Source organism: Rattus norvegicus, chromosome 3, assembly GCF_021556685.1.
Source record: "Rattus norvegicus strain SHRSP/BbbUtx chromosome 3, alternate assembly SHRSP_T2T, whole genome shotgun sequence".
Classification (NCBI taxonomy): Eukaryota; Metazoa; Chordata; class Mammalia; order Rodentia; family Muridae; genus Rattus; species Rattus norvegicus.
The window spans coordinates 63,793,138-63,937,316 of record NC_141536.1 but is presented as its reverse complement, the minus strand read 5'-3'; the positions used below and the strand labels follow the sequence as shown (position 1 = coordinate 63,937,316).

Below are 144,179 nucleotides of genomic sequence, written 5' to 3'. Positions count from 1 at the left end.
TCAAGCAGTATTTACGGTATAGCATGAAGACCATCTAATTGTTGCTAGATTTTAGAACATGCTAGATTTCAGGGTTTGCTGGGTTTTTCCCAATATCTCAAACACATTTGTTGAAAATTGTGTATCTCGGCCTCATAATGACTGTAAGTAATTTTAGATTTCACAAGGTAAATGGAAACAAAGGAAGAGGAAGGGAAAAGCTGTAAGGCTCCAAGAATCACGGAAGAGAATACCTCAGATTCAAATAGTATGTAAAATCAGAGAGAGAGGTTTATTCTGCAGAATTACCAGCAAGCAGGGGGGAACCATTCATCAAAATGGCGATGTGGTGGTAGTTCATAGGCTCGATTGAAAGCCATTTAGGGGAATTTCAGGAATTGTATGTGACCTTTATCCTCATTGGTTGGCTCTGTCTTTAGGGATACTGTTGTCTCTGGGATTGGCTAAGGTTCTGGGGACTTTCCAGAACCATTACTGGCTAACTTTTCTTGCTTCAGGCCAGATGGCAGAGCAGCTCCTGATTGGCTGCCCAGAGACTGTGGTTTTTCCTGGAACTCTTTTGTTCAGTTCTGGGAAACAGAACTTAGGCCTAGTCCCCTGAACTGGCATCTCACGGCCTGTCAGGAAGTCAGTCTAGCTCCATCCTCTTAAGCCTGATCCTGATAAGTGGAAAAAATAGACACACATACAATTTCCAGAGTCTCATCCTCCCAAGTTGGGAACACACAATGTTGTCGCCATTCAGTTGTTGACCAATTATATACTTGTTGACCATTAACATTAAAAGATGAGCTGTTTGCAGTCTCCAGGTTAGAGACAAGGTCTTACCCTGGCCATGGCTGATTCTGCAAGGCTACCACTGTGTAAAGCTCCAGACCTCTGAAATCTGCTATAGGTGATCTGGTCTGGGAAGAGGGCTGAAGAATAGGTCAAAACAAAATACCAACACTTATATAGTTTTATTTCTTGAGTATAGAGTACTACAGATATAGGGATTTTAAATTAATTACTTCTCCCGGAGGTCCAAGTCTTGTGATTTCTCTTCCACACATTAGCAACTCTTCACTTTGAAAGTCCCAAGGGTATAGGACTGTGTGTGTCTTGGATTTTTGTCTTTTTTTTTTAAATTTTATTCTTGGCTAATCTTTTACTACAGTGTTTACAGTCACAGACATTAATGGAAAGATAATTCTATTTTTGTTTGTTTATGTTTATTGTTTTGTTTGTAACAAAACACTGCTTACATTTCTTGCTGTCAAACTGCTCTATCACCGGTAGGCAATTGAGTTCAAAATCTTTTTAGTTTTTCTTTGCCTAAAAATGAAAAAACCCACATATGTCTCATACTTCTCATGTTGAAACATTATAATTTCCAGACAACTAAAAAATTTCTTGGTTTTTGAAATTTGTATACACTTACTGTCTTGGGTCAGAGAGTACGTCTGTATGAGTAACATCTTCAGGTTTGTGAAGCAGAAGGTAGCTCTGGAGTAGAAGGCCCAGATCTGCTCCATACATAAATAAAACTTTTTGTGCAAAATGAAATTGATAATTCAATGATAAGGACTATGGCTTGCTAAGAATATTCTCTATGACTCTGTACTTGTTCTTGCTATTATTTACTAGTTCAACATGTCATTCTCAGTCTCCCCATGATTTAAATAAGTTAGAAAATATTGACACAATTGTGTTAAAGTACAAACAGATTTCATCGAGAACTTAAGATAGAAAGGCTACTATGTATTCAGTCCTTTCTAAATGTTCTGAATTTAAGATTTAAGTATATTATTATTATTATTATTATTATTATTATTATTATATTCATCTGGGAGCTGTACTTAAAATATATAAACCCAGGGCTGGTGAAGTTATTCAGTGCTCACCACCCATGTAAATGGAAGCTCTGACTCCTGTAAGTCGTCTTATGACCTCTACATGCCCCTGCTCTAACTAAATACATATAATATAAATATAACATTAATGTTTTCATTATTATTAATAATTATCATTGACAATTAAATTATATATACATATAATTTTAAATATATAAACCCAGAAATCTAGGGAAAATTGGATACCATAGGCTGTAGATAATTAATAAGGTGACAGATGTTAATTCATCATTGGATTTTGCATTCTGATGTTGTTTAAGAACAGCAGTTTGGGAAATGGTTCCTTATGATAGTAACATTGTGCTGGTTTTTTTTTTTTTGACTAAAATCAACAGCATCATTTTTTTTTAATTTTAGAATTAACAGAAATGGCAACAAATAGGCAAGTTAAAGAAATTTTGTCTGCATGTTGGGCTATGCCACTCACATTAAAGATGTAACCCCTATGTCTTCCCATGTTTCCAACCATTCTACATGTACAGGAGAACGCAACACCATGGTTTCTATATAGAATGGGACCCACGATTTTCTTTTTCAAGACTATGTGTTACAAAACCAAGTTTACTTATATCCACCAGTCTCCTTTCAGGCAGTAGCAAAGTAGATCACTACATTAATATATTTGGGCTATAAAAGCAATTGGAGGCTTCTATTTATTTACCAAACTGAAATTTAAATAGAACTTTTAGTTCATCAACTACTTTCAGTGCAGCCGAAATATTTCACACATTTGCACTTTATTATTTTCAAGTTTCCATTCCTGAAATTGATTTTGATGAATGTGCACAAGACCAGTAATGTGAGCTACTCTTCTACCTATAAAAGATAAAAGAAAATAATTAGCATACCTTTTAGACTCAATTTTTCTCATTTTATTACTGATAACAAGTAAACACCCATTCGAATACGTGTTGCCCAAACATTGTTGGGTGTGGAGTCTTCTCTGGAGATCTCCCAGGAATCACACCCATAAAGAAAACTGGCGTTTCTTTTCCAGCTACTATCAAATGGCAGTAACATTCAGGCTTAGGGTGCGTCTTAGCATTAATTAACCTCCTTTCTCCTCATGCTAAGATATTTTTCTGGCTTGAGCTTGTACAAGTTTTTCACACGATCACAATCTCTGCGAATTCACATATGCAACTACTGTGGGGATATAGGCTTATGCAGCCATTTGGAAAATAATGTGGAGACTCCTCAAAAAGCTTGATTATAGTTATATAATCAAGTTATATAATGGTTGGGCATATCCCCAAAGGACTCTATATCCTACATCAGAGAAATTTGCTCACATATGTCCCTTGCTGCTCTGTTCAAATATCAGTTAAGGGAAACAGTGGAGATGTCCCTCCACTGAAGAATGGGTAAAAAAAGTGTGATGCATTACACAAAGAGACATTATTCCAGTGTTCAGAAAAATGAAACTCAGAGGCAAATGGATAGAACTGGAAACAATCAATGTGGGCAAAGTAAACTAAACCCAGAAAGACAGACATCACACACTTTCTCTCATATGTGGATGTTAGCACCTGAAATACCCACAGAGGTTAGGAAACTAATAAGGGGACATGGAGATGGGGAATCGTTCCAGGAAGACAGATAGAGCACAGTAATATAAAGAAAGAAAGAGATATATGGAACAGGAAGAATCAAATGCAGGGATGGATAAAAGAGGACATAGAGGACGGAGAGCTAACACTAAAGCCCTTCTGAAGAAGCCATGTAGAAACCTAGTACTGTGGAAGTTTCATATATATAAAGCATATATATATATATATATATATATATATATATATCAGAAGCACCCTATAACACAGAGACAATGCCCCAACTGGACACAGAGACAATGCCCCAACTGGACACATATGTTAGCAAATAAAACCCCATGACCAGGAAAGGATTGCCTCTTTATGAGTAAGTGGGATCTCTTAAATATTACAAACCATTGCCAATGCTCTTGGTTATTGTCCAGAACTCAATGGTAAGACCATGTAAAAAGTTATTGATTTGAAATGTATATAACACTTTATAAAATGAAGTATTTTGTAATATTAGTCTGGTTCCTAGACTCTGTGACAAATTGTTAGAGAAAATAATTCCAGCAGAGAAGGATTTGTTTCAGATGTTCAGCCCATGGGTGGTTGGCTCCTTAAAGAGTAAGGGAAAACTTTACCATTAGTTCCTATAAAATATAAAAAGAAGCTTACCTGCTTCCAATACATATGCAATGGCATGGAGTAAATGTTGCCATTCCAAAAAGGATAAATTAGGAATGGAAAAGGAAGTCTATGACCAAAGCAAGGCCAAAACCCAACAGGAAAAAGTGCCAAATTTTACAACTCTATATCTGGTTCTGAGGCATACATTTAATTTGTGCAAATCCCTGTTCTTGAGCCCTTAGTATGGCCTCTCTTTGGAAACTACTAACTTGCCTGGCCTAAGACTTTCCTTAGCGTACAGTCCATTTTCCAGTCATCTTTAACCTTACAGAGACTTCTAAGCATTTTTGTCTTCATTTTCACAGCTTCAGACAATGTGCTTTAAAGACCAGAATATAAGGACTTCAACCATGCCCCATACTTTGTGTATTTTGCAAAACCTTCATGACCCCTCCATGGTCCCTAAACCCCTTTATTCTGCATGTCTGCAAGCATCAAATGGACAATGCACAGATTTGCTATCAGCTCAAGCAGTGCCTAGGATCCCATGGGCCATGTCTGCAGAAGTTTCTGTATACCTGGGTGAAGAGCCAGGTGAAACATTTCCCTAGGTTGTGGACCCCCTTTCTCCTCGGAGGCTGTTGGCCACCAGCCTGAGAAGACAAAGGGACAGAGGCAGAAAGCAGGCTTCAGATGGCCATGAGTATGGTGGAATGACCTCTGAAGACAACTGTAGCAAGCAAGTCTACTTCGTTGTTTCTGGGATAAGGTATACAGAGGCTTTTTTTAGGCATATGGGTGGATTTGGTCCTAGCATCAAGCAAGCAGAAAGGGCCGATTGGCTCTAATACAGCACTGAATAATCATGTGGGCAAAAAGAGTGGTGTAGTGGTGTGTGTGTGTATGTGTGTGTGTGTGTGTGTGTGTGTGTGTGTGTGTGTGTGTGTGTGTGCGTGTGTGCTGAATTATGCAGCCTTGCAGAGAGCTCTGCAGAAGGTCACTTTACAGACAAAGCTAGCCACCTGTGTTCAGGGACACTCTCCAGACAGAGGCAAAGACAGGGATGTTCCACTGAAAAAGGGAGTCTCTGAATCCATCTACTGATGAGGGGTGCTACTGTAATAAAAGGGTTCCCCCAAACTAGGTCACCGTATGCTAGAAAACTCTATAGTGTTCAATTAATCTTTCAATTAAGTTTATACCCTTAAACCTTTTGAACTTGGTCAAGGTATCCTCAAGATATCATTCCTATTTTATTGCTTCAGTATAAAATATTTGGTGGTGGTAGATTATTGTTATATTATTATAATCATTATTCCTCCTCTTCCTGCTTCCTTTTCTTAAATTCTTTTCTCTTAGTTTTGCAGTACTGAGGATTGGACCTAGGGCCTTGGATATTAGTTGCGCACTCTACCACATGGCCACATCTCAAGCTCTTTGGCTTCCTTGTAGTTTCGGTATCTCTTTAGCAACTGCATCTTCCTTGTTCTCATTATTATTATTATTATTATTATTATTATTATTATTATTATTATTATTATTATCCTTTTGGTTTATAAAGACAGGGTTTCTCTGGGAAGTTCTGGCTGTCCTGGATCTCACTCTATAGACCAGACTAGCCTGGGATTCAGAGATCCACCTGCCTCTGCCTCCCTAGTGCTGGGATTGAAGGCGTGCACCACCACTGCCCAGCTAATCTCAACTTTCATTTTCTGAGAAATTTTCAAGTTCCCTAATGCTTCAGGTTTACTTTTTGTCTCCATCTTTCATTGTAATGTGACTGAAAGCAGCTAGCAATATTCAAACTATGGGCTGAATGCATTAAACTTTCCTTGTTTTAGAGTTAACTTGCTAAAAAAAAATCTGGGTATGACCAGAGTGTAGAGAAATTCTTGACAGTGTAGCACAAGGAAGGGCTCTCTAGCACAATTCACCATGGAATATTCATTCATCTGACTACTCACCACAAGTCATCTTTAAGTTCTTTATTCTAGTTGGCATTTTACCACATTTAGGTGCTCCGTCTACAACGCTGTGCATCTTTTCTACCTCATAGTTCTTCACTGTTCAAAACTCACCCTTACAAACCAGTGCTAAAGGCCTATAACTCACAAGGTTAGGAAGACCAGGATACACACACACACACACACACACACACACACACACACACACACACACATACACACACCCCTTTATATCTCTATATCTCTATCATCTCTCTCTATCTATATCTATGTCTATAACCAAAAATTATTAACTTGTTATTATAGCAATTTTAGTCCAAGGACTGTTGGAACATTAATCTGGTAAGGTAATAAAAATAGATGGTAGTAAATATATGGTAATAAAAATAGATGGATCTAGCAATCTTACCACTTCATGTTTAACAGGAAGACGGAAAGCTGGGAGAATGTACGTCTTTCTGGGGGATGCCTAGTGATCTATTCTCTCCAAGTAGATACTCTCTCCCACTTTCCACTGCCTTCCAATGATGATATCACACTGTGAATATATCGAGAGGTAACTATAGTAACTTCAGGTACCCCAGAATCTGCTTATCTTACCGAATCCCACCACTACTACCAAACACGAATTCATTTCTGTATAGTGGGCCTTAACTGCAATCATAAAACATTTGGTTGCCCCGATAATAACAATCGCCTCAGTTAGGACACCTTACCTGGTCATTGGCAGTGTGGCACACTGGGTCACCAGATGAATGTGAGTATTGTTGAGTGTCTTTCGCCATCGGCCTGTGCAGAATCTTTTAGAACAATGAACCTTGTCCATTAAAGAAGGAGCTCTGATCTCAGTTATTGTTTGCCTTTCCGATCCTATAACAAAACTGTGTACCATCTTCATTAATAAGATTTTACAATCTGGTTCAGGTGGGAACCAATGGCAGTGACAATTGCCTGAATTGTTTAAGAACATCTCTGATGTCAACAATGCACTGGAATGTTCACTTAATAAGCTATAACTTCTGGAAATAGTTTTATCTACCCATATGGGGTAACTCTACAGAGAAAGTATTTTAACCTAGAACTATGTGTGTGAGTCTGATGGAAGATTATTTTTCCTAGCTTTTAACTTAATTATCATGCATATCATTTGTAGGCTATATTGCAAGTAAATATTACTGGCATAAATATAAATGTTTCATAATATATTTAACGGAGTATATTGAAGTTTAATTTGATGCCATTACTACTTCAAAATCATATAGAGGATAAGCCTGTAGTTAGTTCTTGTCACTCACACAATTTCCAAAGAGGCACATATAGTACCACTGTGTTTCCGTAGCTTCCTTCACTATGCTGATGTCGGATTGCAGTTTAACTGGAATTCCTTCTGATAATATGTGTTTTATTTATAAATTTTACTTTGAAAAGAACATACATTTGATCAGGCTGAAAGGATGAGCGGTATCATATTAGAACAGAGTAAATGCTTGGATTCCATGTGTGGCTTTTAAGATCATTTACATAAACTACGCTTCAAGTGGGAAGGTTATGTAAAGTTATCTTTGAGGGGATGAATGCTCCTAGTTGGTTCCTCTTTCCTGAAGGGAGGCTGTCAAAATTATGTGCCTAAGAGGGACTTACTCATAACATACCCAAGTTAATTACAAAGGCCTCTGCAACTGAAGATGAATTTAAAATAATGTGGTGTTGATATATGAGGTCTTTAATTTTTGTGAATAACCCAGCTTCTATGAAATCACTTGACAATGTTGTGTGCATGTGTGCGTGAGTGCATGTGTGTACTTGAAAATGCCAGGACCTTGCAATTTGGAAGAAGGATTGCTCTTTTGGTACTGCAAAACTATGGACTTGGTCCTAACACTCCTTTTCTAATTGCACTTACAAAATTACTTTTAGATATCATTTGCACAGTTTTAAGATTTAATTTTCTTATTTTATTATTTAATCCATCTTCCATTTTTCCTAACTGATAAGCCTTCACTAGAAATAAAACCATTTGATTATGTAGACTTTAGTGTCCTTTACCCATTGTAAAAAGTTCTCTGCAAATGAGATAAATATTTACGTTACTTTCTTTTAAGGCAGTCCATTTTTATCCCTGCTGTTTGTTCTTTTCTAGTAAAGTGTTATTTTCTGATCTGGTCTTGAATAACAGGATATTAAGTTTGAAGTTTAAACCAAGGTTCCAAGATGATAAATGTCCGAGAACAAACCAAGCCGTGAGGAACAATGTCAAAGAAGTTTCAGAACCCTGTTATAAACTTCTTAGTATGAGTTCAAAAAACGAAATATTAAGTTGCTGAAAATAGAAAAGGGTTTATGGAGAAAATTCCAGTAAAGAGATCTCTACAGTGGAGAGGTAGATTCACTCCTTCTTCTTATCTCAAATCAATAGAAGAGAATTCCCCTGGGAAGAGGGAGCTTATAGCTCAAGGCACACTGGAAATGGAACCTAGTCATACCTGAGAAAGTGCAGAGTTATGTGAGCAGATGGGGAGAAGACTGTATTGGCTTGGGTTTTCTTTAAGTGCATTATGGGAACAAGTGCCTTCCGAGGGCTCCATGTGAACATATTGGAGTGGAACAAGAGCTGGAAACGTAACAGCAAGTTTCTGGGAGGCTGTAAGACAGCTGGACGTTCTTGTCCTGACAACAGTCTGGCTAACCTCTCCGGCTATGGTCCTTAATGGGAAGTATCTGGATGTGCCACCCATTCACTCACAAGATACACAGTCAGTCTACATACCTGCCTGGTCTAGCGAGTGTAAACTGTGGCACTGGGACTGGTCCAGGGGTCACTCGGGTCTCCTTTTATGTTTATCCGAAACTTTATTCAATTTTTAATCAGTTCCCTCCAACATCTTCTGAAGCATTGGGACCATTTCCACACTACTGCTTTCCTTATCCTCAGGGTTCATATAAAGCTGGGGTTTATATAAGTCTCTAAGACTATAAATTCTATTAATTTGTTTTGGCAGATTATTTTATCCGAAACATTACTAGTCTCTCATACTTATTCTAATTTGTTTTAAATTCACAGCAGCAGCCAATCAGTACATGGTTAAAGGCATTGGTCATTAAGGTTTGTTTAAACTTGGTTTCAGTGAAAGAAACATCCAGAAAAATCACCCAGTCTTGCGTGTGACTTCATAAATGCTTCTCTCGTGTATGCGAAATCCACTATCAAATTCTGTCTTCAGCGCTTTACAAACCTCCATCTCTTGGGAATGTTATTTTCCCCCCTCCTCCCTTCCCTGCCACCAAAGGCCAAATTTGTCTTACCTGTTTGTTATTTGATGTTTCTAGGCGAACTTGATCTTCATAAGAACTCAGAAGACTTAGAAGAAAAGCATGCTGACACACATCCATAGGTGTGAACGAACTTTAAGAGTTCAGTTATTTTAAACACAAGAGGTAATTTAACCTTTGAGACAAGAAACCTAACTTTTATTATTATTTAATTCTTAATTTTATTTTCTACTTATTCACTTTACATCCTGCTCACTGCCTTCCTGGCAGTCCCCCCACCCCCGCCAATCTTTCCCCCATTTCCCCTTCTCCTCTGAGTGTGTATAGGACCCCTAGGTGTCCCTCTCCTGACACTTCTGTGAGGCTAGGCACATCCTCTCCCACTGAGGCCAGACAAGATAGCCCTGTTAGAAGAACATATCCCATGTTCAGGCAACAACTTTTGCGAAAGCCCCCAGAAGAAACTCTTACAGACGGAGAAGACTTAGAATTACGTTTTCTATGGCATATAGGAACCATTAATAACATAAATATCATGTTTGCTAGAAATCTGTGGATAATAATGCTCTGGTTTTTAAAAATGTCTTCTATGATTTGCTTTCCCCTGCCAGATTCATAACCCTAGTAGTAATGCTGTAGAAATATGAAGACTATTTCTGTACATTACAAACATAGAAACATGAAGTTTTAATGAGCTGACATATTAATATTAGGGTCTATTCAAACAGAACTACTGCCTTGGAAGGACACAGGATGGACAGACAACTAGAGAGGGTGGTGTATATAATATAAATATCTTATATTTTACAAAATGCATATCAAAAAAATCAAAAGCGCTTTAGAAACTGGGGCATGGGAAAAATGGTGAAGGGGTCATGCCAGACTTGAGATGTTGTCATTGACTCTTCAGATATTCGTTTGAAAGAGTTAAGTGTAATTTAGCATTTAAGGTAAATCTTCACTATTTGTGCAAAGACTCTCTCTTGTGACTATCTTAGATATGTTACACTAAGTATCCCATGGTGGCTATAATTCCTGTTTTATACATGAAGGCTGGAAATAAAGCAAGTCACCAAATGGCTTTTCAGCATCTCATGCCCATCTATGTATTTAATTGCTACTAACCACTCTAAGGACTGTCCACACTTTCCACACAGATTGTATATTTATTAGCTCTAGAGATCCTGGTCATTTAAGGTGAGTCTGAATCTGAATATACATAATTAAGCAATATTCCTCCCTACAGACATTTGCAGCGCAACATTTATTATGAATCACCACAAAAAGGATAGAAAATGGCTTGGGTCAGCATTTTTTAAATATTCATGGTATACATCTATAATATTTATGAATGCTTTCCCAAAATGTATGTAGGGAATGCAAGTCACCAGTGTGTTTGCTGAAATGACTGTTCAGTGTATGCAAAAGATCTACTGGAAATAAAAACTGTGCAGAACACAGGCATACAGAACAGAGCTAGAAAGCAATTATAATGTAGATAAGCCAATTGCTAGTCATTACAAACCTCTTATTTCTGGTAGAGTATATAAGTCCTATGTGAAAAGGTCATTCAGTTGATGACCCTTATATAGACTAAATAATATTCCCAATTTTTTCCTTATTTATTTTTAGTTACCCAAACTTGTAGTTTTCACGTGTGACATGTTTTGAAGCCTGTAGTCTTCATGGAACGGTTAAACTGAACTAAATACTAAATGCATGCCCACCCACACTCATCACTTTTTGGTGGCTAGGGGAAAAGCTAATCTCAGCACCTTTCAGGAACACGATACATTATTACTTACTCTATCTTAAGAATATATCTCTCAAGTTTATTCTTGTGATCTAACTGAAATCTTGTATCTTCTAATCCACATCTACCCAACCCACCTTCCCACCTCTGATCTGATCTCGTTTTCATTTGATTTTCATTTCAGGAAAATGAAAGCAGCATGAAAAACATGCAAAGACCTTGATTTTTCTGCAAAAAAATATATGTTTGGCTCAGGCCATTTTAGTCGACTCCTCCATAAGGAACAAGAGCATAAGTTTCACTCTTCTTAGCTCAGCAAAGCAGTACCTGCAAGTTATCATTAGGATTCTGGCTGCTGTTTCTGCCATCGTTCTCCCTCCATGATTTGGCCATCTTCAATGAAGCCAGAGAAATCTGGAGACTTTCAACTTTCCGTCATGTTTGACTTGGCCTGAAGACAGAATGGTTTTCAATGCACTTCTTGCACCGTGTCACTCAAGAGGACCCACAACCACACAATTGTTAACAACACAAGGACAACAACAACAACAAGAAGAAAATAAACGAAAGAGTAGAAGAAAAGCAAAACAAAATGATGAAAACCTGTTTTCTTGTGATTCCAGTCTGGTAAGCCTGTCTTGTTTTAAATGCATGGGAAGAGAATGAGAACCAAGGCCGTCTTCAGAAGTTGTTCATGAAATGCCAGTAGCAACTGACCGTAAGAACTGCCACACAGTGATTGGATGAACACCTCACTGGACCTCCAGCTGGGAACCTACCGTGCCATCTTCCCCTGATGCTATCGCCCAGCCTGCGGCCATCCATTTGGATTTAAGGCACTAGAGTATCACCCGTGTGTATGTGGTCATATCACAGGTTGTAGGTTGCTGAAGGGCCAAAGTAACAAGGAACATCAGCCATTGCAATTGCAGAAGGGCACTTGAAGGGAAAACAGAATTTTCCTTCTGGGCTATTGTTCCCACTAGAATATAAAAATATATTACAGGCTGAGGCATAAGAGGTGTGTGTGTGTGTGTGTGTGTGTGTGTGTGTGTGTGTGTGTGTGTTGTAGGTGTATACACTCATGCTCAGACGTATATATGGAAATGGAAATCCATAATTTTCTGTATATTATTTAGCCAATATTATTTGATGCAACTTTTTAATTTTGCTGAACAGAAAGGAACTGCAACCCTCAGAGGCTCTGCTTCTTGGCCATGTTTTGCCTGAGCATGTGTGAAGCCTTTCCTCAACCTGTCGGCCTTTTCTTTTTTTTAGATAACAGGAATGGTCAAGCCCAATTAGATGATGTAGCTTTTGCAGTGTACATACATTTCAGGGATTGTGAACTTTGTGAAAGGTGACAACTGGATGGAATGAACGGAGAGTTACTGTCAATTAAATGATGTGCACAAAGGTTCACACATCCTAATGAGTTGCTTCTCGCACCGTGTTTCCCATGGCCCCAGGTTCTACAAGGCTAAGCAATATTTCAGAGAGGGGCATGACCAGAAGCTTTTAAGCCTAAGTAGTGAGGTCTTTGTAACTCACAACTTAGATCTACTTTAATGTGTAAGCCATATTCTCTATGCATATTTAGTATGCATTATTGTAATTTAATATGTATTTGTGTGCAGACTATATAAAATGCTTCTAAATGTTCTGTGAATTAGATTCCAAGTGCTACTATCATCTAAATCTTGTTAAATAATTGAATTGTATCATAGCTATTATAATGTGATGGATATTTTAAATATCAGCAGTAAAGATTGATCTATAATAATGAGTTGAGAAGATTAATAGGAATGTGTATCTTAGTAGCCTTTGTCCTTTAAAATGGACATTTTATTTCTATTTATGGAGAAACTGTAACTACTGCTTTTGATGTCTTCTTTTTTAAAATGAGATATTTACTATCTAGAAAATAATTACTTTTAAAGTAGAATCTGAGAGTCTAAGAAGTCTAATTACTATTGTTCCTAATTGAGCCAGTTGTCTTTCAGTAAAACTAGAATCTTCGGAGGGAAGAAGAAATTGAAGTTCTGCTCCTCTCATGGCGTAGAAAACACATCTATTTTGTTTCTTTGATCTCTATGCTCGGTTAATATAAATTAAGGAATACACACATTGATTAATATATATTTGCTGGCCTAATTGTCCAGGCTACGTGACTTATAGAGCACTGTGACCAACTGGCAGGGGTAGTTGGGGAGGCACACTGCTTCATAGCTGTCACACTGCCTGGACCATGTATGCTACTCCTCACTTCCCTTCTTTTCCCTCCTATCCCCACGATGCCCAATGTGTCTCGTATTTAGCCTTTGGCCATCCATACCCCTTCCTCCCTCTTTCTCCATAGGACAGCTCCCACTGGGAGCTAATAAGTAGGAGTCACACTGGAGGCCACATATGCCTCCAAATGTACAGATATAGGTGTGAGAGGCCACACCATGAGGCGGGACTGACTCTCTCCATAGGCGGCTGCACCTGCTTTGCATTTTTACCCACCATACACTTGCAAGTTCATTTGCCTTTCGTTTAACCAGAACTTTACTTTTTAACATGACAACCTATGATTCCTGTGTTTTTACTATGCTGTAACTCTCTGTATTTCCTACTATATATGATTGCTAATTAAATCATATTTGATGAAAATTATCCTGACCCATTTAGTTTTCAGTTTTATTTCTTTTAGTGGGTTGTTGACCGCTTGGGGAAATCTGGAGAAACTAGGGATTAACCAAAAGAAAAACTGATTTGATTTGTTCAGAACATGACTTATTTCTATAAAGGAAATGACCCTTTCTCATTATATCATGAGATGCAAGTAAGTGTCTAAAAGAGTACATGGAAGGGAGAGCCTGTCCTCTAGGAAGGTAAAGCCATTCCCATCATAGTGGACATGATAATAGAAATGCCACATACAAAGGTGACTAGTTCCATTCTAGGTGATCTCAAGAAGAGAGAAACAAAACAAAACCAAAACAAACAAACAAACAAACAAAAAAACAAGACAGGACATGAGTTGACAAAAATAATACACAATGACAAAAATAAGTCGGCAAAAAAATGCATCACCTATTTTCTTTGTGTGGCTTCCACATAATTTATTAACAAACTTTATTTTTTGAAGGTGCAATTTTCTTTTTCTTTTTTATTAGATATATTTCTTTATTTACATTTCAAATGTTATTCCCTTTCCCGGTTTCCTGTCCATAAGCCCCCATCCTCTCACCCTCCCCCATACATGTGTTTCCCCATCCACCTTCCTTACCACGCCCCCCCCAAACATTCCCCTGCAGGACAAAGGACTTCCCCTTCCACTGGTGCCTCAACAAGGCTATTCTCTGCTACATATGCAGTTGGAGCCCTGGGTTAGTCCATGTATAGTCTTTCGGTAGTGGTTTAGTCCCTGGAAGCTCTGGTTGGTTGGCGTTGTTGTTCTTATGGGGTTGCAAGCTCCTTCAACTCTTTCAATCCTTCCTCTAATTCCTCCAACAGGGGACCCATTCTCACTTCAGTGGTTTGCTGCTAGCACTGACCTCTAGATTTGACATGCTCTGGATGTGTCTCTCAGAAGAGATCTATATCCTGTCCCTTTCAGCATGCACTTTTTAGCTTCATCAATCTTATTAGTTTTGGTGGCTGTATATATATGGGCCACATGTGGGGCAGGTTCTGAATGGCCATTCCTTCAGATACTGCTCTAAACTTTGCCTCCATATTCCCTCCTATGGATATTTTTTTTCCACCTTTTAAGAAAGAGTGGGAGCATCTGCATTTTGAGCATACTTCTTGAGCTCCCTGTGGTCTGTAGATTGCATTTTGGGTAATTCGAGCTTTTGGGCCAATCAATGAGTGCATACCAAGTGTGTTTTTCTGTGATTGGGTTACCTCACTCAGGATGATATTTTCTAGTTCATTCCATTTGCCTATGAATTTCATAAAGTCATTGTTTATGATAGCTGAGTAGTACTCCATTGTGTAGATGTACCACATTTTCTGTATCCATTCTTCTGTTGAAGGGCATCTGGGTTCTTTCTAGCTTCTGGATATTATAAATAAGGCTGCTATGAACATAGTGAAGAATGTGTCTTTGTTGTATGTTGGAGCATATTTTGGGAATATGCCCAGGAGAGGTATAGCTGGGTCCTCAGGAAGTGGAATGTCCAGTTTTCTTAGGAACCTCCAGACTGATTTCCAGAGTGGTTGTACCATTTTGCAACCCCACCAACACTGAAGGAGTGTTCCTCTTTCTCCATATCCTCACTAGCATCTGCTATCACCTGAGTTTTTTATCTTAGCCATTCTGACTGGTATGAGGTAAAATCTCAGGGTTGTTTTGATTTGCATTTCCCTGATGACTAAGGATGTTGAACATTTCTTTAGGTGCTTTTCAGCCATTCAATATTCCTCAGCTGAGAATGTTTTGTTTAGCTCTGTACCCCATTTTTAATAGGGTTATTTGGCTCTGTGGAGTGTAACTTCTTGAGTTCTCATTATATTTTGAATATTAGCCTTCTATCAGGTGTACGATTGGTAAAGATCTTTTCCCAATCTATTTTGTCCTAATGATAGTGCCCTTTGCCTTACAGAAACTTTGCAGTTTTATGAGGTCCCATTTGTTGATTCTTGATCTTAGAGCATAAGTCATTGGTGTCTTGTTCAGGAAATTTTCCCCATTGCCCATGTGTTTGAGGCTCTTCCTTACTTTTTCTTCTATTAGTTTGAGTGGATCTGGTTTTCTGTGGAGACCCCTGATGCACTTGGATTTAAGGTTTGTACAGGGTGATAAGAATGGATCGATTTGCATTCTTCTACATGCTACCCTCCAGTCAAACTAGCACCATTTGTTGAAAATGCTATCTTTCTTGGATGGTTTTAGCTTCTTTGTCAATTATCAAGTGACCATAAGTATGTGGATTCATTTCTGGGTCTTCAATTCTGTTCCACTGGTCTATCTGCCTGTCTCTCTACCAATACCATACAGCTTTTATCACTATTACTCTATAATACTGCTTGAGGTCAGGGATAGTGATTCCCCCAGAAGTTCTTTTATTGTTGAGTATAGTTTCCGATATCCTGGGTTTTCCATTGTTCCAAATGAATTTGCAAATTGTTCTTTTTATCTCTATAAAGAATTGAGTGAGAATTTTGATGGGGATTGCATTGAATCTGTAGATTGCTTTTGGCAAAATGGCCAATTTTTACTATATTAATCGTGCCAATCCAAGAGTTTGGGAGGTCTTTCCATCTTCTGAGATCTTCTTCAATTTCTTTCTTCAGAGACTTAAAGTTCTTGTCATACAGATCTTTCACTTGCTTGGTTAAAGTCACACCAAGATATTTAATATTATTTGGAACTATTGTGAAGGGTGTCATTGCCCTAATTTCTTTCTCAGACTGATTGTTCTTTGAGTAGAGGAAGGCTACTGATTTGTTTGAGTTAATTTTATACCCCAACACTTTGCTGAAGAACAAACATTATTTTTAGTTTAACAATAATCCAGCAGTAGCATTGATACACTCAGGAAAGCCAAGACTCATGAATTCCTGTCCAAAGCCATGCAGTCCAGTAACAGAAGCCACCAATTTTGTTCTGTATCTCTGTGGCACCCAAAGACTTATTGTTCCTATTACAGCTATGTGGAACACGCTGGAAGGACAGAGTAATAGAAAGCCAGGTGGAAAGAGCAATGTGGAAAAAGAGACTGTCTATATGGCTGCTTCCTCACCATTTAGGACAGATCTTAGACAATATTTTAGACTTGAAAGGGAAGTAATGATACCACACAGTACAATAGTATTTCTGTGGAAGAAATATAAACACTTAACATGCAAATTATGCATACACATATTTATAGTCTATTTGAGACACTTTAATCAATTTTTGTGAAATTGGACAGCTCTCTTTATATCTCAGATGAGCATGTTTTATGTCTCAGGTAATTGAAGATCAAATGTATTTTATTTTATGCATCCCTGCATTATGTTATTTTCTCTGTCTCTCTGTCTCTCTCTCTTTCTCTCTCTAATTTAGAAGAGAGCATTTGTTTTGTTGTTGTTGTTTGGTTTTATTCCATAGAACACCTAAAGTTTAGGTGAATGAAAATAGTTTTACTCAAGGAATTGACCTTGTGACCCATTTCATTGTAAGAGAAATCAGATAAATGTTTAGAAGAAAGTAGTAAAAAGTCACTCCAACACAAAAGATAAGGTAAAATGAGCTGGGTCTAAGAAGTCTCTCCTTGATGCTTACCATGCACATGAGAAGAGCTCCCTGATGACACATCTGTAAACAACCACAGAAGAAGGAAAATAAAAAGAAGATGGGAAGGTGGCAAAGAAGGGACTGTGTGTTCACAGCACTTTGATAGCATTCTCTTCTAAATGAAATACCTTGTCTGTGCAGTAAGTTCCACATAGAGCTGAGCTCTAGGCTATGCCTTGCCCTGAAATTTAAGAGTACCCTGACAGAAGACTAAGTCTCTCACCTAAGCCAGAGATTCTCAACCTTCTGATGTTGCAACCATTTCATAGAGTTCCTCATGTTGTGGTGACCCCTAACGAAAAGATTATTTCTGTTGCTACTGTGTTACTATAGTTTTGCTATGGTTATGAATCATAATGTAAATAACTGTGTTTTCTGATAGTCTTAGTTGTTATGTGTGAAATGGTCCTCTGACCCCTATGGGGATGCCACCCACAGGTTGAGAACCATTGGTCTAAGCTCAAATTTTAAAAAAGCCCTTTTTTGGTTCTATGAACCATGATTTGGCAGAAGCCTGCTCTGGAGTCAAACCTGGCACAGCAGCACTTACACATTTTTCACAAAAGCATCAAATGCAACATGCTTAGTAGATACTAGATCAGGAGCATTGTGCCACTTACCATAGAGGTAGCCATGGGCCACAGCTGAACAATACACTTACCATAGAGGTACCAGTGGATCCCGTATTCTCTATTAGACTTTCTATGGGGTAGACAGTAACTAAGTCCCCTCTCTCTGCCTTGGGTTGAGTGATCTGTGGCTCAGTACTGAGGGTTGTTGTGGGTTTTTCTCAATAGTGGCTACTTGTACCATCCACTTTAGACTATTGAATCAATTGGTTGGGGGCACTTATGCCTTTCATTTCGGCAAGAGAATCAAAAGGAAGGAATGCTTGCGGTAAGTCCAAGTATCTAAGCAAAGCCACCAAAAATGTGTTCATTTTCTCAGGATGGGGTGAAAAGATAACTGGAAATCTTAGAGGATGTGGCCTTAGTGGGGGACCTAAGGAAGCATAAATGGAGGTAGACAAGGAGTCAAGGCTAGCGAGGTGAGTCTGGGAGTTATCCTGGAGCTAAAAATAACAGTAAAAGCACTGAGGATCCCAATATCCCAGGTGTTCTCAGAAATGGAAGAGACACTGGAAATTCCCAATAGAAAGGCTCATAGGCCATAAATGTAGAGCAGGGACTGGTTCATGACATTGGTTCTGCTATGGGAAGCACTTTCATTGAGAAGGAGGGAGAGGATGAGGAAGCTTGCTCCTGTTAGAAGCATCAGATGAGTCAGAATTATAAGCCTCTTCATAAGCCTAAGTTTGACTGATCTGTTTCAGATTCATCCTTATCCATTGATCTATTTCTCCTCAGGCATGTTCTAGATCTATTCTAGAGCTATTGCTTTATCTATTTCTTCTCAGTCATGCTCTAACTTGTATTTTAATGGCATGACAGTTCCTTTACTTGCTTTTTCTTCCTTGATTTTTCTAGGCATCTTTGTCAACACGCTCTGAGCCCTGATGTGTCCGTCATGCTGTTCCTGTCTGGCATGCTATCACTACCATGCACAGATCCATCCCGTCACTCCGAGCATCTAGCAGCATCGCCGTTTTCAGACTGTCACCATGCTGATCTTGACCTATATCCTCAGGATGGCCAACATCATCATGAGTTCAGAAACATTATCCTGGCCACTTTGAGCTAGTTGGTCTTCATCTAGATCTAGATCTGGAAAAATTCTCACCTATGGTGATATGTCTAAAAGACTAGGGAGGAGATAGCTTATGGAAAAATCTTCAAGGGTTTCTGGCAAGAGGAAAATATCAAACAGCATGCCCAAGAAGAGAAAGAATAAAAGCAGGTCAAGTTGGAGGTTTATAGGTTTTCTCAAGAACAGAGGACTTCCAGGAAATGGAGTGTCCAAGATGTTGTAAGTGCACATATGTTACAATGGTGTATCTTGGTCTTCTTGTGAGACTCTAACAGTAGGACAAGGGCTGTCTCTGATTGTGTTGCTGGTTTTTGAGACCCTTTTCCTCTAACTGATTTCTCTTCCTACTTTCTTTTATTCTTTTTTAAAAAATGGTTATTTTATTTATTTACATTTCAAATGTTATCTACCTTTCCAGTTTCTTCTCCAAAAACCCTCTATTCTCTCCCCCCAGCCAGTACCTCTATGCGGGTGCTCTCATACCCACCTAACATTCACCTACCCTGGGTCATTGAGCCTCTGTAGACCAAAGGGCTCCCCTCCTATTGATGCCAGATAAGGACATCCTCTGCTATATATGTGGCTGGAGCCATTGTTTGCTCCAGGTGTACTCTTTGGTTGGTGGTTTAGTCCCTGGGAGCTTTGAGAGCTCTGGTTGGTTGATATTTTTGTTCTTCCTATGGGGTTGCAAACCCCTTCGGCTCCTTCAGTCCTTCCCCTAACTTCTCCATTGGGGTCCCTGTGCTCAGTCCAATGGCTGACTTTGAGCATCTGCATCTGTATTGGCCAGGTTCTGGCAGAGCCTCTTAGGATACAGCTATACCAGGCTCCTGTCAGCTGTGCTCTTGACATCAGCAATAGTGAGTGGGTTTGGTGTCTGCAGATGCCCTAGGTGGGGCAGTCTATGGATGGCCTTTCCTTCAATCTGCTCCACTCTTTGTCCCTGTATTTCCTTTGACAGGAGCAATTCTGAATTAATATTTTTGAGATGGCCCCATCCTTCAACCAGGAAGGTGCCTATCCACTGGATATGGTCTCTACAGGTTCTCTCTCCCCTTTGTTGGGTATTTCCGCTAATGTCATCCTTGTTGGGTCCTGGGAACCTCTTGGGTCCCTGGCATCTGGGGCTTTCTAGAGGCTACCCCCAGTTTCCCCTCCCCCACTGCTACAAACCTCTGTTCAAATTCTTGACCCTCTGTACTCCTGTCTCCTCCCACATCTGATCCTGCTCTCCCCTTCCCCTCCCCTCCTCTCTTTTTCCCAGATCCCTCCCTCCCTCCTTCCCTCTACCTCTGAAGATTACTTTGTTACACCTTCTGAGTAGGGCTGAAGAATCCATACTTTGGTCTTCCTTCTTGGGTTTCATATGATCTGTGAGTTGTATCCTAATAAGGGGAGGTTCTAAGTCTTACTGAAACTTGATCTGATTGCTATTCAGGGGAAGCCAGCCTTTTTCTAAAGAGAGATGGAGAAGTAGCAGATGGCGGCAGGCAGAGGAGAGGTGGGGTGCTGAGAGGAGAGGACGGAGGGGAACTGCAATCAGGATGTAAAAATAAAAATAAGTAATATTTTTAAATGTTGCAAGCATATCTGACCAAGAAATGCTCTATTTCTGTATACTGACCACTCTTACAAAAACCAAAATGTTGGCTCAGGTGATCCCTTCCCTGTTATTATTCTATTTCTGGTTTTCTTTATTCTTTGTAAACATCTGGGTTTTATTTTTTTTTATAAAGTCAGAGAATGTGTCCAAAGCTTTGCACAGCTCTTTATCCCTGCTTTTCAGTACATTCACATTTTACTGCAGCTGATTCACTGACAAACTCTATCTCTCTTTCATTTCCTGTGCCACAGACAATCTTTCAGCAACATTTCATCTTCAAATCCACAGCTTTTGGACCCAAGCTTGGATGACTCAGGGATGTAGAACACATATTGCTCATGTAGAGGACCTCAGTTCAGTACCCAGCACTCACACCAGGCAGCTCGAAATTGCCTCCAACTTGAACTCAAGTGGATAGTATACCCTCTTCTGGCTTTTGAGCTATCTCCACTCAGGCGCACACACTACACACAGGTTCACACTTATACACACAATTAAAAATCAAATATAACATTTGAAAACAACTGCAAGAACCCACTACAGTTTACATGCCAAATCTTGATTTTGTTCTTTAAGTGTCTTTCCTGGGCTTCTGTTTGGCCTTAGTTTGTAGGTTTCACAAATTTTCCATGGCTGGTGGGCGATATCTTTATTTGTCTGTTTATATGTTAAGAAAAAATATACAGTTCCTCGCCACTCAGGACTGAGAGAAACAGGAAGTGTGATTTAGACACAGTCACTTCTTAAGGTCCTTTGCTCTGGTAACCTATTTTCCTATCCTTCCTATTCCCTATAACTCCTTGAGGAGAATAGTTAGCCTCTACAATCCACAAAATGTATAAATTCGTGTAAAGTTGTATATCTAAGAAGTGGAAGAGCCAAGGTCTGATGGCTAGGGAAGTCTGACTCAAAACCAGCAGGCAGGGGTCTACTCATCATTTCTATGTTTATTCCATTTTTCAGATATTTATTCCTAAAACTAGTGCTCTAAGAGGACAGGCTTTTCAGTGCCTAATGGCAGATGCTACGCTATTAGTGATCCATGAAAACTTATCCCAATACCTGAGCTGCCTTTGTTGTTCACAGGAGAGAGGAAGGATAGGAGAGTTTGCTCAGTAGGAGGATAACACATGTGACTTTTGAAATACATAGGTAAATCTATCTAGTAAGCACTTAAATAGGAGGCTTTCATTAAACTAGAGGTAGTTAATACGTGCTGTGACTCTTGTATGTGTTCTCATTTCCATCAACACATAGCATGAAGCTAAAGCTATATTGCTTCCTCTAAAGTCGTGTATGAACAAATGTGATTCCTTATATGAGTAATCAGGGAGAACCAGTGAAGTCTTTGGAAGAAGGTTGTGTGGCCATTCTAGAAGGATGGCTCAGCCACTAAGGGTGCTTACTGCTCTTGCCAATAATTTACGGTCAGTTTCCAGCACCCACATGAGTAGCTCACAATAATGTATTATAACTCTGTCCCAGAGGATCCAGTGCTCTCTTCTGGCTTCTGCAAGCAAGCACAAAGCTTGCAAGTGGTGTGCATGTGTAAATGCAAACACATATACACATAAAATAAAAATAAGTAAAACTCTTTTAAAAATCTGGAAATAAAATTAAATTTACAAAATTTATTACAACTTACTGAGTTGCCATTGGTCTATCCCACACTATACTTGCAATAGTGAGCATACAATGACCAATATTACCCTTCATAAGTAACACTTATATTGCAAAACCACTAACCTCAAATGTGTTTCATTTTTGCCTGCTAGATTTTCTGGGGAACCTTAGAACATAGAGATGAATAGAAAAATGCATTTGAAGACTGCACAGCAGAATGAAAGTGGGTTAAACAGCAGGATGAAAAGAGAGGCAAACAATTTGAGCTAGAAAATATGAAATACAAAACAAATAAAGATAGAAAACATGGAACTTAGGTTGATTACTGGAAGAAAGGGTAGGTAGCTATTGCATTGCAAGGCAAATAGGGTTGTGGGTGACAGGCCTTAATCTGTGATATAGCTAGCAGGACTTTACGAGGATATGGAATGAGGGAAAGATTAGAATTAGGTAAATATTAAGAGAGTTCTTCAAGGGCAAGAAACACTGTTATAAACAAATAATTCTTTGGTATATCAAGGAAACCCAATTACCTCTCCATGGTTTGACATAATTGTGTTCAGTTAGGCAATGTCTTCTACATAGTGACAACCTGCCTTGTTCTTACAAGTGCAAAGTTTTCTGTCTTTTGAGTGTTGAACCTATGTCCCACTGTAATTGAGCAAGGCCGCAATTGCCTTTTGGTTGGGGTGTGCCTTTCCACTTTGAATTTCCACCTTGGAAAGTTCTGGACAACTTTTAAATTCCTCTAACTGAATACAAAATCCATAGCATTCAATTTTCCTCAAAGCAGAGCTAATCACAAAACCCCTGTAACTGGCAACGCCTCTGCTCTGGGCACTTCTGTCTGTCAGAGCTCATTGTTCAGCACATGCTGGCCCACTTGGAAATCAGATGCTCCAAAGGTTAGAAGAGCCAAGTCTGGAAGGAGGGACAAGTTGTTCAAACCTGAAGTTATTCCATGTATGGCCAATTGAAATTTCAAAATTTTGGAGAGAAACCAAAGATACATTTTTTTTTAATTCCTGAACAATAACTGTTAACAGAGTTACTAGAGTACTATTGCATCTTGAAATAAATAAAGCAAAAGTATGTGGAAATGAGACCTAGGATTGGGGGTGAGAGGCAATAGAGTCTCATGATGAATTCTGGGAAATCTGACTCCAGAGATCAGCATCAGGGTGCAGATCTGAGTTTATTGCCCAGCCCTGCCAATAAGCTTGCTTACACTGTGTGAGCCAATCCCAAGACCCTAAATCCTTGGCCAATCATATTTTGCCACACTGTCACCATGTTCCAATGAAAGCCCTGCCTAATGAGGTAACTCAGAGGAGTGGGGGAGTACCCTTACCTGTGAGGGCTTCAGTGAAGTCTGGGGAAGTGGCCACCATCCTGGCCTCAGTCCCTTTTTGCTGTCTCACTAGTGTGCTGGGAGCCATCTTAGATCAAATGCTGTGTGTAGCAGATCAGGACTCTTCGGGGAGTCACAGGAGCCTGTGGCACCTTGCTCTCCATTCTGCTTTCCCCCCCTCACAAGGTTGACTTCCACATCCCCACAGAGGTATCTATATCGCGAGGGCAATGTAATATTATAAAGGTTTATGGACAGTAGCAGTCTGTTGATGCAATGAATTAGAATCTCCTTTTCCAAAAACAGGTAGCTTACTGTGGATAGCATTTGCCACTAGAGAGTACACGAAGGATCTCCACCTGAGAGAAGGAGAAAGTTACTTCTCCCACTTCATTTTCAACATCTTTGGCTCAGGAAGATGTCAGAAGTTTTGGAAGGTTTTTTTCCCCTTAAATTTATGGAAAATTAGTCATTTCTAAAGTATTATCAGATGCAGAAATAAGCTATCTACAGTTCCTTGAGGACATTAAACCATACCAGAGCTCACGTTCTAGAAATTACTTTTACCATAAGTGTTAAAGCCTAGGTAAAATGTTAAGGCCTAGGTAAAATGTTGTTAAGGCATAGGTAACAGTTACTTGGCTAGCCTACCATTATGGGAAAACTTTCTCATACATTTCTGCTATTACTAGGAAACTTTCTAATGCCATGATTGTTATTCTGTTATGTGCCCTTGGAGACCAATCACAATAAAAGTCAATAAAACTGGTTGGTTTTTTTTTTTTTTTTTTTTTTTTTTTTTTTTTTTAGTTTCCCACAATAAGCTTGGACCCCAGTCAACCACCCAACAGCACTTCCTGAACCTGTGTATAAGCTTTTATGGTATAAACTGCCCCCGGGTTGGACCCCAACACCTGGGATGAATCCCAGCATAAGAGAGACACCTGCCCCAATATAAGAAAGAACTTGAAATAAGACTTCCATTTTGAGTGGTGGTTGAGTAAAGTTTAAGTTCCTAAGACCTCTTTTGGAACTGACCTCCTGATTGGCAAGTTAAGACATGAATGTTAAACACGGCAAGTCCCCTGCCACAGTGAATACCCCAATTAATGGGAGCAGGATCAATGTACAATGACGACATGTTCCTGAGGAAATCCCCTATCCCTAAAACCTGGTTGGTGAAATAATTTGACACAGATGTTTGTGGGGTTTGGCCTTAAAAATCTTGTAGGATCTTAACTCAGGGTCAGGGTTCAGTTCCCAAATCTGTGCCATAGCCCTGGTTGACCAGTCCTGGGGCATGTGCTCAATAAACTCTCCCTGTTTGACCAAGTTTTTATGTGGTTTGTGAGGCAATTCCTGGACCCCAACAGTAAGAACTGTACACATTTGCAAGTCAGTTAAGGTAGAGTTTATTTGGAAATTATCTGTGACCTGCATGTGAATGAATTTTACTGTAGGGTATGCATGTGGAGTGCATTTGTGGTTGTATGGCTGTATGGAGCTTAATGACATCAGATAAGATATTAGAGACTTAAAATTTCACAACTTACACTGGGGAGATGGCTCAGTTGGCAAAGTTTTGCATAGCAAACATGAGAATCTGAGTGCAATCCCGAGAACCCAAGGAAAGAAAGTGAGTTATACATGGTAGCTTGAACTTCCTGTCCCAGGTTGCTGAAGTAAGAGAGGCAGACCCCCTTGGACTCACTCACCATCCAGTGTGTTAGGCCAACAAAAAATCCTGTCTCAAGCCAGGTGACAGACAAGGCTAAACATTGGCATATATATATACATATATATATATATATGTATATATACACACATATATATGCATGTATATGCACACAACCCCACCACACACACAAACATGCACCAACCCTACACACACACACACACACACACACACACACACACACACACACACACACACAACTTAAAAACCACGTTTTCTATCTCCTCCTCCAAATAATTGAATCACATTTTCCCTTTTGGAAGACTTAATCACATGAAAATACTTCCTATTTCAAGAAAGCTTTTTAATAAAAACCAATGTACATGTAGTCACTTGCTTTTAAACCAGTTGCATTTTTTTTTGTTATACAGAGCATTAATCAAAAAAGAACTCTTCACATTGCTTCCAAGGCAGACTAAATATTCTATAAAAAAGGAGGTTTATTTCTTGTTACTTTCTTCTCCTGTAGTCTAATAAATCTTGCAAACATTATGTCCTAACTCATTGGGGTAAAATTCAACTTTCCTGACTACCTTCAGGATTTTTCACTTAGAGTTGTGGTAAGGACTAAATACATGGATTTAGGTAATGTAGTCACTGGCAGGTTGAAGAAGGTTAATCATCTTTTTATACCTTTATGCCCAGATAGAATTGGAGTGTAGAATCTATTGATTCAGTACTGAGAGTATTAGCTATAATGTATTCATTTGTAGTAGTAATTGCACACATCCTACTTTCCAGGCACTGAGGATACACACAGATCTGTAAAGTTCTTTATTCCTTACCTTTAACAACTTGTTTAATTCAGGTTTTTTTTTTTTTACTTTATATTGATTCTTTGTGAATTTCACATTATGTACTCCAATCCTATTCATCTCCCTGTCCCTCCATATCTGCCCTCTGCCCTTGAAAACAACAACAAATAAATAAATAAATAAAATAAACAAAACTAAACAAAAACAACAATGCATTAAAAACATTTCATTGTGGAATCTGCTGGATCCTTCATGGCCTTGGTAGAGTCAGAATGACAAGGTTCTTGCCCCTGGGACAGGGCCTGTAGGCATGAGCCTCCACGAATGTTGATGGCTGCTGTGAATGTAAGGTTTGTTTGTATAATAATGTATATATTTTCACATTCCTCCAAGGAATGTTCTCCCTGTTAAGATTAATGATTTCTTGATAATCAGAGACAGCATGAGTCTGGGAGGTGAAGGAATGGCTAATGTCTCAGCAAAATGATACATGCTTGGACCTTAAGGATAGCCCTTAAGTCCCGACAGGGAAAAGAACTCTAAAAGCATGAGTTCAAAAATATATAATTTCTCAACTATGCAAAATATAAGGCTGCAATATCAATTTGGAGGGACTTTACAAAAGCAGCTGCACTGTGAGCCAACGTGTTAGATACTAAGGAAGGAGATTAAGGGATTTAGGGAGTGGTGATCGCAGGACATCCCAGGCAGCTAAGTTTATTGTTGTTGCTGTTTACAAAAGCAGACAGATTCCTGAGTTCAGGGTTGGCCTAGGACAGAGCAAGGTTAGGCCTAGATGTGGTAGAAATGGTAATTTCAGGACAGGATTCCACCCAGAAAACTTATTGTCTGTGTTTAACAGAGGTGGGCAGATCTCTGAATTCTTTTGCAATGTTAAAAGAAAAACTGTGCTTGCTGTCTCCTAAGAATTAAGGGGATGGGTCACAGGATGCTGATTCATAGGAGAATCAAATGGAAACCTGGAGTAAATGGTTATATTGACAAGTAAAATAAGAGTGGGCTCATGCTCTGCAAGAGATGAGTTATCCAGAGAATTTTTTTGAATAGGAAGGGAGAACTGCTTGGAGAACTGTCTTGAACAGAACAGATAGAATACATATCAGAGAAAAAGAAAGCAGAATAGAGAGAAAGCAGGCTAGAATGCTATCTTGAGCAGAGCATAGGCCCACAGCTTCCACCCATGATTTGACTTCAAGTCATTTGTTTCGCTGCTCCCAGACACCCTTTCTTCAGAACCTCTAAGCCAAGGCTGGTCCTAGTCATGAACCTGTAGGGTACCACAGTGTGTCCAACTGTGTATTCCTTTGGCCCACAAATCTTTACTTGCAAATGTTCATTGTAATGAGTGATTGGTCTGGTTCGAGGCCTCTGACTTCTGCTACACTATCAATACTGGATCCTTACCTAGACTCGTCTTGGAGATTCTGGTTTTGCCCTGTGTCATGGAGATCCTGAATCTTTGGATCCGTAGGACCATCCCTCTCATACACCACAGCAGTTGGCAGATGAGGTAAATGTTGGGACTCACTCAAATCCCTAGATCTGAGTGTAGCTAGGTTGGCTCCCCTTCCTCATCTCTTCAGCACCTGCACCACCAGGGTGAACTCTCCAGCACCGATTAGCTCACTTACCCAGTGCTGCAGCCTGCAAGATGTCCTGTCAGGTTGCCTGTTCTTATGCCCTCAAAGACAGCTCTCACACTACTAGACCCAGAGCCAGCTCTACTGTACTGGCCAGTCAAGGAGCGGGGCCCACTTTTCCACGTCCTACAGCTGCTGGTAAGGAGCTGGGCCAGTTCCCTGACTCTTACATTCTCTGACCAGCTCACCCAAGTCCCCACCAAAGGGCCAGCTCTATTGTGCTGCCCAGGAGAGGTATGTATGTGAGGGGTGTTCTCTCTAGTGCTACAGCTGGTGAGAGGCAGGTCTTGGTCTCCAACTCCCATGATCCCAGGTCCAGCTCTCCAGAGTGCCTCAGATGGTGAGAGGCAAGGAGAGTGGATAACTCTCTTAATTCTGACAGAAACTGTAAGAGATAGCTATTATTGTAATACCCATTTATAAATGGGGGGAAAAAAGAAAGCTAAAACAGTGTGTTCACGTGTCTTCCATATTGGAAGACCCAGACCTAAGATTTAGTTTTCAGAATCAAAACTTCCATGACTTTCCTAATCTCTCAAATTAAATCATGGCTGTCAGCATAGTTCATTAAGCAGCATGCATTCAACATGCTTGAGGTATGGGGTTCAACCCCCAACAGCAACTAAAAGCTACATGAAACGAAGGCCCCAAGACATGACTAAACTGATCATGCTCTCTGAATTTTTTAGTTGTTGAGAAACTTTAAAGTTAAATGCTACCATTGTGAAGATAAGTAGATCCATCTCTTTGTACCATCTGAAAAACCTTCCATTGCTCAGGTCTTTATACCTTATTTGTCATAAATATTTGACTTCTTCCCCAGTGTTAGATTTTTCCCACTCACATATTTTAAATCTCTCTACTGTTCCTCTTCCTTTTTTGTTTTTTATTTTTATGACTCGTCTCTCTATCCATCTATCTATATGGGGGAGTGTGCTCATGTGCAGGTACATACATACTTTTGTTCATGGAGGTCAGAGTCTTAGAGTTATAGGAATTCCTGAGACACAGAATTACCAGGTGGATGCTAGAATCTGTACTTTGGTCCCTGTACTGAACCCCTTGATCCTCTTCATAAACAGTTTCTTTTCTACATCAGAGGTTAGCATAATTAAAGTCAACATTTTAGGCTTTGTAGCCCTAACATCATCATACTATCTCTTCCCATGACTCTTCTCTTTTCTCTTCTTCCTGCAACTGCCCTCTCTTCTTCATCACTTCATACACTTCCTTCCTTCTTTTCAAAGCAGTTACAAAGTTAAGCCCATTCTTATCTTGAAGTAAGACTGGCCATATGACAGATTTGGCCCAGGGAGCATGTGGGGCTCCTTCAGGACAAGTACCCTGTCCCCTGAGAGCCAGGCAAACAGAGGAATAGTTTAGCCTCCACACAGCATGCATTACACAAGGACCTCTTTTCTAACAAAGCACTTAACAATTTTGTATCCCAACCTCCATCAACAAGCACACGTGCATGCCCTTTTCCAAAGTCATCCATAAAAGGTGAGGATGACATCACCTAGGCTACAGACTCATGTTGAGCACCCCTTGCCTATCCGTGTTATATGTAGTGCCCTCACTGTCTCAGTGGAGCCTGTGTTTATGGGGATAGACTCTTTGCAGGGTCTCTTGCAGGCCTTTGCATGCACTGTCTCCTTTGCCTTGTCTTGCTGTTCTCTGTGCCATTTTAACCTGCCTGCCCCACTCCTTCCTTCAAGGATCTACATAGAAGCAGCCCTCATACAAAGCTGTTCTCATTATTACATCTCACTGCTATATTCAAAGGTAAGAAAGTACTGAGCATTGTTGGTATTTGGTGAATATTACTGAATACATATATGAGCAAAATGGGGGGAGGCCTTGATTCTTATTTTTCCTGATGGATATATGGCTAACAACCAGATTACTTCCTTAGTTAATTCAGTCAAAATGAAACCTGCTTTAGAAGATCTACAGAATCCCTAAACATTCTTGTTTTTCTCAAGGCAGACAACTGGGGAGTGCATTAATTTTTAATTCTTAATAGCTTACTAAAAACAAACATGAATTATACAGGAGAATCATTATGGCTTCCCCATGCCCCTGTCTACCCTGGGGAATCTCGTCTACTGCTACACGTGTTTAGTAATCACAGGATCCTATAACACTGCTCAGGAGCTAAGCTCACATTTCCTAGGTGGTTTCTTGTAACCTTGGTGATTAAGGATGGGAACCCAATTGGATTTTGAACCAGAATGAGTTTATTTCTCAATCATTGGTGGTTGCTAGCAATTAGCATTTACATTTCCTAACCTCTAATCATAAAGACAATGATGAAATGATAAAACAATAATGAATATTTTAAGGCTCTAAAGAGGGCTTGAAATACTGCTGGCCTAGAATGAAAGGAAATTAATATTGTTTGATATTTATCCAGATGATATTATTTTTATTGAGTTTTGTATAGAAGACCTGAGGCAGTACCTAATACTGAAATATGGCTCCAGGTCTTCTGGGTTTATCTTTTACCAGCTGTGTGGGTTTGTCTGAGCTTTTTCTTCTTACTTTTAACATCGAGGAATATTTATCACTTAGGGTCATTGGAGTGATTAAATGTACGGTGCTGAGAACATCATGGGACATTTAGAATATGATTTATAAAAGAGAGAATTTTCCAGAGGCTGTACCCGTTTCCCATAAAGTAAATTGATGTCTATAATTTCAGTAACATAGCTTGGCTTCAACTCAGTAGCAATATTCTAAAAGTCCACATGATGGGGAGGTTGTTCCATGCAAAGTGTAAGCCAGAAATTCCACACTGAAGATCAGATTATCAATAACTTGGGTTTGAGCAGAACAAAGGCAAAAGTGATGTAGATGAAAATAACATGGATGGATTGAGAGCGAGATACAGGTCGATGCAATGTACGTGTACTGGTAAATAAGTAGAGATGGAACTATTGGCTGATTACCAGTTGATATGTTATGCGAATAATCTTACTTTATAATTAAATAATTTAATACAACCATTAAAGAGACATATCAATATAAAGTTAAAATAGCAAAAGCTTTTATAGTTGCTTAATGGCTTGCTAAATAATGCACATTACTGGTGAATCAAGTACCCAGAGAAGCAACAAAAAGTTGTAATTTCCCCAACTACTCCAACAACAAAAGCAGAAAGGGGCAGCTAGACTAGACTTGTGGGTATAGTGGTACCTGCTTATAATCCCAGAATTTGGATGGAAAGGCAGAGAGAACATAAGTTAAAACTTAGCCTCATCTACACAGCCGTTTACCAGACCAGACCTTACCTCAGAAAACAATTACATCAGTGGTTCTCAGTCTTCCTAATGCTGTGACCCTTTATGGTTCCTCATGTTGTGGTAACTCCCATCATAATATTATTTCATTGCTATTTCATAACTATAATTTACTACTGTTATAAATCATAATATAAATATCTGATATTCAGGATATCTGATATGTGAGTCCCAAAGGAGTTATGACCCACAGGTTGAGAGCTAGTAAATTACAAGTGTACACAACCGTGCGCGCGCATACACGCACACACACACACACACACACACACACACACACACACACACCAGTCAAGTCCCATCTCTCAAATTTCAGGTTAGCCAAACAAGAAAGTAGATGGTCCATTAAGATGTGGCAGTTACAAAGTGAGAGGAGCAGACACATTGCCAATCATGAGTCAGTCACAGTCTTGAAGCCAAGTGAGTCAATGCTCCAACGATAATCTTCAAACACACTACAAGAACATACTGTTAAAAAGTCAGGGAGCAATAGACAGCCTCATGTGGGATAACCTGAGAAGTAGGCAGAAATCTACCAAGAGGCAGCACATGTCAAGGGATGAGCCTGGGCAGAGGGAAGAGTCTAGCTTTGCCTCTCCTCAGCTCACTCACACCATTCTTTCTAGGCTTCTACAACTCAGAAGATTGGAAATAATTGGGAGGTATGTATCAATAAAGAATGAACTATTCTTTATTTAATAGAAAGCAGCTTGTTTCTTTTCTTTCTTTAAAAAGGTTTTATTTTTACTCTACTCTTGTAAAACATTTCACATGTACTTTTGTATATTTAAATGCATGAGTCCAATACATAGACACATTCCTATTTCTCAATAGACACGTACCTAAATTTCACATTATATAAACAAAGAAAGTGACTTGGATGACTATATTTTCTTTGAAATATTATCTTAATTATTTATACAGATACAGTTTGAGATAATTTAATATCAATGTCTAATTTTTAATTTTTTCCCTGTCCATTCAACAAAAAACATTTAAAAATTAATTTAGTTATCATCTATTTCCAATGTAAACTTTAATCTGTTCAGTAGAACAGACAATTCCTATTTAATCTCATTGACCTGTCAAGTTTTTAGACAGTATATTCTCAAAATCAAATAAAGGGGCACATACGTGTTTCAGTCACTTGAAAAATGCAATAACCAAGTAACAAAGTTAAACTAAGAAATCTATGTCCCATTAGAGCAACAGAACAAAGCAGACAGCAACATATGGTAACGTAATTAGTAGGATTAGGGAATCCCATCCACACAGCCCATGCTGCAGGGCCACTGTAATGAGAAACCTGCCTTTTTGTGTGATGCCTTGGAAAATGTTCCTTGAAACAACAAAGGAAGAAAGAAAAGCCAACTCTCTGAAATGATTGAAGGACCCTTCAGCCACCTGCCAGCCACTTGTGTGATTAAAGTTCTCATTGTCTTGTTGCTTTGACTCAAGTCAAGAAAGCCATACCTTTGCTACTTTGGAGAAATGTAGTATTTTGAAAGACAGAATCTAGGAAGTGAGTGAAAATCATCACATTTCAAGTCCTTGGCAGAGTAAGGGAAAAGTAGTAATAAATGTTTAAAATGAGCTTCGTGTTTATTTTGAAATTCATAGTTTGTGGTTCTTACTGGTTGTTGGCCCAAACTTAGCAACAGTCTCCTTTCAAGATAGTCAAGTTTATTTTTAAAAATAAACTTTGAAAGATGTGTGTGTGTGTGTGTATGAGTGTGTATGAGTGTGTGTGTGTGTGTTGGGGTACATAAGTGTGTGTGTGTCTGTGTGTGTCTGTGTGTGCATGTGTATGAGTGTGTGTGTGAGTGTGTGGGGGGTGTGTATGTGTGCGTGCGTGCGTGTGTGTGTGTGTGTGTGTGTGTGTGTGTGTGAGTGTCACAATTTACTGGAAGGCTAACCAGCTTTGAGAATCCACCCATCTCTATTTCCCAATGCTGGGGTTATAGATACATACAACCATCCTTGACATTTACCTGCATGCTGGGATTTGAACTCAGGTCTTCATGCATGCAGAGCAAGTACTCTTAACCCACTGATCCATCTCTCCACCCCTCTGAAAACAGAAAGTATTTTTAAATGAAATATTAAGCAAGGAGTGGTGGTGTGTTCCTCTGATCTCAGCACTCCACTGGAGAGGCAGGGGGATCTCAACAATCAAGGCCAGCTTTGTCTACATAGTGAGTGCCAGGCCATCCATGGTTACATAGCGAGACCTCCTTCTTTAAAACCAAGATAAGGAGGAGAAAGACATGAGTAAGAAGAAGAAAAGGAAGAAAAGAAAGAGAAAGAGAAGGACAAAGGGGTAAAGGAAGAGGAAGATCTACTACCTTTCTATCTTGTTGTAAGAGGTTGTTTCACTTGTTGGATTTTGCACAAATCACTTTAGTTTAAGTCAAGGCCAAAGAATTAAAAAACTGAGTTTGTTCTTCCCAGCCAGCCACATGACAGAAAGAATCTTGTGTTTTCTGCCTGAAACTCCAGAGATTTGTTTGTGAGTCATTCTCTAAGCCATTGTAGGAACCATGGGAGCCCATGGTTCCAATGGAAGTGGTCTTTTCTGTGTTTACAATTCTGACAGTTTCTCTCATGGACCATAAGCAAATAGAAAGGCTTATTGAGTAGCAAGGTCATTCAGAGTCATTTCTTTTCTGTGGAGTTAAGTCTCCATATCTATAAAGTGAATCTTATCAACACATTTAACCAAGAAAAGTAAGTGAAGCCACCTTACTAATTGTAAACAATCAAACCAACATTAACCAGTGTAGTTTACTAGCTCTATTTACAAGAAGGACAATACTATCCTTTTTCACTGTTACAACCCCAAGTGCTTAATCATGCAACCTTCTAAAAGATCTGTGGAGCTCAACTGAATCAAGACCGGTGGAATTTGAAAAAGCAACAAGAACATAAATAAACACAGAGGAATTTGAAACAGAAACAAGGGAAGTGTGTTTGAAAGCCTCCCCATTATAGGAGAGAGATCTCAGGTTTCACAAGGAGAGAACTTAAAATAATTCAGTTAAAATTTATCTCAATTCAAGTTCTTCCTCCTAGTTATAGAGGGAAGTAAAACCAAGGAAAGGAGCTTGACAAATAGTTCAGCCCAAATAATAATAAACTATTTTTGAAAAGCATGTCCACGTTATGTATGAAATATGAAGAACACTTTAGAAGGCAGTCCAGTCAGCTGTCTGTGAGGAGAAGTAGAAGTGCTGGGGCCGTGTGCATTTGTGTAGTACTTTTCCAAGCTCAGGCAGGAAGGAGTACCGTACTGACAAGCCAGCTTCTGGTTGTTATCAACTTGTTTTTTGCACCTGGAGGAGAAAATGAAAATACCCTAGAACACAGCAGACACATTCCAGAGAATTTAATACCACATCACATAAATCTTTGTAAAAGAAAAAAACCTGGTATGCAATATTTTATAGCAACAGTTCACACAGTAAGTAGAGTAAATTATTCCGTTAGTGATTTGTGGCTGAAAATTTTTCCTGGAAGAAGTTTCAAATAAAATAAAACAAAAACAAGACAAAGACAAAAACGTGAACAAAAGCAAGCAAACAAACAAAAACAGATTACAATTTAGAATCATTTTCTAAGACCGAGTTTTCAAAGACAAAATACTCAGTTACAGTACTTATGTCATTACATGCTATATGTGTGTATACATCTCTGACTCATGACTTAGTTTGGTTCCGTTGACTGTCGTATAATAACACAAGGCAATCCCTCTTCTCTTCTGATCCATCTTCCCCTAATGCAGTTGCCTTTTACTATTCCCATCTCTTCTTTTCTTCTTGGTTGCTTGGTCCTGTAAGAGAATGAGATGTGAGAAACGTATAACTCAGGGTCAGAAGGACCTGTGTGTAGTCATCTGTTATCTCCCAGGCATATGGTGTTCCACAGTGGGTAAGGAGCTGGCCTAATGTGTGTATGTAGTAAAGAAGAGACACTACGTGTATTTCCTGTAATGTGTCATTGTCTGAAATAATGTTATTTGCATATTAATTGGTCTATTCATTGACTATGTCAACCACTTCAATACACAATATATTAAAAGAACTAAGCAATATTATTACCTATATCCTTACCATGTAATAAATGTGCATAATGTCAGAAACATTTGTATATATTTATTGAAAAATGAACTACAATTTTGGCCACAAAGCATATTTTTAAAACCACACCAGACAATCCTGTGCAAGCAGTATGGAGTGATTAAGACTATTTAGACTGTTATAACCAGCTATGGATCTAGATTAAACATTCCCTCACTTATACATATTTATGCAAAGATTATGCATACTATGCAAAGATCTGGTGATTATTAATATTTCCAACTCCTTAGCACTCACAAGCAGCTAATTCTTCCATGCCCCAGGGATCAGGCAAGTCCCTAAGTTCTACTTGTGGAGAACCAGATGCTCCTGGCTTTTCACCAATACCAAGGAGCACTCACACCATGAGAACCCTTATGTAGTTGGGCTGGAGCACAAAATTCAATTAAAATCATTTACTTTCTGAACCTTCTTACCAAGGCATGGCCTTTTGACACTGTGTGGCCACTGGACAGTAGTTGAGGGCCTCCGTTCTGTGGCCTCCCTCTTTCTGTTGCCCTCTACTTTAGTCACAACAAAAGAATATTAAAGGAAATGACAGCCTCTCGTTTTACTGCCACCAACCCAAACATTCCACTGCTTGGCAGAAACCAGCTTGGGCACCATCATGTGCTGATTTTTCTGTTATTTGCCCCCAAAAGCTTTTATTCCCTGACAGATTTTCAAATTTCTTGATATATATACATACATACATACATATATAGATAGATAGATAGATAGATATAGATAGATATCAATATAGGCATAGATAGATATAGATATAGATATATGTTCCAGGCTTCACCTTCCCCATCTTTTATACAAAAGTTGTAAGCCAGAACTCAGTGACGTTTTCCTTATTTTTGATGATTCCTTTTATTCTCTATGTGCATTGGTGTTTTGCTTGCAATGTATGTCAATGTGAGGGTATCAGATTGCCTGTGGCATTACAGACAGTTGTGAGCTGGATGTGGGGACTGGATATTGAACTCAGATCCTGCGGAAGAGCAACCAGTGCTTTTAACCTCTTGAGCCATCTCTCCAGTCTCTCAGTGATGTTTTCAAATTAAAGCTTCCCAGTGATGTCATCTCTGGAAAACAAGGGAAAGTTCATGTGCTGACCAAGCAAACATTCTGAGGTTTGGTTTCCTTTTTCCCTTTTCTTTTTTTTTTTTTTTTTTTTTTTTAGCCTTCAGGTCCTTCTGCTTTTGTAAATTAGCACCTGTTTCCCAAAACCACATGCTGAACACCTCCTACTGTTCTGATATTCTTGAGGACTCTGATATTACAGTAGTGTCACAGGCTCTTAGAAGTCACAACATTAATCCCCTACAGATTAGTTTATCATATTAATCGTCAGAAAAAGGGAGAAAATGCACTTATTAGCAGAGTAATCCAGTGGCATTTTGATCATAATTTGTTCTTCAGGCTTCATGTATCCTCCTTTATACATTTTTTTGTCTTTATATCACTAGATCAAATCTCTATTACCCACATAAAACAAGACAGTTAAATGAAACAGGGAAATGACTAAATCAATATTTGTGTAACAAAATGAATGTCAGAAAAAGATGCACAGTTGAATGACAAACTCTTTCTAAATGTATTTATTCACTTGTGGGGATTGTTTCACTGCGTTTGCTTACTGTTGAAGAGTAGGAAGTTCTCTCCACCACTCTCCAGTTATGGGGTTATTTGCAAAATAACTCCCATTATTTTTGATATCATTTTAATCGAAACAGCAGAAGAGGACATAGAAAGATTATAATAGCCAGAGAGCTGGCAGGCAACTGCTGTAAGAGTCTCTCTTATAAAACAAAGGCAGAGAGGAAGTGGAATTAGAAGAGCTGGGGAAGGAGTGGGAGTCAGTATAATCAAGACACACAGTATGGAATTCTCTAAGAATTAATAAATTACCATAAAGGAGATGTTCCCTCAGTCTAGTCTTTTTTATTCCATACTTCCTTTTACTAAAAATAGATACTTTTCATTTAGTAATCCAATTATAGTTTCCCCTCTTTCCTTCCAGTTCCTCATCACCTCCTCCTCCCTCCCCTCCAGACCCAGTTCTTTTCTGTCTCCTATATGAAAAGAACAGGCCTCTAAGAGATAAAAACAAAAAGATGACCAAATAAAAAATAAAAGCAAGAACCATCATATTGAAGTTGGACACGGCAACCTGATAGAACAAAAACAGCCCCAAGAGCAGGCAAGAGAAGCAGAGACCCATTCATTTTCACACTCAGGAGCCCCCCACCCAAAAAAAAATACCAAGCTGAAAGCTATAATATATGAAGAGAGGACCTGGTGCAGGTCTGTGCAAGCCCCGTGCTTGCTGCTCCAGTCTCTGGGTTCTTATGAGGCTTTCTTAGATGATTCAGAAGGCCGTGTTCTCTTGTGTCCTCCATCCTGTCTGACTCTTATATTTTTCCTCATCCTCCTCTTCCTAAGGGTTCCTTGAGCTCTGAGGGGGAGGGACTAATGGAGAATTCCCATTTTCTCTTTTGCTTATATTTTCCTATTATCCATTTTGCACTTGAACCTTGCTCTTAGATACAGATGAGAAGCATATGAAGTGGTGATGTATGTGGCTTATTTATGACTTAAGTCTATAATGCAATTCAATGAACTCTGAAATACACTTAAGTGGCTTTTTACAACAATATCCAAATAAATCAATCTTAGGGTTCTCTGAATTGTCTATTTTGTCTCATATTTGTGATTTGGGGTATTACTACAGTCATTGAATATGTTTTTAAATGGACTTGGAATATACCTTCACTTTAAATTGTCCCCATTGTAAACATTAATCACCATAAAAATCATAGATGTGAACATTTATACCTATTCTTATCCTATGAATAAAATCAACATAACTTGATCATGGCTAACCTAGAAATATCTTTCGTACAATATAGGAAACATTGGAAATTCAAAGTGAAATGATGGGAAAATTGTTTAAGCACAGGGATGAGTTTAGAATTCTGTTTTGGAGAACAGCTCCTTAACTCAGACCACTATAGGATGCTACAAATTCACATCATCCAGCAGTGAATACTCTGACTTAGCTTCCTGCTCTGTGGCATTCATTTCCTCATTTGTTTTTCTGTAGGAGAGACAAAATATAATCTGTAACTTTTACTGTTTTCTCCCTCCAGCACAAACAGCCAAGGATCCCAAAGTGAGTGGCAGGGGTGACAAGGAAAATTTGGGAGGAAGTGATGATGCTTTACCTAAGCACTGAAAAGGTCTAGAAAGCGGTTTCCTGACATGTGAAGGGCTGGCATAGGAAAGGAGATAAAGTCATGCTAGAGTCTTCAATGCAGAAGAAAAGAGATCTCGTAGGGGCACAGAGGCAGCCAGTCTAGCACAGAGATGCTAATCCATTGATGAGTTGAGACATGGGCAGAATTGCTAGAGAGTGTGTGAAAGCTGATCACTAGACCCTGACTTGCTAGAGAGTGTGTGAAAGCTGATCACTAGACCCTGACAACCAAAAGACCACATTCCAGCATTCCAGGTTCTCACAGTAGGTGAGTTCACACAGTAGGTGAGTTCACACAGTAGGTGAGGTTTACACAGATGCTTTGTGGATCTTTTTTAGCTATGGTAGCAGTGTCTACTTGGCTAACCCAAGCATTTCATAGCTCTTCCATCATTCAAGTCTCAAAAACAATGTAGTTCAAAACTGAATGAACCCTTTTGCAAATGGACTAAGACTTAAACAAAGACTTGGTGGAGGTTGAATTTGAATCTATGTTGGAGTGACTCAAAGCCTGTCTATTAGCTTTTATATCGTCTTATGAATGAGGTTTGGCAAATATAAAATTTGAAGGGCTTATGGGTCAGACAGTTCCCTTGCCTGTTCACCCGAACTAAAGCCACATTGTCTCCTTATGGAAACAGACAGAGGCTTTCAGTGTAGACTGTAAGTGCATGAAAAGGAAATTGAAAGTTCACCATCTCAGCTCCAGCCTCCTTCAAACTGCAAGAACGTCCCATTTCCCAAGCAAAACGTAAGCTTTAAACTGTAATTGGTTTGTTTTGAGAGTGAACAAAGGGATGGAAGAAACAACCTTCCACAAGGAAAATGTGCACCTTATGGTTTGATACCATTAACAACAGAGAGCAAAAGAAAGAAGCTTAGAAGTCAGGCTGCTCCTGTCCTCAGAGGATCACACAACGTCAGAGAGAGCTTCAGATTCCTCCTGTTTGCCTGGGGTGGGGGAGGGGTGCACTTATAAAAGTCCGTATTCAAGAAAAGGGGGAAAGGTGGCTATTGTTTCTCTTAGTGCCCCCCAGCGAGTCTCAAACCCTCTCAGAGGATGTCAGGAATGTTCTGGAAACAAAAAACCCAAAAGCATTTACAAGAAATACAACCTTAATGATGTTTTCAGTAGAGAGGAACTTGGGAAGAAAAATACTCCATAGCAGGTGGCAATAAACTCTAAAGGTTTATTGATTTAGCAAGGACAACATGGAGAGAAGAGAGAAAGATAAGAGGAGGAAGAGGAAGAGGAAAGCAGAGGACAGGATGGACACTGGGGAATAATATGCAATAATATCTTAATCAGCACATTATAAAATTTCAAATTAAAAACAATCTTATTTAAGATTTATAGTAAATTTCACATTTTATTATTTTCTCCCGTTCTTAATGTTCTCTTAATTTTTTTATGATTATTTAGTGTGTGTGCGTGTGTGTGTGTGTGTGTGTGTGTGTGTGTGTGTGTGTGTCCCACATACCAAGGTGTGTGGTAAAAGTGAGAGGACAATGCCTCTCCGGAAGTGAGAGACAATTGGTTCTCTCCCCCTGTCATGTAGGTTTCTACTAAGCTTATCCTTGGCAACAGGTGTTCTTACCTACTGACATATATAACCAGCCTCTTGCTTTAATGGTTTTCAATGGATTTTCCTTCATATTCATGAAACATTTCAATCTCATTAAAAACCAATGTAGAAGCAAAATTACCTATCCCCACTAAATTGTGCATTCATATACCATGAATAATTAAAATTAGCTAACGGCCAGAAATCTGAGTTAAAGTCATTCTGACAAACACCCACTGTCTTATAAAACCTCACTATACCCCCAGCTCCAGAGAAGAAATAAACTATCCTTTATTTTCATGGCTCCCAAAAGAGTAACATCCTAGGAAAAACTCATTCAAAATAGTTGTTGATATATACATACCAACAATTAATGAAAAGAAAGGCAACAAACTTGAAAAGGGCTGAGGGGTGGTATGTAGAAGGATTTGCTGAGAGGAAAGGGAAAGATGAAATGATGTAACACTAATTTAAAAGTTACAGTGATTTTTTAAAACTCCACAAAAAGCAGTCGTCGAATTAATAGGTGAGTCTATGGCTGAATTAATAAGACAGTATTTATTCTCTCACAGAGAAGAATAATAAAACACTCGGAATATATTAAACTGCAGTAAGACTGAGGACAGAGTCTAGAGGAATATGTACATGTTCAAAGCCCTGGGTTCATTCTCTAGCACCAAGAAAACAAAAAGAAACAACAGAAAACAGACTAACCCAGACAAACAAAATACATTATAGATACATTATAGATGGCTTAATTTTAAAGAGTTGAAAAAAGAGAAAGCAGAAGAGATTTACCATGTTTTATTATAAATTTAGCATTTCCTTTTCAATGATTAGATGGTGCTGAGGAGCCTACATTGGACGGCTCAGAAAATAAAGAGACATTTGTTTCTTTAAGTAGCTGTTAATGCACTGTTGGAGGAAAATCATTTCATATCTGATGTGGTGTTTTGAATCAAGACAACTGACATCGTTGTCTTCTTGAAGTAAACTCTGGTTTGATCTAGACACAGAAGCATGCTAAATGCGGTTATTAAAAGCTTCCGTAAACATTCCTCTTCCATTAATCCCCACTCACACTCGTCCCAAGCACATTTGGTATTTATTTTGTACTTTTAGAGTAATGTTCTCTACATTTGACCTTAGAATGTAAATCATACCATAGGCCAGGAGGAGTTAAGCTTTTGGCAGTATCAAAGTGAGAACATTCACATAGTAGCAGATTCCTAGGTTTGAGTAGTTTAAAAGAAAAATCGCGGTAGAGTAAGTGCTATTCTTTGCTGCAAGTGGTACACAATGATGATCTGCACTCGGTTTCACAGTTCAGTCAAGGAGGCTTCCATGAGGACCGCACTGCTGAGAGGGTGGGAGCTGAGACGGAAGAGGATGCTGGAGGCAGAACTTTGGAGTACCATTGGATATTCAGAAGAGTCAACCGTCCAGTCACTTCCAAGAAGCCCTCTTGCTACAGATGGGGAATTAATGGTTCCACTTTTCTTCTCTTTCACTTGCGCTTTCTTCTTCTTCCGGGAATGCCGATCCATTCTGGCCTTTCAGGTGCTTAACTCCTGAAATTATAAAAAAAAAATTGTGCAAAATTCAAATGAATTTTATTCCTGGCAGATCTACTGCTTTGCTGAAAGAGTTAATAAAAATGTGGAGTGGAAAACTTTTCTGTGTGTGTGTGTGTGTGTGTGTGTGTGTGTGTGTGTGTGTGCGCGCGCGCGTGCGTGTGTTTCTCCAAGAATCTCAACAATGTATCCTACATAAAACCTTTCATTCACTGAGCAGTAAAAGCACACCCAGACAAATTTCCGTTAGAGATAGGATGTCTTTTATAACTGCATCTTCTCCTTCAAGGATTGCATCATAGTCTATTAAACCCTGTTAATTAAAGATCTACTCTCTGGATCTTATTAACATTCTGATGTATCATTCAGTGAAAATATTGCTTTTGCTCTCACTGAACTCAATTACAAGGAAGGCCTTACAAAGTCATAATACCACAGGGATGTCTGCCATTTTTGTAATGTGTAAACAAAGAAAGTAACAGTCGCAATATTCTTTGCCCTTTTTTTTTCAACCATAACATACCCTCTGGATCATGGAACCCTTTTGTTCAAAATTCTTCAGTAAGTGGGCCCGCGGAGTGGAAGAGCCTATACGTAGAGCTTTGCTTATACCCTCTGCTCAGATGATCTGGGCTCTCCCTACCTGGGGGACCTTGTTTCTCACAGGATTTTCTTTCTACCTTTCCTAGTAATTTCTGCTCTAACTATCCCCTGACCACTCCTGGCTCACATAAGCTTCTAAGCGTTTCCCCTCTTGTTGTCAAAGCCAAAAACAAGTCTCCTTCTCCTCACACTCTCTCTTCCATTCACCCATCCTGATGTCAGCTCTTCTCTCCTGAAGGAGAGCACAACTCCCTGATTGGAGCCAGGAAGTTGTCTCTCAGATCCACCTGCTACACTTAACCCTTTCTGCATCAATAACCTTATAGAACTTTGTTATATCTGTCTCATTAGACAAAACTCATTGATGGCAGAGACTATGTAATTCACATTGGAATACCAGGCTGGATGCTGACCCGAGAGTATGTGTTCATTAACAATTAATCTAACCGATTGACTGAATTAATTAATTAATTAATTTAGTATATGCCCTGCCAATTTCTCAATAATTTATCTTCTGATTTCTTTTTTTAATTACAAAGCAAGATCACTACTTCATCCACATTTGATAGGCAAAATTGTCTTCAAGTTCTGCTGACTATAATCTGTTCAGACAAGCTGATATCTGCATATGTGACAGTCTTTATACATTTTTACATTTTTGACAATTGTTTTATGTAATTTTTTAAGAATCGTGAAAAATATTCAAGCTAAAACTGAAAATTAAAAGCAAGATATCGCTCATGTTTTGTGTAAAACCAAGACTCAAGAGAATTCATATGCACTGCTGCCATCAGACTCAGTGCACAATTTGACAAGAAATGATATCTGGACTTGGCGTGTTATCTTGCAAAAATATATGACCAGGGGTAATGACATTTTAATATGCATATACAGAACACTCACTATTCCTATTAGCACAGGACTATAGAGAAAAATTATTATTTGGAATTGAAAATTACCTCATTACAATAAATTACATGGGAAAGAGGACTAAGTGCTGAGGAGAAAGGAAGGGAATTCATTGCATCCAACCAGACACTCACTGGAGTTTTGCATGCATAGCTTACTAAGTCTCAGAAGTCTGTGATGGAAATACCTGGTGGGGCAGTGACATTTTGAGAACACAAGTGATCCACTCTGAGCTGTAAGGGTGCGTGGTTCTCAGGGCAGTTCTAACACACCCTTCTGTGTGTGTTGGGTATATAAACCACAGATTCCATTGTCAAGGAATCTCAGCTGAATTTTAACTTTTCTAAGATTCTGAGACATGCTTTCTAGCCATTCACTTCGATGTGTCATAGGTTTACAGCACTGATAGTGAACCTGGTGCAGAGGCTCTTAAGGCCCCTTAAAATTGCTGGGTGTCCAGTGTCATGCTACTGTCACCCGGCACTCAGTTTCCTGAGCAGAGGTTGACTGTCCCTCCCCAAGTTTGGTAAAGTACCACTGACCCAAACACATGTTCTGTTCATCTACAAGGTAATGAAACTGAGCTTGAGAATTTAAATACATAGTAATGATCTAATTGACATTAATATGGGCAAGTGGGAAAACTCTAGAAAACAAGATGTCAGCATACTTAACTGTTAGCCAGTCAGGCCCACAGCTGAGTACAGGTCTGTCTGCTTATCCTGACTTGAATTGTATTTGTTTTTTATAATAATGATGAGCATAAATGTATATGAGACGTACTCTTCCTGAAATAAAACCACTTTAAAATGAAATGTTCCCCGGGGAAAAGCTTTGAGGAGGCAGAACTGGATACATGTCAGCACAGAGAGGTCCTGTAGAACACCTTCCACCTTTTGTTGTTATTGTTTTTATACAGCTTGCCATCATGCCTTTTTTCAGTTGAAATGTATAGTTTATTAGCTTCTGTCTGGAAACCTCTTTGAATCACTCTTCTCCAGTTACCCATCAGCAGGATTCATTTGGTTATAGGTCCAGTGATATTGAAACTAAAGTGTGGAGTCTGCTGGTGTATATCTTATATGCCTTTCTCCACACAGCTTTCATGCATGATTTGTGTCTCAATAACCTTTAAATACTCATTCAACATTTGTGCAACCCCATAGATAGAGCATAAACTATTCAGGAGGCATTGATGCTGAGAGGTACGTGAGAACTGCCTTTCCCTGTACACGGCCTATGATGGATCACATTTTAGTTAGAAGCCAGGACAAGTGTAGACTCAGTCGGAGTGCGCACAGGCAGGAGACAAAGGCGCCTCAGAAAGCACAATGGAGGTGCCTGTCCCACAGTAACATGATCACACAGAAAGGGGATCATACATAAGACAAGGCTCTATAGCATGCATCTGTGAACTTAAGAAGAAAGTAGAGTTGAAGGCAAGCAAGGTAGACTGAGTCAAAACAGAACCAATGCCACGGACAGTGCTTGTGCGTGATATCCCTCTTACCTCTGTGAAGCAGGTTGTTTGATAGGCAGAGACAGGAGAACCGACCCAGTTTATACTCGACTTGGTCTAAATAGTGAATTCTAGGCTAGCTAAGGACATATAGTATGACGATGTCTCAAAAAAAAATAGTATAGGGCTCCTTTGACTGACTGTAGTTCGATGACCAGTTTTCACATGACACTGTAGGACTATAGGGATATTTGTTGCCAGGAGAAGAGAATGTGGCTTAATAGGGATGTTCCCAATGACAGAGTCAGTAGTTTAGAAAAGAGACTTGGTCTGCTGCCTGCAGACTGCATATATCAGAAGAATTCTTCTATAGGAACTATACATGAGAATGGAAAGTTCAGGATCCAGAAAAATCAAGAGAAAATAACAAAGACTCTGAATTTCTAGAATATTGGAGGAAAGTCAAAGCAAGTCTGTATAGCAGTTATTGGTAGACAGAGGGTCATGGGCTCACAAAGAGGTAAGAAGTGGGTTATGTTCAATACAGGGAAGTTGGACCCCAAATCTCTTGTTCATTTAGCAAAATCTATCAGTGATTTTTGTTTGTTTTGATTTTAATTTTTGAGCAAGGGTCTTACACTGAATACAGTCTGGTCTGGAACTTATTATGTAGCCCAAGTTACATTTGAAGTTATGGAAATATTCTTCCTTGGCTTCCTGAATAATGCTGGGATTGTGGGCTTGAACTATCATGCTCAGCTCAAATGCACATTATAAAAATAAATTCATAAGTGCATTGGGTAAATATAAAATTAGAGTTTGTTTGTTTTGAGCTGTTTGTTTGTTTGTTTGTTTGGTTGGTTGGTTGGTTATTTTTTGTTGTTTCTGTTGTGGTTATTGTTTGGTTTGGTTTCTTTCGTATGGTTTTGTTTTTGTAAAAGCACATTCTTTTAGGTCTTAGCAATCATTCTACACTCCTCTAGGGAATCTGTAAGTATATTTTGGAGCACACATTATCCATTTAAAAGTCTAACTTTTTTAATTGTATTTATACCTTTTCAAGGAAAAAGCCCCATAATTTTCAACAGATCTTGACAAGGTCTCTGATCTCCAAATAATTATAAGTAGAAGTACCAACCAATCAGATCCCTCCAGTTTAAAGAAGAAGTGACGTTTCCTAGTTAGTTTCACCAAGAAAACATTGGATGAACTAAGGCACAAACTTTAGTCCTTTGCACCTACTGGAGCGGTCACTTTGCCTGAGTTACAAGAGTGTTATTCCACTATCAGTGAATTTTTACTAAGTTAGAACCATGAGAAAAACACAGTGATTCAAGTTCAAGGGGCTATTTTCATCCTCAAAGACCTGTGTAAAGCAGATTTCAATGTAACCTTTTCCATAATCTTGGTTTTAGTGGAATCTGTTGTCAAAAAAAATGTTGAATTTAACCTAACTTGTAGACACTCTTTAAATATAACCACTTTACAAATACCGATCAAGTTATAAGAATAGAGGGATCTTTCTGTTGTATCCAAACCTCTGGACCGGACTCTAGACATAAAAAATGTGCTCATTTAGTCTTCAGAGACAGAACTAAGCAGTTTGATTTAAATATAATAAGCCCCATCTGGGAACTATACAAAAGTAGAGATCAGATAGGATGTGGGCTTAGGGGTGATGATTTAATTTAGTAGAAAAGTGTTACAGATGAGTACAGTATGTGATGCTGATGGGTAACACTGCGCTCCAGAGTGCGGGATAGCAATTTAGACAGCTGTGTATAGAGCAATCAGCTGGTTAGTGGCAAGCCTGGTGTTTGTGCAAACACTGTTTGCATAACAGGTGCCACTACAGTGCTGGATGAAGGTAATGGGATTATGTATGGTCCAAGTATAGGAAGAAAAGTTATGGGAGACTCTGTATGTTTTGCTCACTTATTTCTGCAAGCCTAAAACTACTCTAAAATTAGTTTAGTGTGCTCTCTTGCTCAATTATGTTCATAGCAGCTTTATTCATAATAGCAAGAAACTGGAAACAACCTAGATGCCCCTCAACTGAAGAATGGATAAAGAAAATGCAGTACATCCACACAATGGAATACTATTCCGATATTAAAAACAAAGACATTATGAGTTTTGCAGACAAATGGCTGGAACTTGAGAATATCATCATGAATGAGGTAACCCAGTCCTAAAAGGACATACAGGGTATGTACTCATTTATAAATGGATATTAGCCATAAAATACAGGATATCCATAGCTAAAGAAGAAAGAAGGCACAAGTGAGGATGCTTGAATCTCATGTAGAAAGGGGAATAAAATAATCATAAGAGGCAGATGGAAGGAGGGAAGTGGAAGGGAAAGGAAATGGTGAGGGGGATGGGGGTGCAGGATCAGGTGTGAGGAATGACAGGAGAGATGGTTAGATGGCCATGAAAATGAATGGAAAACTACAACTGACAGAGATGAGGCGGGAAGGGGCATCTCCAGGAGGAGACAGAGAACTGGGATAAGGGAGACACCCTAAAATCAATGGTGGTGATCTTAGCTGTGACTCACAACATTGGGGATATGGAACATGAAAAAGCCACCTCCTGTAGCCAGACAGGAAACCCAGTGGAGCAATAGAGAGACCAACCCACCCAAAAAACTTTCAACCTCAAATTTATCCTGTCTACAAGAAATGCAGGGTAGAGCAATAGAGCAGAAACTAAGGAAATGGCCAACCAATAACCTGCCCCACTTGAGACCAGTTCCATCGGCAAGCACCAACCCCTGACATTATTAATGATACTCCATGCACAGACAGGAGCATGTTGTCCTCTGTGAAGACAGCAGGGACTGGACCTAAGCCACCCACACACACATAGCAGATGTGTAGTTTGGTCTTCATGTGGGTCTCAAACAACTAGAGCGGGGGGCTATCCCAAAGGCTGTTGTCTGTCTGTGGGATATGTTCTTCTAGGTGGGCTTTCTCGCCTGGCCTCAGTGGGAGAGGAAGAACCTAGCCTAACAGAGATTTGAAGTGTCAGGGTGGGGAGTTACCCAGAGGGCCCCTCCCAATCCGAGGAGAAAGGGAGGGGGAGGGGGAAGGGAAGGATTGTGGGAGGGAGTGACCAAGAGGGAGCAGTGAATGTAAAGTGAATGAGTAAAAAAGTAAATAAAGCTTTAAAAAAAAAAAGAATAAGGGTTGGGGATTTAGCTCAGTGGTAGAGTGCTTGCCTAGCAAGCGCAAGGCCCTGGGTTCGGTCCCCAGCTCCAAAAAAAAGAAAGAAAAAAAAAAAAGAATAGTGTGCTGTGAGGCAGAGCTTTGAATGTCTATAATCTGGGTAACTCGGAGTTTCCTTGTGTGCACAGGCTTCAGCTTGGGATGAAGGTTTCTCAATATGAGGCCATTCATTCCTGACTCAGTCTTTTAAATTTCACCATATCTTCCATCATTTTATAATTCAGTCTTGGCAAGCAGTGTGTTTCTAGGAATGTATTCTCCTCTACTTGATCATGCAATCTATTGACATAACTCTTCTATTGTTTTATCTGGTGTATTTTGACAGTACCATTGGTAATCTCTCTCTCTCTGTCTTTCTGTTTATGGTTTTATCTGCATGAGTCCTATTGTTTTTAATCCGGAAATATAGAGATTTGTTGATTTATCATCTCAACACTTTATTCTGCGGATCTTGACTGCTCTGTCTTGATTGCACTTGTTTCTGCTTTGATCTTTATTATTTCCTTTGTTTTGTTTGCTTTGGATTTAGTTTGATTTTTATTTTTCTAGTTGTTTGAGGTGCGAAGTTGGGTAGATCTATTTGAACTCTCCTTTTTCTTAATGTAGGCTTTTATGCCTATAAACTTCCCTTTTATAATTATACTTCTGTATTCCAACAGTTCAGCAGCATGTATGTTTGCAGTTTTATTTTCTTCAACACACAATTAGATTGAGCTTTAATTTCCACTTGTATCTCTAGATTGTTCAAAAGTAATTTAATTTCCATGCGTTTGTTAATTTTCCAAAGTTTCTCCGATTATTATTTTTGTTTTCTATTATTGTAGTATGAAAAAGATGATTAGTGTTGATGGAAACTCTTGCTGAATTCTCACTTTGAGGATTAGAGTCATACTTACCAGAAACTTGAAGAATCTTCATAATTAGGTTCTGTCTCCTGACACATCTCCCCACCTCCATAAACTTGGTGTGACATTCTGACTTTTCACACATAGACCTTCTCCAGTCTCAGGGCCATGCTCCCCTGTCCTCCCCTCTGAATTCGCTTTCCTCTTAGGGACCAATAAGGTGTGTTCCTTCACCTCACTGAAGTTTGGAGGTCATCATTTCATAGTGACCTCCCTAACATCTCACCTAAAACATGTTTTGCTCTTTGGGAGTCTTTCCAATCACCACAGCCAACAGAGGAATGGTCTGCAGGAGGCAAGAAGGTAGTTTGGTTCAACACAACTCAGTAGCCGGTGTTGGTTCAGACATTGAGAGTCAGACCCCCAGTAGTTTATTTTCAGCATATTTAAGAACAGAACAATTTAGTAAGAGAAAAAAAAGTCCTGGTTATAACTCAGTCCTTCATGTACAACACAGCTTAAGGCAAGACTACATCAAAACTCTTCGTAAAGTACAAGTGACATCTACCATAAAGACAGGTTCTGTAGATTGTCGAAGACAAGCTCCAGAAGGGGAAGGATCCAGTGTGGTCTCAGCAAAGGTCACTCGGTTATTAACCACATTCGATTCCAGCTTTCTCAGCAGAAAACAGGTTATACACTTCTTTCTCTCTTTGAAGAGACAACCCTGTGTATTTAATATGACTGGTTCCCCTAGTGCTTAGCTGTGCCCACAAGGACCTGCATACCTCCTACACTGCCGGTTTCTGAATATCATATTTGCTTGGTTGTGGACCTGTGGAACACATTCCCTCCTCAGGATGCTACCATGATGGAACCAGAATCAATGCCTGCTGATTCACCAGCTCACCCATAGAGTCTAGACAGAGGACTGAAGCCCATTCATACCCTAGGTGTTTTAACTAATGACTGGCTTTAACTTTACTTTCATTGAAACTCGTACTCTAAGTATGGATAGATTTAAATGTAGTTCCCACCCTCCCCCCATGGGCAAACTTCTTTCTAATCAATTCAATCTTGCACAGCTAATTATTTTTAGCATATAGAAAATGATGGATAGTTTGGCCTGTATTTAGCTTATTCTTCTTAGGCTGCTGCATGATCTTACCCCACCAATCCAGACATTATCTGGACTTCTACTTAGTGACAGGGAACCTTTCAAAAGGAAGAGAGAGGGAGAGAGAGAGAGAGAGAGAGAAAGAGAGAGAGAGAGAGAGAGAGAGAGAGAGAGAGAGAGAGAGAGAGAGAATGCTTTCTCTGTGTTTATTATTGCTTTGATCACTGAACACAATTAATCTCATTGAATCTATGGCTTTTTCCAGGCAAGTGATGTAAATGTATCTAAGTGTTCTGGTCACCTCCATAATTCTTCCACTACTTAAAACTCTTTCATTGGAAAAATGAACCCTGATGCATTCGTCTCAATATCTTCCCAGTTCTCTCTGTATCCTAAGGCTATTTTCTTTCGCTCTCTGTGGCTACCTCAGCTCAATGGATCTCTCATTCCCAAGCCTGCTGACCCCCGGGGGAACTTCTGAATGAGCAGATTGTTCTGCTTTCTGTCCTCTGTTTGACCTGTGCATACACAGGTCAGGCAGCTGCTTGGCTGACCTGTCTCTCCTGCCAGATTTACAGCTGTTTCCAGGCAGGCTTGCTCTCTGGCTGTTCCTCTCAGTAACAGAACTTCACTGTTCTCACCACAGGGCTCCCTGACCTGTTCCCCTCTGCGGTTTGCTGCCCTTCATCTGTCTGTCCCATACATAAAATCACCCTCCCCTTCCTTTTAGACAGATCTTTGACCAACTCCTATGAGCAGTACCTTTGTTTTTTTTTTCTTTTGTACGATGTAACTGTATGTGATACAGAGAAGCATTTGTTGTTCAAGTTTTATAAGGAATATAAGGAATCAATTTACATTGATCATATGAAGTAAAAATTGATATAGTCTCTTCTTAAAAGATACTTTTCTGTTATTTAACGGTAGTCACTAGAAAGGGAATGTTCTCTTGTTTCATTTACATGCTCTTCCAATACTAGTATCATTTATTCGGGATTGATTTATTTTATCATTCATCCATTCATTTACATTTTTGACACAGGGTCTCCTGTAGCCCAGGCTGGCCTTCAACTCACTATGTAGATAATGATGACCTGAACTCTTGATCCTTGCTCTACCTCTCAAGTGCTGGGTGAAAGGTATAAACCGACATTCTCAGCAGGGGATTTCTTAATAACAAAATTAGAACCATTCCCCAACCACACAAAAATTATACTATTAAATTTGTGATTTTAAGATATAAATTTTTGAATTGCTAAGTATTTCTGTGTTACTTTCACAATAGACATGCTGCACTGTTGATAAAAGTTTATCATTACCAAAGGAAGGTGTTTTAGAAAAATCTCAGACTGTTTCAAGAATATTGGCACTTTTTTCAAAGCCCAGGCAGAAACTCATTGAAACCCCAGTTGGAAGAAGAGTCCTCCTCAAACAAGCTTGTCAGTTATCATGCCCAGTGATCCTGGTCATTGTGAATCATCCCTCAGACTTAACTGTGCTTCTAATCTATGTGCCTTAATTTGGAAATTGATTCTTATTTTTCTGTGCTATGGATGATGACCTTGAACTTTGATCTTCTCCTGCTCCTACCTCCCAAGTACTGCAGTTTAAAGATGGCCACCATACCATATGGAGCTGTGAGGAATTTGGGGATGTAATGAAGTCACTAGAATGTTTACTAAACTCGAACAAACTCAATCCCCAGTGGCTCACCAACAGGTGAATTAACATCCCCTGCCTGACTGAATGAGACGTCCACAGGGTGAGTCATTGTCTTTCCCCTTGAAGCAGTTCGCCATGACACACTATTTAAATAATAGGTCAATGAAGATGTCAATTGTTTTTGATCTAAGGAAATAACCAAGGACTAGTAACACAGGTAAAACTGACAAGCAAAGACAAGAGAGAGAGGCAGGCCTTGATGCTGTTTGCTGAGGCCCAGCTGCCTCCTTTTTCTCCAGCAATTTCACTTTGGCCTAAACTAATTTTGTTAGGCGTTTGACTTGTGAAATCCAAAGCATCCAGACGAATCCTTTTTCCCTTAGTTTCTATCTTCATTGGAGTCTGTTTTTGAGGTGGAAGGGGACAAGGAAAGATAACTCGTGTGTGTGTGTGTGTGTGTGTGTGTGTGTGTGTGTGTGTGTGTATGTGTGTGTGTGTGTGTGTGTGTGTGTGTGTGTGTGTGTGTGTCTATGTCTATGAGGAAGGTCACAGGACAACTCCTGCTGCCATACCTGAGGAGGCACTTACCTTGACCTTGAGACAAGTCTCTCATTTGACCTGGAGATCTCTTACTTTGTTTTTGCTGCCTTGCCTCCAAACCCCAGACATCCCCATGTTGGCACCTCTCTAGCACTGGGATGATAATCACTTGCCATCATAACCAACCTTTGTTTTTTTACCTGAGTTCAGGTCCTCATTTTTATGGAGCAAATTGTTTACCAGCTAAAATATCCCTCCAGCCTATGAAATATTTTGTGTTTCTTTTTCTTTATCTCCAGCTTTGAATAAAACTTTATGATGAGATTAAAAAAAACAAAGAAAGAAATTGCTGCATTATATCTCAGAAATACCCAGCAAGTCACATCTAAACCTTTACATTGTGACCAAAAGTACAGTATCAGCTTGGGCAAAAGGAATGATGGTTTTGGCATTGTTGAAACTTATGTGATATTGGAATGAATTCTGAATAAATGACTCTATGTTATACATCATTTATTGCACATTTTTCACTTTTTTGCCAATGGCTTCTTGATGTTTATTTTCTACTATGGACATTGTGTTAAACAAAAAAACAAATTTGAGCGATTTTCTTATTTAAATAAAAGTAGGTCATAGAGACAACTTCCAACATCAATAACTCATGGCCCAATAGCTGATGAACAGTGTACAATGTGGTGGTGATCCAGTAAGTATCGTGAAGGGAATGAGGGCCTTGGGGGTAAGGAAAGTGATGGCTAACTATTGGACATTGCCAAAGACCAACTGTGAGCAATTATCAAAGCTGCTCCTCTTACCTGAGAAGTTACCAAAGAAATCAATAGAGAATGGTAATGTTCATATGGCATTTAAAACAAATAAGAAAGTTGGAAAAACTCAAAAAAATTGAATATCCATTCATGGAATGACTGAATGTTTACAAAATATTGTTTTGGATTCTTGTCCTTCCTTTTTGTCTATGGAACAAATGCTTTCTATCAGATTGTGACATGCCATAAATAGTTGACTGTTTATGACAACCGGTGAGGAACCTCTCAGTATCTGGATGAAGGAAAATCTACAATGCCAAACTTGTACCCGTGTGTGGGGTGGGTGGGTAGGCACATCATGATCATTGTTATTGATCTGATCTGTCACAGTTTTCTGAGTCCTCTTGAAAGCGCCTGAGAAGGATGCTTAGCAGGTTAATATGATGTCACTGCAACACCAGCATCTGACACTGGAGAGCAGAAAGAGCCCAGTTCTCCAAAATAATGCCTGACCCACTGTCATAGAATCAACACTTCAAAAGGTGAATGAATTGGGTTAAGAACTTTTGCCTTATATACCATACTAAACTGATCTCTACAACCAATGAACAATTTTTTCAAGCAGGAGAACAACTCTTTTTCTCTTCTATTTTAAAAATTAACTTTACATCCCTAACTTTGCCTGCTAATCCCCTTAGTTCCCCCTTACACAGTCCCTCCCCCATCTATCCCCTTCTCCTGTGAGAGAATGGAGCTTCCCCCTGCCGCCCCCCCCCCCCCAGGTATCTTCTCTACCTTGGTAGATCAAGCACAACTATTGGAAAGTAAAGTACTTTCCCAGCAGAATGCTGAATGTGCTTTCTAACAATCCCTCCAGTCCGGACTCATGAATTTTCATGATATAGGAATAAATACATTTATTCCTCATTGGCATAAGCATGTCAATTGTAATGGTCCTATTTTGATTGATAAAAATATGTTTGAACCTAGTTTTTTAATTTAATGCTGTTTTTTATTTTTTACTTCTTCACTTTATATTCCACCCACTGCCCCTCTCCCAGTTGGTCACCCATCTCACAATCCTTCCCTTCTTCTCTGAGTGGGTGGGGCTGCCTGGGTTTCCCCCTACCCTGGCACTTTAGTGATTTAAAATTATGGTCTGAAACTGAAAATTTTTGCAACAACCCAGTACAATGAGGTCTCACATGCATAGAAGATAGAGTACAAGACCTAGCACTGAAAACTGAAGCCACATACTGTGATACATAACACATATACTATGTTTTCTGGCAGATACCTTACCTGTGGATGAGTTTGCTTATAAAATAAGCACACATACTGACAATAAAAACATGCTATAGTACTTTATTTAAGAGGTGGATATTTTATTTTGGTAATTTTCCATTTAACACTTATAATCTCCACTGACTCCTGACAAATTAAACCTTGGAACTTTGTTTATTGAGACAGTGTGACCTGTACCCTAGGCTGGTTACAAATTTGGTAAGTAGCTGAGGATGACCTTGAACTCCTCACCTCTTGCCTCTACCCCAAGCATTGATCTTACAGGCCTGTGCCACCACGCCTGACTTACGCAATATTTGGGGCCGCACCATCCATTTCCTTTGGGCCAGAATCCCATTTTAGTGACAGGCTATTTTTAACTGATCGCATCCATTCCCTCTGCTCTATATCATGATTAATGAGCCTTTTGCCAACTTTTCTTTGCTGAGGAATATGAACTCCTTCCTCCTACCTCAGAAGAAAAGTGCAGATAACAAGGATGTTAGGTCAGGTGCCAAGGCCTTGACGGGCAAAAATGGTTCAGGAACTCAACACTTTGCACTGTCTTTTATCACAGTTAGAGGGCTGCGTACTCTTTGCAGATTGGTTATAACTAGGGAAAATAAAGAGACATTTTCTAGGATAGTGCTAATTTCAAATACTCAGAAATACTTTCCCATAAATATGGAAATGTCTCAGGAATTCCAACATCTCTTGAATTATTTCTCTCCCAAGGATATTGCATAATCCCAAGTGTTCCTCATCCTGACTTTTTTTCCCTTAGACAATATGATCTCCAAAGGATCATGGGGAGACAGAGTTCATATGCTTATGAACTGACTGTTGCAATCAAACTATTCTCCTACAAAGTTATTTTGGGGAACTTAGTGTAATCACTGTTAGTTACTTTTAGATCTTTATTTTAAGTTAATACTTTGAATGTAAATAACAATGTGTCAATAGTGTATGTCGGGACAAAACAACTTGTACCTTTTTTTTTTTTTTTTTTTTTTTTTTTTTTTTTTGCTATCACACATTATTGGAAGAAGCCACATCCATCATATTCGAAAAACTCCAAAGGTGATGAGAATCTCTGCTTCCTATTTCCATTCTTCAATAAACTCTAAGAAGTAACTATGTCCCACCCCCAAATTTAGATGATGTTTGGAAATCAATTTGCATGTACACAAGTATAGATACCACAATGTAGGGGTTGTTTTAATGCCATTAGCAACAATGCAAAGCTTACGGGGGAGAAAGACCCACACTTGATATTCTATTTTTCTCGGGGAGTCAGTCATTTTAACCATTTTCATCCTGAAGCACAGGTAACTCCGTGAGCAACTGGTATTTCATATTAGGAGAACCATATAGAATACTCTGTATGCAGCACAGCATTGAGCGATAGTATACATGTTAAGAAAGTCATGCTCTTCCTGCGAGGACAGGAAAGAAGGAGTAAGCAGACACAAACAATGTCTGAGAGGAGGAAAGAGGAAGGAAGCTCATCATTTGATAACTTGGAACACGGAAGTGATCTTGAGATGAAAGATGTCTCAGGGGCTTTAAGGATTTGCTCAGGGGCACTTAATACCAAGTCTCAATTTGTACTGTGATTTTGTCAGTAAATCCTGCATTGCTCCTCTACGTCAGTGCCAGAAATTCAGTCCAAAATATGAAGAGAAGAAGAGGAGAAAGGAACATAAGCCGACCTTGTGGTGGTTATTTCGGGGAAAGCTTCAGTGCTCCTTCAACACGCTGGGATCCAGGAATGCAGAATGAACAGATCATTTCAAGCCCAAACCAGACTGGCCTAGTTTCTGTGACCAAATAACTTTCAAGTTACAGCGGATAGGATATACAGAACCAAAAAAAATCTCTTCAGTCCCCATCCTTTCCAAGGGAAGAGGAAAGCCACCCCCTCTAAGTCCTCAGAGTGGAGCATCTTATTGCCCCACCAATGCACTTAGAACCAATATGTGTGGGACAGCAGGTTCTTAAGCCACTTGCTTTGCATGAAGGATTCATATCATTGTGTTTCCTACGCGTGGCGTCAGAACACAGGAGGTTACACAGTGAGTCTACCTATGCAGAAATGTGTGAACTCCCCGAGGGTGGTTGCTTAATATCCTACTCCAAAGAGTTAGCTTTTGAATGATTCTAATGCAAAACTCCTCCCAGCAAAGTGCTCTTTAAGTCTCCAGTCAACACTAGAGACTCATTAGTTAGAGTAAAGTAAGTTAGAAGTATTTTCTTCTGAGAAATGAGAGGTACTTAAGAAATGTCTCTTAGTGAGAGGCACTGAACTGTCACCCTTCCTTTGCATAAACAGTGTTTAAAAATCTAGCCGTGGTATATCTTCCTCAGAGTGGAACACATCCTCAGGAACCCACTCTCTTTTGTGCAAGCATTTCATGGACTTTGCTTGTTAGAGAACCTAAAAGGACTGAAGGTTGAGACACTGAAATTTCAGTGTATATGATTCTAATATAATGAACTGTGTGTTAAGAAACGGTCACACATGTGGAAACTGAGGACAGGGTTAAAGGGAAGAGACCTATAGGCAGCCTTCAGTCCCTGTAGGGGAGATGACAAAGTAACTGCCATGTTTTCTTCTGAAGCGAATGCTGGATGCCCCTTGAACTGTTTAGGAAAAGGGATGACGTCATTGAAGACAGAAAAATGGAACTTTGTATAAAGCTACACCTAATTATGAAGATAAGTCATCTTACCCAGTAGTAAATCACAAGACTTTTCAATTCCAAAGGTTACTGCCCTGGACCTGGAGGCTAAATGGAGTCTGAACAAATAAAGACTGCTAAGTTCCTGTCAGTTTATTACAATTACACCACACCCATGACTGTCTTTTTATTCTGTAGACTTCACTTAAAAACTCTTTCCCTGGGCCTTTGGTTCCTCTTTTCTTAAGTCTTCTGGGTCACAGAATATTTTTTGTGAATGAGTTTATTCTGCATTCCTCTTGTTACAGGATGTCAGCTGAGAACATTGTGATGGGTAGGGAAAAAAGTTATTTATTTTCCTCTATTCCTGCACAGGGGCACAATTTACTTATATCTGAGTACCATCTGCATCATGAATTGTGTACACTACCAGCTAATGTGGCCAAGCAAGAATGATGAGCGAAATAGGTGAGTATAGAATATGGTACTCAAACATGAAAAGCAGTTGTCGGTACAGGTTTGAATTTACAAGAACAAGTGGCAAGAACTTTGCAATAGAAACCCTCTGCTTCCTTTTGGATGAAATTGTGCGTGGGTGGTGTTGGGGACCTGCAACTCAAATGCTGGGGTTACTCATCATGTGAGCCAAATATTTCACAAGAATCCCACATTATATTTTCCAAGCAGAGACTATAATTTTGTGTTAAGTCTAGGGTTTAGTAATGTTTAAATTTAAAATGTTTCACAATGTAAATAAACCACGGCACTCCTTAAGTGAGGCTGTATCTTTCTACATATGACCATTGATTTCAGTTGTCAATATGTAACTTTCAGTATATTTTGAGTCTCACATTGGTCCCTCTTCATCACACCTTAATTATTTCTGTTATGTATAAAAATGAAGTCCTTTAGCAGGTTTGAATATGGTCTAGTGCTACAGTGTTTGTCTAGAAACTATGAGGCATGCATAGATATCCAAGACTAAGCTAACATTTCTTTCCAGTTCAAAAAATATTTTCGGTATGCCACATGCTAGGGGTTTGAAATTTATGAATGAATAAAAGATGACAATCTCTTCCTTCTGAATTTCCCAAAGTCTTGGTGGACACTGACATCTAAGAAGTAAGTAGCAGTTCTGGAAGGTGAGAAGATGCCAAGAGGAATGAGAGTAGACATGGAGAGGAAGAGAAAGGAAACAGTGCTGCACAGGCAGAGGATATGCAGCCCTATCACCTAGGCATCAAGCCAAGAGAATGTGAAGCAAAGCAGGGGTAACCAGAGTGTGACAGGCATCTGTAAGATGTCCACACCCCTCCCACCCCCAACTCTCCTCACAGGAATTTGCCTTTGTATTCTACCTAGAACTCAGTTCTGGTCTGTTCTATTCTACTGCATTCTATCGCATTGCATCACGTCCTGTCCCGTCCCATCCGGTCCCGTCCCGTCCCGTCCCATCCCATCCCATCCCATCCCATCCCATCCCATCCCATCCCATCCCATCCCATCCCATCCCATCCTATTCTATTCTATTCTATTCTATTCTATTCTATTCTATTCTATTCTATTCTATTCTATTCCTTTCTATTCTTTTATGAAATATTCTTAAGTATCTTCTAGCCTAATCACAAGCAAGGAAGCAAACAAAGGCTCAGAAATCTTCCTTGAAGGCTGAGTATTTCTCTTGCTACCAAGTTTGACCCATAAAAAAGAGTGGCCATCACTAGCTGCACCCTCTCATCTCTTCTAGCTCACTCACCTGATACTCCAGTGTGACTTCATTCCCATCCCAACCCCACCATCACTAAAGCCCTCCTTTTCTCCCATTATGCCTTACTCTTGTGAACATTCAGCATTCATTCTTTCTTGAATGTACAACTGCCCTTGTTTTATGAGGTACTCTTGCCCTGGTGCTTTTTCTACTGCATTTAATGACTCATTAGTCTGTTGTGGTTAATATTGTTCTGGAGGTTGCTACACTGCCTTGTTGTCTTTAAATATCTATGAGGGGTTTCTATCCTACTTCAAACCACACTGTTCCCAAATAAAGGGCACAGAGACCTTTGGGTTTATAATAAACTTATCCCCAAGATATCACTTATCATGTTCATCCTCCATCCGGCTAGTCCTTATGGCCATGCACTTCGCTAGTCACCTTACACTTTTTTCCTGATTTACATATGCAGCTCTTGAGTGAAAGAATTGTCTCAGTGAAAATCATGTTTCTGAAGTTGAAAAGAACCCTTTACTAGTACAGAAACTATAAACTCAACATATATTGAAAACTATATATTCATTCACTCCCATTTAATCCTGATATTGGTTAGTCCTGGGAAACAGGATGTCTATTTTCACTTTGAAATATGAAAGGTTTTATGTTTTAAATAATGTTTTGTCTCTTCATACAATGGAGAAGATTATGCATGTATGAACAGAGGTTTTTGATTTCAGGATTTTAGATGGAAGTGTAAGATGTTTAGGGAAACATTAGCTATCATTTGAAAGTACTCAGCTTTGAAAAACTGGCATGGTTTCTAAATTTATTTTTAGGGAAATTAAGATTACAGTTCATCGCTGGAAGATTGTATCTGGAACGTTTTATTTAGACGTCCTGACTAACTTTTCAAATAGGAGTCAGCATAAATATTAAGCACAGTATTTAAGGAAACTAAGTTTATCTGGTCATCAGAAGCTCAAATGTTCGGCTCAGAAAGTTACAACAAAAAGAAATCTCATCTGGTGTCCATCTGCTATAAAAAGAAAATGTCATCCAACATACTACTTGTTTAAGGTTGGGAAAACATTCTTTACCAATTAACTTCTCTCAGTATTATTTTAAAAGAGAATATTGAACTACATAGCTCCCTCTTTCTTTTTCAAAATTTATAGCTTGAGAGAATTGTTTAACAAGAATTTGACTTATTAGGTGGCAAAATAAATTTGGGCTCCAAACGCCTATCCAATCATAAATAGCATCCATTTTCATACCAACTCATTTTATAGGATAGATTTGTTAAGTCTACATGGCTAAGAATCCCCTAATTAAATGTGCAGCATGTATACTAAGAAGAACTAATCCATATCTCCTTAAGAGAGTATTTATATTGGAAATGAGTTGCCTTTGGCTAGGCTTTCAAATGAAAACTAGTTTCAAATATATAATTTATGAATATGTGACTATGAAAAGAGAATACATTAAACCATGTAAAATGTAATATATTTAAATGAATATAAATTGCTGTGTGGAGAGATAATGCTAGAACAGAATAAAACATAGAGGACTTTTGTACCTAGCTAATAAAATCACTATATCTTATTTTCAGAGACTGATATGCAGTGTTATTCATTTTATTAATAATAAAATGGGTGACTAAGGCAGAACACGACAGGTTAATTAACAAGGTGGTTTATCATCAGTAAAGGAAACAGTGCTGTGTGTATCCACAATTTTTCTCTGCTTAGTTTTTTAAGTTTACATAGAATTTGCTTTGTAAATGGGATCCTGGCTCCAAAAATCAGACATGGAAAATCTAAGTACGAGAGAAAACACACATCGTGGAAGTCAATCTTGATTTCAATTGAGATTTAGGCTGATTCTGGAGATAAGCCTTCAGGGTGTGCCTGTGAGAGCGTTTCCAGAGGAGTCTGAATGAGCGTGGAGGACCAACCCTAAATCCTGAACCAGGAAGCACTGGTGAATGGGCTTGGGTACAATAAAAAATAAAAAGGGAGAGAGGGAGAAATTAAGAAGTCTGTGGAATGAGCTAGAAACCTAGCGCAATGGAAACTCGGGAATCTATGAGGGTGACCCTAGCTAAGACTCCTTGCATTAGGGAATATGGAGCTTTGAACTGGCCATCTTCTGTAAGTAGGCAAGATTTCCAATGGAGGGATTGGGACATGAGTCCAGCCACAAAACCCCTAACCTATAATTCGTCTTATCTACAAGATGTGCACAGAAATTTGTCGAAGCAGCCAATCAATGAAACCCCTTGCCTTGAGAAGAAGTCCATCCCTGACACTGCCTGGAGGGCCAGGACCCTGAGGCTAGATAGTCCAGAGACCTAGGGCTATTCTACACTACTTATAGACTGCCTACCCCAATCGTCATCAGAGGCTTCACCTAAGCAAGTGATGGAAACAGATGCAGAGACTCTCAGCCGAACACGAGTCAGAGCTGGGAGAACACTGCAAAAGATGGGGGGCGGGGGTGGAGGGAGGATTATAGGAGCCAGAGGGTCAAGGACAAGAAAAGCCACAGAAATCAGCTATCCTGGGCTCACAGGGGGCTCAGAGACTGAACCAACTGATCACCAGCCTTTATCTCTGCTTTCCTGTTACAGAAACAATGCAATAAGCGCTCTTGCTGTACCTTCCCCTCAGCGAGGACCACATCCTTTAAAACTGTGAGCTAAAATTAACCCTTCCTTCAGCCGCTTTTGACAGGTGTTTGGTCATCACACTGAGCAAAGGAACAAGCGCCTCCACAAATGATTAGCACGTTGATGAGATTCAGGTCTTTTTTTTAAAGGTTGGCGGGGGCGGGGATGTAAAGATTTCCCGGAAAGTCGCTGGCTTCTTCTTGCTTGGACATACGCACATCAGGATTAAATGGGTTTGAAATTCCAAGCAGGACATGTTGGGATAGCTGAAACCACAAGTAACAGTTAATCTGATCCGCTCACTAGCCTTTCCAAGCTACTGCTTCGTGGGGTGGTCTGTGAGGACTTTGCTTCTAGCTACCCACAGCTGCAAATTTACTAGCAATCGTGCTTTCCGTGGCAGTATTTAGTTGTTCTTGGGTTGAGATAATCCAAACAGCTGGGATCTATTTTAGTGCTTCCTGGCTCCAGCCAGAATTGCCTTTGAAAAGATTCGTCTTCCTAGTTTCTTTCTTTTCTTTTCTTTTTTTTTTTCTTCAGAGAGATCGCAGAATTCCGTTTACAAAATCAAGACAGAAATGGTGGGCCGCACCGCACCGTACAAGCCTTAAGTCTGACCCTGCTGTCCAGATAAAAAGCAAATCCGGCTGTTTATTCATTCTTCTCCTCCAGTGTCTGGGACTGTTTGAGTCTACTGAAAGCATCTGGCGGCCCAGTTCCTTTGGGGGCTTTTATTAAGACAGCATAAACGAATTTGGATAAGATACGTTTTTGTCTACTAAGAAAAAAGTAATGTGATTCATCCAGGCCGGGCGTGTTTACCCCAGGCTTTCTGCATATGACCCTATTAGCAAATTTATTTATCTATGTCTTGATTACATTAAACCAAACATGGGCCTGAAGCGGGAATGCCTTACTAGGTAGTAGAGAAAAATAAATGGCCAGTGGCCTTGGAATATCTGAGCAACGTCCCAGGGCCAAGGAAATCAAAAGATGAGAAAACTGCCTAAGTCAGCTGTGCTACTTGTTGTGACACACTTCCTTTTGTTAGATGGCAGTCTCTGTTACCAGGGCTTTGACTGTTGCTACCCATGAACTCTGATGTCCAAGCAAACTCTAAACTCCATTGGCCTGCTGTGGATGAATACCAACAGATTCAAAATTAGCATGAGTGGTTGCCCAGTTTGCAATTATTTTATCTTTGGAAGTTTAAGTGAAGACTAGACCTCTACAACAAGTTTTCCCAGCACATTGTCTAAGTGTCTGTTTTTAATGCTCGAGGCATCAGGATCAAGGTTTGTTGACAGTAGAGCCTCTGAGGGGGAAATGGTAAGTTGCTATAAACGTTCCACACCCCCTTTTAGTTATTCTTCTAACAAACTCTAGGGAGAAGAGCTGCCAGCAATTTCCTACAAGTCCCTCTTATATTTTAAATCTACCATAGAATAATTGTCTGAGATTAGTGAATATATTTGTAGGCCTCTAATTCTTCTAAACAAAGGGTTTTGGGAAATCTCATAAAAATTGAAGAGGAAACTACTGAAAACTACAGAATGATTCTCATTTCTGAAAGGATATCCGACAGGAGATGGGCCACTGTGCTCTTTGTCAATGATGTCCGCCTTTGGATTAGACTATTTAATTAGCATCATTCCCTGCGCTAGATGACAATTATCTCCTAGGCTATGGAGGCATCCCATAAGAACTCATTAACAATTCTTGCCTATGTGCAACCAATAGAGCCTTTAAAAGCTATGCAAAGCAGCTACACAAGAATGAAAATTAAATATTTATGATTCGACCAACAAAGAAAAATATAAGTAAGGCCAACTATAGATGTGTGACCAGAGCCACTTTTAACCAGACCTTTCCTTTAGCAGCACCCTGTGAGTGTTAGACTGGTGTGTTTACTATATTGGGAAGATTACAGAGACTCTGAATCCATTCACCTCTTTAACAGATATTTGTGCGTATGAATGTAAGCATGTATGAATGTATGAATGTTCACCTGTGTTTGTGGGCATGTGCATGTAAGCATATTCACATGTATGTGGGCATGTATGTGTGTATATGATCACCTGTGTGTGGCCATGTGAGTGTTTGCAGGTTCACATGTATGGGGGTGTGCATGTATGCTGGTTCACACGTGTGTGGGCTTGTGTGTGCATGTGTGTGTGTGTGTGTGTGTGTGTGTGAAAGACCAGAGTTACGTCAGGCATCTTCTTGCTCTATAGCTCTCCAATTTATTTATGGAGGCAGGGTCTCTCATCGAACCCACACCTTGCTAACTAGTTTACTCTTACTAACCAGTTTTCTCAGGACATGCTTTGTCTTTGAGATTATAGTGGGTTTATGGGTAAGTGGCTACATCTATGTAGCATTTACATAGGTGGTGGGGATCCAAATGCTTGTGCAACATTTATTTTGCCCTCTAAGCCATCTCCTCAGCCAATATTGTGGAGGACTTACTCTGTGCAGGGAAGCTGTCTGTGTATTAGAACATGCAGATAGACAGCAACAACAAACCCTAAACTTACTGAATTTAGTCTTAGCAGGAAGTCTAGACAATAGTCATTTAACATGAGCTACCACTGAGGGAAAAAATTCCTACAGAGATAACAGTATCTTGGGAAGCAGGAGAAAGGTCTCAGAAGTCTACTTGGAATAAGGGCTGGCAGTGACAGTGATGGTGACAGTGCAGGTAAGGATGTAGGCCATCTGGAAGAGTGCTTGCCTAACATTTATAATTCTGACCAATAAAGGAAAACATAAGTAAGGCCAACTATAGACGCCCAGAGTCTGCTCCCCCAGCATGTCATAAAGCTAAGCACCGTGGTACGTGCCCATAATCCCAGAAGTTGGAGGTGCAGGTAGAATCAGAAATTTAAGGTCATCTGCATTTATGTAGCAAGTTCAAAGATATCCTGGGCTACATGGGGTACCGTGCCCATCCCAAAATAAGAGATGCATCTGAGAAAAGCATAAAAGACATGGTGTTTGGGGTTGTCATTTAAATACTGTGGAAAGAAAAGATAAAGAGAGGACAGATACTCCAGAGGCTCCAAGTCAAGGGGCAACTGTGCTTCAGGCAGAGTGATCTAGTAAGGGAGAAGATGAAAGAGGAAATTGTGTCCTGGGCCTTGGCCTTATAGGCTTGTCAAAGGAGCACATATTGGTAGGTGATTCAAGAGAAAATACCAGCAGTTCAAACACAAGTGGAAATGGTAGGGACTGGGTCAAGTGGTTGGAATGAGGGCCAATGGGGCACCTTAGAAGACTAAATGGAAAATGTCAGGGTGACATCGAATTCAAACAGACTATGGTTTTTCACCTGGCAGGATGAATCTGTCCTTAGCTGGGGGAAGGAGAACATCATGAGAAGTATAGTTTGGGAATTTGATAGAGAAGAGAAGATTGTGCCTGTCAGAGACCAGTTCAATTTAAGATGACTATTACGGACTTAAGAGTCTCACTGAGAATAGGAAATCTGATGTGGGTATATGGAATTTTCGTGAGAAATCCTTGGCAATATATCTATATCTATATCTATATCTATATCTATATCTATATCTATCTATCTATCTATATATATATATATATATCTGGAGACTCTGGAGTGGAGGCTTCTTACTACGGGTAGTAGCATAGACTGGGGATCTAGGCTAGTCTGTGGATCACACCAACGTTCCTAGATCAGAGAGGGAACAACGGACAAAGAAACAGTGAAGAGACGCAAGGGACTCACTCTAAGTGGTGAGGAGAGAGAGCCAAGGAGAGAAGGGTTCTCACGAAAGAGAAAGAAAAAATCATGCCAACAACTCCACCAGTAAGAACAAGACTGATAATCACCACAGAATTCAGTTTAGTATGGAAAAGATCAGAGAGACATTAATAATATAATTAAACATGGAAAGACCCTTCTCAATAGGCCTCAGGCAAACACAGAAACTGCTAATTCCACAATTATTAACCTCTGCGGTATCCACTATCTCTCTCTTTGCTTTGAGCATTAACATTAAAAACTTTTTTGTTCCAAAATTATAATTTGTGTGAAGAACATTATTATTCTTTTATGGTAAGAAAAAGGAGGGAGGCAAGCTTACTCCCTAGGGATTGCTCCATCATTCAGAAACTGCTTCAGTCACACAGGGGCTTTGCATGGCACTGTATTGATTAGTGAACTTGTGTTTGTGTGAGCTCAGGGATATCTGTCTTATGTGCTTGTCGGTATAGTCTATACAATAGTCTAAATAAGTTTATATAAAGATTTATTGTTCCAATTCTTCAGTTTCTATCTGAAAGGCAGTGTCTTATACCAGTGACTATTGTGAATATTTTACTTTATTTTCTTCACATATCTATTTTCATATAACAGACAAGAATAGTTATAAAATTAGACTTTTTCACTTAATATTTTATCATTTTTGATGAATACCCCCCACTCTATGTTTATAACAGATTAAAGATAAAATAAGATAAAATCTAGAAGCAAGAGATAGTACATTTGTACCTTTTTCCACAAAGTTGTACCAAGTCACATTTCAGTGACAATATCTCTTATCCCATGTGCTCATGAAGTATGAGGAAAATCTTAGGGGTAATTGTTGGTAAGTCTAACATCCCAAGTTCAATACCAGAACCTGTGTTGGAAGGAAAGAACTGACTCCTCAAAGTTGTTTTCTGACCAGGGATATCACTGTGCTCATATACATACTTCAAACACATGTACACATGCACGCACGCACACACACATACACACACACACACAGTGACTACAGAAAGATTGTAAACTGAAAATTTTCTAATTATACCAATGTAAAAAATGTAAATTCAACTGGGCTTGTGGATTCATATATATCTGGGAAATATATTTAAAATATAAATAAAAAAGTGGATCAGATTTTATGAAGGAAGAAGCAAGAGGGAGTGCCATAGGAACCAGTAGAATAAAATAACTCGGAAGATCAAATTGAAATGTGAGAGTGAAAAGCAAGCATACACATTATGTAATCAATGTGTTGAGAGCTGTCACAAATCGAGGGAAAACTGTTGACACTCAGGTAAATACAAGCTGTGAGCTGATATTTTCTTTAAAAAACGTTATTAGTGGCTCTCAACAACATAAAAAAGCTATCTCGTTCATAACTCAAAACTTAAAAAAAATTAGTCCTTGAATGTCTATTTTAAAATATTTTATGTATTAGTGTGTGTGTGTGTGTATGTGTGTGTGTAAGAGAGAGAGAAAGAGAGAGAAAAAGAGAGAGAGAGAGAGAGAAAGAGTATGTATGTATGTATGTATGTATGTATGTATGTATGTATGTATCAACACACTTTCATTTGACCAGAAACTAAAATACAGTGGACAGCAAAGACCAAACACGCATGCTATGTGATCAGCTTTCTCCCCTGTCCTCTGTCTTAAACATTCCCCTTGTGTCATGTTATGGAGTCTTGTACTCTTGGGAAATAAAGTCCCAGTTCCTGAATTTCAGAATATACTGGCACTTGGTTCTGTCCTGTAGTCAGAGCAAACAGTAGCCGTAGACAGAAGAAACATTGTACACAGTGAATTCTTGAGGGATTGTTTCTGGGTGATAAACTGGTGGCAGCAAAACACAATGTATCCCCCACTTTGCCTAAGGCGGATTACACCAGAATTTAATTATCTTGTAGAAGAAAGTATCTTTGGCACCCTAATGCCTTTTTTTGTTTTTTTGTTTTGTTTTAGATTCAGAGTGCAGTTGAAGGCTGACGATGCATAAAATAATGATGAGCACTTTCAGGAGGAAAGAACTCACAACTGCCCACGTCTTACTGTTACAGGCAGTGTCATTAGAACTCATTACTCTCCTGGAAAGTGTGTGTTTATGTGTAGGGGGACAGATGTGGGTAACAGAAATCTTGCAAAAATAAACCCAGGTTGAAAAGAAAATTTCTGTTAATCATTCCGTTGCCTCTGTCTCACACCAAGACACTGTGAATATTTAAAAATATGAACATCCTTTCTTTCTTCCACAATTTTGATTTTTTTGTACTTCAATAACAGGAAAAAAATCCAGGAGATCTTAGTGTTCCAAATGCCTGGGCCTTTGCAATAGATTCTTAGACCAAATAAGGTCCCTTCAAAATGAATTATACTCTCATCCTGTACCAAGAGAACCGATTTTCAAGGTATGTTTGTGACTGTCTTCACAAATAAATATGCTCAGTCTTCCTATGTTAACGTTATTCAACTAAGCATTGTGGCTTTCTATGGGTGCTACCAGACTCAATGGTGTGCTGCACTTTTCAGAAGCCTCATCTTTGCCCCATAAGACATTGTCAGCTGTGGTCTCCAGCTATACAGGACAGAATGGCTTTTTTCCCAGTAGGTGGCAGTTGATTAGAGAATTCTCTGGTGATATCGCTGTGGCCTTCAATGCCTGACAGTGCTTTTACAAAAATATCCCTTTCAATCTTAAAATGTTATTTCTATTGCTAGAATAATTCAGCAACCACTCAATCCCTTCTTTCCTGAGTCAGAAAAGGGAGGGAATGTGGAACTGGGCTTACAAACAGACCTTCCCCATAACTAAGGCTCTGTTACCAAAGCAAGATGTAATTTGGCAAACTTGATCCTTTGTGTCCTTCAGGTTAACTTCCAAAGGTGACTTGATGCCAGGTACACACAGGTATGTTTTAGAGATGGCGAATGACCCGTGGTTCTGTCAGATACACTCTGAAATCCACTTAAACGCTGTGAGAACTCCACTACCTGACTGTATCCCTCCTGCTCACTTCTCCGTTCTGTCCTTGAAATGCTGAATAGTCCTTGTTTCCCATGCGTGTGCCCACCTGCTGCTTTCGAAGTATGCCTCTGTTCTTTTCATGGAGAAAGTGAGAATTCATAATTTGTTTACCAGATTCTATTGATTGAGGTAGGAAATTTTTGTGTGCACTTGAGGAAAACCGAGCAAAGAGAATGCCCAACTCTGTTCAGAGGTAAGTATGGGTGTCTGCCTGGTTAGAGCAGTAGTTTTGTTATAATTTCTCCAAGGGAAGGGGAGGTGTTTCCAGAATGGTATATGAAAGTGTACATTTGAATGTAGTTAGACGTTGACATCTACTTGCCTTTTTGATGCACATGGCTTCTCCATCCTTGACACCAGTAGCTTAGCATGTAGGATAAGGATTGGTCAGAAGGATAAAAACGATATAGAGACATTTGTATCCATAATGAATGGGTATGGCTTTATATAGGATATAAAGTTTTGCAGTGTTTTTGGTATGGTTTAGCATGTTAGCACGCACATGAGACATATAACAACTGTTAAGTGAAAGCTTCTCCATTAGTAATGCTATAATATATAATATATGCATGTACATACATATGGTATCCAGAAGCTTTACTAGTTATAATATGTTACACACACACACACACACACACACACTCACGCACACACACACACACACACACACACGAATATATGTTATAAATATATGACAAGGTAGCTTTATTTACTGGAATCGAGAGAGGGACAGAAAAGGGAAAGGTACGAACCACTTTTAGTTGTATATTAGAATTAATCTTCTTTCACCCTCTTCCATTCATGATCCCTGTCATGTGATCGGGAGCCCCAGAATCTCTAATCCAATAGATGTTTTTTGTCCTGAGTATCCCACTGATAGAAGCATGCAGATTCTATGTGTGTCTGCACAAATGCTTTATGCATTCTGCAAAGCTACTTCGTGTAACTCTGTACTATGATGGACTGCACCCTCCTGTCAAAAGAATTAGCGGGCATAAGATCACGCACATATTTGCCTAGACCCCAAAGTGTGTGTGTGTGCATGTGTGTGTGTGTGTGTGTGTGTGCGTGCGTGCGTGGGTGCATGTGTGTGTGTGTGTGTGTGTGTGTGTGTGTGTGTGTGATAAACACAGCCACATCTTTTTTTTTTATTAACTTGAGTATTTCTTATATACATTTTGAGTGTTATTCCCTTTCCCGGTATCCGGGCAAACATCCCCCTCCCCCCTCCCCTTCCTTATGGCTGTTCCCCTCCCAACCCTCCCCCCATTGCCGCCCTCCCCCCACCAGTCTAGTTCACTGGGGGATTCAGTCTTAGCAGGACCCAGGGATTACCCTTCCACTGGTGCTCTTACTAGGATATTCATTGCTACCTATGAGGTCAGAGTCCAGGGTCAGTCCATGTATAGTCTTTAGATAGTGGCTTAGTCCCTGGAAGCTCTGGTTGCTTGGCATTATTGTACATATGGGGTCTCGAGCCCCTTCAAGCTCTTCCAGTTCTTTCTCTGATTCCTTCAATAGGGGACCTATTCTCAGTTCAGTGGTTTGCTGCTGGCATTCGCCTCTGTATTTGCTGTATTCTGGCTGTGTCTCTCAGGAGAGATCTACATCCGGCTCCTGTCGGTCTGCACTTCTTTGCTTCATCCATCTTGTCTAATTGGGTGGCTGTATATGTATGGGCCACATGTGGGGCAGGCTCTGAATGGGTGTTCCTTCAGTCTCTGTTTTAATCTTTGCCTCTCTCTTCCCTGCCAAGGGTATTCTTGTTCCCCTTTTAAAGAAAGAGTGAAGCATTCACATTTTGATCATCGGTCTTGAGTTTCATTTGTTCTAGGCATCTAGGGTAATTCAAGCATTTGGGCTAATAGCCACTTATCAATGAGTGCATACCATGTGTGTTTTTCTGTGATTGGGTTACCTCACTCAGGAAGATATTTTCCAGTTCCAACCATTTGCCTATGAATTTCATAAAGTCGTTGTTTTTGATAGCTGAGTAATATTCCATTGTGTAGATGTACCACATTCTCTGTATCCATTCCTCTGTTGAAGGGCATCTGGGTTCTTTCCAGCTTCTGGCTATTATAAATAAGGCTGCAATGAACATAGTGGAGCACGTGTCTTTTTTATATGTTGGGGCATCTTTTGGATATATGCCCAAGAGAGGTATAGCTGGATCCTCAGGCAGTTCAATGTCCAATTTTCTGAGGATCCTCCAGACTGATTTCCAGAATGGTTGTACCAGTTTGCAATCCCACCAACAATGGAGGAGTGTTCCTCTTTCTCCACATCCTCGCCAGCATCTGTTGTCCCCTGAGTTTTTTTTTTTTAATCATTTTTTTTATTAACTTGAGTATTTCTTATATACATTTCGAGTGTTATTCCCTTTCCCGGTTTCCGGGCAAACATCCCCCTCCCCCCTCCCCTTCCTTATGGCTGTTCCCCTCCCAACCCTCCCCCCATTGCCGCCCTCCCCCCATAGACTAGTTCACTGGGGGTTCAGTCTTAGCAGGACCCAGGGCTTCCCCTTCCACTGGTGCTCTTACTAGGATATTCATTGCTACCTATGGGGTCAGAGTCCAGGGTCAGTCCATGTATAGTCTTTAGGTAGTGGCTTAGTCCCTGGAAGCTCTGGTTGCTTGGCATTGTTGTACTTTTGGGGTCACGAGCCCCTTCAAGCTCTTTCAGTTCTTTCTCTGATTCCTTTAATAGGGGACCTATTCTCAGTTCAGTGGTTTGCTGCTGGCATTCGCCTCTGTATTTGCTGTATTCTGGCTGTGTCTCTCAGGAGAGATCTACATCCGGCTCCTGTCGGTCTGCACTTCTTTGCTTCATCCATCTTGTCTAATTGGGTGGCTGTATATGTATGGGCCACATGTGGGGCAGGCTCTGAATGGGTGTTCCTTCAGTCTCTGTTTTAATCTTTGCCTCTCCCTTCCCTGCCAAGGGTATTCTTTTTCCTCATTTAAAGAAGGAGTGAAGCATTCACATTTTGATCATCCGTCTTGAGTTTCGTTTGTTCTAGGGATCTAGGGTAATTCAAGCATTTGGGCTAATAGCCACTTATCAATGAGTGCATACCATGTATGTCTTTCTGTGATTGGGTTAGCTCACTCAGGATGATATTTTCCAGTTCCAACCATTTGCCTACGAATTTCATAAACTCGTTGTTTTTGATAGCTGAGTAATATTCCATTGTGTAGATGTACCACATTTTCTGTATCCATTCCTCTGTTGAAGGGCATCTGGGTTCTTTCCATTTTCTGGCTATTATAAATAAGGCTGTGATGAACATAGTGGAGCACGTGTCTCTTTTATATGTTGAGGCATCTTTTGGGTATATGCCCAAGAGAGGTATAGCTGGATCCTCAGGCAGTTCAATGTCCAATTTTCTGAGGAACCTCCAGACTGATTTCCAGAATGGTTTTACCAGTCTGCAATCCCACCAACAATGGAGGAGTGTTCCTCTTTCTCCACATCCTCGCCAGCATCTGCTGTCACCTGAGTTTTTGATCTTAGCCAATCGCACTGGTGTGAGGTGAAATCTCAGGGTTGTTTTGATTTGCATTTCCCTTATGACTAAAGATGTTGAACATTTCTTTAAGTGTTTCTCAGCCATTCGGCATTCCTCAGCTGTGAATTCTTTGTTTAGCTCTGAACCCCATTTTTTAATAGGGTTATTTGTTTCCCTGCGGTCTAACTTCTTGAGTTCTTTGTATATTTTGGATATAAGGCCTCTATCTGTTGTAGGATTGGTAAAGATCTTTTCCCAATCTGTTGGTTGCCATTTTGTCCTAACCACAGTGTCCTTTGCCTTACAGAAGCTTTGCAGTTTTATGAGATCCCATTTGTTGATTCTTGATCTTAGAGCGTAAGCCATTGGTGTTTTGTTTAGGAAATTTTTTCCAGTGCCCATGTGTTCCAGATGCTTCCCTAGTTTTTCTTCTATTAGTTTGAGTGTGTCTGGTTTGATGTGGAGGTCCTTGATCCACTTGGACTTAAGCTTTGTACAGGGTGATAAGCATGGATCGATCTGCATTCTTCTACATGTTGACCTCCAGTTGAACCAGCACCATTTGCTGAAAATGCTATCTTTTTTCCATTTGATGGTTTTGGCTCTTTTGTCAAAAATCAAGTGACCATAGGTGTGTGGGTTCATTTCTGGGTCTTCAATTCTATCCCATTGGTCTATCTGTCTGTCTCTGTACCAATACCATGCAGTTTTTATCACTATTGCTCTGTAATACTGCTTGAGTTCAGGGATAGTGATTCCCCCTGAAGTCCTTTTATTGTTGAGGATAGCTTTAGCTATCCTGGGTTTTTTGTTATTCCAGATGAATTTGCAAATTGTTCTGTCTAACTCTTTGAAGAATTGGATTGGTATTTTGATGGGGATTGCATTGAATCTGTAGATTGCTTTTGGTAAAATGGCCATTTTTACTATATTAATCCTGCCAATCCATGAGCATGGGAGATCTTTCCATCTTCTGAGGTCTTCTTCAATTTCCTTCTTCATTGTCTTGAAGTTCTTATTGTTCAGATCTTTTACTTGCTTTGTTAAAGTCACACCAAGGTACTTTATATTATTTGGGTCTATTATGAAGGGTGTCGTTTCCCTAATTTCTTTCTCGGCTTGTTTCTCTTTTGTGTAGAGGAAGGCAACTGATTTATTTGAGTTAATTTTATACCCAGCCACTTTGCTGAAGTTGTTTATCAGCTTTAGTAGTTCTCTGGTGGAACTTTTGGGATCACTTAAATATACTATCATATCATCTGCAAATAGTGATATTTTGACTTCTTCTTTTCCGATCTGTATCCCCTTGACCTCCTTTTGTTGTCTGATTGCTCTGGCTAGAACTTCAAGAACTATATTGAATAAGTAGGGAGAGAGTGGGCAGCCTTGTCTAGTCCCTGATTTTAGTGGGATTGCTTCAAGTTTCTCTCCATTTAGTTTAATGTTAGCAACTGGTTTGCTGTATATGGCTTTTACTATGTTCAAGTATGGGCCTTGAATTCCTTTTCTTTCCATGACTTTTATCATGAAGGGGTGTTGAATTTTGTCAAATGCTTTCTCAGCGTCTAATGAAATGATCATGCGGTTTTGTTCTTTCAGTTTGTTTATATAATGGATCACGTTGATGGTTTTCCGTATATTAAACCATCCCTGCGTGCCTGTGATGAAGCCTACTTGGTCAGGGTGAATGATTGTTTTGATGTGCTCTTGGATTCGGTTTGCCAGAATTTTGTTGAGAATTTTTGCATCGATATTCATAAGGGAAATTGGTCTGAAGTTCTCTTTCTTTGTTGGGTCTTTGTGTGGTTTAGGTATAAGAGTAATTATGGCTTCGTAGAAGGTATTCGGTAGTGATCCATCTGTTTCAATTTTGTGGAATAGTTTGGATAATATTGGTATGAGGTCTTCTATGAAGGTTTGATAGAATTCTGCACTAAACCCATCTGGACCTGGGCTCTTTTTGGTTGGGAGACCTTTAATGACTGCTTCTATTTCCTTAGGAGTTATGGGGTTGTTTAACTGGTTTATCTGTTCCTGATTTAACTTCGGTACCTGGTATCTGTCTAGGAAATTGTCCATTTCCTGAAGATTTTCAAGTTTTGTTGAATATAGGTTTTTATAGTAAGATCTGATGATTTTTTGAATTTCCTCTGAATCTGTTGTTATGTCTCCCTTTTCATTTCTGATTTTGTTAATTTGGACGCACTCTCTGTGTCCTCTCATTAGTCTGGCTAAGGGTTTATCTATCTTGTTGATTTTCTCAAAGAACCAACTTTTGGTTCTGTTGATTCTTTCTATGGTCCTTTTTGTTTCTACTTGGTTGATTTCAGCTCTGAGTTTGATTATTTCCTGCCTTCTACTCCTCCTGGGTGTATTTGCTTCTTTTTGTTCTAGAGCTTTTAGGTGTGCTGTCAAGCTGCTGACATATGCTCTTTCCTGTTTCTTTCTGCAGGCACTCAGTGCTATGAGTTTTCCTCTTAGCACAGCTTTCATTGTGTCCCATAAGTTTGGGTATGTTGTATCTTCATTTTCATTAAATTCTAAAAAGTTTTTAATTTCTTTCTTTATTTCTTCCTTGACCAGGTTATCATTGAGTAGATCATTGTTCAATTTCCAAGTATATGTGGGCATTCTTCCTTGATTGTTATTGAAGACCAGTTTTAGGCCGTGGTGGTCCGATAGCACGCATGGGATTATTTCTATCTTTCTGTACCTGTTGAGGCCCGTTTTTTGACCAATTATATGGTCAATTTTGGAGAAAGTACCATGAGGAGCTGAGAAGAAGGTATATCCTTTTGCTTTAGGATAGAATGCCCTATAAATATCCGTTAAGTCCATTTGGCTCATGACTTCTCTTAGTCTGTCTACATCTCTGTTTAATTTCTGTTTCCATGATCTGTCCATTGATGAGAGTGGGGTGTTGAAATCTCCCACTATTATTGTGTGAGGTGCAATGTGTGTTTTGAGCTTTAGTAAGGTTTCTTTTACATATGTAGGTGCCCTTGTATTTGGGGCATAGATATTTAGGATTGAGAGTTCATCTTGGTGGATTTTTCCTTTGATGAATATGAAGTGTCCTTCCTTATCTTTTTTGATGACTTTTAGTTGAAAATTGATTTTATTTGATATTAGAATGGCTACTCCAGCTTGCTTCTTCTGACCATTTGCTTGGAAAATTGTTTTCCAGCCTTTCACTCTGAGGTAATGTCTGTCTTTGTCTCTGAGGTGTGTTTCCTGTAGGCAGCAGAATGCAGGGTCCTCGTTGCGCATCCAGTTTGTTAATCTATGTCTTTTTATTGGGAAGTTGAGGCCATTGATGTTGAGAGATATTAAGGAATAGTGATTATTGCTTCCCGTTATATTCATATTTGGAAGTGAGGTTATGTTTGTGTGCTTTCATTCTCTTTGTTTTGTTGCCAAGATGATTAGTTTCTTGCTTCTTCTAGGGTATAGCTTGCCTCCTTATGTTGGGCTTTACCCTTTATTATCCTTTGTAGTGCTGGACTTGTAGAAAGATATTGTGTAAATTTGGTTTTGTCATGGAATATCTTGATTTCTCCATCTATGTTAATTGAGAGTTTTGCAGGATACAGTAACCTGGGCTGGCATTTGTGTTCTCTTAGGGTCTGTATGACATCAGTCCAGGATCTTCTGGCCTTCATAGTTTCTGGCGAGAAGTCTGGTGTGATTCTGATAGGTCTGCCTTTATATGTTACTTGACCTTTTTCCCTTACTGCTTTTAATATTCTTTCTTTATTTAACACAGCCACATCTTAATGAGCACTATGCACTATTAATTCTCACATTCCATTTCTTCCCATTTCTGTAATATGAACACTAGAGGGTGCTATAACCAGAAAGGACACCTTTTCCTCCACTGAATACACTTAATGGTTCAAAGCAAATTCTTTATCTAAAACCTAACAGTTTTGCTAAAAATTCAATAGGATCTAGAAATCAGTTTAAATGAAATAAGCCATCAAAAACCATAAGCCAAATAGAATTATAGAGAACTATTGTCAATATGATCCTAAAATTTTGTAATAACTAGCAGCAATTGTTGTGTTGAAGGATGATTTTTGTAGATGCAGTTTGTACATTGATTCCTTACCAAACATTTATGGAAACCCTATGGATAGAGACAACTTCAGTTTAAAAATAATAGAAATTACTTTTCTCCCCAATTTTATTTTACAATAGAGGCAACATCAATAAAAAGTTACTGTATGTGTGTGTGTTTATGTGTAATACATTAATGCTACCTCTAATACCATTGTAAGACCCTCCCTTGCCTCTTCCATTCTCCAATGGAATATATTCATGAGAATGATATTAAATTATCTCAGTTAAAGGAAATGTATTTTGTCCATATTTCTGCTATATTAAACTTGTAGGGTATGTATGTGTGTGTGTGTTTGTATGTGTGTGTGTGTGTGTGTGTGTGTGTGTGTGTGTGTGTACGTGCTGGTCAGCTGGGCAACCGTTGAGCTCCCATCAGTTTGGAGGCCCAAGCTAGAACAGTATTAAGAATACAATAGTCAACTGTATTCAGAAGACTTTCTCAAGGATCCAGTGGGTATGACAGACAGATGGATTGTAGTCAAGCAGGATCCAGCAAGTCTTGCTTGTATGTAACAACAAACATGGAGTAATTAAAATGATGTTGAGAGTTTGGATCTGGGTAAATGGAGAACAGTTGAAGCAGTCACAACACCTGGAGAACTTGGCACTTCTTTTATGGATTGAAAATGAAATCTCACATGGCCAGACTTTGAAATGCAGCCAACCGTTGAGATGTGTTCTTGAGCAAGCATGTACACACACAGACACACACACACACACACACACACACACATACACACACACTGAGACTGAACACAGGGCTCCTCTCCCTGACATATACTTAATATGGGAACATAAGGCATTAGTCATAAGCAGAAGAAGGAAATCTGTAAAGGGTCTGAGAGACAGCTCAGTAGTTAGGAGTGGATATCAGTTCCCAGCGTGCATGTCACGTGGCTTTAGCCCCAGAGGGGTCATCTGCAGGTACTACCTGAACACCTAGATTTCAGATTTTAAGCCTCAGGAAGTATAAGAGAATAAAGTGGCCTTTTAAGTCATGACTCAGGACAACTCTTAATGCATCCCTAGGAAGTTCACACGAAGTTTTCATTTTTATAGATATATCTAAACTATCAGGGCAATGAAACCAGACAGGACATCCAACAGCACTCTCCAGGTCAGAGAGTTAAATGGAGAGATTGGCTGGCTTTAGCTTTTTAGACTCAGCCTCTACCTATTCTGTCTCTATTATGTTTTTTTATTGCATGATAATAAAGAATGACATAACATGTGTGTAGAAAACTAGAGAGCACAGTGCTACCCAGAGGCACATTATCTCTCTAAATATATACAATATCAGGTTCAAACCACATTTCCCTAGCTAGCCATTTGGGAAGTAAAATTACAGTGTATTGTCTTGACAAAAGCTAATATAATAAAATCAACATTTTCTCTCTGAGTAGCAACAGAGAGCAAACAGAGACATGGACCTATTTGGAATAATTCATAGTCAAGCCTCCCTTCATTGTCTAAATCCTGGTCTGCAGGAGACATTATCTATCCATGGCTTCATTTAATGGTTGGAGCCTGGTAGTTCTTCAGGTAGGCTTTACTATGTTTCAAATCTTCTAATTTTTTCAAGATTGATTTTTTTTATGTGTATGGGTGTTTTACCTGCATTTGTATTTGTGCACATGTGTGCAGCGCCTGAAGAAGCTAGAAGGCATCGAAGACCCTAGAACTGGAGGTCAGAGGGCTGTGGGCTGCCATGTGGGTGTTGGGAATCAAACCCAGGTTCTTTGGAAAAGCAGCCAGTGTTCTTGACCACTGAGTCATGTCTCCAGTCCCCCACTTCCCAGACTGTTTCTTTATACCAAACATAAATAGGTTTTGATTGTGTAACAGTAGCAGTCACATTGCTAACTTTTTAAAAGGAGTTTGTCTGAGCGAGCATGTTGCAAGGCCATGCAGAATGTTTAGAGGGGAAATTAGCTTTCTGTCTGCATCTTTGTCAAACCCCTAGGCTTCTCAGGAATGGTGTTAAGCGCAGTTAGCGTGCTTCTGCTGCTTGCCAGGAATGCACTAATTTGGTTAGTTTGTTTAATCTTCAAAATGACTCCCGTAAACTAGTTTCTCCTAGTTAAAAAAATAAATGAAAAACAGGGTTGGGGTTGGGGTTGGGGAGGGGCACATTGCTTGAAGATAACACAGATAGAAAACATCAGGCCTCAAGTTTCTTCTACTCCAGTCCTCTTCTGTGACCTTCCCAAATGAAGTCCACCATCAGTGCCTTAAAGAAGAGATGCACCGGAAGTCTAGGTAGTTTGAAAGAGACGGACCCAGGTTTGTGTGCCACTCCTTTGTGCTGAATAAAGGTAGTTTCGTACCTCCCAAGAATAATGTCCAGTGTGTGACAGCCAGAGATTTCCAAGGGTAAGGAGCTGATTGTGAAGCTGGTTCGCGTTAGGATTATTCAGGAAAAAAACAAACAAAAAGCATAAAAACAAATAACCTGCCTGCCATGTCTAGAGCCTGCTTTGTTTTGTGTTCCTAAGCAAAGCACTACCCAGTCAGCATGCGTAGTAGTTGGAAGGTTAAAGAGACAGAGAGAGTGTGTCTCAAAACTTAAGGACAGCAAAGCTAAGAACGCCTTCTGCTGACTATTTGTGTAGTGTAAGCCCATTTTGTGCTGAAAAAGACACATTTGGTTCTGATTCTTAAGCACTACTTTCTACGCAAACTTTTGAAATCTTACACACCAGCAGAGGGTGCTCTCCTCACAAGCGCCTCATTTTCACAAGCTATGAGAATTTTGTGTAAAAGTCCTTCAGGTCTCATCGCCGGTGAATAAAACACAGAACCACAGCCCCTTGTTCCTAGACTGTTTGTATAAAGGATCAAAACATTCCTGGGAGATCTGTTGGCCAATTACCAGGGTGGAGAGGAACAGTATTTATCTAACACACACTGGAGAGGCTCCAAAGGATCTCCTCAAGTTATTGAGTAATTATGCAACTATGTGAAAAGATACACACACACAATATGTATGTATACATACATACATACACACATACATGCATACATACATATATATAATCTCTGGGATCAAAAAGGATTAGAATAACTGTCTAAAAATTTAGGGATGCTGATAGAAAACGCAAAGGCCTGCAAAGATTTGACAATTCATCTTATTAAAACGAAAGCACACTTTTGGAGTTGACAACACGGCTCTGTGTTATTTACTTTTGGAATATTTTATAAACGAAATTCAATATGTCAATAATCAAAACCGATGCTCATTAAACTCGAAACCTTTAGAGCTTTCTCCTTGCCAGCTTTGAGGACTAGGAACACATTGTATCCTAATTTGTAAAAGTCATATAAGAATTCGAAACCTTGTGATACTCTAAAGCAGGCAGCTTGGGGCTGGAAAGGTAGATCAATCAATCAAACAATTGTCACACAAATGTAAGGATCTGAATTTGCTTCTGAAACACAAATAAAAATATCCAGGAGTGGTGTGCACACCTGTAATCCCAGTGTTGAGGAGGTAGAGACAGGCAGATACCTGGGCTCCTTAGCCAGTTACTCCAGTTTAATAAGTAAGCCGCAGGCCAATAAGAAAGCAAGGTACACACAGACCTGATGGAGGAACACATTCTTAGGTTCACAGGGACACACACACACCACACACACACACACGCACACACACACACACACACACACACACTCACACACACTCACAGTGATATAATGTAACAATATCTAAACTATCTAAATCCTGAAACCTTGCCTGACTCTGGTATTCTTTGCAGCCATAAAAGAGAATTTTAGTCTTTACACACATAGCTTTCATTTCTGACTTGACTTCAGCTAAGAAGTTATGTTTACATTATGTCTAGGGGACAAAGTTCACATGTTAGGACTTGAATCTGAAGTGTCCCCCACAGGTTTACACGTTTAGACACTTGACTCCCAGGTGTATAGTTGATACTTTGGAAGGTGGCAAAACCTGGGGCTTGTGAGACCTGACTGATGGACACAGGGGTGGGCTTGAGGTTGTAGCGCAGTCCTGGTTCTGATTCAATATGTTTCTCTCTCTCTCTCTCTCTCTCTCTCTCTCTCTCTCTCTCTCTCTCTCTCTCTTTCAACTGTGAACCACTATGATGCTTTTGCAACTTACTTGGTCACAACAGTGAACAATAACGTATATTGCCAGTAATTGTAGAAGATCAATTAAATCACAACTAAAGGACCCTTTGTCTGCCATCTTGTAAGAAAACACAAGAGAAAAAAAATATTTTTTTGTTGTTTCCACAATTTCTAGAAAGAATAGCATTGGTATAAAGGAATCTGTAGAGATCCACTTTTCCAAATAGGCTAAGAATATTTGCCAAATAAACCTCTCTCCCACCTCTCTTCACATTAGTATTTACAGGTGTGTTTTGTAAAACCCAAGTTACCTAATAGCAGGGAGGACATGGAATGTTGAAGAAAATATCATAAGCAAGATGCTACAGGCACACAGAATTGTGAAAGATCAATAGGGAAATATTTTTGAAAGAAGTGATTTCACAAGTGCTAATTAATTTATTGTGTAGAGGGGCAATTACCTAAGGGGGTAATGCTAGGACTAGAAGATGTGAGTTGACCTCATTAAACATCTGTACTCAAAGCATGAAAGAAAATCTGTGTTGGAAATTGCACATCCACGACTCCTTCCTTCCAATCGCTTGTTATGATTTTTATATGTTGTGTGTTTAATAACATCAAAGGCATTAACAGGGGCTATTATGATTTTGAGGAAACATTCAAAGCTGGGAGTAGTGGTATGTGCCTGAAACTCCAGCTCACGGAAGTAAAGAGAAATGAAGGACATTTTGGTGTGTAGGCCCAGTGAGTTTTTACCATGTTCCTAATGTCCTCAACCTGTTTAGAACACCAGTGTATGAGTGGAACTGTAGATGGCTTTTGCTTGCATTTCACATCTTAACCCAGTGTCTGTGGATCAAGAGAAGCTTGTAAAGTTTCAGAAAAGACAGAACTTAAGGAGGGGCTGGAAGTTAAAAGTCATGTCTTGCTTTTCTAAGGGACTAAAGTTTAGTTTCCAGCATCTATGCAGGGAGGCAGGCACACACACACACACACACACACACACACACACACACACACACACACAGACACACGAATAAAATAAAATAAAAAACTCATTGAATAAAAAGAGTGCAAGGACATTGGAACTATCTTTTATAAGACGTTGGATCACACGTTGCATTTAAAAATCTGAAAGAAAAAAAAAACCTTCCAAATCTCTTGCTTTAAAAAAATGTAGTAAAAACTGTGGATGCTTTCAGTAAGTCTGGGCCAGGTTTTCCTTTTCAGAAACCAGCTCTCACAGCTGCCCTGCTCACTTCCTGTTCTTTGGCCCCTAAACTGCCAGGGACCAGGAGAACCAATAATCTTTCAAGAATTGAATATGAGGGCCAAGAGCTTTACATCCAGAAAGAGAAGGACAATAACCAGTTCGCGTTCTCGAAGCCCTCTGTACGTTCTAGCTCCTGCTACATGTAAAGCTTAATTGTCTTTGAGTTGTTATCTCAGTGGAATATTTGTTGAAAGTCAATGAAACCACTGAAGCTTGCTTTTTGCAATGAGGTGAAACAGTACCACTCCAGAGTGCTGTGCAGACAAACCTGAGAAAAGAGTAAAAGGAGAAGAGAGGCTTGGTTTACCTGCCAAGGGCAAAGCAAGTACAGTGCAGCCCCTACTGCCAATTAGAGAACGGGGGCTCAATGTTGAATCCAGATTGTAAGATTGATGTTTACTATACGTGTGTGTGTGTGTGTGTGTGTGTGTGTGTGTGTATGGTGTTGTGACCTACTCTTTTTCCTGAAACTGTAACCTTTGGATATTATAGTACTTGCTGTTTTATCTCTTAGCAAAAGAATCACAATTGTAAACTTCCCTCAAAATTTGAAACATCTTGCTTACCACCGGTCATCTACCCAGCCCAGAGCTATGCAGAACTCAAGTATAAGAGATATGTTTGTCTTGATGGACAGCAATATTGATGTCCACTCTTGTCTTTTCCTGTTCCCTTCACAACAAATGGCCCAGTTAGCTTTGCTGTATTTGGAGATTAAAGGCCAATAATCTTTCAAGAATTGAATGCAGGCTGAGAAACAGGTTTACATCCAGAAAGAAAAAAAATAACCATTTCACGCTCTCAAAATCCTCTGTACATTCTAGTCAAGAGGCTCCTCTGAGAAAGGAATTAACAAAACTGGACATAAAATTATCTTCGAGATCAGCCTGGATTTTGCAGTTTAGATGAGAATATCAAGGTTTTAAGAGGGAACGTGTTTAGACAGGTTTTATAGAGCAGAACACGTTTGCCAAGAATGTAATCCTATCCTAGATTTGCCCTCACTAAGACCCAAGTCCTCAATTTATTATGAAGATTTTAATCATAAAAGATTTTGACGTGGATTTCCATTAATTTATTTGGAAGATAACATGATGGGTAGTTCAACTTCTCACAAGTCACAGCTACTATTTAGGAAACAAGACCCAGGTTGGCTCTAGTAGTTAGTCATCTTTCCACAAACAACAGTACTGAGGACAGGCAGATGAACTGAGACAAGTATAATTATTGAAAGTAGTCATGCTGAAAAGGCAATAGTTTATATGTCCCTTTTCCAAAAGCCCCACACTTTCAAGACTGTGTGATGCGATAGATTTAAAAGTCCATCCGAGAGCTGGAGAGATGGCTCAGCCACCAAGAGGTGCAAACAGGTGCCCTAAATTAAGCACTCAGGGTCAGCCCAGGGTCAGCCTTGTGCTCCTATAATCCTGGCACTAGGGAAGGAAGGACAGGGAGGTTCCTGAAGCCAACTCAGTGAGCTTCAGCTTCAGTAAGAGAGCTTGCCTCATAACAATAAATAATAATAATAGTAATAACAATATAGGTGGAAGCAGAACACACATTGGCTGAAAGTGTGAGATTTCTCTCATAGTTGGTATCTACATAGGGTATGGTGTATATGTGTGTGTGTGTGTGTGTGTGTGTGTGAGAGAGAGAGAGAGAGAGAACAAGCAAAGACGATCTATGTGTCTGGAGGATGGAGCCAGGGCCTAAAGGGTGTGGGAAGAGCATGTTGAGGAAGTGGAAGGACATATGACAAACGTTACAAGTTTCTCTTACACACGGAATCCGTCTACCTACCGATGCACCATCTAGCCATTGTCATGAGGGCAGAAAGGAATGGACTGGGAGGAGCAGGCACAGAGGATTGTAAGGAGCCAAGGGAGGAAATGTGAGGAAAGTATACAAGTTTGAAATGCTACAAACTCATTCTTTTCCATCCTATGTAAACATTTTTAATAGAACGTGCTGCTGCCTCTGAATACAGCCCAGACCCTGAGTAGAGGTCCCAGGAGACACTCAGCCGCTCACAGTGTGTGGAACACAGTCTGCCTGTGTCCAGTTCTGGCAAATCATCCACCCGCTGTCTACCCTCCACTCCTCTCTTTTAAGAGCTTGCTCACCCGCCTCTGGCACAGAAGTCTCTTTCTCCTGCGGAGCCTCTCCTGGACTTTGTGGGCAGGGGTGGGTGCTTCCTCCTCTGCCCTCAACTGCTGCCATCCAAATACATCTCAGGCAGCCAATAATTAGTTTCCATACAGCTCACTTTTTCATCTGACATTTTCTCTGTTGACAGAGATGACGTTTAGCTCATCTCGGCTCCAGCATCTAATCTGTGACCTGGCAGACAGTAGTCGTTTTATAAATGCTTACAGCATGCCGTAGTAATTGAGTCAATGAATAAAACACACACACACACACACACACACACACACACACACACAGAGAGAGAGAGAGAGAGAGAGAGACAGACACACAAACTGATAGTTTTTTTTCAATGTGGGCAACATTAAGCTGTTATTATACTTTTTAAGTCTGTATTATTTACCCACTGATTCGGCATTTATTATGAGCTGTTGCAATACAAATGGAAAATGAAAGAGAATACACCTGACATCGTCCCTGTCCTGAGACTCAGCTTAGCTCATGGGAATAACAGAAACCACACGGAGGCCTCTGTGGAATTCATTACTAGTCGTAAAGTGTCAGAATTCAAAGGACTTAGAATCCAGTCAAGGGGAAAAGCCTTCTACAGGAATGAGGCTGAGAACAAAGCACTGAGAAACAACAGTCAAACAATAGAAGTCGAACAATAGCTCTGTATATTTACAAAGAATCAAGCGAAGCTTAGCACTGCAGCGGTGGGGGTGGGAGGAAGAAAGAGAAAGGAAGCAAAATAGTTCCAGTTGAGGAGGCTAGTCAGGTGACAGGAAGCCAAGATCTACTCCAGGGCCTTTCTCTGAAATAACTGGAGGAATTAAAACAAGACTGAGATTTGTATGGTTCATCAGTCTAGAGGGTAGATGGGCACAGGGCATGCACTGGGAAAAGACAAAATTAGCTGGAAACTTAGTTTGAGGAGAACATTGTTATCACAGGAAGAACTATATCACAATTGCCTTTTTAAATTAAATTTAGGTTTTAATCTAATCGCAAAGATTATCCTTTAAAAGAAATTGAGTAATTTGCAGAAACCAGGGTGAAAAGGTCTTATGAAAAAAGATTCCCATTAAGAGGGTCAGAGAGATGGCTCAGAGGAGCAAGGTTCAATTCCCAGACCCCACATGGCAGTACATTCACACTCAGAATTCCAGTTCCAGAGATCCAATGCCCTCGTCTGGCTTCGGTGGTACTGCATGCATGCAATGAAGACCAAAAGCACCTATACAGGTAAAATTTAAATGAATTTTAAATTCCATTAAAGTATAAAGATCTTTGGCTATTCATTGTGGCAATCAGGATGAACTTGAAAATGGGAAAGAAATGAATCCTAGGAGGCCGGACTCAGCCAGGTCTCAACCTATGCTGAGACTGTGTGTCCTTGACATCCTGTAAGGACAGTGTCTCTTTATCTCTGTGATGCTTTACCAGTGTAGTCGCGAGAAGATCCCCAGAGAAATCCAAATACAGAGTTAACCCATAAAAATAATCAACCAATATTTTCAAAAGGTTCAAGGTCATCCAACCAAGAAAAGTGAGAACCTGTCAAGTCAGGGTCAAGAAAAAAAAAAAAAAAACGTAGAGAGATAATAACTGCACATAATGCGGTCCGTATGCAACCCAATTACTGAAAAACTCTCAGGAGCAGAACCAAAACATTAAACAACCCAAGATAAGTACAAAGCAAACACCTACATTGGTTTACAGAGTGTAACAAGATTTGCTGTGCATGAAACAGACTGCAGCGATGACAGGTATACAGTGCCTGGAAATGACATGTGCGGACTCCCCAGGTGTTCTGTGACTCGAAAACTGTTCCAAAATATATAATCCATGTTTCTAGTGTGTGACTTGAGCGGAAATCCTTCTGACTGAAAAGTAATATTAGGAAGAAAGGCAGATATGAACTGGAACTTTCCGAAAGGATTCAAATGCGTACAGATGTCCCAGTTCGCTAAAAGGTGAGGTCTGGACAAGCCTGTTAACGGAAGTTACTTACACATTTCCTAGTGTCAAGAACAGCTGGGCAGTACAAAGATGGATACCCAGTGGCCTGGTGAAGTTCATTTTGTCTCCTTCTGGCTTTATTGCATCTCTAGAGTCACTGTGTTCTGAGTTCCTTGGATTCCAGGCATGGCAGGATTAATAGATATCTTCATAGCAAAAAACTAGAACTACCATTAACAACAGTGAGCCTTGCAGGACAGACATGCCATGAAGAGATCACATGCCACAGGAGAACTCCTCATGGAAACCAGCCTGCTCAGTACAGAGACAGCTGCTGGAAGAGCCTTTCCCAGAACCCTCTTCAGGACTGAAAGTGTGACAACAGTCAATGAGATCACTGATGTGCTCTGCTGCCTTTGCAGATTCTACATCCCCTTTGGTTCCCTATTTGTGAAATTTCAACAATGCTTCACAGTCTGACATTCACCTCCTTTATCTTTTCTTCAGAGTCTACCACATCCATTAAGTTTCTCTTCTCTGTCCTCTGTCTTTAGCTTCTGCCCTTCCATTATACAGATGTGTCAAGATGAGTGGCCATGACCAATAATTTGAAGCACCAGAACCAGGGCTGGGTCTTTTGATTCCAATGACAAGTCATGCAGGATTTAACTGTGCCTGAGACAATGTAATCATAAATGCTTCTCATGTTTCCATGAACAGATGGTCAACGATGGCTCCAATTTTCCATGGCCACTTCTGTTTTACTTCCACGGCATATGTAAATATGACTGGGAGTCTGAGACTCCATAGTGGTCTTACTTCCTGCCCACCGGGTCATACTTGGATCTGTCCACGTCCCCTGATGAATTTGCTTACATCTCTACTGAAGGAGTTGCTGTGCTGTGCTCAGTTTAACTGTGGCTTGCTTCTGCACACAGCCTTCTGCACAGTTGGGATTAACTTTCTCAGCTTCCCAGCCATAGCACTTGAGTGCAGAGCGCAAAGCAGGGCTCAGATGTGATTTTTAAAAATGTGGTACAGGGAGTTACCCAATTAAGTACAACCATTTGTGTATTTGAGAAAGATCTGAACATGCTGGTTTTGATTTAGCCACCCAAACCAAATATAGAAACTCATCTCCTCCAACCCCCATCACCCACACACCTCTGAGACAGCAAGTCGTGTGTAAAATTGAAAGCTATTCATTTGAATGGCCTGTAAATATAAGGAGACTAATTTAAACACAGGTAACTGCATTAAGACAATTAAGTGAGACTATATTGATAAATGATGGTGTCACTTTCAAATCTTTAAGTGGCATGAGGTTGATGAAATTGCTGATCCCATGTTGCAATCCTAAGGCAGTACTACATAACAAGAGAAGTCTTTTTGTGTGCCTTTCCTTTGCTCCATTTTCTCTCTGTGTTGATCTTAGAAAGAATAAAAAAAAAGGGGGGGTGCATCCACTTGACTTCTGAGAATGGAACATTCTTAGTTCCCAGCCTGATTCCACCCACCATTTTTAAAGATATGAGGGAAGATAAACTTAAGACTCAGAGGAAGTAATTAAAGAGCACTGGAGGAAGTGGGTCTAGAAATAGAAGCATAGCTTTTAAAAAGGACCAAGATTTGTGTATATTTAGAATGTGCCTTGCTACCTAGAAATCTTGAGTTGAACAAGCAAACCCCACCCTGAATAGTAAATAAACTGAACCAGCACAGGAGGGGGTGGGAATGAGCAAGATTTAGAACAGCAGATGTGATAAGTACCTACAGAAAAGCTGCAGAGAGTCAGAAAAGTTCGAAAGGGACGGTTGGGTGGAGAAGGCCTGGTAAGCAGCTCAAATGCCCTGCCCCACCTCTTTGCCTTCAGTGACTGTGCAGTACTTAGTAAAGGCAGAGGGGTGTGGTGCTGACTGCTTCCTTTTGAGAACCTCCTGAGTCACAATATAATCATTGCCTCCTGTTGGATATATACATACGTACACATATATACATACATACATGTGTGTGTGTGTGTGTGTGTGTGTGTGTATATATATATATATATCTGATCACCGGATTGGTTCAACTGGGAAGAGTGGACATAGCATTTGTGAGGAGCAACTGGGTGAAGTGATGCTAGAACCAGATTGTGTGGAAAAGGAACCAGAATGTCAGAGAAAACTTTCTAAACTTGGCTGTAGCTGAACTAAATCAAAGCATAGTCACTCTTGAGCTCATGCTGTGTAGGACCCGGCACCCTTAGAGCTGACTTCATATCCACTGGGCAAGGCTAAATGTGCAGTGGGTCTTCATCCTTTCTCCAGCCTTTCCATTCACGGCTATGCTTTTCCTATAACCTCGCTGCTGAACTCAAGACTTTGATGGAAATGGATATGGTTGCACTTCACTCTCCATTAAGGGTCCAAGTAAATCCTAAAAATGAACCCACGTATGATTTGCCTATTTTAGGTATTACCAATTCTCCTTTTGCTTCAGTTTCCCTAGCAATTCATGGCGATGAGAAGAGGCAAAAAGATTGACCCTGATTTTCTGAAGATTACCCAGATCACAAGTGTAGATGTTCATCTACCAATCCTGATGGTTATCACTCAAATCTGTGTGTTTGTTGTCGGGCTCTCTGAAATCAGTACAAGCAATGTCCCCTGATGGATCATCCTTCAGTAATACTTCATACCCCTTGCTACATCTTTGGCCCCACCTCTTAAAACTATTTTAGCCTTTCCTACTAGGGCATTCAGTTCCTACACCGAGTTGTTTTTTATTTTCATTTATTGCTATTTGTGAGAGGAGGCTAAATTAAGATTAAATATTTATGATTACATCTATCTTGGGAGGAAATAAACTAAAAGCTTAGGGGCTATAATGCCTTATAGATCTGAAGGTCTGCACGATACATCAGCTGAGAAGAACAATCATAGGACACTGAAGCAACTGAAACTTTCTTTTATAAGAAATTAGAAAGAATGAGAAGAAGATGTAAATGAAACATATAAGTTACTTACATTAAGAAGAGAAATATAATACTAATGGGCTTTGTCACATTAAGTGGATTTTCTATCTGCTCCTCTGTTTAATGTTCAAGTTTCCACTTAAATCAATAGCACCCACTTTGCAGTTGAACATATTTGAATTCCAGTAGAACACACACACACACACACACACACACACACACACACACACACACACACGGTGGAAATAAGCATTTCCTGTGCCAGGATTCAAATTCACTTTGCTTTTCCGAAAACAAGATTCAAGCAACCCAACAATAATTTAATTGGCTGTTTTGTAAATTGCAGGCTGCCCACCACATAAATAAATACTAGGAAAGTGCACAGGGATCTCTAGTCATCAGCTATCCATTTGATTATAATTATCAAAACTTTCTACTTATCTGATTACAGCACTAGATTACAGGGTAAGGGGAAAGAAGCACTTCTGATGAAAATGCCAACTTCTGTCATTTTTAAGAAAAATATACATCTTAAATTTATGATTGGCCCCTATGGTTATAAAAACTGTGGCACAGGATATCTAAAACACAACAACCTGTCAGAGAACAGTGATTGAGGACTTCTGATTTGAAGGGATAAAATACTATCATGCCTGGTAAATAATTGTTAAATTGTGGCAATCAAAATGAGTGTCAACCAGAGGGAGACACATGTGCTCCAGTGTACTCTTGCTGTCTGCAGTTTGCTCTGTTTGATAGATTTGTAATGGACTTGGATTAAGAATATGAGAGATAAATTTATTTTCTGTGTGGATGGCTTACCCCTGAGATAATCGAAATCAAAGTGAAAGGTGGAATCAGGACAATCTATGCTATGTTAGTCTAACAGCCTGACTCTAAAGACAGAAAATCTTATTGAAATGACAGTTCTGACTTCCATTTTGCTGGAGAAAAAAAAAGACATAGTTGACAATAAGAATTTTTTGGTGAATATGGAAATCAGTACAAGACCAAGGATCAGAAATTTTAGATTCATGGCCAGCTTACTATTTGTCGAGACACGCACATAAGTGCCTGCAAAAGCTAATCAGGTGGAGGTTGTATCAAGAAATTAAGTTTGGGGGCATGAAGGAAATTTCAGACATAGCTGCCTCTTTGTCTTCTGGTCTGTCCTCACTTGAAATATTAGGTTGATTTTAAAAGATGTATTTAGATACAATGGAAACTATTAGGAAATCAAGAATGTGTGTAAAGAAACAAAATGGCAGGTGTGTTTGACAACAAGGTGGGATACAGACCTGAAAGAAGTCTTGAAATATTTACGTGTCTAACATTGAATTTTGGTGTAGGAAGTAGCAAAGTTGAGAAGAGCAGTAACAACACAGGTCGTAAATACACACTTGAAAGGGCCTTCCTAGCAGTTGGAGTGCCCAGAAAGAAGCTAGGTAACTTCACACAGTCCAGTGGAGTACTGGCCATCGTCATCCCCACACCTCCAACTCTGCTGGACCCAACCCTGCTTCCTTACCTACCCAACTCTTCTCCTTGACCCATGTAGAACAATTATCTGAACAGCTAGGGACAGTTTACCAAGATCGAGAAAACCAGAGAAGAGTTTTATAGGTTTGGTTCGGACATATTAAGTTTATAAAGGCCCATAGCATCCGAGTGAAGAAATTTAGTAGTTAGTGGCCAACTGGAGATCTTGGGGGTCATCAACACCGCCCTCCAGACACTGTGCCTGGTCAAACAGCATTCTAGGCTCTGCTTCATGTCTTGCCCTTTTGCATTTTCCCCTGACACAAACAGGACACAGCAGTATGCTTTTTCTAAGCCTACTGTCTATACTACAGTAATTTCAAAAGAAAGGAAAAATGAAAATACTCCGTAGGTTAGTGGGAGGCAGGAGTAGGGTGAAGTTCATTCCTTTCTACCTTGTCTCCTTACCCTGTAACTCCTCAAACAAAAGAAGCTAGGCTCTGCCTTCTTTGTTTTTCTAGCCAGTTAGTCACTGGCTCCTTCAGGAAGCTGTAGACTTTCCCTCACTGTAGACCGCCTCAGGACACATTTTGTTTTGTTTTGTTTTTCTTTGCTCATGTTGATTGTCCCTGTTGGTGCTTTGCACTCTCAGCAAACCAGTCTACACTCACTGCAACATTCCACTGCAGTCTGAAGAACCTTCATTTGGGGCAGCCGTATTAACATGTTTAGCGTCTCAATAACACTCTCTTTGTCCAGCCATCTTTAACATGCTTAAATCTCCTCATTGTGCTCACAAGAGGCCATATGTTACCATTGGTTAAACTGGTTTCCAGGAACAGATACTAGACTGAGAAAATCATTCCGATTTGGTTTTTACTTTTATCGTATGCTGAAAAGTGACATAGACATTCCCTAACTGATTCGTGTCGATACCTGAGGCCTCCTTGAACAAATGCCTACACTCCCTTAAGGCCGGAACTCATTGCTGCAGATGCTGAACCATCTCTCGACCCTGCAGGATGGAGTTATACTAAAAGATGCTTCGATAGAAGCAGCTTCTCTGAGTGCTAGAGTCCCACATTCTTAGGATATCTGAGAGCTAAAAATAACGAGCACCGTGGCCCCTTAGGCCTTTGAGTTTAAGATTTTCCTTTCAAAATAATATAGTTATTCTCTGAGGACACCAGGACAGTACTACTTTATTTAGCTTAAGCTAACCCAAAATAGAACAGAGGAAATAATTGAGCCACTGCACATCTTCATTGTCGTCTTTTCATGCCCAAACTGATGCGTCTTGAGAAATCCTAATCACTCACGACGAAGAACTATAAACCCTACACTGATCTTTAGACAGTGATACCAGGAACTTAACAATCGTCTTGGGATAAACTACAACGCAGACGAAAGCATCATTTACTCTTCTTTCTACACACGCAGCCTTTTATGACTGCACAGGACAGAAGTTTACTGAAAGTAGCTATGGATCCATTTGTATCCCACCTCCCTGCAAAAAGGAATAAAAAGTGGAAGCGCTAGCTCCGGTTTAGACCTCTAAGCTTCCCCACTGGCTTCTTCCACACTGAGTCAGAGCTGGAGGGCAGCGTGACGGACCCTGCGCCAACAGCCAGGCAGCCAAACTGGAATGGGGGGTGCTGGCCTGAACAGCAGTCGCTGCCTTGTGTCAGGAACATTTTTGTGTGAAAAAGAAAAGGAGCCTTTCCTGGAACTAGTATTTGTCAAAATCCTGATACACTTAAATGTTACTTGGCAGTTCTAATTTTGAGGAGAAGTTCTGGGGCGATGCCAGCCTCTGAGCCAGCATTCTCTGATGTGATCTGGGCAGCTGCTAGAAGTACAGCAAACTGGTGCTCGACTGGGTTCAGTAGATCTGCTTCTGACTTGAAGCAGCGAGACATGCTTGACACGACATCTCCACCTAGCCCAACTCTTCTGCTTTCCTTAACTTAAGGGGGGAAAACAAACTAGTAATCATGTGCCAATCAACAAGAACAATCAGAGGTTTGGGAAGAATTCTTTCAAAGGAAAAATATAAATAAAGATAAAAGAAAAAGTCGTTATTTTGAAAATTGATTTCTTTCCTCCCATTCTAAGGTTCTGAAACTCTGAAGTTACCAATTCTTCAGCCGCCTATTTCACCCACAACGAAACGGAGCTTCAGAGAGGTAAAATCTTCCCCACCTCCACCCTGTTGCTAGAAGCACAGCTGAGACAAGCATACATGATCAGCAGACAAATGGCCTGCCAGTCCTGACAGCCATTGCTCAGGACACCCGAGTGATACCTAGCAGTACCTTTCATAGCCGGTGGCGTGTACACACTCTGCTTCCTTTGCTTAGGGGATGCATTCTGGGACTGTGGACAAGGAAATGGAAAGCATTAGACATGCATTACAAGTACAATGCTGTCAGACCTGTGAAGCAGACAAAACTGCACTGTATCTCAAAGGGCTTTGTGAGGTCTCCCTGTCGAGACGTAGTGCTGTAGCTGTAATCACTTATGGACACGCTCAGTGACGTCACAGACCTCTACGCTACATGAACCAAAGGGAGTCTTCCATCATAAAATTCACATGTATGGTGATTTCTAATTCTTTTAAACATTTCATTATTAACATTAGTTTCACAGTGTACGTGGTTTTATTACACCCATTTGTTTGCTGTGTGTATACTTGTGGGTGTACACATCTCATGGTGCGTGTGTGTAGGTCGGAGGACAATTTGTAGGGTTGCTTGTTTCCTTCTGCAATGGAGGTCCTGGAGATCAAAGTTGAGGTGTCAGACTTGGTGGCAAGTGCCTTAACCTATTAAGCCAAATTGCTTGACTCCAGATTAGTTTATTTAAAGAAAATAAAAGGATATTAATTAAATTGTAAAAATTATATGAGTTCTGATACAAGGTTATTTCAAAAATATGTCAGTGATATGTATATATGACATATATAATGTATACATATATGCACATGTTATCTGCCTCTATAATTAATGAGGGTAGCAAAGGAAAATTTTGAGTTCTTCATTCATAAAAGCGATCTTAATTAGCCACATTCAATCTAAACCCTGCTTTTATTCAGAATGATAAGGTAAAGTCATATGCTTTTGTTTGTCCAAAAACTAAGTCTTTTCTTATCAAAACTGCTCTACAGCATTGTCACCTAAATATCCCAGATCAAGTTTTACTTTTAAAAGGATAAAAATAAGAACACACTTTAGGATCAAAACCACCATTCTATGATCATGTGGAATCATCTCTATATTATGAATAATTATTCTCATTATTAATATAGTTCATTCATCAATCAGATTGTGTCCAAGTGACTTCTTTTTAGCAATGTGTTTATAGAAAGGAGAAGGATGGAGTGTTGCCTAGCATACATGAAGCCTTGTATTTGAACTCCATCATATCATAAGATAGCATAGAGCTGTATATGTCTGTAATCCTACTACTAGAGAAATGGAAGAAGGAGGGTCAGAAGTTCAAGGCCAGCCACTACCATTTAGTGACACTGAGCTCAGCCTGGGCTACTTGAGAGTTTGTGTCAAAAGGAAAAGTTAAAAAAATGCATATTAAATTATACTTTAATGTGATGAATGAAACTAATTAATGAGTTCTGGTGTTTGAAGTGATCTTTGCTGAGCAAAACTGAAGTATAAAAAAGTTACAACATATAAATGAGGGGTTATGTTTCTATTCATATAAGAAGGAATCTGAGGTATAGAATTTTAAGGAAAATAGAAATTATTTTTTGATGTTTTAACTTGTTTGTGCAAGCTAAATTGTTCTTGAAATCATCATCCAGATGGTATTTATTCTTTACTGATGCAAAATAAATCTATCGAAAAGTAAAGGTAAGAAAATTGAAGCAGATACTTGACAAATGCTTGGTCTCTGAGCAAGTTGCAGAAGAGATCGTTTCTCTCCTTTTACTGAGGATGAAACCCAGGGTCTCACACACCAGTGCTTTGGTAGCAGTCTGCATTGACACTAACTGTATGGGTGATTGATGATTCTGAGGTACCATTCTTGTTTTAGTCATGTCAGGCTGATCTTGATTAGCAGTCACTACCTCTGGGATTTCATGCATTTTCCCCCATATACACACTCTAAGATATGTAGAAAGTTAACTCTACAGAGAGGTCATGTTGTCTCTTCATAGGGTATAGGTGAAACATAATGAAACCTGCTTCACATAAGTGCTTAGTTTCCAAAGCCATTTTGCACTGACTGTCTCGGTAAATTGTTTAAAACTGTGCAAAATCCTATTTGGTTGGTTGCAATTTCTAGAATTTCTTCTTTGGGTGCCGTATGCTTACTCATGATCATGAAAACTATTTATATCCACAGCCCATTCATTCTCTCTTTGTCCCATTACTGGAGCTATATAATTCTTTATATTTTATGTAGTCTAGCAGATCCCTAAGTCTCACCTGCCTCCAACTTTCTATCTGAATTCTACCTGCATATAGACATGAAAAAGTTGAGAGCTGTACAAGGTTCAGACTGGCACTGAATTTTTATTTGAGCATGTTATTTGTTTAGCCCACAAGTTCTGGTTACCAAGGCTCCAAAGGAACTCATTTTAGGGACGTCAGCTATGGGACACTGGTAGTTTGAATATGCTTGGCCCAGGGAGTGGCACTATTTGGAGGTGTGGCCTTGTTGGAAGAAGTGTGTCCCTGTAGCCGTAGGCTCTGAGAGAGCTTCCTCTTAGTTGCCTCAGGATGTCAGTGTTCGGTGTGCCTTCAGAACAAGATGTAGAACTCTCAGCTCTTCCAACACCGTACCTGCCTGGAGCCTGCTGTGCTTCTAGATGTGGTGATGATGGAAATCCCTAAGGGCTGACTTGGGCTCTAAAGAGCTAAAGACCTTGTAAGATGTGCCTGGCACTACCTCCATCTCTTTACTCCTGAATCTCCTGTAGCCTAGGCCTGCCTATCATGTTCACATATAAACACTGAGGAAATTAAAACTATGGGTTACAAGTCTCACCACCAAAATTGAGGTTTCAGCTTAGACATTTTTGCATTGCTTAGAGTTTCAGAGAAAGGCAGGGCTTTTCCTTAGACTGCTTTACTGCCCATTCAGGAAAAGCAACGTAAGTACTATCTCTAGCTTCATTTAGGAGGTTCATTTGTGTTATCTATGTCATCATCACCCACCCAGTTAATACTGATGTAGACTAGTGCCAAAGAATTCTGTTACAAAGACTATGGTGGGTCAAGACTATGTGTGAGACTCTGGGTTGGATCCTCAGAATAAGAGGAAAGAACAAAAACACTGTGATATTACCACAGTTGTGTTTTAACACATGTACACAAAACATAGGGAAACTTACTTCTTGTGTGTTGGTCACCCTCTTCTCATCAATTTCTGAAAGAGAAGTTGATATAATTCATTAGAAATGTAATTGTCTTTCTTGTAACTGCATGCTAATATTTCCAAAAACATATATAGAAACATTTTAAACAATTGCCGTATGATTATATAACAACTGTGAAGTAGGGCTGAGAAGGACAAGGAGACAGGTGAGCTGTCCTGTGAGATTCTTCTCCCAAAAAGTCAAGAAAACACATGGAGAAACCTTGCACTTGACAACCCAGATTGCCAGCCTTCAGCATCCAAAGAGGACACCAGAGAAATGACTCAGAACTGTGTCAAGACATGACATCCTTCTGTTCTAATCTATTTTCCTGCATTTACCAATATTGTTGGGATATTTCTGTTCAAAGGTGTTGCAGACAAGTCCTGATTTTACTGTCAGCTTAATCTCCATGACTCCTAAGAGGACAGTAGTCTCCCTTCCATTGGGCTCTATACAGAGTCAGCAACTGCCATACCTTTCTTATGAGAATGTTCTGAGCCTTCTCACAGGCTAGACAGAGAGGAATTGGGGGTGGGATGTGTGTGATCATGTCTACCACTCCACAGAGGCCTGTTTGGGATTGAGTCTTTCTTTCCTCTTCATTTTATTCAGATTCTGTCTTGGATTCTTGATCCATAGGATCCTATTGATCCTTTCCCATTCTTTATGTTAGTCTTCAAACCAAAAGACTAACCTAATGGTCCAAAACTGAATGAAGAATTTGGCCAAGAATATCAACAACTTAAGTGGCTGAATACAAAATTAACCAGGGAAAATCAGTAACCCTCCTATAGACAAATGACAAATGGAGTGAGAAAGAAATCAGGGAAATAACACCATTGGCATAGCCTCAAATAATATAAAATATCTTGGGGATAATGATAACCAAGCAAGTGCATGATGATAAATTTTAAGATAGTAAAGGAAAACTTGCAGAAAATATCAGAAGATGGAAAAGTTCCACCACGTTTGTGGATTGGCAGGATTAATACCACAAAAAATGGCCATCTTACAAACAGCAGTCTACAGATTCAATATAGGCACAGTTAGACCTGGATGTACCATGCAGTTGCCCAGAGCTAGCTATAGGTAGCAAACAAGTTTCTCTCTAGACATGAATGCATGTGCTTTCATGTACATTTATGTATTCTTTGTAAAATGACAACACTGGAAAGCTTCAATGCATCAGGGCAGAAACTGTTGCCGTCACATTTTCATGAGACACCACATGTAACGGACTGTAGCAATGCCAGCCCAGTGGTGGATTGTAATGTGACCACATCAGTCAGCACTGGGCTTGTGATCTAGGGCTTTTCAGTGTTTGAGCTAGTATCTAATCTAACATTTGTAACATCCGAACACGCTCCAATTATTCACTTCGAACATATTTTATTCTCTCATAAGACACATAAAAAGCATCTCTTTTCAGTAAGAACTACATTCATTTTATAATTCAATAAGACTTTCATTGGTTTGGTTGTTATGGTGACAAAATTCACTTTGTTGTAGAAGCAAAGACAAAAAAAAAAAACAAAACAAAAAAACAAAAAACAAAAAAACAAAAAAACAAACCCTCCATCCTATATCTCCATTTTGAAAGTAAAGAATTAAAATTAAGTAAGCTTCAAGTCAAAGGGACTTACACAGAGGTAAAGATGTTCAAAAAAGTGTTACAGATTTTAAAGTTCACTGCTGATTTATTTATTTTCTTTCCTAGGCTGCTGTTGGATGGGGACGAATAATCCTTCCTGCCCTCCTGACACCTTATATAAACTCACAGTGTCTGCTCACAGTACACATTTACAAGAAGAATAAAGACAAACACTGTGTTCCTAATAATTTTTACCATGGAAGTTGCCACCAACAAAGGAGACCCATAAAAGCACACTCAAGTCTTGCCAGCTCTCTGTAACATCATCATGACATTTATAGTGGCCACATGGTTTCTGCTGGGCTACAGAGTGTGAGCCCCATGGCCAACTTCAGCAATTTTCAGGAATACTAGATCTCCAATGAAATATGCGAAGAGATCTTTGTATTCAAATATTGTCAAACATGTTCAATAACTAGAAAATAACAGTACTTTTGGGTATAATTGATCACAATAAATTTGTAATTGATGAGAAGCTTTCTAGACAGTTATTGACAATTTAAAAACTACAAAATTTGTTGACTAGAAATCTCTCTGCAGTTAAGATAATATGATGCTCTGTTCTAAGGACCAGAATTTATATCCTAGCACCCATGTCTGGTGATTCTTGAATTCCTATAATTCTAGCTCTAAGTGATCAGATGTCCTCTTCTGGTGAATGTATTCACACATTCAAGCAAACACAGTCACATAGACACACACGTAGATACACAGACACAGATACACACATAGACACAGACTCATTCATAGACACACACAGAGACATGTATACAGATACAGATAGTCACACATAGATACACACATACATAGACACACAGACATATACAGACATACACATAGACATAGAGACACACAGAGACACACATACAGACCCAGACACACACCAAAACAAACACATACATAGATACAGACTCACTCATAGACAGACGCACAGACACATGTACAGAAACAGACACACAAATACACATATACATACAGAAACACACAGATACATACACACATAGACACACAGACATACACAGACACACACATAAACATAAAGACACACAGACACACAAACAGACCCAGACACACATCAACACAGACACACAGACACACACTGAAACATATAGATACACAGACACACAGAGAAACACACACACAAATCAGAGAGATTTACAGAGTTTTTACTTTTAATCCTCTCCTCTTTCAATAGTCAAATGCCTATAGACATCATCAAGCTAAGTGATTCAAAACGGAATCAGAAAGGAAATCAGGAAAAATAAGGATCTTTGATTTTGCTCTGTGAGTTTCTGGAGACTGAAAAGAAATTAAAATCAAGGTATGTATGTGTTTGTGTATGTGTATACAAGTATGCATATATATGTATGTATGTATGTATATGAGAAATTCATATAAATTCTCATATATGAATATGAAAAATGTAGCATGGTAAAGTTATATTTAATATACTCTTGGTTGAATTAGCCTTGTGAACCAACTCAAACCAAAAAGAAATGAATAATTTATGCAGGGCATCTCTTGCAGAACAGCACTAGTTTATAAATAGAAGGCTCTGGTGGGGAGAGATACAATTTCTTAGGCTAAACTCCAAAGATGCAAACTCCTGCTGTATTTAGAGAAGTAGAGAAGGACACTCGAGCCTTCACTTTAAGCAGCTATTGTAGAAATGCAAACGAGAAAAGTCAGTTCAGACAAAATTGGAGAACTTCAAGTAAAAACAGTATTACAAAATGATGTGCTGAAGACTTTTCCTGTTCAAAGGGGAAGAGCAGTGACCGGCTAACCATAAAAAGACATGACTGGAAAGGTGAAGCCGTGGTCAGAGGGAGGCACACAACTCTGGGAACCTGAAACATTAAAAGTAACAAACTAACACACAAAAGCACAGCAGAGTAAGCAGGTGAGAAACGGGGTCCAAGTGGCTCTGGAATCCAGAAGTAGGCAGAAGGAGCTGGAATTTTCAGAGCATCTGTACAAAGAGTGACTTCCTGTGTGAAAGAAACAAAAGCTAGACTTGCAGCCTGGTATCAAGAATGCACAATTTTTACTTATGCTGGCCAAAAAAAAAAAAAAAACAAACCCTCCTACACATATCTAGGGCAAGACAGGCAGTAAGGGACAAGCGGACTAGATGACTAAGGAACTGGAATAGAAATGCCAATCCTAATAGGCTCCTTAATTTCCTCTCCTCAAGATGCAAAATGCTGCTTGAAATAGGGACATGCCACCTCACTAAACTGGAGCCAGGTTCCATATTCATTATACAATCAAGTGGCATAAAAGAAGCAGTTAGCATGAGTAATCATAACCCAAGTAGGCAGAATTCATTAAAATAGGGCTGAACTTCATAAAACCACCAGTGTGTGTGTGTGTGTGTGTGTGTGTGTGTGTGTGTGTGTGTGTGTGTGTGTGTTAGCGTTATGTAAGCATAACTCACAATGATAGGGACACACATACACTCCAGCGTGGGGAAGACAGACAGAGACAGAGACAGACAGACAGAGAGGCAGAAACAGAGAGAGAGAGAGAGAGAGAGAGAGAGAGAGAGAGAGAGAGAGAGAGAGAGAGAGCGCAGAGAACACCCCTACCCTAGTAGGAGGAAGAAAATTGAGATTTTTTTCCAGTATTATTTTCTTCCTGTTACATTGATCTGTTTGTTTGGTCATTTATCGTGAGTCACTCCTTTAAATTGAGCCCACCAAAAAGATAAAGTGAGTTCCTGAAATGAGAGAATTTGAGTGGAAAAAAAGCTAAAGTTTTTATTTAAATTCTATCATTTCTGTGAAACACAAAGTCACTTAATACCACTGACTTCTACCAAATTTATCATTAAAATTATAATTCTATTGTAGACGACTTAAGATTTTGACAAAATATAAGACCATGTGTAATATTTATAATAATGTCAATCTCAAAAGGAGTTTATGAAAAAATAGTCATCAATATAGATTGTCACATTTATACCCTTATAACCGCAACCAATGTTATGAATGTCTAAATTGCATCACGGTAATAGATTTGGGGATGTTGCTAGTTAACTGCTAGTTAGTAACCCTATCCCTGTGAGCAAGTAATATTTATAGTTAAGTAAACTTGTATTAGTGTTTGTCATATTAGTGTCTTCTAAGGCAAGAATACTCTTCTAGGTACAAAGTTTCTACACACTTTAATAACAAAGCTTGAACTGAATGAAGTTATGTAGATTTAAAAGGAATGAATATAATAATTTCTTGACTGATAATTTTTATGTTTTCACTGGAGATCCCTAAATATATAATATATAATTGTGTATATAGTTATATACATTTGGGTCAAAATGCATTTATAAAATTATTTTTGTTGCTGCTTCATATTTTAATTTTGCTACTGTTGTGAATCATAATGTAAAAATATCCAAAGTGCAGGATGTGTGATATGTGATCCCTACGAAAGGGCCGTCTGGGTCCCAAAGGGGTTGTGACCCCCATGTTGAGAACCACTGGTCTAGAAATAGGAGTCAGTTGAGGAGATGGTGCAGGTGTAACAAGCATGTTACTAAGTGACAGGACCTCAGTTCAGATCAGACCCTCAGCACTCAGACAGGGGTGCTAGACACAGCCAAGCATGTCTGTGACCTAGCACTAGGGAGGCAGAAACAGGCAGGTCCCCAGAAATCACTGGCTAACCTGGCTCATTGAGAAAGTCAGTCCCATAATATAAGGCAGGGGATAACTAAGAAAAACAACACAAACACACACACACACACACACACACACATACACACACACACACGGTGGGGAGGATCTCACCCATACATGGTCTGGACCACAAGATATTTCACATTCATCCTGTATGCTAATTTCCTTCTGTGTGTGAATGTGAGAATATGTTCCTGAATTATTAATGATTAGAAAAGTATGCTGTAGATTCATTTGCATAGGTCCATTAATAATGCTCAAGGCATCCTTCAGTTTTATGTCTAATCCTTCTATCTAGGAAGTAGTTACCCAAGCTAGCAGTAAGCTTGGATAGGACCCTAAATCCTTGGCTTATTTTCATTGCTTCTAGTTTTTGATGCTTGCTAGCATGACTAAACATTATTTTCATTTTATATGAGAGTAACACTTCAAAAAACAACTTATAGTTTTGTGCGTGTGCGTGTGCGTGTGCGTGCGTGTGTGTGTGTGTGTGTGTGTGTGTGTGTGTGTGTGTGCCCTAAAGGCTTCATTACAAGAAGACTGGTGCTATGTTTGGCGGTCTCTAAAGGAATTTACCATCAGATCTCTGAAAATGACAGTGAAATCTAAATCGTTGCCTTTTAGCTGATTCTCTATTTCCTTTCGCAGATTTGAAGATGAGACATCCTTCCCAAGACCTCAGGGACACATCTAGTGCTCATGTGAACCATTAAACCTGTATGACTAAACAATACATAATGGAGACAAGGAAGGTCAGGGACTCCACAGAGGGCTTTGAGTCTACAAGCTCGGGATGGATCAGCACAGTGAGTTTCCAGCACTAAATAGGAATACACAAGTGCAGATGACGGATGGTGTTGCACTGTTGGGCACACTTGAAGTCTAGGTTTGCCATCAGCCTTGTGGTTTTTGTTTCCTGGTTTAGAATAACCATGTGTAGCATCCTGGATACATCTACCCTGCATTTATTACAAGATGCAAAGAACTGAGCTGACTGCTGGATACTTCCTCATAGTTGGGCTAGGTAGAGCAAGGCTCTCTTGAGGCAGCTTTGATGAACCCTCTCCTAGTGGCTTCCCCAGCTCTCTCACTAGCCCTTTGACTGGAAGCCTGCCCTTCCCTGCTGGAGGCCTGTTACTCAACTCACCAAACTGAGCCACCAGGCAGTGGTTTCTTCTATGGTCTCTTCTACACTCTCAGATGGTACAACTGGGGTCCAAATTGAAACTACCAGAGCAGTGAATTTATGTGCAGTGGGAAGGGAGATGTGGAGAAAATAAACCGCAAAGCCCAGCTCCAGTCTGCTGTGCCAAGAGTCACTCGGCCATATTTTCTCTTCAGCACTATTTCCAGTCTTTCCTTTTTAGAGAAAATTGTAGATAACCTCATTAGCAGATCAATTTTCCCCCAGAGTCCTCCATAAAATAACTGATTTTAAGGGCTACCCAACAGGACCAGGGTGTATTGTGTGGACTGCCAGTACCAATGAGAAGAAAATGGCAGTGCAAACCTCAAGGTGGTGTAGAGCACTCAAGCCCTGCTGTTGTCTTCTGACTCCAAATTACATTTCTGCTCACCTGTCTCAGTTTCTGTGGCTGCTTTCCAGCAGATGAACAGAGAACAGAAAACACAGAATCTGTGAAGTCCCCAGAACACTTTTTCATGAGTCTTCCTGACTTTTATGAATTTAGCTTCTTTTATTAAGAATTAGTCATCCTCCTACTCTCAAGTTACTAGAGGACCTAAAGATTGGGTTTTGAGGCTTCTTTTTTTTTAAGTTTGAGTTTGACTTTGTCACACTTCTTCCAGGAAAACAATTTTATTTTGAGTTGGTAGCAATTTTAAACATGATGATTCTAAAAAGAAAACCCCATGGAAATAAAGACCAAGAGAATCGATGATAAAATATAGATTTTTACATTAAGGTAATACGTCAGCATAAAGATAATTCCCTGATGTTGGTTGTTCAGGGAAATGGTAGAGAAATCAATGGAGTAGCTATTAATAAGAATTCAACATCACTCAATGTTGTATATTGTGCCATTTTTAGCAATAGTTTCTTTCAAATAGTCATAATTTGAGTAATTGTGGTTTTAGCCATTTTTAATCATCACCATTTATTTTATCTGTCTTTTACTTAAAATAGCACATCACTATTTGCTTTTAACAGAATTCTCAAATGAAGTGCACTGAGCTATGAGTGGAGATGACTGAGCCGACCAGCAGAGGGAATGATGGGGTTATTTGGAGAACACCTGCTTTCCCTATGAGACATGGGCTAGTGCATTTGGAATAGAATTGGCTGTTCACCAGTATTTGGGATAATTATTTCTGTTTCCATGCCAGAGAAACACTTCTTCTTCAACGGGTTGATAACACTGTCAAGTGACTTACTGCACCTTCCTTGAGATCTTCATAAAACGTAATCACTTTCCATTTCTAGGGAAGATAACATAATACAAGCAAATACACAAATATTTTTTTATTTATCATATATTTTGTTTCTTGTCATGAATTAAACTTAGAAGCTTAAACTTCTAATCTCTATTTCTAATTTGAATTGATGAAAATTTGGGGGACTACAACTCACAAATCAAATCTATAAGCACTCACATACACCTATGTATATGTGACCACACACACACACACACACACACACACACACACACACACACCCTCCACATACATGAAACAGAGAAATGATACCTCCCAGGGAGCATGATGATTTTCAGCTTTATAAGGGTGATGCAGGACAAAGGGTACAAAGTTTCAATTGCGTGGAATAAATGACTCTAAAAAATTAAGGTACAGCTTGAGAACATGGTTTATATTGTTATACTGGTAGGTTACCAAAAATAGTAGATTTCTGGTGCTCTTCCAAAAACAGAGTGGGAAAGAGGATAAAGGGAAAGAAAAAAGATAGATGTGGTGGGAAAACAGCCAATGATCAGAATTCTGTTTTAAGACATTATCCTAAGAGGTAGGTGGTCACTGGGCTGCAGAAGCCATCCAGTGAGGATGGCAGAACTCAGGCAATGGGTGATGAATCATTGAATCAGGCTGGAGAAACGTTTACAAGAAAGCTTTGCCTACTGACTGGATGGGTGTGGATGCAGGGACCAGCAATAAAAGACAGGGGTTTAAAGATCATCCCCAGTGTCTGGATCAGATTTTGAGTTTTCATGAAATTGATGTTTTTGAGGTGATTGTTGATTATACAAGTAGGGAAAACCCAGAAAATGGCATGCTCAGGACTAAAAGACCAGTGGAAGACAGAATGGGGAGATAGAGAGCTAAGGCAAAGGCAGAGAGGTAGAGAAGGAGGGCTTGGTGAAAACCCTGCCTGTGTGACTACACAGTTCAAGGAAAGGTTGAAAAAGCCAGGCCCATAAATGGACAAGAGTAGCAACCAGTGAGACTGGAAGCTTCCCTGATGACCTACATAGACAGTCATTTCCCAGAGTACACACGGATCTCTTTGGGGCCAGCACTCTCCTTTTGAATATGTGGTGTGTACTCAAAGCGTCTATGTGGCATCTGCTGTCTGCATAGATCATTTACATATCATACTTGGCCTTGTATGTGATAAGAAATATGAGCGCCATTTTCCATGCTCAATGGTAACAGGAAGGGCATGGTAGCATGTTAATCAAACATTTTAGCTTGTGTTCCTGCTTCCTTTATGGTTCAGCACATAACAGCCATGCTTCAGATCTCCGGAGCAAGCTTGGCAGAAGGTCAAGGGTGTCATAAGACTCCTTGGAAATCAGTTCTCGCTAAATAAAGTGTTAGCGGTTCAAGAAAAATAATTTAAGAACAGATGGAGCAAATTTGCTTCCACACACATGAATCTGAACATAAAGTGGTTGACCAAACACATTTCACATTCCTCCAATAGAACTCTATGAATATTAAATTGAAAGAAAAATGCTGAGCGAGATGTTCTGCTTTTCTGGTCCTTGGCTGTTATCCTCAGTATTCATTTTTTTTTCAAATGTGTCTATTGTTTGGGGCTGCCTACACTCACTTAAGGTCAAGGAGAATGTCTTAAGATAAATACTTTTATCTTCATTTTATAAAAATTATTGTTCGTAGCTCACATCTTTCCACTCTCCCCAGATTTTTTAAATGGTTAAAATTAAACAGTTGAAAAATAAAACCACCTTTTGATTTATCTCCAGTTAGTGCGGTTGATGCCCCAGCTTCTTCTACAGTTAATATCTACCAGTTCCTCAATATCATTGATGTGACTTGTCATCTGCCTCCTTGACATGGGATGGCCCGTTGTAAAAGCTCGTATACACTAAGGTTCTCAGGAGAAAAGGCCAGACCTATTTTAAAGCTCTCACAAAGCTGATTGGCTGTTCAGAATTCTGGGATTGTAGAGTCAAATATTGCGGATCCAGAACAAAATAATATAGAGATTTTTTTCATCTTATAATAGCTATTCACTGCTTCTCTGGGCATCTCTCTGTCTGCCCTAACACCCTATCACGTGGAACTTTTTGAAGTGTATTAACAGATCTAGCTTCTCCTGCTGCGAAGGCCAAGACTACCATTCCAGTGTCTCAAAGCTATAGCAGAGATTTCCCATTGCACTGAAACCCATCTGCCTGATGTTCTCACCCACATGTTTGAAAAATTCCTTTATTTATAACTTTTTCTGCTCTATAACTATGAAATTGTTTCCACATTAAATGTGGTATTTGGGCAATCTGAATAAACCATGTTCCTGAGGCATGGTTATTCATATTTGGCTCAGGAATAAAATATCTCTTCTTGCTTTGAGGGTAAGAGTTGTTTTGCAATGACAAAGAAGAACTGAGTACATTTCAGATCAAGGTATGGGCATTATAATTGTGTTATTGAAGTAAAAGAACCCATGTACTTGTTCATAGCAAACCCATGGATCTTTCCTTTCTTCTGGGAGATCCCTGTCTCTAAGAATCACATGCAGGCAGAGTGAATGCTCCTAGAACAATTTGCAGACAGCAGAGGACTGGAGCCAATAGACAAGAACTTCAAGCCCTTGTTCTTCAAGTGAAAGTCAGTCAATGTGATGATCACCTCCCATTTCTTCAGTTTGATAACTCTAGATAGTAAGATATAACATATATAACTCGTGTATGCTTCTCATAGCCTCTCAGCACAATAAAGCCTTCATTCTGCACCATGCTTAACATTGCCTGGGGGAGGGTGGCAGGAACCAGAGACTGGATATCCCAGACAACTAGGATAAAAATCAAATATGACCGGCAAAAAAAAAGTCAATGAAATGATTTTGTTATACTTGTAGACGAGAGCCTAACTTAATAGTCATCAGAAAGGCTTCATTCAACAACTGATAGGAGCAGATGCAGAAGCCCAGAGCCAATCCTTAGGCAGAGCTTGGGGAGATCCATGGAAGAGGAGGAGAAGGAATGTAGGAACCACATGGGTCAAGAAGACCAGGAGAATATGGCCCACAGAATCAACTAAGCATGACTCATAGGGGCTCACAGAGACTGAAGCAACTGTCAGAGAGCCTTATGGATTGGACCCAGGTCCTCTGCTTATATGTTATTGTTGTGTGTCTCCGTGTTCTTGTGGGACTCCTAACAGTGGGAGCAGGGATGATATCTGACTCTTTTGTGTGCTTTTTGTATCCTTTTTCTCCTCCTGGGTTGCCTCAAGCCTTAATAAGAGGTATGGGCCTAGTCTTATTGTTATTCGTTTATGCCATGTTTGGTTGATATCCCTTGGAGGCCTATTCTCTTCTGATGAAAAATGGAAGTGGATCTCAGGGAGGGTGGAGGGGGAGGAGAATGACTGGAAGGAGAAGAAGGAGGGGAAACTGCAGTTGGCATATAATGTATGAAACAAGAAATAAATAAATTCAAATTTTAGCAAATCTGGAGAAAAATATCGTGAAAAGAACAAAATATTAAGATGCTTTCAGTGGAGTCCCACTGCTCCTCTTGTGTGGTTAACAACTTGTGAGCTGTACAATGCATTATAATTCAAAATTATTTTCCATTTTTAAAGTCACAGTCTTTGTGTGTGATTGCTTCCCTACCCCCAAAATGGGAAAATGGATCAAAGGCATAATAAAATGAGTGAGTGTATCATGGATTCCTACAGTGAAACCATTCTGGGCTTGGAAAGAAACTAAGCTTTCTCCCCCAGGGGATTTACAATTGGCAGTAAGAAGGCCAGGAAGTAAAGTTTCTGCTGAAAAAGATTCACGATTCCTCACAGAATTTTTTTTTAATGTTAAGGCACTTGCATGACTAGCTAGATGTTTATTCTTTGAAAACTGAGTTGAACAGTGGTCGTGGAAATGAAAAAGAGAGAATTTTTACTTAGGCGTTCAAATGTAAGATCTAACTTTGTACAGTAACCACCATCTCGTCTTCAAGCATGCATTCATTTATATAATAAACTTTGTAAAGCAGGACTGCTGGGAAGGAGTGAGGCCGAGTGAATTCAGATTCACGGCAGACTGATGTGGACATATAGTCTAGTCTCTTTCCATTCCTTCACATGCAAACAAGACTGGGTACCAAATTCTGCTGGTCTTGGTAGTAGGAATTAAAGGCCAAACCAGAAAGGATAGAACCACTAAAACAATTAAATTAAAAGGAAATTAATAAAAGGGAAACAGATCATGGTAAATGACTTGAGAACATGAGTGCTTCTTATTTTGGTGGCCTAAAAAAAAAATCTCATTTCCTTTAGTAACAAAATTAGCAACAGTGGGGGAATTATAATTTTCCCGTTTTGAACACTTTGAAAACACTATGCTTTGCCTCTTGGTGTCTGGATATATTTGAACCCTGCACACTTGTTGTCATTGAGGTATGTGCGACTTTCTTATATTCTCCATTTGAAGACTGTCATTTGTCAGCCAGAACTGGCTTATACTGTCTAGAATTGAAGCATAAATGGTCAATCAGACCAGCACTATCCTCAGAAGTGTAGTCTATTTGTACATGATGTCAAGTCGATGTGCTAAACACTGTCTGATCCACTTCTGCTCTCTGTCCTCAAAGACTGTTTTTCAGTTCCTCAAAAGCAACAACCTGTTTCCTACCTCAAGGCTCATCTTTTTTGCATAAATCTCCCCTCTTCCTTGCTTTTTACTTTATATATTCATTTCATTATAAGGCCTCTTTGATCTCCAGACTAGGTTACATCTGTCTTGTTATACACTCTAATGGCAACTGTAAACCTTTTGCAGAATTTATTGTAGTTACGATAAACTAGTTTTTTCATCTTCTGCATGACAGTCACTTATCTATTGCTGTATCAAAACTTCATGAGTTATAAGGCAACTTATAAAAGAAAGCATTTGATTGCCGTTCACGGTTTCTTGCGGTAGTAGGGTCTCTGAGCATCATGGCAGGGAGGCTGGCAGCAGGCAGGCAAGAGTGGCACTGGAACAGAGTAGCTGAGAGCTTACAAATCTAGACAACAATCATAAGGCAGAGAGAGAGAGAGAGAGAGAGAGAGAGAGAGAGAGAGAGAGAGAGAGAGAGAGAGAGAGAGAGACAGACTAGATGGGAATGACAGGGCTTTTAAACCTCATACCCAACCCCACTGACACACCTCCCCCTACAAGGCCACACTTCCTAATCCTTCCCAAATAGTTCTAGCAACTGTGTAATAAGCATTCAAATAGATGAGTCAAGAGAGGTCATTCTCATTGAAAACACCACAATCTGCTTAAGATCATCCTCTATACATGTGCTCTAAGTATATACTTAAAAATGTTTCATTGAATGGATAAGTTAGTGAACAAATGTGTTGTGGGATGTTCACAGGGCTAAAGTCTAGGGTTCCAAAAGGCTCCCTGGATGTGAGTCTGCATAGACAAAGATGAAAGGGTGCATTCCTGGACGGTCAGAATTCCTCACAGGAAGAATGAACAGCATGAACAACAGGGCACACATACAAAATAGATTGCTGTGCCCAGGTACAGAAACTATGTGGAGACAAATTCAGTTATGGTGTGAGGGGGTCACAGAAATGGTTTACAGACCTCTTGCTGTACTGTGGGTGTAATTTTTGAAGGGATATAAGTAGTAAATTGATATGATCAGATGTGGATTTTAGCAATACCATTTCGTAGAAACGGGAGAATGGAATAAAGGTTGACACCACAATTCAGATGTGACTATTATAAAATTACAGAGAGGAGAAAGATAGATAGATAGATAGATAGATAGATAGATAGATAGATAGATAGATAGATAGATACACAGATACACAGATACATATATAGATAGATACATAGATACATAGATAGATAAAGTCAAAAAAGGAAAGAAAAGAAAAATATTAACTGGAGATAAAGTCAAACTGCATTAGCAGGCCCAAGAAGAAATGGTAAATGATGATTTTACAACTAAATTCTGAAGAAGGTTGCTTTTGGAGAGCAGAAGATTATATGATGCCTCGAGTGTTCAAGATTTGGCTTTAAAATAAAAGGTCTGCAGAACCTTTCGAACAAGAACAGAGAGCACCAGTAGTTAATGAATACTTTATCCATCCTCTCATGCCACACTAACCCTCATAATTGGCTTTGTTATTGTCAATACTTTTATAGAGAGCACCACTTTGTACAACCATTAACAGTAATTGAAGAAGCTGAAGTCAGAAGTGAAGAAGCTCTTGAGTCAGGAGCCATAGTTCTGGCCCACCCAGTATACATATTAACTATATACTGCTCTCCAGGAAGTAGAGACACAGAATATAGTGGTAATGAACTTATTTAACTTTTAAAAGGGCATTTTGATGGGGATCTTATTTTGCCACAAGTTCCTGTAGGCCACTGGGGTATGTCGGTGAACGAAACCGACAAGGATCTGTCTACTTATGGGATTTTAAATTTTTCTCTAGCAATGGAAACATAAAATAACAGGAAACAATACTTAACCTATAAATAAATAAAGTATACTATGTAGCAATAGACCATACTTGTGAAAAGAACCAGTAGATACACCGATTCCTCTACAAGCTTTACAGCAGGCAGGTATGAATAAGTAAATTCTGGGAAAAGATACTACAAAACCTGTTTCATTAGACAGGGAATGATCACTGGTTGCAAAACTCCCTCATTCCTAGCATTCCTGAAAGAGCAGCTGCATAAATTATTCCAGTAACGGAGGTAAGCTGTGTGTTTAACTCTCCTGGCTTCTCTGGTACTTATCTGTGTGCACAAGGCCTTTTTGTCTTCAACAAGTGAAGTGATTAAGCTCATAAATTTACCTGGGAGATTAACATTTGAGCATTGGCTTGAAAGAGCTGAAGAGGAGATCAAGATACAAATGTACCTGTTGATATTTAGCTGTGATAAGCTATACAGGATTAGATATTTTAAACCTACTTTAATAAGGGTTCTCAGACACACCAACTCCCCTTCTAGTCCACCATCCAAAGGTAGGGGGAAAAAGATGTTAAATAGGACAGGGGATATGGACCTGCTTTGAAGTAGTTCCTTGGGGTGATTTCAAACGCAGTTTGTCAGGATACCAGCAGTCCAGTTCATTAGTGTCAGGATAGCAAACACGAATCTGCAGCAGTGGCACAACCCAGGAGAAACCACCAGGCCTTTGTCGAATTAGCACTAACCAGCAGGAGTGACCAGGATCAGCCAGAGATGTCTCTCTCAATAATGAGAAGATCAGCAAAGACCAAGTCTTGAGACCAACAAAGCATTGCAAAGCTAGCTATGCAAGTGTGTCATCACTTTCTGCTGATTTAGATGTTCTCCAAACATCACCTGTCCTCCCATGGGTTTAGCCTCAACAAAGCACCACATCAGGTGGCCTCACCACATGAGTCTGTATCACCTGACATATTCAGAAACTTCCCCATCAAAACCAGCATGTTATTGTTTCCTGAAGTATGACTTGCTCAGCTGAAAGATAGGCACCCTTGCAGTTTTGGGTGAACTATGAGAGTTTTGGAATAGGTTTCCTATACTATGATAGATCAGGGTTACATTATTGAAAATCAAAGATTTAAATGCATACCAACAATGTGCCTTCAGTTAATGGGTGCTGGGTCTGGCATGTCCTTAGTGGGGAAAGATTGTCATGGCTCCTGTCCCTGGGACAGGGACCTCCACAAATGTTGATGGTGGCTGTGGGCATAGGTTTGTTTGTCTAATAACATGCATATTTTATGTTTCTCCTTCAAAGAATGACCTCTCTACTAACATTAACGACTCCATGATAATCATAGACAGCACAAGGCAAAGGTGTGTCTAATGTCTCAGCAAAATTGTAAATGCTGGAAACTTCGGGACAGCCCTTAAGGTTGTAGAAAAGGACTGTAAAAATATGACTTTGAAAATATATCATTCCTCAACTATGCAAAAATATAATGATGCAATATGAATTTTATAAGGAGCATCACAGATCTAAAGGAACAGAGGCAGGTACGTTATGCGTCAGCTTGATAGAAAGATACAAAGACAGTCAGATACAAATACAGGCAGATTCCTGAGTTCAAGATCAGCTTGGTACAGAGCTAATTTAAGTCCAGGTGTGATAGAAATGGTAATTTCTGGACAGGGTCCCACCCAGCTAGTTTATTGTCTGTGCATCACAGAAGCAAGCAGATCTCTGAATTCATTTTGCAAGGTTAAAGAAAAAACTGTCCTTGCTGTCTAAGAATTAAAGTGCTTGGGTTCATGGGATGCTGATTCATGGGATGGATAATCAAAAGGGAACCTGGAATGAATGACTGGATTGATATGTAAAATAAGACGGGGCTTATGATCTGCAAGAGATGAGCTATTCAGAAAATTAATTTTTAGAATAGCAAGAGAGAACTGCTTGGAGAACTGTCCCCAGCAGAACATGAGAGAGAGCTGTCTGAAGATCTCCAGAGAGAGCAGATCAGAGAGAAAGAAAGCAGAACAAAGAGAAAGCAGGCTAGAAAGCTGTGTTGCACAGACATTGGCTGCCAGCTTTGACGTTGAGTACTTTGTTTCTGCTGCTCCCAGACAACACTTCTCTCAAAACCCCCCTCTAAGCTGAGACTTATTGACTTTGGCAAATGGGGGGAAAAGTCTCTCAAATTTTGAACCGACAGCCAAAGAGGTTCCTTAGATAAGGAAAGAAAATTGTCAACTGTTATCACTAGTCCCCAAGTCTGAGAGACGCCATGATATGCAACATGGACAAAATAAGACATGACAGGGTTCTTATTGTATAGCCTTCTTAATTTTTAAAGCAAAACCAAAGTGGTATATTTAATTAAATGGTAAATCTACTCAAGTTCCCAAACAACATGTCACGGGATCTTTGTTGTAGGAGGACAATGTCTGTGTCAAAGAACTGAATTCATGTTGCAGTTAGCTGAAAATATGAGTATTTGACAAGAAAAGGAGACAGCTCATTGTAACATGAGTCATTTCTGAGTAAGTGTTGCTAACCTTTGAATTTCTTCACTAAGGTTCTGATGGATTATTTAAAGTTATATTTGAAACCATGTTCAAATCCCAAGCCATTAGGAATCTTTCTGAGTATAACTAAAACTATGTAAATATTAGCTGGTTTTATTTATCTTTTGCTTTTGAATATTTTTGGTCTAAATGTTGAGCAACTTAAAGACTTTATTCCACAGAAAGATAATCTAAGCTTGTTTAAAAAAAAAAACAGTCTCCAACTGCAACAGAGAAAGAGTATGGATGTCCACTGGTAAAAAGTAACCTGAGTGTTTCTCTTTGCGCAAATGCATGTATAAGAAAAGAGGGATGTGCTGTTGTTGTGATAGGAAGTCCTGGGAATTAAAAGCCGGGCTTCACTCACACAGAAAAGTGCTCTACTACGTCACACACCAGAGCTCTAGCTATGGTTGCCTTCCACAGAACAGATATTTACACCACTTAAAATACTTCCGATATTAAACCGTGCTATTTCTTCCATTTATTGGGTGAAAGACAATGAGGAAAATTTTAGAAGTTGGTAAATTTCAATTATTTCTTCACCAGAGGTAGCAGTGTTTTTTGAAGATTAAGTTAGTGATTCTAATAAAAATTAGCAAAGACACGGCTTTCAAATATCTGAACATTCTGATGGGTTTTTTGTTTGTTTTTAATTCCTACATTACTGACCTTCTTTTATGACATGTAGTTGTAGGAATGGACAGATGACCATGAATAATCTTTGTATCATGGTTGCCTCACACTATCTTTCTACTTTAAGTTACCTGGGTTTCACCATCACTTTGTACGAAGCCTCACAGAAATGCTCCTCTGAATGCCATCATGCTTAAGGGTACTTGTATTTTGATTTATGGAAAGAACATTACTAAAATATCAGACGACAGTCTCTTTAATTCCAAGGATCTATTGCCTTTTGATCTACTACAATTTATGTGCTGTGAGGAGAAACTTGCTTTTGCTAGTGCATCTGCAGAATTACTATGGAATTTAAATAATATGTTAATTGCTAGAATACATTTTATGTAATTCTTAAACCTTCAATAATAATTTATTGTAATATTATAATTGTTAATATAATTAATTATAATAATTGTATGTACATTTTCTAGATCGTTAGATGCTATTCTAATCCCCTGACCTTTCTCTCATTATCATATTTGTGTTTATGATTTTAAAGTCTTTTTTTGTTTTCTTGTTCTTTCTTTTGTTTCCCTTTCCTCCTCTTCCTCATCCTCTTCCTCTTCCTCCTCCTCCTTTTCTTTGGATTCTACAGGGCAATAATCCTGTAGAATTGCCATTGTTTTTTCAGTCTGTCTTATATCTTTATATTAGCCCCAATCATCCTGGTCTCCTCTCACATGTGGGACTCTACTGCTAGCTTCCCTGGGTTGTTTCATTCTGTAGGAAATTTGTCTCTGGTCTGTAGTGCTGTTATTTTGTCTCTTACCATGGCTCTTCTCATCTCACGTGCATCCATGTGACTATGATGGGTGACTCTAAGCATTTATGTGTCATTAAACACTGAAAAGTATATGCCTCTATTCCATGCATCATAGATTTCTCATGCCAGCTTCTTTATTTGTCTTCGACAAGGCCGCACGGTAATTCTTATTTCTCAGTAACATGCCCACAAAGTTGGCATGGGATTTTTCTATTTTAATAGAATAAGCTATGGATTTTTATCATATCACACTGAGTTATTTACCTTCTTGCCCGTTAGACCAGATTTTTTTTTTTTTGCCACTTCTGCACAACCCAAATGTATTTAGCAGAGGAAGAAGGAAGGAAAACAAAACACTGTAGTCTTTACTCTGGAATTGCAGCATTATTATTCATTCCCTACACTAGGGCTCACGCCTCATATTGGCAGCATATTTTATTCATAAGCAAAATGCAAGTGCTTTTCCTACTGAGTGCAGGGCCTGCTTGGGAAGATCTCTAATGGTCTCTCAGTTTTGCCTGAGAGTATGTCACAGTGATGACAGCTCAGACTTTCCAAGATTTCATTTCTCCTTCAAGGTATCTTTGACTTTCTCTTGATGGCAATCTCTTCACAGTGAGTGTTTTAAACTAAAACTTACAGAACTGTGCTGTGTTCCTTAGAAGTATAGAGGTGGCAATGGGATGAGCAACTGGTCTGATTTGCGAGAAAATCACCTATTTCCTTCTGTGTGATTTTTCAAAGTTCATGACATGGATGCCTTTAGTCACCTTTGTGCTGTTCTTGAAGTTTCACTGCCTTTAAAGAGTCAATGACAACAGAGCAAGGAGAATGTATTATACCGGATTGTGACCTTTCCTGTCTGTGCCTCTGATGCTACCTGCCTCCAGCCTCACTCACAGGCTAGCCTGTGCTCTATCATTACCTCCTGAGTCTAATTGAAAATGTAAATTGGCTTAAGTGTGAAGACAGCACTAACTAAAATATGTTCCTTTTGTTTTCTGCAAATTTGTTTTCTGCAGCCTGTGGAGAAGAAGAGTTCTTTAATTAAATTATTTGTTTAATATAAATAATAGCATCAATTAACTAAATAGTTATGTTCAACATTGCTTAAGCAAACAGTTTCAAACCAGAGTGTAGGAAACAACCCTCTGTAAGTTTCTCATTAATGGGCCTTGTCAGGTTGTGTCTTGCAGTCTAAGTCTTCCTTAACTTGAGGCTTTTAGCTGTGACTTCTGCTCTGCTAGCTATTTCTGACTGAGGTATTTTCCAGACTCATAGGGCATGCTGGTGGAAGCTCTCACGACAGAAGTGGTCATCCTCTGTTTATAATGGCCACTCTCTGTTCTGAGTAGGAGTGGGTAACTTGCCCCTCGACACTCTCCAGAGCTCACTGATGGCCTCTTTACCCAACATCCTTCCCTTCGTTAGATTCCATCTCTCTGGCCTTTCTTACTGGCTGGAGTAAAAAGACAGAAATGATCACATTCTCTGTCTCTGTCTCTCTCTGTCTCTCTTTCTCTGCCCCCCCTCACCTGACTCTTTTCAGTTTGTAAAATTCTAAATAGGCAAAATTTGATGACTGGGGGGTCATATCACTAGATTCATACCCTCCCTCCCTTGTAGAAATGTTATAAAATCCTACTCTCCACCTCCTGCATAACAGAACATTCCTACCACATCTGCAAGTGACAGGTACCCGCAGTTTACCTGAATTAGATAGATGCCTTCCACTCCAGCTCATACCTTCCCATTACAGACTTTGGATATGACATTATAATTCATAATAAATTAAAATACCTGACATGCCCTCAAGCCATGCTTCTTCATAAAAGCATTTGTTCTCATATAAACTCTATACTTTTAAGTGTTACAAGATGCTATAAAGCAATTTTAGAGTTTTATTTGTTTTGGCTTTGCAGGCCAATTGCTGCTTCTCACTGAGCCATTTCTGACAGAGACTTGGCTTTTTTACCAATTAGAAATTAAGAGACTACACTGATTTTTATTAGAACAAAATATGTACTGCCACTGCCGTAAAGTTGTCAAAATAAAAATATAGTTCCATTATGGTTATGATATAAATGTATTCAAGAGGCCGATTAAAAGTTTTAATTTCAAAGCTATCTTTCATTTATAAATTTTCAGACAGAATTCAAGTTGGAGTATTAGAATATCCCCCAAAACATTTCAGAAGGTTTTTAAAAAATTAAATTACAAATTTCCACTTACAAAACCCTAAATGAAAAATGTGTTTCATAAAGTATTTGTTTCCCAATAGGTGGAGATATTTTACAAGACAGACACAGACAGCAGGTCTGTGCGCTTCTGCTCTGTGTGTAGAGCAAGCTTATTTTATAAACGCGCTTGATCCACTACGGCAACCGCATCTCCATGAGCAATCGGAAAGCAACACATTCACATTCCGGATTGGCAAACAAAAAGAAAAGTCGCATTTGCTCCCAAAACTCTACCACTCTGCTGTCCAGCAGCAAGGCATTCCATTAGGTCTCTACTAATAAATTTTTCTTTTAAGTAAAAATTAAAAACACTCGTGTTCTACCAGTGTCACAGCACCATTGAAAGGCATAGATATAATAATGTGCAAAGGAGTAGTTTGCATGAAAATTCAAACTAAATTAAGACAGGCATAAGACGTCAAAGTTCAAATTCAGTTCACAAACATGACACGGTTTAATCTTCGGTAGTAGAGTTTGCAAAAACACATATATAAACAACTTAAGTAATTAAAATAAATCTAATATATAAAAATAGATGTTTTATTATGCTATGAGATTTTTTTTTAATTTTGTAAAAGGATGCAGAATACTGATGGTCAAATATAAAGAAGTAACCGATGTGATTTATGACACTAATGGACAGTGACTGGAATAAATGAATCTGGACCCTGAGAAAAGATCACTTGCTCAGGGAGGAGGAACAGAGCTACTAGGGAACAATGCTGAGGGAGAGACGTCACCAAAATGAAATAAAAGAAGACAGGTAATCCCCTAAGCCAGAGGTAGACAGAATACCAAGAACTGAATGGACAGCAGTTATCGGAGGAGGTTGGGGGAACAACACAGAGGAGGGCAGGCCAAGGACAAGTGCCTTTGGATAAGGTGACCGTAGAGATTAGTGAAGGCCAAATTAAAGTGGCTATAGTGACTAATGAAGATCTACAAACAAGGTCAGACAGACCTTTTTCAACCTGAGTCATAAACAGTCAGAATGAAACCAAGTAGCTTATGGGAGTGGGTGGCGAAGGTCAGGGCACAAGGTCTCTCGTCATAGATGAGAAAGGAAGGAAGGAAGGCAGAGGGAGGGCAGACATGGGGGAGGATCAGAGTCGGGACAGATGGAAAACTCGTAATGGAAAAAGCAAAAGTGACTTGAGGACCAAGAAAGAGATTCAGTGAAAAGACCTGTGCCTTTTGTGGTATCAGGAGCTCATGAAGAGTAAGGTTCAGAGAGGGCAGCCTCATGGGACTACAAACATTGTATACCTTTGTCTTGTTTCTCAAAACATTCACCATTGCTTTTAGCTCTATTATGGTTAAGAACAACCTCATGTGGTCACCAAAGAAAGAGGTATTAATTGTATGGATTCCTGGTCTTTCTCATCTTTTATCTCTCTCTCCAGGACTTCCTAATGTAGAAATTATAAGCGTATCCCATGATCCCCTCCTATTCAAGAGTCCTCTCCCTTCTGATTCTGTACAACGATAATATGAGAATGAAAACGTACTCTCTCTTTACCTCCCTGCCAAGAGTCACACTATAAATATGTATGAATGTTTTAAACAATTTCCCAAATCAAACATTGAAATAATGTCCTTTAAATATGCCTGTCATGCTGGGCATGCAAATTTGTCCTTAGATTGTCTGTAATCTTATGCTCTAATCTTAAAACTATATTTCTAATGAGGTTTCAGTATTAATTATCTAATAGCCGACTTGTCTAAGCATGGTTTTGTTTGCTTGTGTTTTCAGGGACGCACATCCTGAGCATCTCCATCTTTAGGATATCTGACATCCTCCAGCTGCTGTCACGGAGACGGAGTCATAAGCCACGACTTTAATGAGGATCACCAAATGAGCCAGTAAGTTTGGCTTCAGTTCCATGGCTCCCATTTAATTTGTTTTGTTGATTCAATAAACCTATAAAATCTTATTTACAAAGTGTGTTAATAAAAACTGGGTGGCATTTATAAAAATCCTGGCTGAAGAACACAAGGCATGTGAGTTGATGGATCCGAGTTTAAAGCCCAGCTTTATCCCTGGTTTGCGTCCACTAGATTCCATACCGCATTCTCATGGAGAACCAGGACACTCCAACCAGAAACTTAGATGTTTATTCTAATACTATTAAGACTTACACTAATACTGCTACTTATACTATCAATAATTTACATTATTGATAAATTTGTTAATAAATATTCTGAAGCTCCTCTAAAGCGTTAAAACCAAGAAAAGTCATTTTTGGCCAAATCGCATAGTACTTGTGGACCATCTAAAGGCTCAGGTCCCCAAACACATCATACTTAAGATAATCTTTGTTCTTTGAATTCTATGCAATGGTAACATGGGAATCAAAATGTATACTCTGATACCCACATGTATGGGCACCGAGTGGTAGGCTATGCTCAATGGAGCAGTAATAATATCAGAAAGTGGTCCATGATGCTGTGTCCAAGGGACCTCAGACATATTTGATGATAGGTAGCCATCACATGGTACATTGTCCATCCTGCTGAGGAATGGCTGCCACACGGGAGGACTATGGGAATCCTTGTAAACAAGGTTGGCAAGATTGAAGAAACCTCAGGCTGCATCTGTCATGATACTAAATTTTACTCTTTCACAGAGTCTCTGTCGTGGTGGTTTGAATCTGTGATCCTACCACCTGTAAGGCAGATATATGAGGGCTGTGATTTTGAATTCAACCTGAGCTACGCCCTTGAACCGTGTCTCAAAACATGTGCGCGCGCGTGTATACACACACACACACACACACACACACACACACACATCAAATAAAAAAATCTCTATCCTTTTCTGTTTATTTGCAGTTGAACTGTATCCATCCAGGCGATGATTCAAGCAGTCAGACAAACCTGAACCTACAGCTCTTGTTGCACCTCGTCTCATAGGTGAATTCTATTGGGGGAGGGGAAGGAGACATGATATGGTTTCTCTGAACAGCCCAGGCTACCCTGGGACTCACTCTGTAAACCAGGCTGGCCCTAAACTGATTCGCCTGCCTCTGACTCCTGAGTGCTGGGATTAAAGGTGTGAGCCACGAAGGCTGGCACAGATTAATACTGATAGTTCACTGTTCTACCATGCCAAGCTTAGATATGTAGTGTACAATTCTGCATGGTCTCGTTTTTCTCAGGTCAGATCTTTACCCTATTCCTCCCTCTAAATGCTATGCTACGATCTTGAGCTTCATTTGATCACATTCCTGTGCTCGCCTGGTGCTGCCGGTTTCTACTTTGTAGGGCAAATCATAATGCCTTACCTTGGTCCCTTCCACATTCTTGAAGCCCCATTGATCTGTTGTGTTAACCCTCTGCTGTGGAGGGATCTACCTACATAATCTAAGCTTTCAATGTTCTAGCCTCTGGATTTCCCACATGCTAACCCGGAATGAAGCTCGACCTCGTGCACAGCACCAATTTTAAACATCCTCACAGCTCTGAGCTCTTAAGCACTGGCTCTGGACATCATTAGTGAGCACTGAATCGTGTTCTGTCTTTCTGTAAGTTCTTATACTGTTTCAGAGGTCTCCTACCTATTCTCAATTTCCTGACTTGCTTTCTTAAATAAGTTCATATGCTTATTCTTCAGCCCTTAGAGATCTACTTTTCTTTTAGCCCCAGATTAGACTTACAAATTATATCATCAATACTTTTGTTATGGCTTAGTTTAGATGGACCATTACAGCCAAGAGCCATATAACATAGGGTCAGGTCTGCACACTATTGTCTGTTATTGTGTTTAAATATTTAAGAAGATAAAACACTAAGGAAATTTATATAAATGGCTACTATTGTCGAAATGTACATAGTATCAAATACTCAAACTATACCTGCAATTATAAATATATTCTTTCCACTTGCATTAAGTTAGTAAGTAGAATGACCATTGAGCCACACAAATAGCCCAATGTTTTGCAGTACAAAACAAATAATAATTGTTTCCTAACTTTTTGAATTTTTTCAGAAAACTGTAACTGGTATTCCATATCTTTGATAGGTCCAAAAAATAAAAAGGATTACAGTTTAGTCATTTGTGTGAAAATAATGAGCTCTGTAGTCAGTGCCTATTAAATGCATGGATGTGAATGGATGTGCTTTGCTGAAGATGGCGTGGGCTACACATTTTAATTTATTTCTCAACTATTGACAGGACACAAACTCATATAATTTTCTCAACAGAGATAAAAGCAATCCGATATAGGCCTCTTCTTACTTATTCCTACCATACCATGTATCCCAAGGAGGTGGAGGCTTTGTTTATTTTACTATTTCCTAGGGCCCAGAGAATTGTACTCACTATTCATTAACTGAATGAATGAATGAGGAAATAAAAATGTACTTTCACCTAAATCCTGGATCCTTTGAAATGTTAGCATTCTACAGTACCAGGCAGGGTTTGCTATGCCGTGTGGGGAGCAGGGGCAAAAAGGAATGAGACAAAGATGTGATCATTTTTTTAAGAGTTTTTCAGTGTGTGTGTGTGTGTGTGTGTGTGTGTGTGTGTGTGTGTTTCTTTTCCCAACACTGGTAATCCATCCCGGATCCTCCTTGTACATATGAAACAAAGAAGCAAACAGCCTTCCCCTGAGCTCCATTCTGTCATCTGTTTATTTTACCATTTAAGACAATAGCAAGGGGGAAATTAATATACATTTTAAATTTATTTTTAATTTTATTACATCATTTGTTTATGTTTGTGTGTGCTTGCATGCATGTGCCTGCATGTATGTGAACACACATGAGTGTATACCAGAGCACAGATGTAGTTAGAGGACAGTTTGCAGGAATTGGTCCTTTCCTTCTACCATGTGTCTCTAGGATTGAACTCAGGTTGTCAGGCTTGTTAGCAAATTCATTTGCACTTTGAGCCATCTTCCAGGCACATGCAGTATAGACTTTTTTGTAGGTAGGCTATATGAAATTTAAAGAGAACTGAGAAAAAATTCCTCTGACAAATATCCAACAGTGAAAAATGTGGCTAAAGAATGTTTAGATTATTGAAGTGTAGAGACTTAGAGTGGACCACAGAGTTAGCTTCATAGTATACTTATAAAGTCATAGTGATGACTACATATATTCATATATATATACATATACATACATATATTCATATAAACAGATATTCATGTGTCTGTTTCCAATGGGTTTTTTCTTATCAGTTTATAGATTTGTTGTTAAACCATCACTAAATAAATACACAAATAAACAACTGGTAGAGATGCTGTTGACCCAGTTTGAATGCCTGTCTTTAGTGGAAGCTTTAAAACCTGTTAGCTTCTTGGGATTTGGCAAAGACTTCAAAAATGGCTCATGTACCACAAGACGGGTACACTATCTGCTATCAGTGATTTGTGATGACAAAGAATTATACCCGTTGGATCATGGATGAAAGTTACATTACAACACGAGTCCCGTAGCTGGGAATTTGGCTGTGAATCACACAAACTCAATATTTTAGTGTCTTACCTACAAAAGTGATGCAGAACTTAAACAGATGTCTAACCACTTGTAAATAGTTACTGGTGAGATGAGGACAGGTGACCATGAAGCCAGGAACCCCAAATCTTTACAGTTGTCACAAACAAGGACAAAGGAGATGCAGTGTCTGACTAAATGATGCCTGTGGCTTACTGAAGAAGTAATGTAGGCAACTTTCAACTGGGAAAGACTACCAGTCAACCCCCCTTTCAAATGTATATGTGATTGTCTTCATAAGGCTCTTTCTTAGTCTGTTTATCCTTTGAGTAGAGGAAGGCTACTGATTTGTTTGAGTTAATTTTATACCCAGCCACTTTGCTGAAGTTGTTTATCAGGCTTAGTAGTTCTCTGGTGGAATTTTTGGGGTCACTTAAGTACACTTTCATATCATCTGCAAATAGTGATATTTTGACTTCTTCCTTTCCAATCTGTATCCATTTGACCTCCTTTTGTTATTTAATTGCTCTGGCTGGGACTTCAAATACTATATTGACTAGGTAGGGAGAGAGTGGGCATCCTTGTTTAGTCCCTGATTTTAGTGAAATTGCTTCAAGTTTCTCTCCATTTAGTTTAATGTTAGCTACTGGTTTGCTGTATATGACTTTTACTGTGTTTAGGTATGGGCCTTGAATTCCTGATCTTTCCAGGACTTTTACCATGAAGGACTGTTGAATTTTGTCAAATGTTTTCTCAACATCTAATGAGATGATCATGTGGTTTTTTTTTCTTTGAGTTTGTTTATATAGTGAATTATGTTGATGGATTTCTGTATATTAAACCATTCTTCTACAGAGGAATGGATACAGAAAACGTGGTACATTTACACAATGGAGTACTACTCAGCTATTAAAAACAATGGATGGAACTAGATAATATCATCCTGAGTGAGGTAGCCCAGTCACAAAAGAACACACATTGTACGCCCTCAGTTGATAAGTGAACATTACCCCAATAGCTCGGAATGCCCAAGGTGCAATTCAACCATATGAAGTTCAAGAAGAAAGAAGATCAAAATGTGGTTGCTTCATTCCTTCTTACAAGGGGGAACACAATATTCATGGGAGATAGAGGGTGGGAAGGACTTGGCAGGAAGAGAAGAGGGGGAGGAGAAAACAAAATAAAAGAAGAAAAAGAAGAATGCCAGCTCAACTGGTTTTTATGTAGAAGAGGAAAAGAAAAATAGAAACTGGTTTGCCAGATAATTATGATGTATTCGTGCCCACATCATTATTCCTCACAAACTTTGCTTAATGTTCAAATAAAAACAGTATCAACACTGGTTTCAGATGAAGAAAATAGTATATTTCCAAGAAATTGTATGTAACACAGGGAATAAGATACTTTGTATAGCTGGATTATGTAGGCAGCTTACTGTTGTTGTTTTAATGATCCTGTTATCTTTGCACAAACAAGTAACAAAGGTAAAGCAGCTTTTATAAGATACATGAGAAAGTGAATAATAATCCTTATCATAGAACTGCTTATCTAAATACTTGTTTTGAAGAGCAATGCAGTGTGACTCTCAAAGCTGTTATCAAACCAGAAGAAGCCATGTTAAGCCCCTCAACTGCCAACCCCATAATGCCTACCCATGCTTTCCTCTTTGATCTTGGCTCAAGATGCTAAGCTTCTTGGTCTATGTAGTATGTCAAACATTCCTACAATGGCTTATGTGTAGGGTGGTGTTTCAATGTCTCTGTCCCTCATAATGACACAGAACTTCAATGATGTTTCAACACAGCTGCATTGTGAGGGAAAGTGTTTGAAAACCCAAGGCTGTTGATGACAAAAATCAGGCTCATCCAGAAATCATATCTGAAAGCTGCAAGGAAATGTTTTTCTGTTGTTTTTGTTGCCTGTGATTTTTTTCCCAATTGTAATCACATTCATGATTAACACTTACCTGTTATTCCTGATAATTAATGCTTAACTGGAGTCCTTATGCACTGACTGGTTTCATCAGAGCTGTTTCCTTTTTTGCTGTTGTTGTTGTTTGTTTTGGTTTATTTTGTTTTTAAGATAGCATAATTTATGTAGCCCACACTGGTCTTAAACTCACTATTCTCCTGTCTCTACCTCCCGAGTGCTGGAATTTCTGAGATATGATGTCACATCAGGCTTCCTTTTTGGTTCTGTTTTTAAAGAAACCCATTCCACTGACATTCTGCATAAATTTTATGGATCTGGTCAACTATAAAGGTACTTTGAGTACCTTTCATTGAATCATTTTGATCTAAGAAACTAAATGCAATGTTTTAAAAAGGTTTTACTGCTTATAATAGAGATCAAAGTGTATGCCTTTGATCTCTTATTATAAAAGTCTTACTTGAGACATCATAAGATTGAGCTTAGTAAAATCATAAGCAATAGTGGGTGTTGATCCAACATCTCCTTTGAGGATACTTCATCCTTCAATCCATTAAATTCCAATCAAACATAACCAAGTAAAGTGACTGGCCTAGTAGATTTTATAGCTGAGGAAAAGAAAGAACATTTTGTTTGTTTCAAAAATGTCAAAAATATTAATGTTGTATTTGTTATGATTACTCCTGGATCTAGTACCAGAAGGCCATTTTGTCAAACATTGCACTCATTACTTTCTTGTTCAAAATCACCGTATAAAGTAGATAACCTTAATTATATTTTATCTGGAAGCCAACTGAAGTTAGAGAGAGGTTGAATAACTTGACTAATGTGACAAAACTGGTCAGTGGCCATCAAACCTTGATCCTTTCATTCTAAAGGCTAAATTTTGAAAATGCGTCACATTCTACTGCTAGATATCTAGATTTTTTTTAAAGATTAAAAAAGAATAGGCTAAGAACAAGACAATGACAAAATGAATAGGAGAGCCTTGACATGCTTGAAAACTGAAAATGGTGTGAAAATGGTGCGTTTATGTGGTGTGAAGGTTGATACCGATTGTGAGTTTCATGAGATAGAGAAAGGAGAGTGTAGGACCTTGGCAGTCTTGTGAATGAGCAGAGGTTAGGCTCTGCTGACATCAGTGATAGATTATCAAGGGTAGGTAAACTGAGGTGGGAAGAACCAACCTTCTTTGGCCTGATGTCCCAGGCTAAATAAAAATTAGAAACTAAAAAGTTGGCTAGGAACCAGCTTTTCCTGCTCTCTGCTGCCTGACTGAAGAAACGGTGTGAGCAGCTACTCACACTCCTGTTACAATGCTTTTCTGGCCTGTACTTCCAAAGCACCAGCCAGAATAAACCTTTCCTCAAACTGGGTTTGTTGAAGTCATGAGACACATAGTTGACGATAATACTAGAGTGTGACAAATGTCCTTATTATAAAATGCACCAGCATCCTACTTCTGACCGAGAAACCTTCAAAAGATCTAGAGCCACGTTAGCCATTTGGAGTACGTTCAGGTAGTTCAAGCTTCCTTGCTATGAGAGCACTGGGACAGTTGGCAGGAAAGGTACTTAAGCCTGGTAACCAGAGGTCAGTCTTCAGTGCATGCAGAGGACCGACTCCACCAGATCTCTTCTGACTCCGTATGTATGCTAAAGCATGCACATTCCCACACACATATCTTGAGCAAACACATATACACACTAAGACTAAAGAAATAATTAAAAATGATGTAAAACTCATAAAAAAAAAAGACTAAAAATAATTGTTCCCATTGGGCATTGAGAACGAGCAGCTATACTGAACTGAGGTCAGGCAATTAAACCTGACCATTCCTCAGAGCTTTCATTCAGGCAAGACAGCAAGTACCCTGTACCCCAGAAAGTCAACAACACATTAGTGACTCAGCATGTCAGCACAGGGGAGTAGCTAATCTCACTTGCTTGGCTAATGATATATGTCTGATTATATAGTTCTCTTAATGATTAAGAGCTCTAATTGTTTGAGGCAATTACATGGGGCCTCTAATACATATACTGCTAACATTATCCAAGTCATAATTATTAGGTAAACACACCTTTTTAAAATAAGCATGTAGAGCTTACTCTTCTAGCAAATTGGGCTTTAATGCCTTTAATACCTGCGACTCCATTATTGAGGCATTACTTCCAGGACTGCTATAAATATTTAATACAAAATTAGAATGAGAACTGCCTTATCCTTAATAAGCAGAGTATTGTGTTCCTCCTTACTCTACCATCCCACCCATTCCTCCTCAAGCACTCAGAGTTCATATAACCTTAATTCAATTTCTTTCCTATTGTCACTTCCATTTTTTAATCCAGTAAACCATTAGCTCTATCAATGACACAACTATGCAGACTTTCTCATTTCTACTCTCTCTCTCTCTCTCTCTCTCTCTCTCTCTCTCTCTCTCTCTCTCTGTGTGTGTGTGTATGTGTGTGTGTGTAGGTTTAGAAAATTGTTTTTCTTTTATCATTGTCTTATTTTCCGTCCCTTAGAGAACATGTTTAGAGTAGGTAATATTTTTCCAAGATTACTTTGTGTCACAGTTTGAAATCATTTGTCTAAGGAAGTAGGTTTTTTTAAAAAAAAATAAAGAATTCAAAACTAAAGCTTTTCAGATTTGTTGAGATGTAAAATGGGGACCTATAGTTCTAGAAACAATAAATTCCAGACTCTTGTTGCCACACAGTAAAAAAAAAATAACATTAAACCTGAAACAATTTTCTTGATAGAAAGCAGGTTGTCATCTGTATGGGAAAAGAATTACAGGAAGGAATGTCAAACTAATTTAGAATCAGGGAACTGGACCAGATGCTTGCAATGAGGTCATTTACTATGCCAAATAAGAGCAGCATGCATGCATTGATAGGCGTGTTAATAATTACCTACCTTTCAGGAACATATGAGACACAGTCTTATCAGGCTCATTCAGAAGATCGCACAACAGCTGGAATGCTATTAAAGGAAGCTATCTGTATGTCGTGCTTGCCAACAATTCGTGGGGGCCAGAATTAGTTTCTATTTTCCTTGCATTAAAGGGTGAACCAGAAAGACACAGTACAAGATTCATTCTAAGATCATTTTTCTCATAGTCATTACGATCTATTTACAGAAGAGCCTTATGAGCCAACCAATCAAAGGGACTACTGGGTAAAGTTGTGCAATGGCAAATGCACATTTTGATTTTCAGTCTTAACTTTCAAGTTGCTATCAGTTTTTTGATAGGTTACGTGGGTGGGCAAAAATGGTTTTAGGAGAATTACTGGAATAAATGTTTAATTTGCAATTCAAAGACATTGAAAAGAAACCCCAGTCCATGTTAGTCTAGTCACAAGGTAGTTAAGATAGAAGAAAAGTATCTGATTATTCAGCAGGAGAGTGGCTGTTTGCTATCTGACAGCATTGGGGCACTGGGCCTTTGGGCGCTTCAACTTCTATATTCTTGTTTAAAGGTGTATCATATATTCAGTTTCCAACATCTCCATTTTACTGACAACACTTTGAAATCTGATGTGGATCATTTAAATACAGTAAAAGAAATAAATTTGGTTACTAATGTAATGTATTCTGGTTTCTAATCGTTTCTAAAACTCAAGAAATCCACAGATCAACATGACCTAGACCTGCTGGCACCTGTAATCACTAGTATCCTCACCTGATGTTTATCCCAAGACACGTCGGCACCAAAGCCATGAAGCCCCACACAGGTCCTTTACCACTAACATTCATCGTGATGAAATGACTATGAAAACATTGTTCTGTGTGCCGTGCATCCAAAACCAATTTAACTGATGCCCATGAACACCAAATGCAGGAAGTCTAATGGTTATAACATCACCACTGTAAGAATTTGGAAAAGTGAAGGCAGATATAACCCTTGTGTCATAACCAAATAGGTTTAATGACCCCTATCCTCCATCAATGGTGAAGATCCTCTAGGCATTTGCCTCTTCCTGGACCTATAAGCTTGATTCTGGAGCTTTGGAATAAGAGAGGGCATAATCAATGCCAATGCTCTAAATAGAGCTAAAGGCTCCTAAAATCCTTCTTTCCCCACTGGCATTTAAAATGTAAATACATAAAATGTCCAAAAAAATAAAATTATTTAAAAAAAAGAAATAAAACAAAACTAGTTAACTCTATGATCCATTCTTTCTGAGCACCACAAAAGAATGGTCAGACCAAAAAAAAATGGCAATCTCAAAAAACTTAAAAAGTTAGATGTCAATTGGAGCAAATGTGTTAACTAATCCAACAACATATTATTCATTTAGGTATAAAAGTTTCTAGCTGGCGTGTGATCCATACACCTTCCTAAAGAATTGGGTTTATTCTGACCCTTAAGATAAAAATAACAGTAGATGAGTCAAAAAGATGACTTTCAACTTAGGCACAAGCCATTACTGTCCTGTGTCAACTAAAGTACCCTTCCTAATTTTAATGTTTTAAGCCATTAAACACATCTTGATATATAGATATCCAACCGATGAATAGCTAGGGATAATAAACACAATTATTTTTTTCTTTTTATCTGACTGTGGAGTTTTATTGCATAATAAGATCCCCACTGTCAACTTTTAAGAAGTCTTTTTTTCATTAATATCCAAAAAGAAAAAGTATAAAATGTAACTTTGAAATAAATTCCCAGTGAAATAAATAACCACAGTCTTCAATCACTGCTTGAAACAGAATCCCTTGTAGCTAAGGTACAATGAGGAATTTAATTGTAATTATTCCAAGAGGACAGCAAATTAAACAGCAGGAGTGTTTGGACGTTGCATGTTTGTGGAAGGATGCTATGGGAGAGCAATGACTTGAATGGACACCTCCATTTACACTTCAACTGCACTAACTTCCCTGCTATTGGACCTTCAAGAGCTCACCTTATCATTCCCCCTCTGTCTAATGAAGATGGATTGCTCTCTGAGTCGTTCAGAAGACATGTGGTGAGACAAGAAGCTTTGCAAACTGCAAAACCAGCAGGAATGTGCACCACCATGAGGCCCTTTAAATTTACCTTTGAACTTGGGCATTTTCCTTTTTAAACTACCTTGCTCAGAACTTAGAGGCGCTTCTTGTCCTTTATGCCCTAAATAGACTTCAAAACATTCTTAATGTGTCCCTTATTCCTTAGGTGTCTACATAAAGAACACAGCTGGCATTTGCTTTGAATCAGTGGCTGCGACTGTAGACCTAGACTGAAAGTATTTTCAGCCATTTCTCGGCTCCAGTGTCCTTTATTGGCTGAGTGAAACAGGAACTCTGGGATAGTTACCAAGTGAAATTACCTGTGGTAGAATTTAAGATGAACCACTTTAGCTCAATCATTCGTGCAGTTCTTCTTCGCTGAAATGTGGTGGTAAGTGGGTCTCTGGCATTAGCTCTTGAAAACCCTTAATCACCAAGGGCAAGTGGGTAATGCTCTGAATCAATAATAGTAAGGAAATGGAGAGTCCTTATTGTGCTTTAGAAAGCACATCCTTCCCAGCCTGTCCCTCCTGGACCTGAAGTCTCTGTACATGCTGAACCGTATTTTAAGCAGGAATTGCTACATGGAAAATGAACATAATTCTTATATTCTGCCAACACCCATGATAGAAAAAAATAATAAAGCGGCAATATTAAGCATCATTGAACAGAATTATTTTCCTCCTCTTTTTTGATTTTTTTGTTTTTTTAAATCGTCTCAGCTTTAGTATAATTGTCAACAATTTTATGTAATAAAGGTTCTATAGACGAGGGAAGAAACGACTGACTCATTTGAAAGGCAGAACAAAAACAGCACGCAGGAGGTGATGGAATATGTCATCCTTTCATGAGAAGCTCCTATGTGCCTTATCATAGCTAATTAAAAGCTAGGGTGGGTAAATGGCAGAGGATAAATTAGAGCTTTGACAGCTGAATTACGAAAGTTAAGTTGCCACAGTCAATCACCTCTTATTTAATTATGACTTCCAGAGCCTCACAAAACCATAGCGGAGAAGGAACACGCCTGAGATCTGTAACGTTGCTTTGAAGTTTCTTATTAATTCCAGCAACAAAGCCAGAGGCAGGGCTACCATTGAATGTGCTTCAAGGAAATGGAATTAAGACTAAGGATTCACATCATGATACAAATCTACACTCGCTGGTTCTACGTTTAGAATGTGTTTTAGCATGACACATCTCGTTGTTAATGTCACAAACAACCAGTTTGGAAATTAGTGTGTCAGTGTGTGATCTTAGATACTTAGGAACAAGGAATGTTGTTGGTAAGCAGGGGCAAAAACAACAAGAACAGAAGGCAAGGCTGTACTGTGGATGAGAGTTGGTTAAAAGTCCACTAAAAGAATCGGGGAAGAACAACCAAATAATTTCAAGGTTGTCCTCACAGTAACAAGAAAGGGGTATCATTGCAACAGTGGTTTTCAACCTCCCCAATGCTGCGACCTTTTAACACAGCCACTCATGTCATGGTGATCCGCAACCACAAGATTATTTTTTTTTATTAATTTGAGTATTTCTTATATACATTTCGAGTGTTATTCCCTTTCCCGGTTTCCGGGCAAACATCCCCCTAATCCCTCCCCCTCCCCTTCTTTATGGGTGTTCCCCTCCCCATCTTCCCCCCATTGCCGCCCTCCCCACAACAATCTAGTTCACTGGGGGTTCAGTCTTAGCAGGACCCAGGGCTTCCCCTTCCACTGGTGCTCTTACTAGGATATTCATTGCTACCTATGAGGTCAGAGTCCAGGGTCAGTCCATGTATAGTCTTTAGGTAGTGGCTTAGTCCCTGGAAGCTCTGGTTGCTTGGAATTGTTGTACATATGGGGTCTCGAGCCCCTTCAAGCTCTTCCAGTTCTTTCCCTGATTCCTTCAACGGGGGTCCTATTCTCAGTTCAGTGGTTTGCTGCTGGCATTCGCCTCTGTATTTGCTATATTCTGGCTGTGTCTCTCAGGAGCGATCTACATCCGGCTCCTGTCGGTCTGCACTTCTTTGCTTCATCCATCTTGTCTAATTGGATGGCTGTATATGTGTGGGCCACATGTGGGGCAGGCTCTGAATGGGTGTTCCTTCTGTCTGAAATTCGTAGGCAAATGGTTGGAACTGGAAAATATCATCCTAAGTGAGGTAACCCAATCACAGAAAAACACACATGGTATGCACTCATTGATAAGTGGCTATTAGCCCAAATGCTTGAATTACCCTAGATGTCTAGAACAAATGAAACTCAAGATGGATGATCAAAATGTGAATGCTTCACTCCTTCTTTAAAAGGGGAATAAGAATACCCGTGGCAGGGAATAGAGAGACAAGATTATTTTTATTGCTGCTTCTTAAGTGTAATCTTGCTATTGTTAGGAGTTGTAATGTAAATATCTGTGTTTTTCAATGGTCTTAGGCAACTTCTCTGAAAGAGTCTTTCAACCCCCAGAGGGGTCATGATATAGGTTGAAAACCACTAACTTATAGACCTGCTGGTATGAGAACTGTGGTGCTTCCAAAGGCTAACAGTGCTGTCAGCTTTGGTGACACAGTCCTGCAATAGCAGTATTTGAGAATCTGAGACAGAAGACTTGCAAGTTTGAGGCTAGCCTGGGCTGACAGAAAGACCATGTGCCAATTACAGATGGATAGATAGATAGATAGATAGATAGATAGATAGATAGATAGACAGACAGACAGATAGATAGGTAATTCACCTTCATAAGGCCTAAGCTGTCTAATTATATGGTTATAATTCTTATGTTCACCAATCAGGAAAATGGGAACATGAAAACCACTTAAATAAGATACATAATCCTAAAATAGTAAAATATACACTGAATATAACATTTTAAATGCACTTTTTGCATTTTTCTCCATCTGTGTATATGCATTATTATGTGGGGTTTTGGTATATACAAATATATGAATATACCATATGTGTATGTGTGTGTGTATGTGTGTGTGCATGTGTGTATATATGGTGCATGTTTATTCAGTATAGTAGCCTGTACATGATGTACATAGGTCAAAAAGATGTTAGATGGCCTACCCTGCCATGCATGTTCTGATTTGTTCCCTTGAGACACAGACCCTTACTGACCTTGGTCTGGGGACAGAGTCCTGTTATCTCAGTACTTGGGAATCTGACCTTGGAGCCTGACTGTCAGCCAGCAGGTTCTAAAGATGCTTCTGTCTCCAAGGCTCACAATGCTGGCATCGCAGGAACAGCAAACCTGTACCTGGGTTTGTACAGAGATGCTGTGGACTCAGCTAAGAGTAAACATTTGGTAGCATGAGTAACGGAGTCTGCATCCCCAACACCCACCTAAATCCACAAATCTTGGATGGTAGGAGAGAGAGGCAGGCACATCCCTAGGGCTCAGTGGCTCATATAATAAATTGGTGAGTTTCAACTGTTGAGACCATGCCTCAAAAAATATGGTAGAAGATGACAGACAAAGCCACCTGTATCACCGAGGTTAAATATTTTAAAACTTGGTTTTATTCTAACTGACTTAATTTTCTCTTTTTATATAGTCAATTCATATATAATATCCCTTCCATATATAAGCAAGGCAATATATTTATATTTGAAGAATAAGATTCTGAAAGTTCATTCTCATATTGTTAAGAAATTGCTATCAGAGAGCACAGGAAATTAAAAAGTGCAGATGTCCTATTTTATCTCACATGGCACTTTCATTTAGTATTATTGCAATGCTAAGCCTGCATTGTTATATTAAAATCAGACTATCAATATTTTGCCATTTAATGATGCAGACTTTGGCAATTTTATTTTATAAATAGCATTGTTCAACCCTCATTTGCACCTGCGTCAACTTATTCTAAATAGTTTGAAGTCATACAGCTGCATAAATGATGTAGAGAAGACTTGTAGATATAGATGTAGCATTTCACAATGTGCTGGGATACCCTGACAGAGAATGTCTGAAGGGACAAAGTATAGACTGGGATTGAATGGTGAAGTCTTCCCAGTTTGAATGCATGGTTTGGGACAGGCTTTTCCTTTTACCTTTGGTTTTCCATGGTCACCTCCTGAGCCTTTGCAGAATACTTTTCCAAGAACTCAAGATAGAAGTATGCATAGAATACTTGTGTCTTGGAAGTAAAAGCAGCAACTTAATATGAGATGGCATTCACATTGACTTACGAAAGCATCTTCTAAGTCTCTCTAAAGTCTGTTTTTGTTTTAACTTCCTTTGTAGGTTTGTCTATTTTAAAAGACTTGAATGATCTTATGTTTTCAAAGTAAACTACAGCTCCAATATGAACATAAAATAAAATAAAACGTAAAGTAAATTCCTTCTTATTAGCTCCTGGTAATTTCTCCTGACAACTGTGTGTGGAGACTCTTGGTGGGACTCTTTAGATGTCATATGTAGGACTCTTTAGATGTCATATGTAGAACTCTTTAGATGTCATATGTAGAACTCTTTAGATGTCATATGTAGGACTCTTTAGATGTCATATGTAGGACTCTTTAGATGTCATATGTAGGACTCTTTAGATGTCATATGTAGGACTCTTTAGATGTCATATGTAGGACTCTTTAGATGTCATGTGTAGAATCAGATGGAAAGATGGAAAGTCCCAAGCCTTAGATCTTGTTTCTGAGTAATGTTCCCCCCAAAAAAAGACATTTGAAAGTCATATTTCAATAAAGTATTCAGCTTGGTGAGATCCCGACCCCCCTCACCCTCAAACTCTGCTGTCACCACAGGGCCATTAATTCTATGGTTTGGTGACTCTGAGCATTAACTTGAAGCAACTTGAATGAGCTGCCTTAAACTTAAAATTTCACGTTCAATTTTAAGTATACCGGACAGCCAGTATTACCAGGCAAACACAAACGTGGACGTCTATTTATTTAACGAACTCACACAAGCATTCTTTCAAATGACCATCTGCAGTACTTAGTAAGATACAATGGGACTGAAGTGATTTGAAACTTCCTTACCAGAGGTTTTAGGAAGATAAGTGGCTTCCTAGAAGCAGAGGGACAGGGTATGGGGGGAGAGGGATAACATTTGAAATGTAAATACATAAAATATCCAAGAAAAATAAAAAAGAGAAAAATTCACGAAATTAATCTCCATTCTAGAGCATATCCATCTCCAGCCTCTACTCTTTATCCATTTACATCATCAAACAGTTACTCTCGGTCAAGCACCTTTTCTGGGCAGCCTTGCCTATTTACAAGTTTAAAATCTAATTCTAAGAAAGTCCTATGGAAGACACGCCTGTACTAAGGTGAGGTATATTGTATTTTCTTAATATCTTTGGCCATATACCTGCAGCTTCATTGTCCAAGTACAGAATACCGAATTGTGAATTTGTCTTATCTAAGTTTCCCTATGGTCATAGTGAGGAGCAAACCTCTATTTTAGCCCTTAGAAAGTAATGTGTTCTCTAAAATGTCAGAAAGGTTTACAAGACATTTGAGGATTTTAAAAGTGGATGTAAATGTACTAGGATATCAGCATTTAACATCTACTCAATGAGTAATTTAGAATGAATAGTAAAAGATTTGTTTCAACCTCACTTTTAAATACTTAAAACTAGAAGACCAACAGAAGTCAAACATATGCGTATCAGAACAATGGATGTAATAAAGAAATGTTTCTATTCCTTGGCCAGAATTAATTTTGTGATGGTTTTTGTAATTTAGGCTTATATTGTTGTAATTATTTTCTTTTCCATCGAAACACACTCCTCTCTATTATCTAGATTACATGTCCTTGTAGGATTTGGGCCAACTGATAAACATTTACTGAATTAAAGTATATAGTTTAAGTAAGTAAACTATCCTAGAGTGGGTGGGAAGAAGGTGTTAGAATAACAATGTCAAGCTATGGGTCCATCAGACAGGGTTAGATTTTGAAATTTCAGTGAGTCCTGCCCTGCAGTTTAAATAGGAGAATTGGGAGAGACAGAGACTGATTCCTACAAATGAGTCAGTCTAGACAAACTCTTAAAAAGTTGGCTTTGAAGGATCACTTTGAGGAATCAAAGAATGAAACCCATGCCAGAATATAGGCTGGGGATGATGTATGACAGGAAGACAGAACAAATGGATTGGGGTTAAAAATGATCCAGAAGAGCATTTCAGAGATGTCTCTAAAGAACTTTTTAAATAATGAATACTTGAGGTTCGTTTGCCATACTATTAAAATAAAATTTCATTGCTGGTCAGACATGTCTGTCAAACATATGTTTATTGAGTCTAATCATTTTAAGATGTTATAGACAACAGTAGGAAACTTATTTAATAAAAACAATACCGTTCTTAAGAACTCAAGTTTTAGTCTGTGAAAATGGTATTCGCCAACAAGGACATACAAGGGTGAATCAATGCTGCATCCTAGAGCATATAACAGTTCTACAGCTGTGCACACTTCTGGTTGACTTTAAGGTGTTAGACCTTTCCCCCCACAAGTGATGGTATCTCTTGGGGACTATATATGCCTGCCTAACAGGATTCAAAATGGTGGACTTATTCCTTAATGCAATGTATGAGAATGCTAAGCTTTTCCAGCAGCAGCCAGTGAAGGAAATCTTCGGGATGTACTTGATAGTGGTTATTCTGCAGGGTATTCTCTGATACTTCACTATTCTCTTTATAAAAGAAACAAACCAAGCTCAAGGGGAAGAAGCACGCACCCAGTGTCTCACCAGCTGCTGGCAAAGCTGGAATTCAAACCAGGTCCACTCAAAAGCCAAGCATTTCTACGATGCATAGTGCCCTGTAGAGCTGTTTTCATCTGCTTTAAGCTTCAAGAAGAAAACAGACACCAAAAGGAAATACTAGTCTAGTCAATGGTCATTCTATCGTATTTCACCAACTACCTTTTAAATATGGAAAAGGTGAGTTTGTGCGCTATTATGCAAAAATTAATTAAAACCATCATCCTGACAAAATGAAAAAATTTATTATTTGCCCTTCTGTTTTATTTTTTAATTTGAATATAATATTCTCTATTTGAATGCTTACCACGTAACACATATGGCTATTACTAAGAGTTAAAATTTGCCTTTGACTCAACCATTCCACTTGATTGTACAATGTGGTTGTACAGGCTGAATAATTACAAAAAAAATAAGTCAATCAATTCCATAGTGGATGCTCGTTAAAAGCAGCTCACATTATTAGTCTTTAAATCTTTCCACATGGCTTGACATCCCGTAGTGAATAAAAATAAATTCTGAAGAAAAAAAAATCCACAGACTTCCGGACATTCCTTAGAAATTAATATCGGATAACGGTTGAGTGGACTTCAAATATTGGATTTGAGTTTTTCACTGTCTTGAGTAGAAATAAGGCAAATAATTTCTGAGCAATCAAAGGAGAGATCAGAATAAAAATCACGTTGCTGAAGAAGATAAGAAAATTTAGACAGAAAGCACTCCTGTATACTATGGACCAGCATAACTTTTATTTGGCCACAGTTGATTTGAGGTCATTGGAGGTCACTGTCATCCCCATGTCTCATACGGTATCTTACTCAGATCATAAAGGTCCTAGAAAAATTGTCTGAATCTCTGAAGCTTCCACTCATGGTGTGGTCTTTTGACCACACTATCAATCATTTTGAAAAACAGCAAGATTGTCATTAAAATGTTCATACATGTGACGCTCTTAACAAAGCAAATACATCTCCACTTTCACTTGACGCTACAAAGCTTCCCACTACTTCTGAACAAGGGGACTTCTGAGAAATCATTCAAAATTCCTAGGGCTTCTTTGTGTTTGAATGACAATGCATGTTCTAGCTAGGATTCTAATATGGGGCTTTGGACATTCTCATTAGGTGACTGAGTCTCAATATTATAAAATGTGTGTCTTGTTTACAAGTCACCCTCTATGGTATACAGAATGCCACCGGCTTTCTTTTCAGTTTGCAGAGTCACATATTCCCAAGTGTTAGGAAGCCCAGTTCTCTCAGGCTCCTGGACTTACTCTCAAAATTGTAAGGAGTTGGCATGATCGTGACCACCGTAGCTCATAAGTTTCAGGTTAAGTAATTTTAGGACTCCCAGGTATATCATAATACCCTCTCAATTTAATTCCTATTTCTAAGATAATTTAGGGGTAAAATAGTCAAGAGGAAGCCAACTTTCTCCAAAATTGGCTTGGAAGTAAATTCAATAAATACCCTTCCAAATCATTTTACACTGTATTTCCAGTTACAATTTTAGATGCATAATAAGCCTTTAAAGTCTTGGGTACTTACCTAAATCTTCACTTGGCTTCAGAACCTCTTATAGTTCAATCATGTTTAATAGGCCTCAGGCCCATTAAATATAATTGTAACCATGCAGCCTCTGCTTAACAGTAAATGGGAAAGGAAGTATGCCACAAACTTGAATATTCCCAAAGCCTGGTCTAGGCTGGCTTCTTACTGGAAGGCTGTGTGCTGCTCTGGGATCACAATGCAGAGAGATTGGGGAGTAGTTGGAAAGGATTCCCTAGAACGCTTAGTGGTTCTGGAAATGGATAGTTGGTGTAAGAAAGTAACAATAAGGAATTGTTTTATAATAGGCGAAAAACAACTTTTATTGACGAGAATAAGTGAAGATTTATTGTCAGAGAACTTCTTTTGCAATTTGGCAGAAGAAACTATTTCTTTAACCTCTAAAATTAATTAGATTTGAAGCTGAAAACCAGGCGTAATTATTATATTTTTTCCTGAGCTGCCTTCTCAGGAGGCGGAGGTGATTTATGTCCTTCTATAACAATGTAAGATTAAACTAGCAATAGTTTCGAAATGTTTTCTTTTCCTAACTCTGGAGTTCTAATTCTGTGTTTGGTGCCATGAGAAGACACTCATTTTTTCCCATGGCTTTAAAGTGACTGCCTCGCCTTCTTTTGGGTCCCTGGTAGGGTAAGACCTCAGAGTGGACTTGCCATCGGGTAGCTGGACATTACCCAAATAACCCTACTTACCTCCAGGAAGTTTTTATTTCTAAAAGTTTCCATCATATCTCAGCAGCACCAAAGATTTGAGTGTGCTGAGGCTTTTAGGGACATTTAACATTGAAAATATCAGAATGGCTAAGATCAAAACTCAGGTGACAGCAGATGCTGGCGAGGATGTGGAGAAAGAGGAACACTCCTCCATTGTTGGTGGGGTTGCAGACTGGTACAACCATTCTGGAAATCAGTCTGGTGGTTCCTCAGAAAATTGGACATTGAACTGCCTGAGGACCCAGGTATACCTCTCTTGGGCATATACCCAAAAGATGCCCCAACATATAAAAAAGACACGTGCTCCACTCTGTTCATAGCAGCCTTATTTATAATAGCCAGAAGCTGGAAAGAACCCAGATGCCCTTCAACAGAGGAATGGATGCAGAAAATGTGGTACATCTACACAGTGGAGTAATACTCAGCTATCAAAAACAATGACTTTATGAAATTCATAGGCAAAGGGAATGAGCTGGAAAATATCATCCTGAGTGAGGTAACCCATTCACAGAAAAACACACTCTCTATGCATTCATTAATAAGTGGATATTAGCCCCAAAGCTCCCATTGCTAAATATGTAGTCTTATAGACAATGTTCAAGAAAAACCACATGTGAGATAAAATAAATTACAAAAGGCAGTTTTGCCTTTATTGCTCTATGAAGATGATTTATGTGTAAATTCAGATAACGCTGTAAGGATCAGACCGGTTGACTACAGATTACAGAAGAGCAAATGCTAACTGCATTTCCTATAAGAATGGATAACACCACTGTAAGATAGAATTTCATAGAATCTCATAAGCCCAGTTAGAAGCGGAACTGAAGTACAGAAAGAGAAGCAGCTTCTTCCAAAGTTGATCAAGTTACTGGTCTGAGAAGACAGAGGGGAAAGGGGACATTTGTCTTTGATGGCAGCTGAGTCCCAGATCTTATGCTCCTGGTATTTTGTTACTATCATCTGACTGCTCAAAGTTATTTTGGAAACCAAATACTTAAATCCTTTCCTGGCTACAGGGAAGCATAGTATTTGCTATTGGCCTTTAGTATTCCTGCAGTGTTGAGTGAAGAAGACTTGCTGACCTGTCAGAGGGTAAGATAGACTTACTAGTTGTTTACCTGTTTCATAGGGCATCTCCTGGGGGAATTCTAGCTTATTTGCTAGGAAAAAACTGAGGGCATAGTTTATTGCCATGGGAACGGACCAATCAGGGGTCTATCTTCCCTGTGTTTGCATCACAGTCAAACTAGCAAAAATGAAACAACTGTACTAACAGGTTAACCTATCATCCTGTTCTACTGCTCCATTCTGTAGTACAGCAGTATGAGAAATGCATATTTATACTGAAATCCATAATGTACCATCTGTGCTAATACCTAACCTGGTAAGTCATAATAGCAACAGAGAACTGCACTTTTTATATAGTCATGGTTGCAGTCCACTCATATCCCATCGAAAAGAGTTTTGTTCTAGTCTCCCAGACAACTTTTCCCACTCTAAACACTGTAGCTCAGGTTGGCCAGGTATGTCTTATCTAATTCAGAACAGATAGAACTTGGGGCAAACGCATCTCAGCCTCCTAAGTGCTAGGATTATAGACATGTGCCACCACATCCACATAGAGCAATTCATTAATCAACTCTCAATAATGAAACAAATTTAGCTTTCTTTGCCTTATTTATTGACCATAAAGAAACACTTGCAGGGATTTGGGTCTTGAACAGTCTTAGTGACATATAATTCTAAGAATCCCCAATCATTTTTAGGGCTGTTTCAGTGAATTAAAGAGAATTGTTTAGAGTTTTCTCCCCAGGATTTAAAGCTGCACCATTCCCTGTCTGTTCAAGCCTGCTGCTTTTGAGGGCAGAAGAGGCTGCTGCTTTGCAAAGGTAGGAGCTCTTAGGGAGTGCTTTTCTGGTGGCCTCATGTTTGTAACTAGGAATTGTTGCATAAGACAGAAATTGTCAGGGCAGAAGTGAACACAAAGCTGCCCTTGGGCTTGTTGTATGAGTCTTACATAGTGCCTGCAGAGGCTGAGTTCTAGACGATATCAACTAACGATGACCCTCAATACCTGTTTTGCAGTTTTAAGGTATGTTTAGGTTAAATCATTGGGTCATTAAAATAGCCTGTGAAGTAGAAAGGAATGGGCATTATTGTATCTGTCTGATACAGGATAAAGCTCGAAGATGTCCCTTGCCCAGGATTATAGGACTAGTAACCAGTGGCCAAGTTTATATTGAGTTTATAGTCCTTTCATTATTTGTTTGGCTGAGAAAATCTGACATCAAGCTTTTTACTTGATACTGAGTTACATCATTTTTACTAGGAAAAGTCTTAGTTCTAGGGCTTTGCTGAGGAATGTAGCTCTCATTCTAAACACAGTTGACATGTACACTGATGCCAGTGCTATACATGGCCATCTTTCAATAAAGAAGGAAGAGATACAGGTAGATAATATTTCCAAGATGACTCAGCTATGTGTAAGACGCTGCTCACAGCTAATTTCACTCCAGGGGCCCAACCACAGAGATGGGGAAAGGTTGACAAAAGAAATAGGGAGTTAGTGGTTGGAAAGTCTCCTAAGAGTAAGCTTCCTAGGTCAACATTAAATATCAACAGGATATCAAATATAGTTCCTCATTGACTATAGTAAGTACCTCAAAGAAATTTCCCTAAATGCTGGGTTTGCCTGCTTGTAAGAACTTAGCATCTATTTTGTGCATTGAATAGCCAATGTTCAAGGTTACTGTCAGGCTAGAAGGAAAACAGGGGCTCTAGGGTCAGAACTGCCTGAGTTTTTAATCTTTGGAATAATGTCACAAAGGCCACTTCATCTCTCTCACACTTTCCTTTTGTGCAAAATGGCCTGTACTTAGCATTCAAGACATATCAATTACTGTGTGCAGTTTCAAATGAGAGCTACAAAGGCAGTGTATGTGGCGATGATTTTAAGATACTGTGCACTTTAAAGGTTAAGGATCGAATTGGAATGCTTTGTTCTCAGCAGAGATAACTTATTTGTCTCCAGTGAGCTTCCAATTTTCTGTATATAGGCACAATAATAAATATTCTATGAGAATTTTTCTTTCATTTGTGTATTTCTCTAATTAAGAAGATCACAGAAAGGCCAAGACTATTTTTTCCAGACATTCCTAGAAGAGCCCATTCACAATTTATAAATAGATATATAATCTTTCCATTATTCAATGTTTTCTTATCCTTTTTTGTTTACAGACTCACGTATGCTTGCACGCATGCATGTGAACATGCACACACACACACACACCACACACACACACACACACACACACACACACAAACAGCAACAATCACAAAAACCTTGAGATTTGTTGGGTTACGAAATTAATGACCTCTTCTGGTCTGCTTATATTTTCAGGGCTGCCATTAAATGTAAGACGAAAATCACTCCACTCAGTAAGTAAACAATGTTTGTCTATTACAGACAATAGTTCTTTATCGTGACTAATAATGCAGTTTTACTTTTTATGGGAAATGGAAACTAAAACCTCGACAAATGGATGCAACTGTTCGGAATGGCTCACAAATGGGCAGCACTGAAAATTGATCTGGTTCCTTTTCAATTGCATTATTCAGAGATGACATCAGCAGCAAGGCTGTAGCCAATGTCGCCCTTCCCATACCATAAATAAAATCACATTCTGCAAAAAATATAATCATCTCCAGGCCTGCAACTTGAACCTCGAAACCTAATTAGGCAACTTTTCACCAACTTTCTCAATAAGGCCTGAACCAGATTCCCTATAAGCACACAGAAACCAATGCCAATAAAGCACGGCACACCACGTGATTAGCAGTGTGTCATTCTAGAACAACGATTTTAATCTGTGGGTCTTGACCCCTTTGATTAGAAAACAAGATCACAGGAGTTGTCTAAGACCATCATAAAACACAGATGTTTACATTATGATTCATTACAGAAGCAAAATTACAGTTATGAAAATAATTTTAAGGTTGAGGATCACCATGGCATGAGAGCTATATTAAAATGTGGCAGCATTAGAAAGGTTGAGAACCACTTGTCTAGAGGAAAAAGTAGGCTGTTGGTGCAGACAATTCTTATACTATTTATTCATGATTTTGTTTATTATCCCTTTTAGGTAACTGAAACCCTAAGCTGGAACTTGTCATCAATGCCGTGCTCTTTGGACCTCTTAGACAGCCCCGCTCCATTTTGTCAATAGGAAAGACATCATGCCTCTTTACCTGGGGGGTTATGCTCATTGAGAATCACAAGGGATGCTGGTGTAGGTCTTCTTTTCCTGATCTGTGAACAGCAAAGGCCCAGCTAATGTCAGTGTGAGAATTAGACACTGTCCCTTATTGTCTCCGCAGCTCACACAGTTGCCCACCCTCTTCTTTGACTAATATACACAAGCAAATGTCTAAAAGGATCACAATATATACTGACTACATATTTATAACACAGGAAGCCATCAGAACTGCTAGACATTACTAACATTTTCTTTGAGCACAAAGCCATACTTCTGAAGGAAAAAAAAATAATAGTTGTATATAATCTAAAAATGCAAGTGAAATTAATATACTAGAAAATATGAAGATGGATAACTTCCTTAAATGGCTGTGGTAACACCTTATGACATATCAAGGTCCCTTGCTCTTAGTAAATGAGGCAAAATTGGAAGCCTCAAATTTCTACTGTGTGTTATAATTTAATTGTCAGCTTCTGGATTTCAATTAGTATGGTTAACATTTTACTTTCTAATTTAATATTTAAACCAAATTGGCAGGTCAACAAAAATTACAGATGTTATAAGAATGTGTATTTTAATTCCTTCAGGCAGTGGATTACAAAAAATAAAAGGGAGAGAACACGAAAGAAAAAGGATATGTTGAAAGATGTCAATGTAATAGGAGAGGAGAGGGGTAGATATGAATATATACATATACATAAACATATATATATTGTGTATGTGAAATCGTAAATAAATACATTGAAGTTACTCAAAAGTGTCGAAGAAAAAAACATACACTCCCTTTTGATAGGAGTTACAGAGAAATACTATGATTAGACACGTCTTGCTTCTGATAGCCTAAATTTATTCATTCAATTAAATTCTCAGTGTATTTGTCAATACAATAAAGAATAAAATGTATGAATGACGTTCACTATGGAAACAATGTTTGGTTCAGTGAATAGACACTGTCAAGGTTATACTTATCTGGGTGGACCTACTGTGAAAACATCCTGTAAAGTAAGACTCACAGAGTCCGTACTTTAAAACCTTGTGTAAACTGTTTGGAAGAGAATTCAGGGATCTTCTGGGTTTTAAGCAATTAATGTATTAGATTAGATTTCTCATAATTTCTTGCTTATTCCTAAGGTACGCCACATTTGATTTTGTGCCACAGAACCCTTTTAAGTGGGTTCACTGCACCAGAGTCTAAGGAAATATGAACAATTAGAAAGCAATATTAGACGCAAAAAAGGAATCCAGGAAAATGTAAAATAGCACTTTTTATTTCCAGTGCCCCATATGTAATGGGCAAAGGACATGAACAATATGTTTTGGGAAACACAAAAAAACTACATTAAAAATAGACACCTATAATACTGAATTAGTCTGGGATTTAGTACTTTAATTTTTACATTTCTTTTTTGTTTTATAAATAACAAAATGAAAGATTGCTAATTTTTGGTAAAGTTTACAAAGCTTCTCTAAATGTTGAAACTGTTACCTTAGAAAGCAGAAGCCAGCACCAGACCAGAATGTCTAATATATTGGTCTGTCTAATTTTCTATAAAATTAAGTGCTGCTAAAAATTTTAGCCAATTGTTTTCCAGTGCACCCCAAACATGAGTGCAAAAGCAAACTCCTTTCTCATCGTAAAAGTCACAATTTAGGCAAATGCGGAAAGCAGAGGACCTGTCACCTAGTAAGAATGTATGCTTCTTACTGCCCGGTACCCAGGAATCCTTCCCCACCCTCTCCCCTTACCTGCTCTGCTGCCTCTGGAGCGATCTGGCTCTGGAATAAAGGCACAGCAAATTGTATCTTTTTGGGGCTGTTGGGCTCCATGCTAATGATGAGTCTAAGACAGAGTGGTGAAGCACTCAAAAAGACAGAGCTCGATTGCTGTCCGAAGCGTCTCCGGAGACACCCTTCACCAAGCCCCACACGGCGCTTTGTAATAAATCTCTGTAATTCCAGCGTGACCAAGAGAAGATGTCGAGGTCTGAGCAACTCTGTTCTTCAAAATCCTGTGATGCCTGGCTTTCCTGATCCACCACCAACCCTTTGGCTCCTCTCAACACAACACGGAAAGGAAGAATAAGCTAATTGTGTCTCTGCTCACTAATACACATGCCAAGCTTTCACTCAGGGGCTAATTGAGATTGCAATGCTAGCCCTGAAGGACCTGCTGCCCTGGGATTTAAAAGAAAGGCTCTATCCACTGTACATTACTAGCCGGCTGCTCAAAAGTGCAGTGTAAGCTCCCTCTGAGCATTACAGGGGTGGGTCATCCATTATTGATGAACACAAAGCAGGAAGTTTTTAGCGTGGGCTGGCTATAAAATCATGTCATTTCTTTGTAGCAACTTACAAGTCAGAAACCTTTGCTGTTAGACTCTCAACCACGACATCGATGAACCGCTGGTGACAGAAGCCACAACTAGTAACATCGGTTGTATTTGTGCTTCAAGATATGGATAGGTTAGTTCTGACCCAGGGCTGAGGAGATCTTAGTTCAAGTTCCATTGTTAAGAAGCTCTGTGGCCTCGAGCAAATCATAGCATATGTCTGGGTCCCCGCACTTTCAACGGAGAAATGGGGGAGTAAGGTTAGATGACCTTTAAGCTCCCATTCTGTTCTAATGTTCTAATTGTAGTTCATGGGTTTCATTTGAGTGGAAAGTATTGAGGAACTAAATTTAGCAAAGAGCTTGGAAGTCACTGCTGTTTCAATGGCCTTTATTTTAGTTCCTGATCGAGTCAGTTACATCCTCTGACTTGGAAGAATCCAGAAACGAATGGAAAACATGAGTGGGAAGCCAGTGATGTCTGACACTGTGGCTTGATGTCAATTATGGGGTTTATGAAAAAAGATGAAGATTTGAGGAAAAGCCTAAGGAGGCTCATCTTCAGAGGAGATCAGTCACGTGGATGTGGCCACAGAAGCACGAGGCACTGGCTTGATCATCTCAAGTAGGAGACGGCCACATCGACATAGCCTGCCTTCCTACACGTCAACGCTATTGAACAAAGCCTGGAAAAGCCTGCCTCCGTGGGACATCAAACTTGCGTCCCTTACTTTTGCATTTGAAAGATGTTATTTGATGACTACCAGATTTTACAGTACAGTTTTCGGATTCATTAAATGCATTTTAATACTGTCTGCAATTGGAGTATATTCAAATGAAGTCCCTTTAATTTCAAAGGTTTCTGTTCTATAACAGAAACACATTTCAATGATTCACTCATTCAATGTTCTGTTGGATGTATATAGAAAGTAATATGCATTATTCACGTTGTTTCCTGTATACACTAGAGGAAAAAGCAAATGGAGATACTGATGGGAAAGTAATTTAAGGTGGAAAGAATGCTGAGCAGCAAGAAATCCTGT

The 144,179-nt window shown here is 39.2% G+C and overlaps 2 protein-coding genes across 9 annotated transcripts in view; one reads left to right on the top strand and one right to left on the bottom strand.

Annotated features, from left to right (window-relative positions):
- Positions 1 to 13,702, top strand: part of Pde1a (phosphodiesterase 1A) — a 280,465-nt gene extending 266,763 nt beyond the window's left edge. For 5 of the 7 annotated variants that reach the window (NM_001431467.1, NM_030871.2, NM_001431466.1 and 2 more), the window contains 2 exon segments: positions 9,343 to 9,450; positions 11,223 to 13,702. In NM_001431467.1, the coding sequence (NP_001418396.1) occupies positions 9,343 to 9,407 (65 nt within the window). In that variant the 3' untranslated portion in view covers positions 9,408 to 9,450; positions 11,223 to 13,702. 7 annotated transcript variants of the gene reach the window in all.
- A 20,119-nt stretch (positions 13,703 to 33,821) lies between these two features.
- On the bottom strand, positions 33,822 to 143,032 carry Ppp1r1c (protein phosphatase 1, regulatory (inhibitor) subunit 1C). 2 transcript variants are annotated; one of them, XM_087653834.1, is made up of 5 exons: positions 142,554 to 142,820; positions 140,800 to 140,860; positions 94,723 to 94,757; positions 91,682 to 91,742; positions 33,822 to 34,872 (listed from the first exon to the last, which is right to left on the bottom strand). In XM_087653834.1, the coding sequence occupies exons 1-5, from the start codon at positions 142,632 to 142,634 to the stop codon at positions 34,835 to 34,837; spliced, it is 276 nt and encodes a 91-aa protein (XP_087509960.1). In that variant the 5' UTR covers positions 142,635 to 142,820; the 3' UTR covers positions 33,822 to 34,834.
- Between the last annotated feature and the right edge of the window lie 1,147 nt (positions 143,033 to 144,179).

What these genes read in the sequence shown, in the direction of transcription:
- Ppp1r1c (XM_087653834.1), bottom strand. Translation starts at nt 142,634, where the DNA reads ATGGAGCCCAACAGCCCCAAAAAGATACAATTTGCTGTGCCTTTATTC. An exon ending in CAATGAGCATAACCCCCCAG is followed by an intron (nt 94,758 to 140,799) that starts GTAAAGAGGCAT and finishes CTTCTCTTTCAG; the next exon opens with AAATTGATGAGAAGAGGGTG. An exon ending in CACGCCACCGGCTATGAAAG is followed by an intron (nt 34,873 to 91,681) that starts GTACTGCTAGGT and finishes ATTCTCTTACAG; the next exon opens with GACCAAGCAACCAAGAAGAA.